The 117,765-nt window shown below is 35.6% G+C and overlaps 5 protein-coding genes and 1 pseudogene across 16 annotated transcripts; 2 read left to right on the top strand and 4 right to left on the bottom strand.

Annotated features, from left to right (window-relative positions):
• The first annotated feature begins 10,523 nt into the window (after window positions 1–10,523).
• On the top strand, window positions 10,524–17,412 carry LOC132171770 (choline-phosphate cytidylyltransferase 2). Its single transcript, XM_059583167.2, has 8 exons — window positions 10,524–10,773; window positions 11,995–12,108; window positions 12,899–12,994; window positions 13,847–13,889; window positions 14,396–14,551; window positions 14,659–14,739; window positions 16,790–16,900; window positions 17,026–17,412. Exons 1-8 carry the CDS (start codon window positions 10,607–10,609, stop codon window positions 17,179–17,181), a joined length of 924 nt encoding a protein of 307 aa, XP_059439150.2. The 5' UTR covers window positions 10,524–10,606; the 3' UTR covers window positions 17,182–17,412.
• Window positions 17,413–19,054: 1,642 nt separating this feature from the next.
• On the bottom strand, window positions 19,055–19,912 carry LOC132172255 (RING-H2 finger protein ATL80 pseudogene; annotated as a pseudogene).
• A 13,583-nt stretch (window positions 19,913–33,495) lies between these two features.
• LOC148589800 (uncharacterized) lies at window positions 33,496–34,557 on the top strand. The gene is made up of 2 exons (XM_088515101.1): window positions 33,496–33,832; window positions 34,430–34,557. Exons 1-2 carry the CDS (start codon window positions 33,496–33,498, stop codon window positions 34,555–34,557), a joined length of 465 nt encoding a protein of 154 aa, XP_088371227.1.
• A 24,184-nt stretch (window positions 34,558–58,741) lies between these two features.
• Window positions 58,742–62,936, bottom strand: LOC132172285 (Pectin lyase-like superfamily protein). Its single transcript, XM_059583758.2, has 3 exons — window positions 62,556–62,936; window positions 62,256–62,483; window positions 58,742–59,796 (listed from the first exon to the last, which is right to left on the bottom strand). The coding sequence occupies exons 1-3, from the start codon at window positions 62,715–62,717 to the stop codon at window positions 58,750–58,752; spliced, it is 1,437 nt and encodes a 478-aa protein (XP_059439741.2). The 5' UTR covers window positions 62,718–62,936; the 3' UTR covers window positions 58,742–58,749.
• A 13,069-nt stretch (window positions 62,937–76,005) lies between these two features.
• On the bottom strand, window positions 76,006–78,961 carry QRT3 (Pectin lyase-like superfamily protein). The gene is made up of 4 exons (XM_059582387.2): window positions 78,503–78,961; window positions 78,076–78,312; window positions 76,945–77,401; window positions 76,006–76,850 (listed from the first exon to the last, which is right to left on the bottom strand). The coding sequence occupies exons 1-4, from the start codon at window positions 78,728–78,730 to the stop codon at window positions 76,243–76,245; spliced, it is 1,530 nt and encodes a 509-aa protein (XP_059438370.2). The 5' UTR covers window positions 78,731–78,961; the 3' UTR covers window positions 76,006–76,242.
• Window positions 78,962–86,812: 7,851 nt separating this feature from the next.
• EMB1895 (ARM repeat superfamily protein) lies at window positions 86,813–100,893 on the bottom strand. 12 transcript variants are annotated; one of them, XM_088517998.1, is made up of 13 exons: window positions 100,568–100,893; window positions 98,291–98,396; window positions 97,636–98,084; window positions 96,921–97,106; window positions 95,894–96,001; window positions 95,284–95,487; window positions 93,317–95,211; window positions 91,961–92,542; window positions 91,737–91,823; window positions 91,251–91,332; window positions 91,038–91,125; window positions 88,570–88,662; window positions 86,813–87,032 (listed from the first exon to the last, which is right to left on the bottom strand). In XM_088517998.1, exons 2-8 carry the CDS (start codon window positions 98,364–98,366, stop codon window positions 91,981–91,983), a joined length of 3,480 nt encoding a protein of 1,159 aa, XP_088374124.1. In that variant the 5' UTR covers window positions 98,367–98,396; window positions 100,568–100,893; the 3' UTR covers window positions 86,813–87,032; window positions 88,570–88,662; window positions 91,038–91,125; window positions 91,251–91,332; window positions 91,737–91,823; window positions 91,961–91,980. The 12 variants fall into 12 exon arrangements, with proteins under 12 accessions (XP_088374124.1, XP_088374125.1, XP_088374116.1 ...); XM_088517999.1 differs by lacking the exon at window positions 86,813–87,032 and adding an exon at window positions 87,529–88,249 and having other exon boundaries at window positions 88,570–88,658; XM_088517990.1 differs by lacking the exon at window positions 86,813–87,032 and adding an exon at window positions 87,529–87,684.
• Window positions 100,894–117,765: the final 16,872 nt, after the last annotated feature.

Below are 117,765 nucleotides of genomic sequence, written 5' to 3' on the forward strand. Positions count from 1 at the left end.
AAGAAACTCGAAGAGGCTGAAGCCGAGATAAAGCAACTAGAAGCCCAAAGTGCTGGAGCTATCTCTCGGTCTCAGGAGTTGGAATCTAAGCTTGCTGCCGAGCGAACAATGCATGCAAGTTTGCAAGCTGATTTTTTGACTCTCGAGGAGGGAGCTAACCTGCTTAAGAAAAATATTGATGAGATCTCGGCTCTGGAACCTGAGAATATCTAGAAGAAACTTGAAGATGCCGAGGCCAAGCTTAGACGAGTTCAAGAACTGTCTGCTCAGCAAGGGAACGAGCTCCTTCTTGCTAAACAGCAAATTACCAACCTAGAGGCTCGATGCTCCAAAACTCTTTCTTGGATTCGCAAATAGAGTATCTAGGGAATCGCCAAGAGAGCCAGGAATAGGAAGTTGCTGATTGACAATGCTACCTTGGAGGATAAGGTTGATCTTTTTAAAGAAAAACATGCTGAGGCCGAACTTCAATGTCGAGCTACTGAGTCTCGAATTAGTCAAGTCTCTGAAGAGCTGGAAGCAGCTCAGAAATATTCGGCCACTCAGTGTACCAGAGCCGAGGTGGCTGAAGGAAAACTGAAAACAACCGAAGAGCAGCTTCTGGCCTCAGAGAAAAAACAAAAGTCAGCAAAGAAGAAGGTCAAAGCTGCTGTCAAAAGGGCTGAGGGTTTTAAAGGGAAATTCCTGCGAGCTAAGGAGCAAGTGTTCAAATACAGTAACAAAGCTCGGGATTTCTACAAACAGCTCTCCTTTGCCTCCTAGGCAAGAGACTACGGTTGGGGCACAGGTTTTTTCTCAGTTTCGAAACTTTTTGCAGCTGGTCGAAGAACCCTCCCGAGGGTGTCGACCTTAACACAATCAAACCTGAAAATATCCCTCCTACCAAACAGGCTATTTCAAAAATTTCTATATTCGGCCAGGAGCAGATGCCCAACTGTAAAGGCATCACAGTCTTCGGCTTCAATCCTTTCGCTCGACGTCCAACTGGGGAATCCTCTGCTGCAGCTGAACGTTCTGAGGTTGGAAAATCTTCATCTGCTAATTCAGAAAGGTCAATAACTGTATCTGATGAAGAATGGGACCATGCCTCTTCTTGATTTTGCAGATGTAAATACCAAGATAAAACATCTCTTTTTGTATCTAACTATTTCTACTTGAAAATGAAAGAAATTAATTGTAAATGAAAAAGATTTTTGTTGAAATTTCAAATTCTCTATGCACACTTATATCAATTCTGCATATTGATTTATATATAGATTTCAGCAATTTCATGTTATTTATACCCCCCCCCCCCCCCCCCCCCGCGATTCTCATAAGTTATAAATTTAATTTATATTGATGGGAATCTTAATGAGGTGTAAAACTTGAACTAATTTCGCAGCGTGCCGCATGTTTGACCGAGAATGCGTTGCATGTGAGTAAATCATGTTCAATCATGATAGTTGAATATTTTGCTTGAGAAAAGTGCTTGGCGTGAATGCTTCATACTCGGTGAATGTTTGTAGTTGTAAGGATGATTACAAACTTCATCATCGGGAAAGCGCCTTAGTGATGTTCACCGAAGTACGTTTGGGAACTTCTCCGGCTATATTTCTCCGAAGTAGAACCTTTGAGTAAAGGTTAAATTTGGCAATGCTCATGTACTTCTTCCTCGGGAAAGTGCTTTAGCGATATTTAACCGAGCAAAGTTCAGTAAATTCTCTGGCTATGTTACACCGAGGTGGAACCTTTTGGAGTAAAGGTTTATGTTTGGGAACTTCTTTCTCGGGAAAGTGCCTTAGTGATATTTCACCAAGAAAGACTCGGGAAATTCTCCGGCTATATTTCACCGAGATGGAACCTTTGAACAAAGGTTTAGGTTGGGAATGCGTTTTGCTTATTTTGTATTTGCAACTTCTTCTTCGGGAAAGTGCCTTTGTGAGTTATCACCGAGTGATGCACGGGAAACTCTCCGGCTATGTTTCACCGAAGTGGAGCCTTCAGAGTAAAGGTAATGATTTAGGAAAAATGTGCCTTAATGAGAATATACCGAGCAATGTTTAGGGAATTCTGCGGCTACACTCTACCAAAGGGTTGGAAAGTGTTTTAGACACCTTTCCGAATGTGGCTTTTTGGAAAACATTTTACCCGGACATTATATGAAAGCATGGTCTGGCACATACTTAAGACTTCTGCATGATTATAATCTCAGAGGACCCTCCATTCATATGCATTTATTTATTACGACAAAAATACAGCAAAAGTGATTCTCTGAGAATTATAATTCTATACAAAATACTTCTAAAGATGTTCAGCATTCCATGGTCGGTGGAGTTTTTTTCCTTCCAAATTCGCATGATGGTATGCTCCTGCTTTGCCACATTTGACAACTTGGTATGGTCCTTCCCAGTTCGGTGCGAGCTTTCCATCAGTTGCATTTTTGGTTGCAAGAGTGACTTTCTTCAAAACCAAATCTCCAACTTGGAAACTGCGAAGCTTAACCCGTCGGTTGAAATACTGAGCCACTCTTTGTTGGTATGCTACCATAGTAACTTGGGCCTGATCTTGTTTCTCCGATAGTAAATCTAAATGCAGTTTCAGACCTTCGCCGTTTAAATCGGGGTTGAAAGAGTCTACGCGAAAACTTCCCGATCCTACCTCTGCAGGGATGACAGTCTCGGTTCTGTAGGCTAAAGCAAAAGGAGTCTCCTCGGTTGGAGTCCTTCTGGTGGTATGGTATGCCCATAAGACCTCGGGAAGATCCTCCGCCCAGGCTCTTTTGTGTTGACCGAGCTTCTTCTTGAGGATTCTGAATATAGTTTTGTTGGTTGCTTCGACTTGTCCATTTGCTTGAGGGTGTCCTGGGGATGAAAAATATTGCCAAACATGAAGTTCGGTACACCAATCCCGAAAGGAATCACAGTCAAACTGCTCGCCATTGTCCGTAACAAAGGCATGAGGAATCCCATATCAACAAATGACACTCTTCCAGAGAAATTTCTCGATGTTTTTTGCTGTGATATTAACCAGAACCTCCGCTTCTGCCCATTTGGTGAAGTAATCAACAACGACCACAGCAAACCGAACTCTCCCTTTTCTTACAGGTAATGGTCCTACTATGTCCAACCCCCATTGTGAAAATGGCCATGGAGAGGAGACTGAGCTAAGTTCCTCGGGAGGCTGCTTGATAATGTTGGCAAAGCGTTGACAGCTATCACAAGTTTTGACCATGTATATGGAGTCTTGATTCATACTCGGCCAAAAGAATCCTGTTCTAACTGCTTTGTGTGCTAATATGCGGGCTCACGAGTGACTGCCACAGATTCCTCCATGAATCTCTCGAATGATATAATTGCCTTCTTCCTTAGAAACACACTTGAGGAGAGGCAGCATAAAGCCTCGTTTAAAACGAGTTCCGTTGACCAGGGTGAACCAAACAGCCTTTCGTTTTAACTGCACCGCCTTCCTCTTATCTCCTGGAAGAATTCCCTTTTTGAGGTAACAAACTATTTCCTCGGTCCAAGTGGGCATGACCTCAATAGTCAAAATCAGAACCTTTTCAACGATGGAAGGCTGTTGAAGAGTTTGTATTTGCTGGTCAGATTCTCCTATTTCATCCTCGGTTGAAGAGCCCAAACGGGCTAGATGGTTTGCCTTCTCATTTTCTTCTCTTGGGATTTTGACAATGCAGAATTTCTTGAAAGCTTTTTGCATATCTTGGATTTTAGATAAGTAGAGCTTCATCTTGCTACCTTTAGCCTCAAATTCGCCGCGAACATGGCCAACAATAACTTGAGAATCACTCCGTACTTCTACAAACTCTGCCTCTAACTCTTGGGCTAAGCCGAGCCCAGCTATTACAGTTTCATACTCGGCTTCATTGTTAGTAGTCTTGAACTCTAATCTTATTGAACTTTTTAACTCTCTTCCATCTGGTGTGATAACCAACACCCCAGCTCCGCAACTCTTCTTGGTAGAAGAACCATCCACATAAACCACCCACGTCTTTTCTTTCGGCCAAACCTCAAGATCTTGAATGTTGGTGAACTCTACTACAAAGTCTGTAAGAGCTTGGCCTTTGACAGCACTACGTGAGATAAAATGGATGTCGAATTCACTAATTTCGATTGCCCAGTTAACCAATCGACCAGATAAGTCCAACTTCCGGAGTACCTTCTTCAATGGATACTTGGTTAACACATTGATTGTATAAGCTTGAAAATACGGTCAGAGCTTTTTGGAGGCAATTACTAAGGCGAAAGCAAGTTTCTCCATCTGGACATATCTTTCCTCGGCACCATGCAATGCTCGGCTGATGAAGTAAACTGGCTTTTGAACTCCTTCCTCTTCGCGAATCGAGGCTGCACTGACCGCAGTCGGTGATACAGCTAAGTACAAATATATACTTCTCAAGGAATAGTTCGGCTGAGAAGAGGTGGACTGACTAGTTAATTCTTGAGTTGTTCGAATGCATGTTCGCACTTTTCAGACCATTCGAAAGCCTTATGTAAAATTTTAAAGAATGGAAGACACTTATCCGTTGACCGAGAGATGAACCTGTTTAAAGCTGCAATTCTCCCCGTCAACTGCTGAACTTGCTTTATATTTTTTGGAGATTGCATATCCAACACCGCCTGGATCTTTTCTGGATTGGCCTCAATTCCTCGGCTAGACACCATATAACCGAGGAACTTCCCAGATGAAACTCCAAATGCACATTTCGAAGGATTAAGTTTCATTTTGAAACGCTTCAATATCTTGAATGCTTCCTGCAAATCTGTTACATGATCTGTTCGCAGCTTGCTCTTAACCCGCATGTCATCAACATAAACCTCCATATTCTTCCCGATTTGTTCTTGAAACATCTTGTTCACCAATCTTTGGTAAGTTGCACCGGCATTTTTCAAACCAAATGGCATGACTTTGTAGCAGTACAAGCCTCGGTCAGTGATGAAGGTTGTCTTCTCTTGATCAGATGGATGCATGAAGATCCGATTATAGCCTGAGAAGGCATCCATGAAGCTCAGCAACTCATACCCTACTGTTATGTCAACCAAAGAGCTGATATGGGGTAATGGAAAACTATCATTTGGGCAAGCCTTGTTAAGATCAGTAAAATCCACGCACATCCTCAATTTCCCAGAAGACTTCTTTACCATTACCACATTGGATAACCAATCAGGATAATGTGCTTCTTCAATAAACTGAGCTTTAAGAAGTTTGTCTACCTCCTCGGCAATGGCCATGTTTCTGTCAGGAGCAAATTTCTTTCGCTTCTGTTTTACTGGTTTGACTTATGGGTTAATGTTCAAGTGATGAACAATATCTTTGGGGTCAATCCCTGGCACGTCTTCTGAAGACCATGTGAAGACTTCGAGGTTTTGCCTGAGAAACCGAACAAGAATCTCTTTAACCTTAGAAGTTAATTGAGAACCGACTTTCACAACCTTTCCTTCAGCTATTGGTATGTCAATCAATGGCTCGGCTGGCTCCTTTCTCAATTGCATCTTCCGTTCATCACCCAAATTGCCGATCGTCAAAAGTGCTGACTTTGGGCATTTCTTCAAAGATGTGTTATAACACCTTCTGGCAACGACTTGATCCCCTTTAACCTCACCGACCCATTCAGATGTTGGGAACTTTACTTTCAAGTGATAAGTAGAAGTCGCTGCCCTCAGTTGATTCAAAGCTGGACGACCGATGATTATGTTGTAAGCTGATGGTCGGTCAATTACCAAAAAATCCACCATGATAGTGAATTGTCTAGGGGCAATTCCTGATGTGATTGGAAGAGAAATCATTCCAATGTGTTGGACACGCTTACCCACAAACCCTATCAATGGTGATAGGAAGGGTTTCAACTTCTCTCGGCTAATGCCTAATTGCTGAACAACTGTCCAATAGAGAATATAAGCCAAACTTCCATTGTCTACCAAGACTCGGTGAATAGAATGATTAGCCACCGTTAAGGTTATCACCAGTGCATCATCATGTGGCATCGAGACTTCTTTCACATCTTCTTCCGAAAATGTTAGGACGCTTGGTTTCCTGCTTCTGGATTTTAAAGGGTTTTTCAAGCACAAAGATTTCTTCCATTCTTGCTTGCTTGACGTAGGCCTTTCTTGCCGAACTGGATTCTCCTCCACCAAGAAGGCCTCCTGAAATAGTTCGAATTTTACCAACTATGGCTTGGTTCTGAGGATTTGGTTGTTTGCTCTGTGATACCCTCGGCTCGTCACGCCTCTGCCTTTGGTTGTGTGGCCGATCAGTATTTTGACCTGAATGCTGACCCTGATTGTCCTGAGAATTCTTCCCTTTGCCATTTTCCTCAGCTAAGAAATTGAGCAACTTTCCATTTCTTAAGAACTTTTCAATCTCGAATTGAAGACTAATACAATCCTCGGTTTGATGCCCATGATCATTATGATATTCGCAAAACTTCTGAGTGCTGCGGTTTTGGGGAGGAGATTTCATTCTTCCTGGCCACCTGAAGCTTGGATCCTTCCTAACTTCCATGAACACCTTATAAACAGTGGTGTTTAGGGGTGTCCATCCCACATATTGCTGATGTTGAAGATCAATCTTCTTTTCCAGAGTCTTTGGGTTCTGGCGGTCTTTCTTCTTCTTTTCGATAAAAACCCTCGGTTTTGTCATGGGTGGACCAGCAGCAGGCTGACTCTCGGCAGCTTTAGATTTCAACAACGCTGAGATTGTTTCTTCCTGGTTGATGAACTCCTCAGCCTTGTTGTTGAATTGTCGAAGAGTTCCTATCTTTGGTTTTTTGGCCAATTCGGTCATCAGAGGCCTTTCAGTCTGTATACCCTGCATCAATGCTGAGAGAATGGTCTGTTCGTCAATACTCTCTATTGTCAGTTTCTCCCGATTGAACTGAACAGATAATCCTTCAAGGACTCGTTCTTCCCTTGTACTAGGGACAATAGATATGCTGGATTCTTCTTTCTTCTTCGAACGGCAAGAAATTGTCCTAAGAACTGCTGCCTAAGATAATCAAAATTATCAACAGATTTAGGACTCAGACTCCCAAACCATTCTTTGGCAACTCCCCTTAGAGTTAATGGGAAAGCTCGGCAAGCGATTTAGTCAGGAGTTTCATGAAGGATGATGTGAGCTCGGAAGCTTTCCATATGATCAGAAGGATCTCCACTCCCGTCATATTCGCCAATCCGAGGAACCTTAAAACTATTAGGCATTGGAAATCTCATCACCCGATCAATAAAAGGTAAATTGGTGTGTTGCATAAGATCCTCGGTGGCAGACCAATTTTCCCCATTTTCAATTAAGAAAGCCATTTTTTGGTACTTCTCTTTAAGATCTTCAATGTCTTTATTCACAGCAGCTTCCACAGGTTTGGCATGATGCGACCGACTATGACGGGAATGGCTACACTGGGAATGATTATGGTGGGTTTTGGCGTGACTGGATTCGCCAAGGTGTGATTTGCCACCAAGTTGTGATTTATTGCTGGCCTCTCGTTGGTAAGAGTTTTCCTTGGTCCGAGTTGTATGTAAACTTCCTTGTATTGAACTTCCAGCGTCTTGTTGAGTTGATTGGTGTAGAGTTGACGCTGGTGGCTCCCTGAGGGGCTCTTCTCATCTTCTCTTTAGTGCTGAATCTTCTCTAGGAGGCAACCTAGAAACGATCTCTTCATTTTGTTTCTTCATAGCTTCGACAGATTCAGCTATTCGTTTCATGAAATCCACCATCATGGCTGTCTGGGGATTTGGATCATGTGAAGTTCCAGGCATATCTGGTTGGATGATTGGGATAGGATGAGGAGGTGTATCAGGGTGTGGAGGTGTGTTCACCATATCGGAATATTGAGATTTAGACGGCGCCAAACTGTTTGAGCAGTTTTCCGAATGGTGATGTGGAGGGGGCCCTGTGTAACCGAGGGATCAACTAAGTAGCTAACTGAATAATCAACAAAAAGAAAGGATCAAAGCTGCCGGCGTTGTCCGGCCAGAGGAAGCTCCGATACCTAAGTTAGTCACAGTTTTTAAGAGAAAGATGAACTTGAAGATTATGTGTGAGATAAAAAATATGCTGGATATTCTGTTTTGGAGGGTAAAAAGAAGTTACCGAAATAGTGAGAGGGGACCCCCCTTTTATAGGCATCGGGTTGTATCTGTTCATCTAACACTGTGGACCTACCGAGGGTCAACGTGTCGTTAATATATCGAGGAGCAGTAAATAAGATATTTATTCAGATATGTCTATCATTCTTGAGGGTAACACTCGGTTATTAACTCAGGCTTGGCTAACTGAGCCTGATAACCGAGTGTCGATAATATACTTTCAGATAAGCCAAAATTTGCCGAACATGAATTTATTTTGAATAGTAAAAATGACCGAGCTTTGGGAATGGGCCGGCAGACTTTGTACTGGGCCCAACCCAGCTGATTCATGACCCAACAAAAGATATTGTGAATATTGAGGTTGTTTAGTTAAAATTGAGATTGTGGATGTATTGTATGGATGGAGATAATGTTGTGGTTATTGTTGTATGTTGTTTGAGAAAAATGACGAGTTTTGATGGTGGAAATGAGGTCTTCTTGGCATTAAGGTTGGCGTGTTAGGATGCATTTTGAGGTGTGGCGTAAACATGGGTGAAATTAGAATATTTAGTTTGGGGTGGCAAACGTTAAATTTTAAAGGTATTTAATTTTTTTTTTTTTTTTGGGACCACCTTGGGACCCCCCAAGCCTAGGGGTAGTTCCGCCCATGGGCTTAAAAAAGGAAAAGAAAACTAAGGTTTTTGGGCTATTCATACATGAAATATGCATGATAGTGCGTTTCATTTGGACAATGTGAGCTTTGTTGGAACGAGACTACATTTTAAGAGCGAAAATAACGAATCTTTCCAAAAGAAAGGAGTGGTCTTCAGTTTTGAAATAAGATGAGTTTCATAAAGGGATTTTGAGAGGTTTAAGCGTAGATTAGAACTTAGGGTTTTGATAGTTAAGCCCTTACTAATATAACAATAATTTTCATATGAGAAAGTGTTCCAAGTAAATCCCCTTCAAAAGTAGTTAAAATTATTTTTCATTAATTTATGTATTAGTCTTTTTGTAGTAAAGAAAGCATGCAATAAAGTTTTTATCGTGATATTTATTATGATTTATGAGTCAATGACCAAATAAATAAATAAATAAATAAAAATTTTACCCCATGCAAATAGAGACAGTAATAAGTAACCGGTACCATGTACCCAATAGCATTGTATTTGTAACGCTTCGCCTGAATATATACATTATTTTATATTATCCCAATATTGTATTAATATTATTATTATTTTTTTTAAAAAAAAAAAAACTAAATTAGAGATATGCTTGAATTTAATAAAATCTCACATTTTGCCCCTTAAAATCCTAAGTGGCAAAGTGCCATTTGTCATCAACTTGGATCATGTGCCCTTTTACATCAACTTGGACCATGTGCACTTTGCCACTTAGAATTTTGATGGGTAAATTATGAGAATTTTATTAGACTTTAGCATTTTTTTAAAAATCACTCTTTGATCAAAATTCAATAATGATTAATTACAAGCCCAATGATGATTTTAATAGTCACATCATTCTTAGTAAAATACAAGTAGAACAGAAGTAGGCTACCTAAAATTACTCCCGTATAATATATGTGACATGTAAGATGAGTTCTAACCGATACAACACATCCTTTTTTAGTCTAAGACCATTTTTTACTTCTTAGAATAGAAAAGAAAAGAAAAAAAAAAAAAACAAATAATTCAAAGGGTTAAATACTAAATTAGTCCCTAGGGTTTCACAACTTTATTTTTTCCCCCCTGTGGTTTCATTTTTATTACCGGAGGTCCCTGTGGTTTTGATAAGTGACCAAATTAGTCCATCCGTTAGTTGACCGTTAGTTGACCGTTAAACTGACACGTGGACCAATCAGACGTCGACACGTGGCACATATATTAATTTTTTTTAATTAAAAAAAATGTTTTTTTTTTTAAAAAAAAAATTAAAAAAAATATATTAAAAAAAAAAAAAAAAAAAAGAAAAATTGGAAGAAACTGGGGGTGGCCGAGCCACCCCCAAATTGCCAAGGGGGTGGCTCGGCCACCCCCAGTTTCTTCCGATTTTTTTTTTTTTTTTTTTTTTTTAATATATTTTTTTTAATTTTTTTTTTTAAAAAAAAACATTTTTTTTAATTAAAAAAAAATTAATATATGTGCCACGTGTCGACGTCTGATTGGTCCACGTGTCAGTCCGTACAGTCAACTAACGGTCAACTAACGGATGGACTAATTTGGTCACTTATCAAAACCACAGGGACCTCCTGTGATAAAAATGAAACCCCAGGGGGGAAAAAATAAAGTTGTGAAACCCTAGGGACTAATTTAGTATTTAACCCTAATTCAAAACATAAAACACTATCAAAATACTTTTTTTAAAAAAATTTTTTTTACCAAATTAAAAAAAAAAAAAAAAAAAAAAACCTAGAACGTTACGCATCAGTTGCGCCTTATAAGTATTCACTATTCATCAATTGATGAAAGACACAGAAACATAGAAGGTTCTCTCTCTTTGCAGGTTTGACCCGTTGCTTGAAACCCAAGCAATTTTGAGAGAGAGAAAGAGAGATGGGGGATCAGAAGCAGAGTGTTAGCGCGAATGGCAACAACAATAACAACAACAACAAGAGTGATGGTGGCGGTGAGGGGGAGAGACCGGTTCGAGTCTATGCCGACGGAATATACGATCTCTTCCACTTCGGCCACGCCCGTGCTCTCGAGCAAGCCAAGAAATCGTATCCCACTTTTCCCTCTTCTATTCCTTGTTAATTATATTTTTACCCATGTTTGTTTCCCGCGAAAACCACAATAGATTCACATCTTTCTGGGAAAACTTTGTTCCCTCGGCTGATACGTTGTTTGACATTAGGAATTGTTTTTCTTCTTCTTATTTCTGTATTCTGAGTTTAATCATGTCTTGAAGCAAATTGAATTCCAAGTCCGGATATGTATTCTTTTGAGAACTTTTTCAGGGGACGTTTTCTGTAAACTCAGTCACTTGCTTTAGTTCTTTGTATGATTTTAGACTTCTGTGTATGTGTATATGTGAATGTAAATGTATATGTATATGAATGGATGCTTATTATAGTATATATTTGTTAGGGGGTTAATAACTTGATGTTGAATATTAACTTGCCATTTGGAGTAAATTATTTGGTAGTTTAGTGAAGATTGATTCGGGATATACTTATGCAATATGTGGACTTGTTTGGACTTCCACATATTGCATAATGTTTTGTGCGTTTTATGCACAAAACTGGACCTAATCATCGATAAGGATGGGGCTATTTCAAAAGATGGTGGATATCTTGTGAATAACAGTTAAATTCTGTGATGGGAATTTCAAGATACTCTTAAAACTCATCTCATTTCTTCCTTTATAGATAGCCCAATATTTTTTAAAGGGTTTCTTTTCAGATGATGTATTTGTAGCTTTAGGTGTTATGAAAAGCAGTTGGGGCATTCAATTGCAGTGCAACGTTCAAAGAGGCCATACTTCAAGTAATTATTAAATTGTTGTTCCTCTTGTCTGTAAACTCTGGTTTACTGATTTCTGAGTTTATTTCTCTTCATTACATTTCTTGGTGCATCTACCATGAAATTTTTATTTTTGAAGTGCAAGTGAAGTTTTGCATTCTCTTTTTATTTTATTTTATTTTTTATGGTGGTTTTCTGGGATGGGCTTTAAAAATGAAATTTGAGGCCAAATTGTAAACCCACTTTTTGTTTGACTTAAGTGCTGATTTAGTGTCAAAATTAGGTTACATTGTTTCTCACTTCTGCAGAAGTAATTGTACAGTGGAATTATATATCAGAATTGAAGGCAATTATGTGCAGCAGAAAACAGCCTATTGAATTTTCAGTTTTTCAGTATGAAAAGAAACATGCTTGTATGCTCGAATGTGTTTAAACTTTTTTTTAACTTTAGACTGTTTTCCATGCCGTTTAACATATAGGTTTCCGAATGCTTATCTGCTTGTTGGATGCTGCAATGATGAACTCACCCACATGTTGAAGGGAAAAACTGTTATGAATGAGAAGGAACGATATGAGTCTCTCCGCCACTGCAGGTTGGTTTATGACTTTATGTTATAATAAAGATTTATGATTTGATTCATTTGACCTCTGTTAGTTGCTGGTAAAACATAGAAAAATTCATGAAAAACGACTTTTGGGGTCTTAGATTACTTTTTCTTTTGGCTCTCGTGTCCTCCTTCTCTCTCAAAAGGGACACAAGAAAGCAAAAGAGTAGTTAGGTTACAACTTAGCCCAAAAGTTTATATTAGGTGTGGTGCTTTTGTGAGTGGAGCTGTCCAAATTCCTTTTTTCTTTTTGACTGACCTTTTTCTGTGGTAACTTAATAAGTCATGAATGGAAATGATGCCTTTGTAATTTTATTTTACCAAGAAGTTCATACTAGCTGACGCAGAATGGCAATTTTGAAAGTAATGGTTTTGTGTTTGTCAATCTGATTTTTGATATTATGGTATAAATGATATGCCAAATAGGTTATTGTGGGCTTCTGAAGACAAATTTTTGTTTTTACAAATATTATGAGGCAATGACAATGGTAAACTCTATATTATACATGACTTAGTCTCCTTTCTTAAACATCTTAATATTCTTTCGCTTCATGTGTTCTCTTTGAGATCCAAAGAGAGAGTAAAGGTCTTATATCATGGAACTTTTATAATAGTGTAATCTTGCTTTTAGCACATTTGGATTGCTGGTTGATTCTTGGATATGATATATATGCTAAATGTTTTTTTGATAAATATATATGCTAAATGTTGAATTAACTAATTTGAATGTTGGAATAGAGTGCATAAAGAATGCTTTTGTATTGTGTGCTTGATACAGGTGGGTTGATGAGGTTATCCCTGATGCACCATGGGTGATCACACAAGAGTTCCTTGAAAAACATCAGATCGACTATGTTGCACATGATTCTCTTCCGTAAGTTTAACCAGCCCCAAATAAACAAGTTTCAGTTTTTTTTAAGCTTAATATTTTCTAAAATTTTCTGGTGCTGGAATTTTATGCTTGTCTCTTGCCTGGGCTTCAAGTTTTATTTCTTTTTGAGAAACAATATGATGAATGTCTGTAGTGGATGGATGGATATCTTGAATTTGAGTTGATTAGGCTAAAATAAGAGAAACTTTCATTAAGAAATACAATGAAACCACAATAAAGTGAAATTCATTTTGTTAAATTGTTAAAATATTTAAAATAGCTTTTTGTTTTTTTAGCAATTACAACATTTGTCTTTGTAATTTGGTAATGCTTGTTCAGAACAAGGTCCTCAGTAGTTCAATAGCCGATTTCTTTCTTTCTTTTTTATTTTATTTTATTTTATATTTATTGATAAGTTATGCAGGAACACCCAGTGGGTTTTGAAACCATGATCTCATCCTTGACCTTGTTCTTTTAAGGGGAGGAAATGCTTGACCAATACTGTAGCTCAAGGAAAATACTTTTTTTTTTGTCCAATTCATCGTATATTTTTTATTTTTTATGTGGGAAAGCTCCCATGTAAATTACAAGTACACTAGCAACGACAACATGCTGTTGCTAATACACGGTATTAATTTCTTTGTGAAGCCATCATCTCAAGGTAACATATATTTTGTGCATTCTAGTATCATCTTATGGAAATTTATTCAAATATATGTCTGAATAAAGTGGAAACAAATGTTATTTTTATGTGATTTCTTATTGCATTATTGTTTACTTCCTCAAGATTAAGTTGTCTTAAGTTCACTGTGTTTCAAATATGTTAATTCTCTCTTCTTTGCCTGAGAATTGTAGTTATGCTGATGCAAGTGGGGCTGGAAACGATGTCTATGAATATGTAAGTTTGAGTAATAGCTGAGCTTTCTGATTATATGCTTTTACAACCGTTAGCCACTTTCTCCGCTGCCTCTCTCCTCCCCCCTTTCTTGTAGCAAGATTATAGTTTACCATGATATAATTATTTGATAATCTGAACACGGCTAGGTAAACCCTTTCTATAGTTGCTTCCTGCCAATAAATATTGGGTCAGCACAGGTCCATATTTCCTGTTAAATCTTTTGCTTCTGGAATTTTTTAATCCATTTCATTCCTCTTCTCCTTACCTCCATCTTGCTCTTCATCTGGCCTTATGTCACTCTATCCTTAATTGTCTAGTCATCGCTCTTGGATGTGCATATCCAAATATTTCAGCTGCTTTTCTCTCTCTCTCTCTCTCTCCCCCAACCCCCCACCAAAAAAAAAAAAAGAAAATTGGACATGTTTCTTGATTGTCGTCTCATCATTATTTACCATAAAGCTCTGGTTATGTTATTTCAATATGTTTGACATAGATCTCTGCTTCAGGTTAAGTCTGTTGGGAAGTTCAAGGAAACTAAACGGACTCATGGAATCTCAACATCTGATATTATAATGAGGATTCTCAAAGATTACAATCAGTATGTGATGCGTAATTTGGCCCGTGGATATACAAGAAAGGACCTAGGTGTTAGCTATGTCAAGGTGTTTTCTTGTTCGTGTATCCCATTTGTTTACTTCTTTCAAACACTTTTTAAGATATTTGTTTCTGTGTGTGAACTGATCTCAATGATGCTATTTCTTACTATCAGGAAAAGAGGCTTAGAGTGAATATGGGTTTGAAAAAATTGCATGAAAGAGTGAAGAAAGAACAAGAGAGAGTTGGAGAGAAGGTATGTATGTTGTGATGCTGAAATAATTATAAATTGGCATCATATATGTATCTTTTGCTATGGGTACTTGGAACTTCTTGCAAGATATGTTAATTTTACAGTGTTAAATCACCAGTTGTCCCAAAAGCTATAGTTGATAGGAAACGATGCATTTAATTATTTAATTATTTTTCTAACATCTTTTCTCGCCTGTAGGCTAAAACTCTTCCCCAACAAGTAGACCCAACACTTGAAATATTTAATTAAAATGAAAAGTAAATTATGGAGTTATGGTTTGGACTTAGGAACATCTTAATACCATATTAAATTACTAGTTGTCTCAAGAGGTTAAATTGATAAGAAATGATGCATTTGATCATTTAATTTTTTTTTTTCCAACAGACATGGATTATTTCCTATGGAATTGATTGCTTTTATGTTTAGTAGGATTTTTGGAGGTTATTACAATCTGTATATTTTAAAATAAGCATGTCTAGGGCGAGAGGAAGAAAAAAGAAAATTACAATAAGCAAGCATGGTAATTATTGTTCTATACCCGAGAAGATATTCATCTCTTTTTACATGTATGTTAACTCATGAACCAAACAAGATGTGAGTACTGGCTTAGAATGCATTGCAGAGATAACTGTTTTGAAGGTGAGGTGACAAATCACTAATAATTAATGCTAACATTTGCTCATATATGTTAGTCAAAGTCAAAAGTTACAGGGAATTTGGATGAAGTATGAGAAAGTCTTATAGATATACAATTAAACTATCAATAGTAGTTGCTTATATACAACCAATGAGCTTATAGCTCAAATGGCATGTCCCACTTGGAATAATGTGGAAGGTGGGATCATGAGGTCAAACTGTTGGATGCATGTATAACTTTCCAAAAAGGTGTTTTGGGTTATGCCTAGACGAGTAATCGACTTGTATGCTTGTTGGTGACAGCCGGTAGCACTCAGATTGCTGCTGCTATTTGGAAGATGGTGCTTTTGTGCCTTTTTTGGTGTCTTTGGAGAGAAAAAAATGACAAAAGTTTTGAGGACCGTGAGAGGACTTTGGAGGAAATTAAGTCTTTATTTTTCAACACCTTGTATCTTTGGACTGCTGCTTTATTTCTCATTTGGTAATTAGTTATCATGATTTTTCTTGTTTGTTTTTGCTCGTACTAGTTATTTGTGTTGTCTCTTGTATGTTCCTTGTGTACCTGGGATGCATTACGCTTTTAATTATATCTTGTTTACTTATAAAAATAATAATAAAAAACTTTCAAAAAAAGGTTGCTTGTATATGTGTAGCAACCTGTGTTCAAGTTTTACCTTGTTGACATTATTAGTAGGCATGAGTTTTGATGATATTAGTTGGTGTTTGCCATATCCGACGGACGAACCAACCAACTGAATGAGCAGCAGCTGGAATTCGACCACCAAATTGAACTGATCACATGGCAAAAACCAGACCGAAACCAACTGAGTACTGTTGTCCAGGTTTTTGGTTTCTGTTTGACCTGCTTGGGCCCAATATGGTAGTAGCCCGTTTGGAGTGTTTTGGGCTGTCTAGAACTTCAGATTTGTCCTATTCGTGGCCTATCATAAACACCGCAGACCACCATTTAGCTGTTCTCCTATGATGTAGCCCATCTGACCATCTTAAAGTCCCAAAACTCCCAAACCTACTAGAGATGGTAACTCATATTATTAAGTAACATTGGTCTACAGTATAAAGGCCATATGGGTGGTGCGAGGTCAAATTAGACAACATCTTGCTTCTAGAGTAGGAGTTGCTAAGGGTAAAATTCGAGAAAAAGAGTCGATTGTATGGAAAATACTTCAGGAAGTTATGCATGGCCACCCCATATTGCTGAATCGAGTGCCTACCCTGCATAGATTAGGCATACAGGCATTCCAACCCATTTTAGTGGAAGGATGGGCTATTTGTTTACATTAGTTTGTAAGGGATTCAATGCAGATTTTGATGAGGATCAAATGGCGGTTCATGTACCTTTATCTTTGGAGGCTCAAGCGGAGGCTCATTTACTTATGTTTTCTGCGTGGCTTTGCAGATACAAACTGTAGCAAAAACTGCTAGAATACATCGTAATGAATGGGTGGAGAATGCTGATCGATTGGTTGCTGGGTTTCTTGAGATGTTTGAAGAACGTTGCCATAAAATGGTCAGCTCCCTTTTTCTCTTTCACACACACTAGGAAAAGGCTTTCTGTAAATAACTGCTTTTGCATGCACAAGCTGATGCACCTATATATAGTTATGTGAACATTTGTTTTGGGCTCTATGCCAGGGAACAGCCATCAGAGAGCGAATACAAGAGCGGCTAAGGGGGCAGCAGCAGTTAAGAAGGCTTGTATATGATGAGGAAGTTGATGATGAGTTCTATGACGACTCCGAGGAAGAAGATGAAGAAGAAGAATACTATGTAAATGTTGACGAAAAATGAGCCCCGCTCGTTTTTGGTTCTTGATGGGACACTAATCTTGTTCATGGTATTAAAATTATAGAAATCTCCAATTATTAGTATGTTCATAATCTGCTTTGAGCAAAGAAAAGCAGTTGCCTGCTGGAAGTAACTCGTTAGAACAGATGTATAGGAAAAGGTAAAAGCTTATCCGAAGGGATTCTGCTGTAAGAATTTGGACGTGGTATTGATGTGTGAGGTTGAAAATATTTACTATTTTGGTTGACACGTCAGAACATCTTGCAGAAATTGGTGTGGCAGCAAACTGGTTGTTTCTCACATACACTTATAGCAATACTCTTAATCCTGAGAAATTAGTGAACTGTGAAATGACAGTAAGTTTTTTTTTTTTTACTTCATTTTTCTGTGGATATTGTGTAAATTGTGTTAGAGAGAGAATAATCGACTTGCAGACCTGTTTGACAAATTGTGTTTTTGTTTTTGTTTTTAAAAGTGCTTTTGAGAACAAAAACAAAAAATAAATTTTTATTTATTTTTTATTATTTATTAAAAAGGTGTTTGATAATTGTTTTTGCTATTTCAGCCAATCACCTCAAAAATTATTTTGGGAACTAAGCCAATTCCAATAATTTGTAAGCATGATCCCTTATCATTTATGGGCAGCACAGAATGCATTACAAGAATGAGCAATTATATGATAAAAATATAATTAAAAAGTAACATTACTTCTATCTAGTCCTCTCTGCTCAAGAATGGGCAATTAGGTTTGCTAGTTGTGTTAAAAATTGTTAGTCTTAAATATCGTGTACGAGGTTCGGTTTATGTCGAGATATGAGTATAAGACTTTAGTCTATATGTATGGGCGGAATTACATGGTGGCTTGGGGGTTACTCCTATAACCCCTTAAAAATTACATTTTTACTTACCCAAATTTTTAAAAACTTCACTTACCCTCCGAATTGTCACCTATTTTGTAATATCCCTCATAAAATTCAAAACCTCTCAATTTAGTGTATCTAACTTTTTATTTTTATTTTTCAATATCCCCCATTCGTTAAGATTTTCCGTTAAATCACAACAAAATTCTCAAAATACCCACCCTTTTTTTCAGAAAAATATTTAATTTTCTTTTTTGCAAAGATTGAGGCGTGGATATTTTTGCAAATACCATTAAATTCGGGCCAACGCCTTAATCTTTGCAACATTTTTTTTTTCCCCTAAAAACAATGAGGGTATTTTGAGAAAATTTAATGAAAAAGTTAACGGAGGGGTGAGATTGCAAATAATTGAAAGATTGATACACTAAATTGAGAGAAATTGAACTTTAGAGGGACATGGCAGAAGTGATGACAATTCAACAGGGGGGGGTTTAAGTGAAGTGTTTTTTTTTTAAAAAAAAAATTTTAATTTTAATTTTTATTCCCCAACTTCAAATGCTAGTTTCGCCCCTGATTATATTTATAGGTCAACTTTTATCTGACTTATTTATTTAAACGAATTAGACTCTTCAACCCTAACTTGTTAGTTTCATATTAGATTCGTATTGAATTTACAAATCGTATAATATTTTAATGTGATAAATTTGAGGAGGGTGGGGAAGGGGGTTAAGTGAAGTTTTTTTTTTTTTTTTTTTTTTTTTTGTATGTGTTTTATCTAATTCTCCAACTTCAAATGCTAGTTTCGCCCCTGATTATATTTATAGGTCAACTCTAATCTGACTTATTTAACTAAACGAGTTAGACTCTTCAGCCCTAATTTGTTAGTTTCATGTTAGATTCGTATCGAATTTGCAAATCGTATAATATTTTAATGTGATAAATTTGAGTATCACCATCAAAAGGATTCCAAGGTATTGGTTCATCTATAGACGCAAGTGTGACATTAATATTTCTTTAATAATATATTGTTACTCTAATAATTCCATAGAATAGGATAAAAGAAACATGGCAACAAGACTATCCTAGGTAGTACACGAGACCGAGACAATATCTCCCTATGAAGTTGACAAAATTAGAATGATACAACAATCATAAAGACAGAAACAAGACAAACTACTAATAGCAATATAACTTCACTAGGCCGTGACAATCTCTAAAGAGGGCCGGCAGTCACCGGATTTAAGCCGGTGCCGGCAAGTAGGGCATGAAGAGTGAGAGAGCAGCCACTTATCGACACATGCGACATGAAACCGGTGGTTGCACTTGGGCAGGATCCTTAACTTGTCTCCGTCGGAGAAGTCAGCAAGGCAAATTGCACACCCTGAAGCTGATGGTGGAGACCCTGAATAGGCGTAAGTTGAAGTAGGCAACGCCACCATTTCTTTCTTCTTTAACCCCGAATCCAGTCGACGAGAGGCAGCTGATTGGACCGACTCAGTGATGACGCGATTAGCATACTGAAACACGCAGTGTAGCATGGAGTGAAGGCCAAGAGCACAAACAAAGACAAATAAAATGGCAGCAACAATGAGCATAAGATTGAAATGGATGGCAGCAGCGGCCGGTTCGTGGGAGTCGTGGGAGCTCGTGGTTGAGGTCGGACTAGGGGCGGGAGGAGGAGCTTCTTGAGCCATGGAGATAGAGAAGAGGGGGAGATGGAAATAGTGGAGAGAAGAGATGGAACATATTGAGTATTGAGTGGCTCAATGGAGAGAAACGATGGCATTGGATATGCTTACTTGATACTCCACTGTAGAGATGGAAAATATTGAGTATTGAGTGGCTCAATGGAGAGAAACGATGGCATTGGATATGCTTACTTGATACTCCACTGTCTTTTATTATGCGCTTCAAAGCAAGATAAAAAGCATCCATCTTTGCCTCGCCAACAAATTTTATCGTATTCCTATTGGTGGTTTTGATCAAATAGCGGCCGACATGATTTTGTTGGCGGAAAGTGGGGAGTTTTTGTGGCGTGGCATGGTGGGTGTGGGTGTCACCCTTGGTACAGATTTTGATTAAAATGTCAGTGAGATTTGAGTGATGATAAAGAGAATGCACGCCCGGCTGATTTAATATTTTAAAATAATAAAATATAATATTATTTTATTATTTTAATTATAAAAAAAATAATTAAAAAAAAAGAACATCAAGCGTGCATTACTGTTCATGCACGCCTTGCATTCTCCGTATCATCACTTGATTTTATATGGTCATTTGGGGCTCAATAATTAATTGATATTTTTAAATTAATGAAATAATAATTATTTAAATTACATCTATTCATCTCTTTTTATGAGATGCAAAATTACTAATTAATTAATTTTTTATTCTATTGTTATTATAAACTCAAGATGTCCCGCATGCATAGAAATGAACGGTCAAAATACACAATTGTCACACAGAAAGAATTAATACATAAGGTACAAAGTGTCGAAGCTCCTACACAAGGAGAGATAAAATGCACTCACAATTTCCATTGACTAAATTTAGGGTCTTGTTCTTATTTTGGGCCTTGCCAGCAGATGTCCTATATGTCATTCATTATCTTTCCTATGTTTAGAAATTTTTTTAGAAAAACCATAAAAACTTACTCACATCAGATTCCTTACATTTAACCAATCCTCAATGGTTGCTATAGTGTTTCCTAATGTCTAGGAAACCAAACGTAGTTCCCTATACATTATTTTAATATAAACATTTCTCTTTCTTCTTTCTTCTTTCATCTTTTTGTCTTTTATTGGAGATTGTGTTGGAATTTTGTGAAAAATTTGAGGGTAGGTAAGAAACTTGTATTTTGTAAATAAATAATATTTTAATGGAATATGGAAATGTAATGGAAGCTATTTTGAAATATATTTTGACAGGGAACAAAAAGTAGTTTTGTTCCCTAAACTTAGGGAAAATCAAAGGAAAGCTGCTGCTAGTACTCTAAGTAGCCTACTTCTATTGAGTGCTTTGCATGTCTAGATCCAAAGTCCACATAATTAAATTTTGATATGCTGTAATGCCCTTGAGAATTAACTAACTTGCAAATAACTCAGCGCACCTCCCAAGGTCTATTAACAAGGTAAATAAGTCACTAGAGATCTATTTAACTAGTTAACTATGTATAAGATAAACAGTGAAAATAATTGTAACTTAATTCAAGATTGTGTAATTAAATAAATCCATTAATCATTAAATATCAAAAGTGAATACTAGATCTCTCAAAAGAAATAACTTAAAAATCAAAACGTTACAATACCCAAAATATCATCAAATCGTCAATAAGTAAAGAAACTCCAAACATAATAAAATCCCAAATAAACATCGAGTATCATGGTTGAGTCTTAATAAGATAAATCAAGTAAATAATCTTGATCATCTCGCTACGCTTATCATCATCTCTATTCCACATGCACTACAACCATTCTGAGTCTACCTGCTCAAAGATGATCTTGACTATATCCTCCATCTAGATGCATTTATAATTTTACAAAAAGGTTTTGCCATGTAAAAATATATCATCGTGTAAGGTCGTTTATATCAATGAGAAGTATACAATGCAGTATAAATATAAGTACAAGATTGTTATACATGAAACTAAATCAGTATCCCAAAGAAGCAGAAAAGAACATAAAATAAATCAATTATATAAGACACCAAGATTTATGTGGTTCGGCTTAACAAGCTTACATCCACTGGCGGATACGACCCGGAGAAAATTCACTATAAAAAGATGGAGTACAAAAAAGTAGAGAAAAAACCATTCAAAGCCCAAAGCCTTAATACACCAAAATCTAACTCTCACACAAAAGACAAAAATACAGAAGAGAAAAAAATCAACAAAGGAAAAACTTTCTTTTTCTCTAAGTGCATTACGGCTCAACAAAGTGAGAAAACACTAGTCAGATGGAACAAACGTTGTTGTGTGTTACATAGATTTTTTCTCTACTTCAAAAGCTAAGCCAACATGTCCTTTTATAGATGTTGTAGGTAAGCTAAACTGCAAGACTCCAACTAAGACTTGGACTAAAAAATTCACTTAGGTTGGGAAAACAACTCCAAGTCGGTTTGGATCAACACCGAAACCAGATGGTGAAAGGAAAACAAAAACCACCACGTGAAGGACTAATGAAAAACCAAAAGGCTAGTTCCCACACAATTGTTGACTTGAGAAATACAAGTCCTACCACAACAATCTTCACCTTGATTTGAATTTCATCGTCTAAAATGCAAATCTCCTCATGACTTCTCCTCCAACACCCATAAGGGTAATCACAAGCTACAAACAACAATCAAATCCAAACAACTCTTGAATTTGATAACTAGAACTGACATAGTCAACATATCCACTGGATTTTCTAAGGCAATTTTCTTCAATGCGATATCTCCTCGTTTCACAACCAGATCATCAACATCTTTCGAATCAACATACCCAATGACACTAGAACTGATATCACTGTCTTTATCAAAGACTAAACCAATATCTGTAGCTCCTGTAAATAACGGGACATCCATTTCATTGTCTCCCAGTAAACCTTGCAAGGACTAACAACACTAATTGCATGTGAAATATCTTGACAAATGCACATGATGAGTGCCAAATATTGCAGATTTGAGCCCCTTAATTTGCATTTATTAATCCTTTAGCCGTATTACAATCTAACGTTTTGTATTAGTTTTGTTATTTTAGTGTTTTGCAAGTTGTTAAAGGAAAACTACGGATTTAAGGTGAAAAATGCAAAGCTTGAAAGAAAGCCACCAAGGAAAGGGATCGAGCTCAGCACTTCCAGGTCCAAACGGTGAAGTTCCCATTCAGACGGTGGAAAGCCACATCCGAATGGACGTGTGCTCGAGTGCACCATCTAGGGGCTCGAGTGCACTCGTCTAACAAACTGGAAACCCCTAAAAACGGCGCTCAAGCACACCTACTAGCGCCGTTTTTAGGGTAAAACAACCCTAGAAACCCCTATAAAAAGCAAGAGAAAGAGCAGAAAAATGGGTTGGAGACCTAGAACGAAATTTTCACACCAGCACTCCCTTTCGCTTAGTTTTTCCTTTATTTTAAGGATTTATTTTCCATAGTTATGTGTAGCTAATTTATTAACTAAAGTTGAGGATAAAGCCTCACCGATGAAAAGCAACCATACTTTCATGTAAGTTGATATTTTTCGAATATATGGGCTTTGATATTTTAATTGTTCTACTTCAATTCAATTAGTGTGATGATTCTTGGATATGAGTTCAATCATGTTTTTCTCATGATTTGAGATAGTTTCTATTAATTGATGTCCTTGGGTTTTCATTTATCAAAACATTGGATATTAATTGTATTTTAATTTAGGATTTTCTATATGCATGATAGTTGTATAACTGTGAGAATTGATTTTAATGTTTATGAAAAATTACACTTTACCCCCCAAAGTTGGCAGCAATTTTCAATTCGACCCCCAAAGTTTCAATTTTTGCAATCCACCCCCCCCCCCAAAAAAGTTTCAATTTTTTGCAATTCGGCCATTCCGTCAGTCAAAGCTGTTTTGACTGACGGAACAGTGATCACATGCGACGCACGTGATTGCTGTTGGTTCTTTTTTTTTTCCTAAAATGCCCCCATCCCTTCCAAACCGTTGTCATCTAATTCATAAGCTGTTTTTGTGGGTAGTGGGTGTGGGATTTCGTCTTCGATTTGGGTTCAATTTCTTTTTTCTTCAATGTCTTGTAGTGTTCTAATTTTGACATTTTAACATGTTTGTTTTGGGTTTTCTTTTTTGGGTATATGAATTTTATTTTTCTTTTTGAAATTCATTTGAATTTGCAGAAATCTAAGATGGCTTCTATGGAGAAGAATAGGGCAACATTTTGATTCACTCTCTGTTTCATTTTCGCTTAGCGTTTGGTATTCACTGTAATTCCCATCATTTTCGCTCGTTCTCCCATAACCAGAAGAATTCACTGCAAGCACCAGTGATGCGTACAGGAAATTCCCCCTCGGAGTGGAATTCTCGTTCAGTTGATTATTGTATTCCTCCATAATCCCAAATGACAGAAACCACGAAAGAAAAAAAATTCAAAACCCTTAAAGAGCAAGAATTGAAATAGTTTGGTAGAGGAAGAACCAGAAGCCCTAGATGAGGGAGACAGCTAGCAATTGACAGCCAAAGCATACGACCATCACCGAGTTTCCCTTCTTTCGTTGTTTGGTGATTCCTAGGAAAATAAAATTAGGAAGGAAAATTACCAGCAAGCGTTGGCTCCAGGAGGCCGTGAGGTGAAGTTGCACCAGAAGCTAGAGTGAGTAATCCATTTTGTCAACATCGAGTGTTTGGAAATATAACCCGAGAGAGAGAAGAAGAATAGTCTTCAATGTCGATGATTGAAGAAGAAGGAGGGTTTAGGGGCATTTTGGGTACAAAAAGGCCAACAGTGATCACGTGTGTCGCACGTGATCACTATTTCGTCAGTCAAAACGGCTTTGACTGATGGAATGGCTAAATTGAAAAATATTGGAACTTTAAGGGGGGTGGATTGCAAAAATTGAAACTTTTGGGGTTGAATTGAAAATCGCTATCAACTTTAAGGGGTAAAGTGTAATTTTTCCTAATATTTATATTCAATCATTATGAAATTCTTCTCTTGTCTTAGAAAGCTGTTTATATTGATTGAACTCAATCCTTCATATTTTCTGTGATTATATGAATGATTGTTATATAACGGTTTTAATTGACATATGATCAATAGGATTTGATAGGCCATGCCTAGGGAAAAGGAATTTGTCTACACCCTAATTTAGTGTAATTTAGGTAGACTATTCGTACTAACCTAAGATGAGTTATACTTATCCATTGATTGTGTGTAACTTATTAAGATATTTGATAGTCCAGACCTAGGGAAGACGGACAATACTGCATCTAAAGCTAAGGCAGACGGTCCGTGCTAACCGAAGATGGATTATACTTATTTCTTAATTATTATATTTTCTTGACTACTCGAGTGAGGCGAGCCCTATATCATGCATAGTATGAATTTCCTTTATTAATTTATGATTGACCATTTTTATGAGCTTAGTGGTGAAATCAACCCCCTATTCTCTCTCTCTCTCTCTCTCTCTCTCTCTCTCTTTCTCTCTCTCATCACAATCTACTTTTACTTTTATTTTTTTGCATTTAGTTTCTAAACAAAAACAAACAATCATCTTTTAATTAAGTTATATTTAATTATGAAAAACTTGATAACAACACCAGTGTAGTCCTTGAAATTCAACACCCTCTATATAGCTCTATCCTACAAGGATTTGTCGTATTGCGAGTAATAATTTTATTATTGATTATTTTTGCACACAAAAAGTCTACATCAGCGTTCTTAATGAACTTGAAGAACATCTTGATGTTCTTCATTTTATTCATAAAGAACCTCTTGAAAACTTTGGAGTTTATCAAGGTCTTCAAGATCTTCGAATAGTTGGGGTTGAAATCCACGAGAATGATCTTGCACCTCTAGTACATTGAGGGCATTCATGTTTGGTGGGGAAAGAGATAATCAAGACGCCATTGCTTCAGGCATGGAAGCCTTCCCGCAGGGTTTCTTTCAAAGATCTGGGGCAAAACTTGTTTCTCATTGATTTTGAACATGGCTAGGATACGGCGAGGATTATGGAGGGTCGACCATGGACCTTTGATGGTAGTCTAGTTTCTTTGGCAGAATTTGACTGTCTTACTACACCAACACAACTAGAGTTTGACAAGGCGGCTTTTTGGGTGAGAATGTTTAACCTGCCTTGTGCTTGCATGGGGAAGGAAATTGGTTTTTAGATTGGGTCATCTATTGGGAAACTAGAAGAGGTAGATGTGGCAGAAGTTGGTGTGGCTTGGGGTGAGTATTTCCGAGTGAGGATTGTGTTGGATCTCCTGAAACCTTTCTCAAAGGGAAGAGTCGTAAAGTTGGGTTGAGTATTTCTGGGTCGCTTTTCAATATGAAAAAATTCCCAAGTTCTACTTTAGGTGTGGTGTGATGAGACATGGCATTCGAGGGTGTGGGAGTTCAGGTGGTCGAAGGTCTCAAGGGGCTGAATCCGAAAGCCAATTCAGGACATGGTTGAGGGCTATCTCTCCAAACCGTAGAATAATGCATATATAGAGAGCCACTCTCGAAGTACGAAGATGGAGTATACAACAGCTGCCAATTTTTCTAAATAAGAACACAATAATAAATTGGGAGGTGAATGGGATGGCAATGGTGGTGGTGGTTCTGGTGCAGGCAACAGCGGGGTGCAAACCGGGACCTCCTTGCCCACGTTGCAAGAAGATGCTAGTAATTTTGCTAAGCAGGACAACTTGTCAATTCCCAGTAAGGCAAGCTACGATTATGGACATATGGAATTAGGGAACAAGGAGGAAACAAATGATGTTATTCGTGGGGAGGCAACGCGGATCTAGGAATTACAGATACCACGATGCTATCGAGGGGATCACTCCATGCCATGATACAGGGGATTTTAATATAGAATGTAGTACAGAGGGGTGGCCCACTGGAAGATCTTCAAATGTCTATATGGGATACTTTAAAGGAGAAAATGGTGTGAGGGCGCAATGGGAATAGAGAATGAGACAATAATACATGTTTGAGGTTGCATGGAAACACGTTTTCATGCTCTTGTGACGTGAAAGGATCTTCTATCCACTCCACAACACTTGTCCAGAGTCCCATGAGAGATATTGAGGTGTCTCGCCCTAGTGAAGGAAAAGCCCTTAAGTGGGACCATTCCTATGCGTTCCTCGTTGATGAGAGTATGAAAACATGAGGTCGGAAAAGAAGGCATTGTGAAGGTTTTGCTTGGGAGACGAGGAGTGAGGGCACGCTGGTTACTTGCAAGGAAACGAAAGGAGCATTTCCTACTAGTGGACGGTGGAAGCATCAGTGAGAAAAAAGGGAAACGAAATACATAGAATATTGACCCAAGATATCATGCTCTGGTAGAGCATGTGTCACAACCCCGCCGCTTGCCATGAGTGCATTATGCTGGAACTGTGGGAACCCTCAGACAGTCAGAGATCTTTGCAAGACAGTAAAGGAGAAGAAGCCATGTGTGGTTTTCCTTATGGAAACCAAAATGACAAATAAAAAAGTTGAATTTTTGCAAAAAAAGTTAGGTTTTAAACTATTTGTGGTGGAAATGGGGAGCTACGTCTCGGGCTAGGGGTTGATGGAGCATTTCTAGAAGCCCTAGAATATTGCCACCTCAACGACTTGGGCTTTAGGGGACCCAAATTTACTTGGCATAATGGTCGTCAGGGGAGAGGGTTCACCAAAGAACGGCTAGATAGGACAGTTGCTAATATAGAATGTTGTGAGTTGTTTTCTGCAATGGATGTCTGTATCTTGGTGTGCAGAAGCTCAAATCACAATCCTATGTTCATCTCTTTCAATGCAGGTGACGAAGGGGGTTGGAATAAAGCTAGGGCCTTCTGGTTTGAGGCAAGCTGGTCCAAGTTGGCTGGCTACAAAGAAGAGGTCTAGAAAATGCAGAAGAAAAATCGAGAAAGGAGGATCCTTGGACCACTATTAAAGGAAAACTAAATAGATGCCAACATTCTCTCAAGAGGTGGGTAAGGAAGAAAGTTTCGTCAAACGAGGAGACCATCCAAGAAAAAACTCCGTAGAGTATTTGAGAGAAAGTTCTCTAATTAATAATAATTTGAATGAGTCTCTTTTACATTGTAAACTAGTCAATTTATAGAAGATAAATATTTGTAGAGAAAGTAAACCTAATCCTAATAAGGAAATGGAATAATTAAAGTTAACATAATCCTACTATCCTAGTAAGGAAATGAAATAAAGTCCTGATCAAATAAAATAAAATCCTAATCTAAAATAGAAAATTGTATATAATTGACAATCAGCTCGAATCATGACAAATCTTTCCTTTTATACTTCCATTGTTTGAGAATGGGTATAATTCTTATCAAATGGTGCTACTCCAATATTTTTTTTGATATTTTTGATATTTTCGTTTTCACCGAAAATATAGGTAAATATCGTCTTACATCAAACACCCTCACTTTAAAAAAAACTCGTGCTCGAGTTTTATTTGGGACATAGCACACGTGGCTCCTCCATAGAAAGGTACTTGGAGAAATCTACATAGATAGCTCCATGACAGGACTTTTACTTTTTGTCTCCTTCCATAAAAATCTCTCCGACAATATCTTCTTGGATGTTACCTTCAACTTCTCCGTTTTCTTCAAAGGACTCGCCAATTTTTGTAGTGATCATGATGAGTTGCACCTTTGGCGGAGGAGATAGTTGTCGTTCTTCCACTGGTGTAGTCGTAGAAACCAATAATTGTGGCTACATATATTTTTCTCTAACAGAAACTTCACTTTTTCAACCAAATTAATAGCCTCCAAATCCTTTTCACCATAATTAATAGGGATAAATGAAAAATTGGTCCATGTGGTTAGCCTAATTTACAAATCATTCCCTGTAGTTTAGAAAATAATTTATAGGTCCTCAGGGTAGGCCAAAATAACATTTTACTCCTTGAAACCATTTTCTGTTAAATTACTTAACAGAAACAGTCTCATTGCCACGTCACACCCAATAAAAATGCGACATGTGTTTTTTTAATTTCGGATTTTAAAAAATGATAGGTAACCTTTTTCATGTTATTTTGAGGCGCCAGAACACACTCTCCATGTCAATTCTATGGTAAATAACCCTAAGCCCTATATCCCCACCGTGCGTCTTCATCTTCCTCACCGATTCACTGTCCATTTTCAAGCGAGTTGTTGGGTTTCGTAGCATAACTGAAATCACCACCAGAGAACAGCCAAAAACGTCACAATGGTAAGCAGAGAATCATAAACAGAGAAAGGAGGTGCTAGTAAGTTCTACAGCCTGCAAAATGTAACCTTTTCACCACAAATTGGGTTCAAGCAATTGAAGTTTCAAATAAAGATATTACTCCAAAATGATATTTGATGTTCATCATTGTGCCTACAAGTAAACAGCACAATTATGCTTGCCATAAAACAAAAACAAAAACAAAAACAAAAAACAACACAGAGAGAGAGAGGGATAAATTGTTTCTGATGCCCAGAAACAATTTTTGAAGATGCTTCAATGCCCCAAAAAAAATCCGAATTTCCAAAGAAAGACTGCCCAAAAACGCACTACTCCAAAAACGCAGATGCCCAAAAATCTCAGAATAACTCATAGATCGAAGATGCCCATAATCTTCAAAGCTTACTTGTCATTTTTTAATAGTAGAAATAAAAAAAAGAACACGTGTCTTACTTTTATTGGGTGTGAGGTGGCAAAGAAACAGTTTCTGTTAAGTCATTTAACAGAAAATGAATTTAGGAAGTAAAATGTTATTTTGGCCTACCATAGGGACCTATAAATTGTTTTTTATATCACAAGGATTAATTTGTAAATTAGGCCAACCAAAAGGACCAATTTTGCATTTATCCCTAATTAATATTCTCTTCATGGCAGAGTGCCTACTTGAAGATTTATGAATATGGCTACGAACAGGTCGAATGCAACTTACGCCATCGTCAAGGAATCTGTTAACATAAGAAAATTGAACGGGTTTCACTCGAATCTTATCATCATCCTAGGCATCATTTTCCCTGTGATTACGAATAGGACTCCTCTACATGCGCTCCATCATCTCTTGCAACTAGCATATCACCTGTTGTGTTGTTTGCTGGAACTCTTGGGTCTTTTGCTGGAAATCCCAAAATTTACCTCTCAAAACAACATCTCATGAACAACGTCGTTATAGAAGTTGTTGTTGTAGTAGAAGTTGGCCATCGAATCTGTATAATGCCAACTCAAATACCCCATGAATTCAGCCCTCAGAAGAGCCCCTCTCCTACAAGTAGCGTTGTTAGAGAAGTTCGTCACCATTGCACTGATTAGCCATGATTAAGATAAAGCCTTTTCTGATACCAACTAATGTAGTGGAAGATTAAGTAATAACAATTAGAAGCGTTTGCGTCTTCTAAGCAAAAGATAAACAAGCCAGTAGGCTAAAACTCCACAGAGTATTTAAAAGAAACTTCTCTAATTTAAAAATAATTCGAATGAGTCTCTTTTACACAGCAAGTTAGCCTATTTATAGAAGAGAAATACTTGTAGAGAAAGTAAACATAATTCTAATAAGGAAATTGAATAATTAAAGTAAATCTAATCCTAGTAAAGAAAGAAATAAAGTCCTAATCAAATAAAATATTCTACAAATAAAATCCTAATAAAATAAAATAAAATCCTAATCTAAGTAGAAAATTAAATATAATTGACAATCAGCTTGAATTGAGACAAGTCTTTCCTTTTGTACTTTCATTGTTTGAAAACGGTTAAAATTCTGATCAAACGGCACTGCTCCAATATTATTTTTGATATTTTTAATATTTTTCTTTTTGCACAAAAATATAGGTAAATACCGTCCTACATCAAACACACTGAAGCAATTTTGGCCTTAGTGTAAAGAATCTTTTTCTTAAAGAAATGCTACTAAATAAAGAAACATTAGAATATATAATGAAAAAAAATTAAGAAATTATAGATCTAACAATTGAAGTGGATGAGTGAGATGATGATTACTTGATGTCTTTTGGGTATTTTGTGCATTAAGCATAATTTTTATCTAGTTGGCCTTCTACTTAACATGATGCATATTTCTTCATGTTCTTCACTACTTACTTTATTAAATTGCATTTCACATATAGAGCATATTCTGATTACAGATTCAAATGAAGGCTTCTCGGAGAATGTGTGAAAGCAAGACTTGTTAGATGCCAGTTCTCAATTATCTCTCGTTTTAAATAATATTTGTTTTGAGTTGTGGAATACTACTAAACATGGATGCTATACTACTTGATTTGATAGAGTCATGTTTTTTATTTAAATAATTAGACCATTTTGGACCCAAAACTAAGTAATTTGGTAGTTGAATTTTACATGGGATTTGTTGATCTTGTTTATATTTGGGGATTTTAGATTTATTGGCTAGATTTGCTGCTCCTCACAATTTCCTTGAGTATCCGATTTATGAGTGAGATCTTTCTATGGTAAACATCTCCGTGCATTGGGTGATCGCATGTAACATTGTGGGAACACCCTCTTCAAGAAGGAAGCCAAATCGTTTGTCAGGAACAAAGTGAAGAGGAATATTCATCTTGCTTTAGATTTTAATGGTAATGATTATTCCGAAGCTAGAGCCTGAGTTTCAGTGGGATTTACTGAAACTTATATATACAAGGTGAGATAGAGTTTCACAGGGTACAAAGGATAATCATGTAATTAAATCGGGTACTCAAGGAAAAGAGGCAATGAATAAAGTAATAGTGTATGAGCTTTGATTCGACTACAAAATAACTCAATGGAGGGGTAATATGTAATAAATAAGTATATCACATGGATGAACTGATTAATTCAAAAATACATATTAGAGTGCAATCACATTTATTTAGTGAAATCAATTATGATTAATAGTGTCGTGTGACATGTCATGGGTGACAAGTGTCACATGCCTATTGGAGCTAATTGTATTTTTTTTCCTTTAGGTCCCTCTTTGAGCTAATGTAAGTTAACTATTTGTTTTAGACCTCGGTTACGTATTTATTTATTTGGGTTGTTTTATTTTATAAAACTTGGGCCAACGAATTTAATTCTTGTATAGCTTGTTATTTGGAATTGATTGGGCTTAGGAATTTAATTCCTAAAGGCTTAGGCAATTGAAAGAGCTTTGGGCTCAGAGAATTTAATCCTACAGGTTTAAGCAAAGTTAAAAGAGCATTGGGCCAATGAAATAAAAATAAGCCCAAGCCTTGAACTTCATGCAAAGGGGCTTGGGTTAAACCTAGCCCTACGTAACACATAGGGAGAGAATCTCTCCCCATGGCTGGCGGCCATAAGGCGAGTAATCCCCTTTTGACCATGATTCCTAGTTTACTAGGATTGGTAATCATAGTTCTACTAGGTTTCTAATCCTATAAACTCTTTTTTCACCTGTTCAAATAAACCCAAATCTATAAATAGACGACTTTATAGAAGCATATTGCACACTGGTACATACTTGTGAGTGCATAAGAATTGTGAGAAATATTCAATAAAGAAAAATCTATTTTTCTCAAGTTTATGCTTCTTGCTATTCTCTAGAATTGAGAATAGTTTGGTGGGTCTACACTCACAGTGTAATGCCCTAAGAAAATCATTAACTGGTAATTGACTCCATGGTACGCCTCTTAGCCTTATCCCTCTTAGAACAAGACTCACGGATCTCATCCTCTTCGAAGAGAGACTGCAGTAGAAGACTTTAATTAAGGGACATAGATAGCAATAATTTAAAAACCACAATTATAATAACTAAAGCGAAACTAAAAGCATCATAACATAGATATGTTTCCAAATGTATTGGTCAGAGACCGGTCACCAAATACAATACATACATTAATACCTGATCCGAATAAACTAAGGCATACGTTTAACTAAATAAAGTATAAAGATAATCTTGGGTAACTCCAGACGAACAGACCCGTTGACATCCTATCAATAGGATCCTTGAAATAGATATAAGTTATTTGAAACCATCAATGAAAGCTTCCCCCCAGATTTGAACAATATATGGCTAAATGCAACCCGTAGTCTACATATTCCTATACCCTAAGCTCAATTAAGTCCAGTGGCAGAGCCATGTTAAGCTTTGATTATTTTTTTTTTAAAAAAAAAAATTCTTTTTTTTCCTACCCAAAATTCCACACGGCACCCTCAATAATAATAATAATAATAATAATAAAAATGTTATGAATGCATTCATGCATTAGGTGGATGACCATTTAGTTCCATCTCTTGGAATTCTACACATTCATGTCATCTTTTAGAATTCCTATAACATCCATGTAATAAATTGATTAACCCTTTTGTTTCATATTCCCCATTTCATATTCATTAACCTCCCATTATGATTTCATGCCTATAAAAGGGAGTATTGAGTTGTATGTAAATCACACAATAATAGAGAAGAATAATACATAGTTCCTGAAGAACTAGTTTCATATACTGCAATATTTTATCTTGTCTTGTTATTTTCTTTAATTTTACAACACGTTATCAGCACGAAGCTCTAGTCAATTGTGGTGTTCTTTTGATCTTCAACATCAAAAGCTATCCGTGAGCTATTCTCAATTCATTGTAAGTTTCTTTAACGTTTAGTAATCTTATTATCTATTTTGTTAATTAACATTCTAACATTTGCATATCCATGTGAGATTTATATGAACTAGAATATTATCATACTAATGCTATGAACATAATAGTTTATATTTGAAAATTTTTGGTTTGTGTATAATATCACTTAATTTTAAATAATGTTTATTTATTTAATTCTTGATATATTTTTGTATAGATAATGTCAAATCTTACAAAACTTGAGTTTGTCGCTCTTGACGTTTCTGGCAAAAATTACTTATCTTGGATCCTTGATGCTGAGATCCATCTTGAAGCTATGAATCTTGGAAATACTATTAAGGAAGATAATCAAGCATCCCAGCAGGATCGCGCTAAAGCAATGATTTTTCTTCGCCATCATCTGCATGAAGAATTAAAAATTGAGTACCTTACAGTAAAGGATCCCTTGACCTTGTGGAATAATTTAAGGGAGAGATACGAGCACCAGAAGACAGTTATCCTCCCAAAAGCTCGCTATGATTGGATGCACCTGAGGTTGCAAGATTTTAAGAGTGTCAGTAACTATAACTCTGCACTCTTTAAAATCAGCTCACAATTAAAATTGTGTGGAGAAAAAGTCACTGATGTGGATTTGTTAGAAAAAACATATACCACATTTCATGCCTCGAATGTGCTCCTGCAGCAGCAATATCGAGAGCGTAATTTCACAAGATATTCTGAACTGATATCTTGTCTTCTAGTGGCTGAGCAAAACAACGAGCTATTAATGAAAAATCATCAATCTCGTCCAACGGGTTCTACACCATTTCCTGAAGCAAATGGAACCTCATTTCATGGTAATAAAGGAAACCGTGGTCATGGACGTGGACGTGGTAGAAAAAATTATAGAGGTCAAGGGGAACGTACTCATAATTCTTACAAAAGAAATACCCCATACCACCAGAAGTGGAACCACACTGAGGCAAAACAAAATGAAAACAAAGGTTTACAGAATAAACCTACAAAGAACTATGAAGATAAATGTTACAGGTGTGGTATGAAAGGACATTGGTCGCGTACCTGTCGTACGCCTAAACATCTGGTAGATCTATATCAAGCCTCCATAAAAGAAAAGGGGATTGAAATGAATTTTGCTAATCACAATAATCCTGAAGATTCTCCAATTTTTCTTGATACTCTAAATGGAGAGGGTAGCACTCATCTTGATGTTTCTGATTTCTTTGTAGACTCTAACACAAATACTGATCTTCTGATTGGTGATGAATATGTCTACAACAATTAATATGTTTTCTTTATGTCTTAATTATAGTATGTTTACATTGTCAAATTTCATTGTATTTTGTTATTTTCTTTTTGATTAATGAAATTTATTATATATTTTGTTTTTATATAGAGGTATGGGTCATATTGATGGAATGATTAATTCCAAAATGATTGGTGAAGATTTGTGTCTAGCAGACAGTTGTACAACGCACACAATTCTTAGAGATAAGAAATATTTTCAATATTTGATATTAAACAAAGCTAGTGTCAATACAATATCAGGTTCATCAAACCTTATCGAAGGCTCTGGAAGAGCGAATATTATATTGCCAAAAGGAACAAAATTTTGTATTGACGATGCTTTGTATTCTTCTAAATCTAGAAGAAATTTAATTAGTTTTAAGGATATTCGTCTAAATGGTTATCATGTTGAAACCACTAATGAAGGCAGTGATGAATATCTTTATATTACTTCAACAATTTCGGGCCAGAAGCTCATATTGGAAAAACTGCCTGCTTTCTCTTCCGGGTTGTATTATACAACAATAAGAACAATTGAATCACATGTTGTGATGCACCAGAAGTGCTCTAATCCAAAGATGTTTATGCTTTGGCATGATCGTCTTGGACATCCGGGAACAATTATGATGCGTCGAATAATTGAGAACTCTCATGGGCATCCCTTAAAGAACCAGAAGATTCTTTTACCAAGTGATTATCCTTGTGCTGCATGTTCTCAAGGTAAACTTGTTATCAAACCATCTCCTTCTAAGGTAATTGTTGAATCTCCATCATTTTTACAAAGAATTCAAGGAGATATATGTGGGCCGATTCATCCTCCATGTGGACCATTTAGATATTTTATGGTTTTAATAGATGCATCATCGAGGTGGTCACATGTTTGCTTGCTTTCTACTCGTAATGTTGCATTTGCTAGACTTCTTGCTCAAATAATTAGATTACGAGCACAATTTCCAGATTATCCAATTCAATCTATTCGGATGGATAATGCGGGTGAATTTACATCTCAAGCATTTTATGACTATTGCATGTCAATTGGAATCAATGTTGAACATCCTGTTGCTCATACTCATACTCAAAATGGTTTAGCTGAATCGTTTATTAAACGACTTCAGTTAATTGCTCGACCTTTGCTTATGAAAACAAAATTACCTGTTTCTGCTTGGGGACATGCAATATTACACGCTGCATCATTAGTTCGGATCAGACCAACAGCTTACCAAAAATATTCCCCTTTGCAACTTGCATTTGGTCAACCACCAAATATTTTTCATTTTCGTATTTTTGGTTGTGCTGTATATGTTCCAATTGCGCCACCTCAACGCACTAAGATGGGACCTCAACGTAGACTTGGAATTTATGTTGGTTTTGATTCTCCTTCTATCATTAGATATCTTGAGCCTTTAACTGGTGATGTTTTTAAAGCACGTTTTGAAGATTGTCATTTTGATGAAAACATATTCCCATCACTAGGGAAAGAAAAGTCGTTGCCAGAAGCACGACAAGAAATCACTTGGAATAATTCGACGTTATCTCATTTTGATCCTCGTACAAATCAATGTGAACTAGAAGTTCAGAAGATCATTCATTTGCAGAGTATTGCAAATCAATTGCCAGATGCATTTACTGACAACAAGAAAATAATTAAGTCTCACATTCCAGCTGCTAATACTCCAGCGAAGATAGAAGTCCCTGTAGGACAATTAATTAAAACAGCAGCAAATGAGTCTAAGGCGCGCCTGAAGCGTGGAAGACCTATTGGTGCAAAGGATAAGATTCCCCGGAAGAGAAAAGCACAAGGAAATGAAATCGGCGCTCCTGAAGAGGCCTTACCCAGAAAACAGGCAACGAAAATTGATCCATCCAAACTTTCTGTACAAAATTCTCCTGGAAAGGAATCCCCCGAAGAGGAACCTCTTGAAGAGGAATCTCCTGAAGAGTTACCTCCTGAAGAGGAACAGGTACCTGAAAATAATGAGATCTCAATAAATTATGTAAGTACATGAGAAATATTGGATAGAAACAAAATTGTTGTCGACAACATATTTTCATTTAAAGTTGCATTTGACATTACCAGAAGTAATGATGATATTGAACCACAAACCGTCGAAGAATGTCGACGTAGAAATGATTGGCCAATGTGGAAGGAAGCAATTCAGGCAGAATTGAACTCATTAGCAAAACGTGAAGTATTTGGACCTGTAGTCCAAACACCTGAAGGTGTATCGCCTGTTGGATACAAGTGGGTATTTGTACGAAAACGAAATGAGAAAAATGAAATTGTGAGATACAAAGCAAGACTTGTTGCACAAGGTTTCCTGCAGAAACCTGGTATTGATTATGAAGAAACATATTCCCCTGTAGTGGATGCAATTACATTTAGATTTTTGATTAGCTTGGTAGTTACAGAAAGTTTGGATATGCGTTTAATGGATGTGGTTACAGCATATTTATATGGATCACTTGATAATGATATATACATGAAAATCCCTGAAGGATATAAAATGCCTGAAGCATATAATTCGAAATCCCGAAGTATTTATTCTATCAAGCTACAAAGATCTTTATATGGGTTAAAGCAATCCGGACGCATGTGGTACAATCGTCTTAGTGAATATCTATTGAAAGAAGGATTTGAGAATAATCCAATTTGTCCATGCGTTTTCATTAAGAAATCAGAATCCGGATTTGCTATCATTGCAGTTTATGTAGATGATTTAAATCTTGTTGGGACTCCAGAAGAGCTCATAAAAACTGCCACGTATTTAAAAAATGAGTTTGAGATGAAAGATCTTGGAAAGACAAAATTTTGCCTTGGTTTACAAATTGAACATTTTCCAAATGGAATTCTTGTTCATCAGTCAACATACACAGAAAAAGTCCTGAAGCACTTTTACATGGAGAAAGCTCATCCTTTGAGCACTCCAATGGTTGTTCGGTCACTTGATGTGAAAAAAGATCCTTTTCGCCCTCGAGAAGATGACGAAGAAATTCTTAGTCCTGAAGTACCATATCTTAGTGCAATTGGTGCTTTGATGTATCTTGCAAATTGCACACGACCTGATATAGCATTTTCAGTTAATTTATTAGCAAGATACAGCTCTGCACCAACTCGAAGGCATTGGAATGGGGTCAAACATGTTCTACGATATCTTCGTGGAACAGCTGACATGGGATTATTTTATTCAAAAGGTTCAAATTCACAATTAATTGGATATGCAGATGCGGGTTTTCTTTCTGATCCGCATAAAGGTAGATCTCAAACAGGATATCTATTTACAAGTGGAAGTACTGCTATTTCATGGAGATCTGTCAAGCAAACACTTGTTGCTACTTCTTCAAATCACTCAGAGATTGTTGCAATTCATGAAGCAAGTCGGGAATGCATATGGCTAAGATCAGTAATTCAACACATTCGAGAAAAGTGCGGTTTATCCACAATCAAAGATAGCCCGACAATATTATATGAAGATAATGCTGCTTGTATCACACAGATCAGAGGAGGATATATTAAGGGTGATAGAACCAAACACATTTCACCAAAGTTCTTTTATACACATGAGCTCCAGAAGAGTGGTGATATTGATGTTAAACAGATACGATCAAGTGACAATTTGGCAGATTTATTTACCAAAGCATTACCAACTGCAACATTTAAGAAGTTGGTGAATAACATTGGAATGCGCCGACTGAAGGATCTTTCATCATAAACAATTGAAGCTCTTCATGCTAATGAGGGGGAGTAAAATGATTATGCTGATTGTACTCTTTTTCCTTCGCTAAGGTTTTTCCCACTGGGTTTTCCTTTGCAAGGTTTTAATGAGGCAATCTTAAAGCATACGAAGGCACACAAGAATATTGTACTCTTTTTCCTTCGCCACAGGTTTTTTCCCACTGGGTTTTCCTTGGCAAGGTTTTAACGAGGCATATTCTTAGTGTATGGTCATCCAAGGGGGAGTGTTATGAATGCATTCATGCATTAGGTGGATGACCATTTAGTTCCATCTCTTGGAATTCTACACATTCATGTCATCTTTTAGAATTCCTATAACATCCATGTAATAAATTGATTAACCCTTTTGTTTCATATTCCCCATTTCATATTCATTAACCTCCCATTATGATTTCATGCCTATAAAAGGGAGTATTGAGTTGTATGTAAATCACACAATAATAGAGAAGAATAATACATAGTTCCTGAAGAACTAGTTTCATATACTGCAATATTTTATCTTGTCTTGTTATTTTCTTTAATTTTACAACAAAAAATTCTTTTTCTTTTCTCCTACTCTAAGCTCAATTCCTAATCTAACTGGTCTTGTAATTTGGATGATATTTTTTGTTATTAAATGTTGAGAATATTGGTTGCTAGAATTTAAACATTTAATTGGAGAATTTGATACAATTCTAAGCTCAATTCTTCATTTTCCGTCTAACTTTCAACCCATTGAAAAAATGAATGGATCAAACACATTGAGATTGATTGTCACTTTGTCTATTAGCATCTTCTTCACGGCTGACTGCACTTTGATCGTTCAATTGTGTCCCATAATTAGCTCGCGGACCTCTTCATAAAGTCACATCCTCCATGGCATTTTTGCAGTCTTATCTCCAAACTCAAGTTGGCATCTCACACTCCATCTTGAGTTTGAAGGGGGGCTTTTAGGTAATAAATTGTAAATTGTCCCACATTAGTTATTGGCATCGTACATGTATTTCTATTATTGGTCTCTATATATAGGCCCCTCCTCTATAATATTATGTGTGATTGAATATACAATCCGTTCTCTGCACATCCTTTGTGAGCTAATCTCTATTTTATAATTGCATATAAATGCTAAATTAATTCAATTTCCTATGCTTATGCGAATATATTTACTAATAAGATCTAGCACAAGAATACATGTAGGGTATATACCGAACAAAATAATAAGGGGTAATTACATTTTTTCCCATGAACTACCACAATTCGTCAATATGACCCCATGAACTGACACTCTCACTACCCGATTGTTAAATTACTATTTATCCTAAAAGCTTAAGCTAATAGGAATATGTAAATTTAATCACTTAATCAACACTTTAACACTCTCTGAACTACCATTTGCTTACCAAAACCCCCCGCCATTCGGGAGTCTCATTAAATTAGATTGAAATGACAAAAATACACTCAAATAAAAAATAGAAATATTAAAAAATTAAAAATTAAAAATAAAAGTTAAAGTTTATATTTAATTCTTAATTTTTAATTTTTAACTTGGAATTAGTTTTTTTAAAAACAAAAAAAAAAAATTAAAATTAAAATTAAAATTAAAGTTTAAGTTTTGGTTTTTGTTTTTTGTTTTTTAATTTTGGTTGTTGATTTCTTTTTTACGTTGGAACTGTAATTTTTTTTCAAAAAAAAAAAAAAGAAAAGAAAGAAAAAATGCTACATTGATACTTTTTTTTTTCTTCATAATTTGTTTAATTTTAAGGGTATTTTATGTAAATTTTGTTTCTAAACTTTGCGTATTTTCTTCATTTCAAATTTTGTAACGGGGGGATGGAAGAGTGGTCGGTTCATGGGGCTATATTGATGGAGAGTAGTTGTAACTCCCCACCCCATTGACACACAATATTGTCCACTTTGACTCTCTCAGACCAGATTTCTTAGGAGATTACCCATCCTAGTACTACTATCGTAAAAACACGCTTAACTGCAGAGTTCTAATGGGATCATGACTATCACAACTGTAAAACGCGTTGTTGTCATTAAGGGTGTAAGTATACATTTAAATACATCCTCATCTCCATACTCAGGCAATGTGGGACGCCACAATCACCCTCTCTTAGGACCCAGCATCCTCGCTGGCAACCCTCATGGGATTAGCCCATTCTTGGCGTCCCAGCGAGTGCCTACTAGCGACCTTCATGAGCTTGTGCACGCTCCCCATATCTCAAACTAGGCAATAGCTCTAATATCATTTGTAACGACCTAGGAAAAAGCGCTTGCCACATCTGCGCTATTACTCTAAATTAATTAGTCATTTTAGAGTAATAGCGCAGATGTGGCTAGCGCTATATAACACTCCTGCTCCAAGTGGTATGATATTTTCCGCTTTGGGTCAGGCCCGCATGGTTTTATTATTGGGTTTACCCTCAAAAGGCCTCATACCATTTAGAGAGAGTATATTCCATATAAACACATCATCTTTTCCATGCCAAGGCAATGTGGGACATCACAATCACCCCCTCTTAGGACCCAGCGTCCTCGCTAGCAACCCTCATGGGCTTGTGCACGCTCCCCCCATCTCAAGCTGGGCTATGACTCTGATACCATTTGTAACGACTTAGGGAAAAACGCTAGCCACATATGCGCTATTACCCCAAAAAGGCTAGTCAATTTGGAGCTTCCCTATAATTCATTATAGAGCCCAGTTTTACATAATAACTAAACAATGTGGGACTTAATTAGCACTCATGACTATCTTTGTAAACCATCCATTCTATGTGGGCTTCTTCTTATCTTCCCAATATGGGACTGGAGTGTTACAGTACTAGTTAATGAGGGAAAAACAAATTTGTGTATTTTTAAAATAAGTTGATAAACTTGACATGAAATACTGAACTTATATGTTAACCTAATATGTTTTTCACTTAAAAAAAAAAAAAAAAAAAAAACCCTATGTAGGAGGGTCTCTACGGACTTGGAGTCGTGAGAGGAGAAACTCAATTTGCTGCTCCAACTGTCTCTGCTTGGCTTCCATTTCTTGCTGCAACTGTGTTTGCTGTCTCTTCAAGGAGCTCACTTCCTCTTCAATGGAGCTTATTTTCTCTCGCTGTCTGTTGGTCTCTCTCTCTGCCTCCTCATACCTCAGCTTATACTCATCCAACTCGCTAGTGGATGAGGATCCATCAAGGATAGGTTGAGATATAGCCTCTTGGATCTTCAATTGGACCAACAAAATAACAATTTATTGCATAATTTGTATAGTTAAATTAAAAAGGTAAATAAAGATTTAACATATAATTATTATTTTGTAGAAATTGCTTACCTCATTTTCTTGATTAAGGGGAGGGACGAAAGATCCATCTTTCTTCTTGCGTGAGCTATAGAATATCATGGTACTGAGCTTCTTCCTAATCTGACTGTACCTCTATATCATTTTGAACACAATTAAAAAATATGACATACTGTATGTACGTAAACAAATAGTTGAGAAAATATGAACTTATATACCAATACATACTATGTCAGGGAAAGTACATTTATCCCCTATAATTATCAACAAATTTGCTATTTCATCCAAATCTTTCAATTTTTGCAATGTCTTCCTGCTCCCCAATCTATCATTGGGGTTACAATGTCCCACTTCCATGCCAAAAATGACAAAAATAATTTTGATAAAAAATCTAGAAAAAAAAAATGATATTTTCCTTTTATATTTTTATGAATTTTTAGCTTATATATATATATATATATTCTCTTTTTTATTTTTTTTTATCAATGCTATTTTTGTCACATTAGCTCATGGAAGGGAAACATTGCAACCTCAATGGTAGATTAGGGAAGACATTTCAAAAATTGAAACATTAAGGTAGACATTGCAAATTTGTTGGTAGTTAGAGTTGGTAAATGTAGTTTCCCTACTATTTCATTCTAAACGTTAATGATTTTAAACCCACTAATTAATTGATTTACCTTTAACTTGTCCTTATTTTGGCATTTTGGTTACGCTTATCCTACTAATAAATATTAGATTGTTATGGTAATATCCCGTTCTAAACTAGAATTAAGAACCCCTTAACGAAAGCACGAGAGATAAATAATAAACAATAGTTAAGATAGAAATTAGGAAAAATTAGACTTGAAAAGACACTTAGAGAAACTTGTCCAAGACCATACTAATGGTGGAAAGAAACCATTTGAACGACATGCGCAGGAAGCCACATAGGATAAAGAGAAACCCTACCATTGGAACGGTGTGGCAATAAGCGATGTAGGATGGAATGGAAACGCTACCATTCGAACAATATAAAGTAATCGTTCAAACAATATGTGCGGGAGCCTAAGTAGGATAGATTACAAAGCTGTACCATTCGAACGACTCGTGACTACTCTAATGATGACAGGCTGCTTGCAATTTAGATAAGTCCAAAACATGCCTATGAGATGTGTTTGGCTCAGCATCAACCACCCTCAGACTTCTCTGTCTTTAGCCAACTTGACTGCATATACTCCTGGTCGTGGCAGAAGAGGTCGTTTTTCTTCATCTGGTTGTGGAGGTCAGTTTGGTGGCAGTGGATACTCCTCTCATGGAGGAGGCCATGGCTACTCCTCTCGAGGCAAAGGTCGTGGTAATTATTTTTCTGTCACATCCGGGGGTTCTCGTCTCACTTGCCAAGTGTGCAACAAGCACAACCTTATGGCAATAAATTGCTACAATCGTTTTAACCATGCATTTCAGCATGAATCTAATGCCTCGCCCTAGGCTCTGTATTCCTCTTCAAATCTTGTTCCGGATGAAAATTGATATGTGGAATATTTTAATTAAATGGGTAGTGAATGATGGAGTCAAGGTTCAAACTCAGAACCCTTATCTTTGATACTATGTTAAATTACTACTTGTCCCAAAAGCTTAAGCTGATAGGAAAAGATAAATTTAATCATTTAATCAACACTTTAACACTCAACCTCACGTCTCTAAAGGGAAACCTAAGCACATGTCCGTTAGAGAATTCATATATTGCTATCATTGTTGGGGAGATAAATGGTTTGGGAGTTGTTACTTAAAATACATTAATATGTACATTTGAACACCACTCTAGCCCAAAAGCCTAAGCTAATGGGCTTGGGTTCACTTAGGTATATTAAGTATTATTTTTCTTTATATTTTCTCACTGTGTGACTCAAAACTCACAAGTGCACACACAACAATCTCTCTCTCACTTATGAGTTTCTTCCACATTGACCCAACTCTTCCCATTCGTCAATCTTTTTACATTTTCAAGAGTGTTCTGTGTCAAGAGTTGACCCGAGGCCCATAGAGTGCAACTCCCAAACCATACACGTCCAGACACTCGTTTCAAGAAGTTAATTATGACTTTGGTACCACTTGGTAGGGAGATAAACAATTTAAAAGTTTTTACCAATAGTACATTAATATACATATTTGAATATTACTCTAACCCAAAAAGCCAAAGCTAATGAGTTTTGATCAATTTAGGTATATTAACCACTCTCTTCCATTATACTTTCTCAATGTGGGATTCTACACTTATAAGTACACTCACAAAAATCACCCCATAGCAAAGGGGCGAGGTGTAACGACCCAAAGAAAGCACTAGTCACATCTACTTTATCATCCAAAAATGACTAATCAATTTGAAAGTTTCCCTAAAATCAATCATAAAGCTCAATTTCACTATTGAAAGTTGACGCAGATAATAATGCATCAGAGTTGACTCTAATCTGTTATATATGTTCTTTTTTTTTTTCAGAAAAAGGTCGACGTTCAAGTGTTATTATTAGCTTTTTCATTTGTCATTGTAAATGGGAACATGTTTTCACAAATAGCTATTCGTGTGCGGGAAAAATTTTCTGTCAGGTTTTTAGCAACAACATATCCAAGTTGACTTTTTTGTCGGCGCAGATACTATTTTTATTTTTTAATATTAACAATGACTACGAGTCACTTATTAGCGACAACTTTTAGGTCACCGCTAATAATGTCATCGCTTATGACACAATTTCTTGTAATATTTGTACTTCATAGGGCCATTCCTCCTTAAACGACGTCAAAAAGAGAACTAAAGAAACGCATGCTTCAACAACATTTGGTAATAAAAAACAATAACGTTTAGTTTGATTAAATCTGGACCCTTAAATTTTTTTACAGAAGATGTGTTGTAATTAAAGCTACAGCATATAAGCATATAAGTCGGATTCAAAATTATATTCACTTACCTCGTAAACAACACCATGTCCACGCCCATTCTTTTTTGCTTCTAATTCCGTGCTTGTAATTTCATTTATAGCTTCACACGAGAAACAAGTCAACTCTAATTAATCAATCAACTAAGTTAAATGAATGTAAGAGGAGTTATATATTTTAAAATATGTGCATACAACAACAGCACTAGTGGATTCTATAATACTAGAGACTGAAAATAAACTTTTTTTCTAAATACCAAATGACACCTCATGTATAGAAATGCAACAAATTTTTGTTTGTTTTACTGGGAGTCACTTCTTGACAGAACTTTGATTCAATCCTACTTGATGGGAGCTAAATATCCTCTCATATTGAACTGTTTGACACATTAAGTGAATTTGAGGTGGTTCAGCCTTAGAGGTCTACAATGTATGAAATAGCCGAAAGCAAAAGTGTGTACATTTTTATTATATTCAACTATATGAAATTGTTTAGTACTTATAGTTTCGGTTCTCTCTTTAGAGAGAGATCTTCCTCATTCTCTCTAAAAAACGTAAGGGTTTTCCAATTTTTGTGAGGCATTTCCTCCACCTCCGGTGGTTTTCTAAGGGAGGAGGGATTGATCTCTTCCCCTCTCACGTCCCTTTGCTCATTTCTTCCTTCCTTGTTCTTTTTCTATTGCCTTCCATTGTTTTCTCGTTTGTTGATGTTTTTATTTTATCCAAATAACACCATTGCAGCGCTCATGGCCGAATGCCCCATGTCGCCGCGTTGCTCTCCATCATAGTCCCGCTCCCCCTCACCAGTTGTTTCATGGTTCTGTAGAGGTTCACAAATCTGGCTTTTTCAAGGTCGGATTTGTAGACCTCCATCAGCCCTGCCCTCAGGCGCGCCCCATCACAATGCTTTTGTGCCTCCCACGCTTCTCACTGCTCTCGTCTATGTGACCATTTAGCCACCATGTGCCAAGGCGTGGCCCTTACACACCTGCACGTGGATCTCACTCGCCATAGAGTGTTATCCATGCACCAGCACATGGACTCCCCGCACCTACTCGCGGCGTCTCCCGTTCATTTCTCCATTGACCTCCTTCATCATTGCAGCTATTTAATGGTGTTTTATTGTATTTATGTTGTTTCTTTTGTGTTTTGATGCTTTCGTTTTTTTAGGGTTATTGTCTTCTAGTTTTTATGTGGTTTAATCTAGTCTAGGAGACTTTTGTAGCTGACATTCGTTTCTCATTGACAGATCCCATTCGGTTCTCGACTGTATCTCCCCCTCCAACTACCACTTCACGGTAATTGTTGCCATTACCTCGTAAAGCTCCTCATCATGCCATTTTTCCATATGTCCCGGCTTGTTTATAGTTCTTTTGGAATCATTAATGGATCCATTGACTATTGTTTGCTTCTTTATTGCCTTTACCAATTGGGCTTTGTTGTTAGGGAATCCACCCCTTCATGGGTTTTTGATCCCATGTAATCTTTTCACATTATTGAATTTTAAAAAATAAAAAAATAAAAAATAAAACCTTTATAAAATTGTTTTACAGTTTGGTAGACATTCAAAAAAAATAAGGTCAGGTAGAAAATTGTATTTAAAATACCTTCTATAAGGTAAGGTAGACATTCTATAAAATTGTATTTATAGAGAAGCTAAGGTGTGGTAGATAAGGTAAGGTAGAAAATTTATGATAGACATTCAAAAAAATTAAAACAAAGCTTAAAATGAAAAATACCTTAACATAAAAAATTTTTTTTAAAAAAATCTAATATTGAAAATATTCTAGCAGTTATATTCTGACAAATATTGGACAAAATCATATTCATAAAATAAGGCTGGCTTGTTGAGTTCGGGTCAAACCCTTTGATTCACCCACCCATTAAAGGTCAACCTTGACACGATCAATTTAAATAAGCGAGTAACACAACACGACCTATTTGGCCTGTTTTACAAACAAGTCATGTTGGGTTGACCCAACCCAACCCGCATAACCTATTTAATTAACAGGTCGTGTTTGGTTGACTTAAACAAATAAACAAATAGGGGTGTAAACGAGCCGAGCTTGGACGAGCTTTCCTTGTCTGAGCTCGAGCTCGAGATTGACACGAGTCTAAAATTGGTGTTCGAGCTCGGCTCGTTCAAGTTTGTGTCGAGCTCGAGTAATTTGGCTTAAATCAAAGCACTCCATAACAAAACCCGTTGATACCTATTGAACACCCACAAAGGGATATCCAAACCAAAACTCAACCTTAAACAAAATCCTACAAATTCATATGATGTTTACAATCAAACCTTAATGGGTAAGACAAAACTGTAAGGAGAAGCTTGGATTGTTAGCTCTTTTGCTCCCAATGGCCGGAACTTCTTCATCCTCCAAGTCGTGCGTCCCTCATTAGGTTCACTTCTCTCTCGGTAGTTCTCTCTCCTCTACATCTCTCTCTCTCTCTCTCTCTCTCTCTCTGTCGTCATCTCTCTCCGTTGTATGTCGACAAGCATGAAGTGGAGGAGAGTTTGGCAGTTCTGGGTTGAAGATTAAAGGAAGGAGGCGTAAAAGATGAGAAATAGAGATTTGAGATTTGAGAACAAAGGGCTCAGCCCTTAGAGCATTCCCAGCAGCTACCCAACCATTTTCCCTATATTTAAAGATCCAAACTACTTTTTACTTCCTTATCTAAAAAAACTCCACAATAGCTTTCCTTTACCATTTCCTATATCATTAAAATATTATTTTCATTTTCATTAAAATAATATTTTCTTTTATTCTAAATTTTTTTTTCTTTTTCTTTTCATTTCTCTCTCATCTCTGTCTTCTTTCTCTCCGTCTTCTTCACTCTGTTTCCTTCTTTTCTTTCCCCCAAGCCACACCTCTCTGCCTTTCTCTATCTCACTCTCTGCCTCACTTTCCCCCCAGCGGGTTCTCGCTCACGAATACAGACAGGGAGAGAACAGGAGAGAGAGAGAGAGAGAGTGATGCAGAGAGAGCTGGGAGAGGGATGGAGAGAGATGGTGAGAGAGAGATAGCACAGCAGATGGCCACGGCAAAGCCGTGAGTGGCTGGACAGCGGCTTATGGTCTCAGAATCATTCCTTGGGTAAAATTCTCCTTCTTTTAGTTATGGGTATTTGATTGTGATCGGGTTGATTCTTTGGGTATTCGATTTGGGTAATCAATTGTGTTGTTGAGGATTTTTGATTGTCTTGAGTGGCTGGTTGGGTGTTGAGTTTCAGTTCTGATTGAGGTGTTCTTAGAATCTGTTTTGAGATGGTTTAGCCGAATGGATCTAGAGTTTCTTGAGTTTTGGTTGAGTTGCTGAGTTCTGGAACGATTTAAGTTCTTTGGGGAAGATTGATTTTGTGGGTTTTATTTGTTGTTTAATTTTGGGTGTAAATCCTTTGAGTGGCCATCAGAGTGAAGATGGAGTATTGAAGATGAGGTGCAGAAGAAGAAGAGGGCGGAGAAAATGGCTTGCAGAAGAAGAAGAGGGCGGAGAAGAATGGAGGAAAATAATGGGCGTGAAAAGATATGAGAGGAGAGAGATTTTTTTTTTATGATTATAATAGGGCAATGGATCGCTACAGTTGAACCCAAAACATTGGGTTCAACTGTAGCGGCTGATGGTTTAATGAACCATATAGGGAATCTGCTGTAGGACGTTTTTTTGCGATTTTTTAGACATATTCCCTAAATTTAAGGAACAAACTCCCTTATAGGGAATCTGTTGGAAATGCTCTTAGGGTTATGACCCAACGTGATCCACGTGACTGTGGATAAGATTTTATTTTTTAAAAAGCCCTCTAACTTTCAAAATCGCATTACTACCCCAATTTACCTTATTTCTTTCTTTCCAATTGTTATTTAAGCCCTTCTATTTATTTTAACTATAACTTATCCTTACAATTAATAATTTGTTACTTAATTTATACTATATATATATATATGTTCACGAGCCTAACCGAGTCGAGTTGAGCTTGTATCGTTAATATTCGAGCCAAGATTTGTGTTCACGAACGACTAATTTAATAATTGAGTCGAGCTTATACAAGCCAATCTCGATATTGGACTTGTGTCCAAAACTCCAATTGAATGAATAGTGTTTTGGTTAGAACAAAAAACATATGCAATTATTCTCTCATGGAATATATATATGTGATTGTGTATTGTGCAATTATATGCATGTGGGATCTCCAAGATACATTGTATTTGAGTAATGGTGTGAGTATCACAGAAAATCATACTCAAAGATCCTTACAACTTATAAAACTTGTTGCTCGTAGTCATAAGTGGAATTGAGAATTCCATCTAAACTACAACATGTGTTAATATGTTGGGGTATTGCAAGGTTGTGCCATACACCGAACAGGACCACTTGAGTCATCAATTATATATACTATCATAACAATTGATGTACGTGCACAACATTTTAACATTTACTCTAAATCCTAAAAAGTTCGTGAACTCATTTATTATGATCCTAGTGTCCCACATAGCTTAAGTCTAATCTTAATCATGTGTATATAAGCTTTTGGGTACCCTTCCCTTGCAAGCTAATTTTCAAGGGTGAGTTATACCCAAAGTTTTTATCATTTGGTATCAGAGCTAACCACCATGTCGAAAGGTTCAAGTCACAGAGAGGGCTACCTATGGGCTATAAAATACTGATAGGTGAGTGGAGCCGCCAAAAGAGAAAGGGCTACCATCGGGTTAGTGTCAATAGAGTGGGCCGTCGTAGACGTCGACCACAGAAGCGTGGTAGTATGTTACGATCCTAGTGTCCCACATGGCTTAAGTCTAATCTTAACCATGTGTATATAAGCTCTTGGGCACCCTTCCCTTGCAAGCCGGTTTTCAAGAGTGACTTCTACCCAAGGTTTGTATCATCATATGTGAGGTGTTGATTACTTAGATGTATCTAAGAGTTGGACTTATCGTCAGTCAATAGTACTCAGTACGTTGGATAATCACATATAACATTGTAGGAACATGGAATTCAAGAAGGAAACCAAATCCCTTGTGAGAGAACAAAGTGATAAGGAATACTTCCCTTGTTTTAGATTTAATGGGAAATATTAACTAAAAAGCTTAAGCCCAAGTGTTTTTAGTAGGTACACTCAAAACTTATACATATAAAAGGTGAGATGTATTCTCATAATGTACATAAGGATAATCATGAATTTAAATCAGTGACTCATAGAAAAGAGATAGTGAACAAAATAACAGTTGAAAGACTTTGGTTCGACTACAGAATGATTCTATGGAGCGGTAACATGCAATAAGAATGTCATAAGAATTAATTGATTAAATCAAAGATAATCATCAGAGTGCAGTCACAATTTTTTAGTAGAATTAATTGTGGTTAAATAGTGTCATGTGATATAATCACAAACCTATTAAGCTAATAATATTTTTCTTAGGTCTCTCTTTGAGTTGATATAAATTGACTAGAAAATTATATTGTTCCTCAGTTATTTATTTACTTTATTGGGATGTTTTATTTTAATAAAACATAGGTAGGGGTGTAAACAAGCCAAGCTTGAGCAAGTTTCCCTTGTTCAGGCTTGGCTCGTTTAAATTTTACTTGAGCTCGAGCCGAGCTCAAGGGTAAGCCAAAAAAAATTGAGCTCAAGCCCATAATAAGTCAAGTCGAGCTAGCCCGCGAGCTGGCTTTTATATTTAATTTAAAAAAAAAAAAAAAAAAAATTAACTTCAAGTACTCTTAAACGGCTTAAGAAGCCAACTTGCGTATAAACATTTGCTTAGCCTAGCTAGTCGAGTATGGAGCTTGAGTCAATACAATAAGGTACTTAGTTTCAAAGAGAGAGGATATGCATCCTTTTATAGATAAGCAAACTTGGGGATTGGTGTTTTCTTAGCAATGTAGGACAACTTAACAGGTTGTATTCAGACTAGATTGGGACAACGCTCCCTACAAAAAAATATTTTTTCAACGTCTCTCTCTCAATCTCCCTCACCAGTTATAGCGCATCTTCCACCTAAACTCTCATTTCCTACTCTCTCACTCTCACTCACCAGACAGGTAGTGATAGTTTTTTGGTCTGTTTGATTCTTCAATAGTTTATGCCTTTCGCAATCTCCCTCAATAGTTTTTGCTCGATTCTTCTTTCTTTCGTTTGAGTCTGCTCTAATAGAATCAGGGTATTTTTAATGATTGCTCTCTCTCTCTCTTTCTCTCTCTCTCTATTTGATCACGAAGGGTCTAGAATTTTTCATTTTCTAACGCTTAAATATAAATGCAATTTTAAGATTTATAATTAATTATGTGTTACTTAGTTTATATATTAAACGAAGCAAGTTCGGCTCGACTCGGTTAGGCTCGTGAGTAAGCTCGTATAAGCTCGTGTGTGTGTGTGTCTATATATATATAGACACACACACACACGAGCTTATACGAGCTTACTCACGAGCCTAACCGAGTCGAGCCGAACTTGCTTCGTTTAATATTCGAGTCAGGATTTATGTTCACGAAGCATTTCATTTAATAATCGAGTCGAGCACGAGCCGATCTTGAGCGAGCGACTTGCTCACTTAACACCCCTAAATATAGGCTAAAATATTTATTTAATCTTGTTGATTATTTAGAGAAATTGGATTTGGGAATTAAATAGAACATTTGGCTCATAATTTAATTCATGCAGGCTCAGAGATTAAAATAAGACTTGGGCTTATAATTCTAATTCTTTAAGCTTGTAAAATGACTTTGGGCTTTTTAGAATTAATTCCAAATTGCTAAAGTTAAATGAAATGAGAATTGGGCTTGAGAATAAAACCCAAGCCCAAGTGCTAAACCAAGTGGGAGTGAGAGTGGGCTAGGGCTTCTGGCCCTAGCCTAGGCGCATGAGGAGAATCTTTTCTCCCCATGGCCGTGTATGTGGAGGGGCAATGGTGGTCTTTTGAACCCCCTTGTCCGACTTCTATAAGGACGGGGATCTCTAATCCTAGTTCCACATGGTTTAAAATTCCTTCTTCTCTAGAAATCCCAGTATTATTAATATAGGAGCAATTGAGAAGCAAAAACACACACCTTGGTCTAAAGCTTGTGAATTTTTGTGAAAAAAAAAAAAAACAAAAAACAAAAACACAACATAACACAACTTTACTCTCCCACAAGAGTGTATGCAAGGCCACTAGAGAGTTTTCTCCCCCCGAAGTTTTGCTTATAGTTTTATCTTGTTCTTGAGAAAACTTTGTGAGCCCACACTCACAGTCATATTCGGTCATCAAAGAGAAGGTCTAATGGGGCGATCTTCTCCCCAATTGTTTGAAGATTTTGAAGTTCTTGATCAACTCTCAAGTCTTCAAAAAATTTTCGTGAATATGATGAAGAATATAAAGAGGTTCTTCAAGTTCATGAAGAACACGAAGAACGCTACGAAGGCGAGATGAGTATGGACCAATACTTGAAGTTTGCAAGCATGTTGAAACTTCAACTACTTAGTCCAGCACAAACCGAAGAATCGATGGATACTTCTACGCCCCAATGCGTAGGAGAGGCCGAATCTTCATGCAAGTAATTATAACTTATATGTTTGCTTTAGATCCAAAGATGTTTGTCTTGATGGGAAAATGTTTCGGCGATCATTTTTATTACACTACGTAAAAAGAAAATTTTTGAAGTTTACTTTTACTAACATACGATCCCAACACTTGAATTCACTCACCTATATCTATATATATATATATATATATATATATATATATATATATATATATATATGAATGTGCTCACAAACCTAACTGAGTCAAACCGAGCTTGTATTGTTAATATTCGATTTGAGTACGAGTCGAGCTTATACGAGCCGATCTCGAGTTCGCTCGCTTACACCCCCTATAAACGTAAGTATACGGGTCAAACAGATTGATTCGTTTATTAAACAATTTAGTTTGGGTCGACCAAAATTGACCCTAATTACCAGATTATCCCAAATCGATCATAACCCTCTAGTTCGTGTCATATTGATGAATTGTATTAAAACTTGTTAGCCTAACTCATAATGTAAGTGAGTAATCTTATCCCAAAAATTGTGAGTGTTACCTATGAAAGGATACGAGTCACTTTTATTTGTTCGCATTGTCTGAATTTGTTATTACTTTTGTGATATACGCAAACCCTAACTTTTTGAGTAGCAAAAAACAAAACCAAAATTCACTTACTTTCATCGTTCTTCCTTAGCCCCTTCACGCTTAAATAGATGCCCGTGGAGATGATTAGTACCACGGAAGCAACAGCTACCACAAACTTATTGATGATCACGAAAATTAGAGATCTATCGTGCGCTGCAAAAACCATAACCCTGTCTCATTAGAACATTCTAAGGGTTGTGTCTTAGAAGAAATAACCTTAAAAGCATGGATAACTTATAATTATTAAGGAACATGTACCTTCTCTGTTATTTGCATTGGTCGATGTTCTTGGTGACGCAGCAGTTGTAAGGTTATAGAACGGGTAGACCTCAAACCTGGTATTACAGGCCGACATGTTATACAGGCTAGGTTCGACCTAAAGAATTTCTGACTAGTTTTCTCGGCGCCACGAATGGAGCGATTTGAGTAGCGCAGCATACATTCGTCGTACCATCCAATTGCCTCCTTTTGCTGGGGACAGCGCTCGGTGAGAAGCAACTTAGCGTCGTTGAGGAAACCACGGCAAGCATGTGGGTTAACATCTCCTCTACAAACCCATTTGCGTATACTTGGTCGGAGTTTTGGCCGTCATCGTAATGGGAGACCCCACAGTCGATTTCGGTGGTGGTGGGGAGGGAGAAGAGGGGGTCACTGAAGTTTGCCTCGTAGCTGCTATTACCGGTGCTGTTTCCACCCTTGTCGTGTATACAAAAGTAATAAAGGAAGTCCGGTCGCGCGACAGCTTGGGCGGTGAGTATAAAAATGGAAGATAGGAGGAAAAGTAGTGATGTTGAGGAAACCATTGCCTTGTGTTGCTTCTTTACTCTTGGTTCAACAATGGCGAGCGTGTTTAACTAGCTAGACGGTGACCTATTGTCAATGCATGTGGTCAAGGGGAAAATTACTAAGAACTTGGCATTCAGAGTGCCAATTTGACAATCCAATGTGAAACTTCCATGATTCCATCCCTCGCGAGGAAATTGTCAAGAACTAGGCATGCAGAGTGCTAATTTGACAATTCAATGTGAAACTTCCATGATTCCATCCCTCGCGAGGAACTTGCCAAGAACTGGGCAGAGTGACACCTCAATAATGGTAGTCTTCCCTCACTGTGGTAAAAGACCAGTTTGTCCTAGAGCAGCCCAATTTGTTGCCTTGAATAAGAAGATTCTTATTGGCTCACCAAATTTTACTTATTAAAATAACCAAAAATATATATATATATATATATATATATATATATATGGGTGCTCCAAAATAGTGAATTGTTAAAATTAAAAAAAAAAAAATATATATATATATATATATATATATTTTTTTTTTTTTTTAATTTTAACAATTCACTATTTTGGAGCACCCCCACCGGCCTTACTTTTTTAACAATCCACTTTTACTATTCTATTTAAATATTTTTTTTCAAAGATTTATTTATTCTTTTTTTATTATTAAAGGATGAGAGAGAAACATGCATAAAAGAGAAAAAGGGGAGAGAGAAACTATTTTTTATTCAATTGGTGAGTGAATAATACTTGAATACTGTTCACTCACCATTTTATTTTGGTTAAAATAGTGGGTCTGAAAAGTGAAGATTTAAACCACTTTTACTAAATTGCCTCACCAAAATAACCAAAAAAAAAAAAAAAAAAGTTTTGGTGAGACTACTATGATTGTTTTAAGATCAAGTGCATTTGAAAGTGTGATCTCGCATAGAAAAGTATGTTTTAAACCAAAACGTAAAAAGTGTGCTATTTGTGAGTGCATTTTTTTTAATTTGCGGTTTAAAAACATGAAAAAACAAAAAAACAAAAAAATAAAAAATAAAAATAAAACAAAACAAAAAATAAAATAAAATAAAACAAAAAACTGTGTTTAATATGTTTACAAAACACGTGCAATGAGGTGTTTTTTTTTTTTTTTTTTAAAGTAAAACTAAGATTTTAAAGCAAAAACTGTAATTTTGCCAAATGCTTAACTGCATTTTAAAAATTATGTTTTCAAATTACATGTTTTAAAAATTATGGTTAACTTTTCCTGAATTTTCACACGTTATGAGAAGACTCCCCAAAAAGTTTTAAAACTCTTAATTTCACCTCTAAAACTTTTACTTTGATGCAATCTACCACGTCCGTTAGGATTTGATGTTAAATCTTAACGGATGCTATGAAATTACCAAAATACCCTCAATTTTTCTATTCTTTTTTTTTTAATTTTTAATGTGAAATTAATGATAAATTTGATATTTTATAAAAATTTCAGAAATATAAAGGTAATTCCATCTATTTTAACATTTGTTTAACGTCAAACCATGAGAAATTTGATAAATTGCATCAAATTAAAAGTTTTAATCATTAAAATTGAGAGTTTTCAGACTGAAAAGGTATAGAAGTTATGTAGCTTTGATGAAATTTTCCCTTAAAAATTACTATTTTTCAATTACACTTTTCCTCGGCTATCTTTTTCTCCAATGGCCCACCGGGATTCCTCTCAAATCGACTACTATTTAATTTCAAACCACCGAAATCTTTAACTGTTCTTCTTCATTTGGATTGGTCCTTTAGCTCATTTCCAATCGTATCGTATTCTACGGATATATTCACCTTTGTCTGATTTTATAGTTCGGGTTTCTACCATTTTGTTCATTGATCTTCATGAATGTTATTTGCTCAAGGAAAAAATGTAAAAAACAAAAAAGAAAAAACTATAGTACTACCTCACGTGTCACTCTTCATTTATTTTTTTTGACATGTCCGCACAACAGGGGGGAAGGGGGATTCGAACTAGTAACCTCCGCTTCATTAGGCGTGGTCCCAGCCGATTGAGCTACCTCTTGGGGACATGTCACTCTTCATTTAAAGTACACAAAGATAATCCTAAATTAAATGTAATATTTAAAGCTGTTAAACTAGGAATAGGATTCTCTCCTATCCATTTTGGATTGGAAAATATTCAGTTAATCGTCAAAATCTCTTTAGGCCATAAATGGGATATCTATCCTATTAATAAAAAAAATAAAAAAATATTATATATGTTGTTTTAAAAATAATAAATAAAAAATTAAGAGGTGGCTGATCACCTCATTAGGAGTGGCCGAAGACACCCTCATGGCCCTTGGGGGTGGTCCGGCCAGCCCCAAGGGCCAAATTTAAACCAAAAAAAAAAAAAAAGATTTGGCACTTGGGGGGTGGCTTCGGCCACCCTAGACCGGCCCTTGGGGTTGGCCGAAGCCACCCCAGACCGGCCCTTGGGAGTGACCGAAGCCACCCCCATAGCCCTTGAAGGTGGATTAGCCATCCACAAGTGCCAAATCTTTTTTTTTTTTTTTTTTTTTGGCCCTTGGGGGTGGATCGGCCACCCCCAAGGGCCGAAGCCACCCCAACCCCAATTGGGGTGGCCAGCCACCCCTTAATTTTTTATTATTTTTTAAAAAAAATTATTATTTTGTTTTTTTAATTATTTTTAAAATATATATATATATATATATATATATATATATATATATATATATATATATATATTTTTTTTTTTTTTTTTTATTAATGAGACATATCCCATTTATGGCCTCAGGACTTTCTAAAAATATCCTAACCATTAACTAGATATCCTCCAATCCAAAATGGATTAAAGAGGATCCGGATCTGCTAAACTAGGGATAATTAAGTCATAATAACCATCACCCCTATTCTGAATTTTTTACTTTCTTTTCCTTTTTTTTTTCTTTTTTTTTTTTCGAAATTCTTTATCTTATACAGTATATTTTTTCATCTTGGGTTAGTGCGGAATAGGAACAATATTGCAACCTCGTTAGTATATTATAACTTATAGGGGAAACTTCACTTTGTCCCCCTGAACTTTCACCCGATTTTATAAATCCCCCATGAACTTTCAAATCTCTCATTTTGGACCCATGAACTTTCAATTACTTTCAATTAAAACCCTTCCGTTAATTTTAGCCATTAAAAATACAAAAAAAAAGACCAAAATGTCCTTGCTTTTCATTTTTTAAAAAATATAAAAACGTTTTGAAAGTTGAAATTTTATACAAAAGTCAGCGATATAAATGCCATGTAATGTTTAAAATCTGACAGAATGGCTCACATTAAGAGTAATTGAAAGTTCAGGGGATCCAAAATGAGAGATTTGAAAGTTCATGGGGAGTTTGTAAAATCAAGTGGAAGTTCAGGAGGTGAAAGTGAAGTTTTCCCTAACTTATAAGTAGAGTAAGTCAATCAAATTAAAAGATTAATAAAATATTGCAAATTGAGTGGTAGATTGATAAGTGAGATGAATGTAATTTCTCCAATCCATGATAATATTGTTAATTTTTTTGTTCACAATAATGAAATATTGGACTAGGGTCTGTTTGGGTGTGTGTTTAATACTCAAAAAGTATGTTTGAGAAAAAAAAAATAAAAAAAAATAACAACATGTTTGGTAAAATCAATTGAAAGAGCTTTTTTTGTTTTGTTTTGTTTTGTTTTTTTTTTTTTTTGAACGAATTATCTCTTCATTGATATAATATTCAAATGGAGCAAAATACTCAGTACAATGTCAAAGATACAATTTGAAATCTTCACAACTTAAATTTAAGGAAAACTTCAATAAGCCCCCCCGAACTTTCAGCCGAATTGACAAACACCCCCCTATATTTCAAAATCTCTCACTTTACTCCCCTGAACTTTTAATCTCTATCATTTTCCCCCCCTCTGTTAGTTTTCACCGTTAAACAGATATTTTGTGCCCATTATACCCTCAACCAAAGCTACATCATTTTGGGTTCCAAAACTACATCACCACCCAACCCAAAACGATGTCATTTTGAGCGTAATTAAAAAAAAAAAAAAAAAAAAAAAAAAAAAAAAAAAACAAAGAGTGGGGGGGGGGGGGGGGAATCGGGGCCGGTCTGGTGGTGGTCGAACCACCCCCATGGCCAAGGGGGTGGTCCGGCCACCCCCAAAACACCCGATCCCCCCTTCTTCTTTTTTTGGCCTTTTGACCACCCCCTTGGCCAAAATGGGGTGGCCTGGCCACCCCATTTTGGCCAAGGGGGTGGCTGGAGCCACCCCGATTCTCCCCCCCCCCCCCCCCCCCATTCCTTTTTTAATATTTTGCTTTTCTTTTTTATAAATTAAAAAAAAAAAAAAATTAATGTCTAAAACAACGTCGTTTTGGGCTGAGTGGGTGTTGTAATTTTAGGGCACAAAACAGTATAGTTTTGGGGTGAGGGTATAATGGGCATAAAAAATCAAACCGTTTGATTTTAACGTTAAAAACTAACAGAATGGTCCAAAGTGAGAGCAAACCAAAGTTTAGGGGGGGTAAAGTAAGAGAGTTTGAAGTACATGGGGTGTTTGTCAAATCAGCTGGAAATTCAGAGAGGCTTACTGAAGTTTTCTTCAAATATTATCTATGACATACACAATAGCCTCTGGCTATTATAAGACAATGTCTACGAAAAGTCACCGTCTCAATCAGTTTCGGATCTACAGCAAATTTCAATGAAAAATGTTTCTATCCGCAGTTAGGTCATTAATTCCCTAGCTTTTTTATCTCCGCTACTAGCTAGTGCTTTATCAATCGTAATCTCCTTTGCTACCTCTACCATAGTGAAAATTCTTCTTTATGCCTAATAACTCTTCTGTCATCAGTCTATGATTTGCTTACAAAAAAAGAACCATAAGAAAACAAAAGACCAACTAGAAATCAATTTCGTTATTCTTAAGGATTTGTGAAAACAAAACTTAAGAAAACGAATAAAACTTCACCCCATAGATCGCTACTAATTGAAAGCGCTTTTAAGAGTCTGAAAAGCTTAAAAATTGTTAAAACATACTTTTAACAAAAGCTTAAAAATAAAACATTTGCCAAAAAAACGCTTCTTAATTTAAAAGCTCTATTTGTCAAACGCAATTTCAAACATGCCCTAAGCGGAACAGCATGTGAAATAGCCTAAAACTCTTTAAAACATACGAACTCTAATAAAAGAAAATTTTCTTTTCTTTTCTAAGCAATATAGAGGGAAAGGGGAAGGAAAACACCTAACTACCTAAGTCAACAATGAAAGAAATAAACAAAAAGCAGAACAAATTATATATCATAAAGATAATTTTTAAATATATGCAGCAAAACTTCAATGTTTATACGAGGATATTTTTCTCTCCAATTAAGCAATACTGGTCAACAATCATGGAAACAATCCCATTGACCTTCTTCTTACTCTCCACAACCACCACATTATCAGACACATCCGTCACTGCATGCACTGTAAATTTATGCTTTTCTTGACTGTAAAACGAGTACTGCAAATGATTAATCCGGTTCGGAAACACCAACACCGACGAAAAATCGGCCACCCACTTCGTCCCATTTCCGGCCACCGTCAATTTTCCGACTGTCGATTTCAATCTCATCCCATTCACATTGTTCCGGTCAATCACCACTTGATCAATGTCGGTGAATTTCCCGTCTAACTTAATTATTGGAACCATATTTTCCGCTTGCCCGCTAAACATGTTGTCCACTATATTTAAGCCGGAGATTTGACCATTAACGGATTTCAAGACCACATTAGCATTTCCGAGGAAGAATCCGTTTGTAACATGAACTTGAACTGGGTCTTCCATAACTATGGCGGTGTAATCCAAGTAGCAATTGTCTATTCTAGTCTGCGAGCATCCGGCGAGTTTTAGCAGGATTCCGATCCCGCCAAAAAAGGTTGCTTTGTTGTAACAATGTACTCCGGTGAGCATGTTTGCCTGGCCTCTTAAAACGATGCCAATAGCTGCCGAGAAAATCGCAACGTCCGTCACAGCATTGTCGTTGCTAGCGAGATCGATGGCGGTGCCGGCGAAATTCTTCTCGTCTTGGGAGCCGCCGACGGTTGAGTGTTGTCCAAGAAAGCAGCTCGAGATGAAAGTTTCATGGCCTCTCTGTACGAGAATTCCCTGGGTTGTAAAGTGGAGGAAGAAGCAGTTGTTTATGCGAATTCTTGCAGAATCGACAATGAAAATCCCTCCTCCTCGGTAGGTTGAATCGAAGAGGATGTCCCGGAAGGTGATGTCCTCGTAGTGGTATCCGGCATTTTGGTAGTTTTGGTAGGATGTCGGAGAATCCGTTGACCATAGTTCGATGAGATGCCGATCACCGGGAAATGTATCTGAGGCTCGCAAAGTCCCTCCTTGTACCTAATTATTAACCGAGCCAATGTTACTTAATTAATATTTATATAATTGCTATAAATAATATGGAAGTTAAAATCAGTTATTATTTATTTTATTTTATTTTAGACTCTAATAATAGGTCATAAAAAAAATATTTAATATAAAAAATCTAATGGAAATCCTGTCAATCAAGATCCTTGAAATAGATATGAGTTGCTTGCAATTAGCAATGAAGTAGATATGAGTTATTTTGCTTTCCCTTAATTTTTTAGCAACACTAGAAACTCAATTTTTATATGATGCGGAATGCTCATAAATCATTAGATCAATCTTTATTAAAAATTTCTCATAAATCTAATGATTTATTAACGCTCTACATGTCACAAAAAAAAAAAAAAAAAAAAAAAACTAATAATAATAATTAACACTCTGTATCGGTCCAGTTATAGAAAAAATTATACAAGGTTGGATTCTTAAATTTACTCTTAATTTTTTGGTCAACAAATATAATAATAATCCCCGTAATTAATAACGTCGTTATGTTTTTAGCAACTCTCTATAAGTAAGAACATCTCCAAAAGAATAGCTAAATTCTTAATAATAGTCAAATCTAACTATTATGAATGCTTTTTCGTCTCCAATAGAATAAGTAACTTAACCTTTTTTTTTTCATCTAGTGTGGACAATAAGAACATCTCCAAGAGAATATGCAAAACTTTCATAATAATCAGATTTAACTATTATTTATTATAATTTTTTTTTCTTCTCTAGCATATTAGTTATTTTGTAGTTTTTACTTTCTAAACTCTATAAATAATAAATAAGTTGATTAGCCTATTTATTATTTACACTATAAATTTTGTTTATTATTATTTTTTCACTTTTTTTTTTTTACTATCTCAACTTTTTATTTCACCCTCTCTTAAAAAAATAACATTTAAAGAAAATAAATAGTATAATAAAAATTTTGTATTCAGACCACTCTAGACCTCTATTTTTAAAAAGAAAAAAACTTTCAAACCATCAAAAAAATGAATGTGCAAAAAGTTGTTGGGTCTCTCAATTTTGAAACTTTTGGTGTTTTTGAGGTAGTGGGTTGATGCAACTCGTGCATGTGGGCCTCTGCCACGTTGCCGTATTTCAGTGTGCTCAGTCTTTCATGCATTGAACGCCGGATCAACTGGATCCCTCTTTTTACCATTAAATTCCACCATTAATGCTTCTTTGATCTATCTATGCCTTCCGGGTCAAAACTTTCTGTCCTTTTCCACCCATTATTTACACTCCAACGACCCTCTAGATCCAGCTTACATTAATAATAGGATGTATGTTGTAGTTTAATCAACGGTTAAAATTGAATTTCTCAAAGTCTATTTTCATTTTTTCTCTCCTATTAAATGCTTATAAAAGTAAGTCAACTTTAAAATTCAATCTTGACCGTTGATTCAACTACTGTTATTTTAATAACAGCATGTAAGCCGGATCTCATCTGTAGAGTTCACCAAGAAGTGCATTTAGAGCAGTCGATGAATAGTTATGAGTAAGGGGCGTAGAGCTGACAATTTTGACACAACTCTGCAGACTCAACAAGTGCAAAAAATCACCGTAAAGAAATGAAAGAAATATGGGTGTGTTTGTTAAAGCCTTTTTCTTAGACATGACGTAAATTGATGTTAAAACAAAAGTAAAAAAGTGAAAAAAAAAAAAGTTTTATAAAAAAGTGAAAAATTTTATTTCATAGTAATTTTTTTTATTGAATAGTAATAAAAAATTAATTATGTGATATAAAAAGTTAAAAAAATTTAAATATTTTTATGTTGATTTTTTTTAAGAAATCGTGTATCAATAGTAACAAATAAAAGAAAAACTTTGCCTAATAAAGCCATACGAAAAATAAAATGTGAGAGCAATTGCGAAAGCAAGGATATTAGGATAGAGAAAAGACCCAAGAAATTTTGGAATGGCTCAATGTTATACCTATGTTCACCCGGACAACCGCTATAAATTGTCTTAAAGGCTACATTGTGCACTCATCAATTGATTGAATTATCCTTATTTATAGGTAAACTCTAGGAGGTGAGAGAATACAATTTGGTGGTATAAGTCCTTGATATAAAATATTTTAGTATAAACTTAATACGAAAACAATTATTTTAGTATATTCTAAGAAAATTTGTAGCCCCTTCTTCCTAAAAATACCTAAATCACATTCTGTCAAAAAAAAGAAAAACAGAGGAACAATATGGATATGCAGAGATCCAGAAATTAGAAAAAAGAAAAAGACAAGTGAAAAGATAGGAAAGATGAGAAAAAGAATATTTCGTAGAAAAGTTATATATATAATTTTTTTGGTGTATAAAATTGACATAACAAAAATAGAAATAGATTCTAAAAGAATTTTCTTGTACATAACAGAAAAAAAATAATAATAAAAACAGAGTATTTGTGTTTATAATTAGAAAGAGAAAGAGAAAGAGAGTGACCAGAATATTGCCACCACCAGAGGAAGGGAACCTTATTGGTCTGCTGATTTTGTAGCTTCCACCTTGCAAATCAATCTCCACCCCGCCGAAGTCTCTGATCCCAGACAGCAATTCCAGCCCTGTTCGCAACTGGAAAGCATCACCCAAAGCCTGCAGAATTGCATCGCTGCTGTCTTTTTCCCCTGTTGGGTCTGCTCCGTACCCAATTGGATACAAAACTCTCCCATCCTAAAAAACAAATTCAAACCCTTGAAGAAACAAAAAACAAAAACAAAAAAACATGTCTCTTTAGTCTCTTACCTTTTTCTTGTCTGAAGTCAGGGGCGTTGGCAAAGATGATCCAGTAGGAGAAGAGGCTAATTTTTCTTTAAACTCTGACAGCTTCTTCTCAATGCTGTGGCCTGTAGCTTCTTCTACCAACAATAATACTAGGATGCTCAATGCTAAGACGGATTTTTTCATTCTTTTGGCACGCCGCTGTCTCTTTGGTCTGAGAATGGGGAGTTTTTTTGTGTCTCTGTTTCTCTGAAAGAGACAGAGAGACACAGAGAGACAGAGAGAAGAAGAAGAGTTTAGTAGAAGAAGCTGCAGGGGATCCTGATTCCTGATCCTTGGTAGAACTGTATCTTCTGCCTCTTTTGAGCAACTGAATAGACTTGGTCCTGAAAGTTAACGACAAAGTTTTTCTCTGAATTTGGCTGGTTGAAATTTTTTTAACCAAGCGACATATGTTTTTTTGAATATATGAGATGTAAATATTTTTTTAATATTAAGAAAAAAATTGAAATAAATTTTAAGGTTAAATATTAAATTGGCCCTAGGATTTCAGCTCTTTATTTTTTGCCTCCCTAGAATTTTTTTTTTTTTTTTGGCATGTCCGCACAAGAGGGGGAGGGGGATTCGAACTAGTGACCTCCACTTCATTAAGTGTGATCCCAGTCGATTGAGCTACCTCTTGAGGATCCCTAAAATTTTATTTGGATTATAAGATAATAATAACTTTTATAGAGTCTTAGCACAAACCAAGGAGTTTGTGCCCTCCAATAAGAATGCGACACATTAGCGTGGAATACTATAACAAAAATATGGTGTTTCACCTAATCTTTTTTCTAGAATACTTAAAACAAAATACCTTTTAAAATAGTTTTTTTCATATTTTTCTCCAAAACCACCCCAGCCACCAACTTGCTGCTGGAGACGCCACCGGCCGATGCCTCTCTCTCACCGGCGGTAGTAGAGAAAATTTTTTTTCTCTGCTTCCTTTTTTTCTCTGTTGCCATTTTTCTCTATTGCTCGACAGCAAAGAAAAAAAAATTTCTCTGCTGCTGGGCAACAAAGAAAAAGAATGAAATAGAGGTAAGAAAATTCAAACTAGCTAATGACTTTCATTTCATTAGATGTGATTCATAGCTAATTGAGTTATCCTTAAAACTTATATACTAACAAGTTAATAGAAAAAAAAAATAATAATAATAATAATCATAACACAAAGGCTCCAATTGAAAATTTGAAGTAAGATTAATCTACTTTGATAAATGTAAGCGCTAGTAGAAATTGGACCCACCAAAACAAAAGAAGGAAATTAAAAAGAAAAAATAATAGAAAATGAAAACTGGAATAAATCTCTTTATATATATATACAGGGCCGGCTCAAGCCCTGGGCGAGTTAGGCCCTCGCCTAGGCCCCCAATTTAATAAGGCCCAAAAAAAAAATTTTGAGTTAAAAGAAATTTAAAAAAAAAAAAAAAAAATTATTTTGGACAAAAAACAAAATTGAAGGCCCAAATTTTTTTTAATAGGGCCTAAAAAATTTTTTTATCAAAATTTAAGGCCTCAATTTAATAAGACCTCAATTAATAAGCCCACTATAAATTTTAAAAAAGGACAAAGCATTAAAGCCTTATACATCATTACGCCAATTCCCTAGAGCTCCTGACACTACAATACACACCTGATGCTACAGTACATGCCTACATGATTCACTCATCCTCTTGGCCTCTTTCTAGAAATTTTTTGTTTTTGATGAGAAAATATAAACGTTAGAAATAAAATATTACCATTTATTTTCTATTTATTATTTAGCTATCTAGGGAAAGCCAAGAGCCAAAAATATAAACTGCTGTCAACCATGGGCATTTTAAATATCAGTCTCTATATTTGCCACTTTACCTCTTCTCTTTGCTTGCTCTTTTCTGAGTTTTTCTTCTCTGCCTATCTCATCATTTTCTCTTCCTCTCTGACTCCGAGTGACTAAGTCTCTTGTCCTATCTCCAAAAACTGCTTCATAATTTCTTTGCCAAATCAGGTTTTATTGTTCTATTTTTGTCATTTATTTTATTATAGTCATAATTTTTTTTTTGATAAATCGTGTTTGTTTAATTTGTTAGTATTTTTAATTAAACATGTCTACTAGAAAATATGCAACTGGATATGAAAAACTTAAAAAAAAAAAAAAAAAAAAAAAAGTAGACAAATTGATTGAATCTCAAAGAGGAGCTCTAAATAAATTTGTTATTAGCCATAAACAAAATATTGAGGATAATTTAGGTGAAAAACTCATAAATGAACAAGAAACTCATCAAAAAAAATTAGAAGATAATGAAAATGTTATTGATGTATATAAATCTATTGTTACAAATATTATATATATATATTACTTAAAAAAAATTGAATTTAAAAAAAAAAATTGTAACTTAAAAAAAAAAAAAAAAAATTAGGCCCAATTTCAAAGTTTTGCCTAAGGCCCCAAAATATGTTGAGCCGGCCCTATATATATATATATATATATATATAGCACACTAAAAGATGCATACTTCAATTATAAATCAAAAGAAATTATTAGAATTTCTGTTCTTGTTCTCGTTCTCATTCTCCCTGTTTACTGCAAATTAATATATATATAATCTACGTTAGACACAAAAGTAAAATGCTGCAGAGATTGGACCCACTGCTCTTTTGGAAGTTGTGGTTTCGGTTTTTTTTTTTTTTTTTTTTTAGCATTTCGAGATTACTTTTTCAAACCTAAAAACTTTTGCACAACTAATAACCGATTTTGCTTTGAAAAAAAAAAACTAATAACCGATTTTGACTGAAGTTAAAAAAATAAAATAGCCCTTATAAAATAGAGAAAAGCTAATGAGCATTTTCAAGTATCTATTTCTTAGCATTTTTGTTTATGTAACTTATTTTAAAAAAAAAAAAAAAACAAAAAAACAAAAATAATAAGTAAAAGAACAAAAAAATTGCTAAAGAGATAGACACTTCAAAATATTGAGTAGCATTTCTTTATAAAATACAACAAGATAATTGTTATGATCAGCCATATGTCGGTGGTGTATTCAGTTTTTGCCCATCTTCTATTCACCTCTAAAAAGAGTTTCCATAGAGGGACTCATGGTTTGTCGTTTTTGATTGGGCTTCTTATACTTGAGATCATGCCACATCAATTTTAAAAGGATAAGAAAGGGATAGAAATGGTGATGTATAGCATTACACATGTTCAATTTGGAAGTAATGCTATGCACTATATATTTATTCATTTTGTTGATGTAACATGGCTTTTAATAACGATTGATTGACCGAATATCAACAAAGTATAATAAAAAGATAGTTTCTAACATTTTTGTTAATTTGAAAATGAGACAGACCGAAATGGATTTTGACAGTGGTAGAGAGAAATGCCATAAAGAACAGTCTTCTTTTCTTTTCTTTTTTCATGGTTAGTTGGTTACCTGTTTTTTTTTTTTTTTTTTCCTAAGCCAATAAGAAAAAGTTACAAGATGGGGGTATTTCTCATTACTAATTTGAATGGAAAAGAGAATGGGTGACTAGTCATGAATGCTTCCGAATACAAGGTTGGAAGCAGCTCTTCTAACTACATAATGAACGGTCCAGATGAACAATTAGAGAATTTTCAATTAACCCCTTCATGGGAGGGGATCCGGATCCATATATATATAAAACATCAATTATGTAATCATAGTTGTGTTGAATTAGGATTTTCTCTAATTTATTTGAACCGGAGAATATATAGTTAATTATATTGGAGAAATATTTTTGTCACTTAAAAAGTCAAAAGACAAAAATACCCATCAAATATAACTAACTGATTCTTTCCAGTTCAAATAAACTGGAGCTTGAATGAACTAGATCCTCTCGGGTAAATAAACAGGAGAATATTTAATTAATTATATTTAAGGGGACAAAAATACCTCTCAAATATAACTAACTGAATATTCTCTAATTCAAATGAAATAGAAAAAATCCTAACTCAGGCTTGAAACCATACTGCAATTGCCACTCCAAATTGCAACAGAATTAAATTTTTTTAAAAAAAAAAAATTACAAAAAGAAAAATACAAACAAAAAGGTGTTTTCTTTTTCTTTCTTTTTTTTTTTTTTGGTAGTTACAACTTACAAAAGACGAAATTTGCTCACGGATCAAAGACCGGACAATTGCATTTTTTTATTTTTTTAACAAACTGCTTTGTAGAGAACAAACAAACAAAAGCCCTCACTAAAGAGGGAGAAGGGGTGGATATTTGCCGCCACAAATGGGGATGGAAAGAGGGGGGAGAAAAAAATGTGAGAATGTAGTCTAAGATAACTTTTGTCGGTGTTGTCGCGGCCCAATATGCCACATGATTGGCGCACTTCTGTAAATTTTTTTAGCTCCCAAATAGAGAAAGCTGGGAGAAGGGAAACCCTCTACATTATTAGCTCGGTCTCAAATCCCTAAACTCACAATGATACTTGGGTAACCAACTGCCCAAAGTTTACTCATATTTGCACGAACGGATTCCTTGTCATTAAACTCTTTGGCTTTATTGGGTAATGGCCTTATGAAGGGACGGAATCAGAAATTATTATGGGCAGGGCTAGGGGCCAAAAAAATTTGCTGCTAGGGGCCAATACTTTATTATTATTATTTTTTTTTTTTACCTTAAAAAAAAAATTATTATGGGCAGGGCCATGGCCTATGCCAGTCTCTCCCTCCCTCCGTCCCTGGCCTTATGGCTTTTAGCTTTTTTTAACAAAAATTGATTGATACAAAGAAAAAAAAAAAAAAAAAAAAAAGTAAAAATGATTGATATGAAAAAGTAAAAAAAATTTGTTTAGTAATAATTTTTTTTATTTAAATAATAGTAAAAAGTAATTAATGTGATATAAAAAATAAAAATGTTGAAAGTTGAATTTTTGAGAAATAGCATCGGACCAATTTTTGGCTAAACAGATGGCTCAAAATAAAATAAAATAAAGAACCCATTAGATAATTGTTACGTTATGACCAGCTATATATATGTCTTAATGTGGTAAGATGCCTCGTCTATAAAGAATTAAAGATTATCTTTCAAACTTTTCATTGATTGTGGACATAAATTTTCAACAAATTAATTTGGCCTCTAAAAGTGACATGTTTTCTCTAATATGTGATAATTACATGTATTTTAATAGCGCATACTTTTTACATATTTTTTTAATAGCTTAAATGGCGTATGTCGTTTTAGAAGTTAGTTCTTTTAGAGGTAAAATTTATGTCCTTAATTTGTATCCCTTGCAAAGATCCCTCCATAGTTTTTTTTGTAGCCTCCCTTTTTGACACGCCACGATTTTAATGAATTGTATTTGTAATGTTGGTTGTTTTAGTTTACTATCTCATCTAAAAATAAATAAAATAAAGGAGTGATTTCCTTTTCCTCCCATCAACTATAATATATTGTTACTTTATTCCCATAAACTGACAACCTTATTGCCCGACCCTATCAAACTATCATTTTGTACCTAAAACTCATTTCCATCAATCAAAAACATTAACTCAGATGGTCAACTCGTCACTTTGCCCCCATAAACTACAATGCATTGTCACTTTGATCGTTTAAGTTAACTTCTTCGAAATATCATGAAAATCGTTTCCAAAGTAAATGGCAATTGCAATATTACAGAAGGATTTGGCTTAGCTAGCTAGTAGTTTTTTTTTTTTTTTGTAAAGGTCTTTATTTAGTTTTAACTTTTTTATTAAAAAAATTAAATTAAATATAAATTGTAGCTTAGTTTTTGAGATTGTGAGAGATTGTGTTCACATTTTTTTTTTTTTCTAACTTTTTTGGAATTAAAATCAACTTTGAAACGAGGGTGTTGGGCAGTAATGTATGCAGATGATTCACTTCATTTCCTATTCCATAGAAAGAATCCGAATTTGGATGGCTTCTTTGAAATTTAATGGGATTGAAGAATGTTAGGATGCATTCTAGTGTCTCATGATCAAAGGAGCACCTAATTGTTTCTTTCATTCCATTGTCTAGCAGAAGTTTTGATGAGCTCTACCATGTTGGATCAAATGTTGTGGAGGGACAAAATAATTAACACAAGAAGCTTAATTTATTATAAAACACTAATACTCATCACCCCAAAATTACTACTTTTTAACTCACAAAAACACTTGCTTACCTCCTCACTTACAACACTCACTTTTCCCACAAATGTTACTTGTTTCCTAACAATTATATTTGAGTTGCTAGCAATTTAGTCAGTAAAAGTGAAAAAAAATCCTTATAAAATCTACATGTCTAAACAAATAGGGGGCAACCCAAAATTTATTAGACAAATGAGCTTTATATTAACTCTCTTATATTTACTGTCTAAATTATTCAACCAAAAGTGTTTGGAATTTCTATCTCTATCCCCAAATGTGGTTAAAAAAAACTCTCATCATAAAGTCATTACTTAAGACATTTCTTTTGTATTGTGACACCCACTGACCCACATACCACAAATATTCTTCTATGACATGCACAGACCACTTAAAATCATTTTTTTTTCTTTTCTTTCTATTTTGCAATTCTCTTTTTTTCAACACAAACTCAAACAGATTTATTTTATTCTTCATCTTCTTTAGATATTATTTTCTAATATTTTTAATTCATTTTTTCCACTTCTTACTCTTGCTCGCTCACCACATACCCCCTCCCTTGATTTTTCTTCTCACCCAAATCCCCTTTATTTGTCTTCCACATCAAGAGAAACCACAGCAAATCTCTCCTCCCTCACTGCACAATTCACCATAGCCACCACCACTACAAGCAATATGGTCTTTAGTGACCAAACAAATAGCGGCGACACCAAAGTCGCCGCTATTGAGGGGTCATTAGATGACTGACCATTAGCAGCGACTTGCATGTCGCCGCTAATAGTGTACGCTAAGTACCAAAAAAAATCAGTATTTAGCAACAACCCAAATAGTGGCAACAATAGTCACCGCTATTGACACTCATCAGCGGCGACTCACAAGTGTCGCCGCTGTTGACCCCTCATTAGCGGCGACTTTAGGGTCTCTGCTAATAAGATTCAACGCTATTGATGGGAAAACAGAGGCGACCACTAGAGTCACCATTGATGAGAGGTTAATAGCGGCGACTCTAGAGCAACCGCTATTTATCAAAAAAGAAAAATTTAAGGGCATTAGTTGCGACCTAAAGTCGCCACTATTTGGTTCCAACAATGGCGACTCTGGGGTCTCCACTATTTACAAGAGAAAAATGAAAAAAATAGAAATTAAAAGGGCATTAGCGGCAACCTAAAGTCGCCGCTATTTGGTCCCAATAGCGAGGACTCTGGAATTGCCGCTATTTACAAAGAGGAAAAAAAAAAAAAAAAAACAACAACAACATAAATTAAAAAGGCATTAAGTCGTTGCTATTTGGTCCAAGCAGCAATGACTATGTAATGTCGCCGCTAACAATGGGTCAAGTCGCTGCTATTTACAAGAGAAAAAAATAAATAAATAAATAAATTTTGGGGTGATGCTATTGACCCTACATGTATAATAGAAAAAAGTTATTTCCCAAAAATTTACTTCCGATAATATGTCATTATTTATTTTATATTAATTATTGTTGAATTTTTTTTATTTTATTTTTCTATTTTCTATAAAATAAATAAATATTTATTTATTTATTTATTTTAAATAAAACAAAATTTTCTATTAAATTAAAATGCTTAGAAAAATTAATTTTTTTATATATTATTATTGAAGTTTTCTATATCTTATTCTTATTTAAATGTTTGATTGATCGTGATATGATCAAATGTACGATCAAACATCTAATCGATCCTAATGAATTAGTTCGATTGATCGTGATAGGATCAAATGTTCGATTGAACATCCGATTAATTCTAGTGAATTAGCTCGATTGATCGTAATAAGATTAAATGATCGATTAAACATCCGATCGATCTTAGTGAATTAGTTCGATTGATCATGATAGGATCAAATGATCGATTAAATATCTGATCGAACATCCGATCGATCCTACTGAATTAGTTCGATTGATCGTGATAGATCAAATGTTCGATTGAACATCCGATCAATCCTAGTGAATTAATTCGATTGATTGCGATAGGATCAAATGATCGATCAAACATCCAATTAATCCTAATAAATTAGTTCTATTGATCGTGATATGATCAAATGTTCGATTGAACATCTAATCGATCTTAATAAATTAATTCGATTAATCGTGATAGGATCAAATAATCGATCATATCATGAATTAGTTCGATTGATCGTGATAGAATCAAATGATCGATCGAACATCCAATCGATCCTAGTGAATTAGTCTGATTGATCGTGATAAGATCAAATGATCGATTAATTAATTATAAACATTCAATTAAGCTATTAATTAATTATAAAAAATATCACTTGAATTATTTTTTTTTCTTAAAATGTCTTTTATACCCTTATAATTGTTATAGAATTTCAAACTTACCTTGTAGCGGCAATGAGCCTCATTAGCGGCGACTGCTATTGAATGCCAAATGGCGCGGTTTCTGAAATTTTAGAACCAAAAATTTCAGAAACCGCGTGAAGACACCAAAATCCTTTGTTTTTTTTCCCCAAACCCTCAAAAACCACCAAAATCCCTCCAATTTTCCCCTCTCCCTCTCCCTCTCCCAGGATCCTAACACCCCCCTCTCACTCACTCCCTCATCACTCTCCCTCTCTCTCTCTCTCTCTCTCTCTCTCTCTCACTCAGTTCTCTCTCCCTCGCTCCGGCGAACGTTTCTCTCTCTCTCTGCCGCACTCAGCTCTCTCCGGCGCACCTCTCTCTAATACGTGCTCGATCTCTCTCCACTCACTCTCCCTCACTTGTTCATTCTGGGCCACTCTATGAAAAGGATAGACAAACATTGTTATTTAGGTCATATAAATAAATTTTAAGACAACAATTATTTGTTGATTGCTCAATACCGATTATTTAGGTCATATGAATCTTTTTTTTCCTGCTGGGGTTTGGGGTCGCAAGCTCCCAAATCTTCGGTATTATTGTTGTCAGTGAATCTTTTAATGCAGTGCGTTCATTGTGGATTATGCGTACGCACTTCAGGAGATGGGGAGAAAAAGAAAATTGAAAGGTTAGTTAGTTGGTCTGGTTGTCTAACACCATTTTTTTAAATTGTGCATGCTTCTTTTTTTTTTCTTTTTTTTTTCTCCGGTTTAGGTTGTTTTTGAGTAATTGTTATTGATAATGAAGCTTGCTATTAAGGATTTCAGAGGGGATTTTGTGAATTGTGGGTGAGTTTATAATAATTGGCCTCTGTGACTAGGAAAATAACATTCTTTTGATTGGTAAGTCATTGTAAGAGCAAATCCTGTTTGTTTGGTGAGGTATTAGAGTTAGGATTGTTCTGTCTCTGATAATGCTTGTGTTTACTTGTTTAGAATGGCATACAAGAATTCTGTCTCTGTCATCATAGTTTTATGTAATTTAAACTTTTATAGATGTCTCTATCATCACAGAAAATTACTGCAGTAGTGTTATTTTGGAGGTCTCCATTTGTTGTGACAAATGCCTTTGGATTGTAGGTATGCAAATTTTTGGAGGTCTCCAAGTTGTCATTTTTACGGGAGTATGGTTCAAAATTGAAAGAAGGTTATGTAATGTTGAAGCATCTACCAAGGGTTGATTCTGATGTGAAATGTTGGGTGTTACGTTGGTCCAGTTGTTGCCAAAGCAATTAGGGTGAGTGAACTATTTTTGTCTTTACTTCTTCAACGCTTTAATCATTATATCATGTATGGGTTGAGGCTGTATTTGCTTTCCATTTACTACTTTGTAATGTTTTCATTCAGTCCAATGCAATTGCCTTCTGATAGTTCTGGTAATCTATATCCCAAGCCTTTGAACTTTCTTCTGCCAGAGGCCAATTTCAAATTTATAAGATTGTGTAAGTCTAAATATATGATTTTTATTTTTTTTTTCAATTTGATTCTGATGACAAAAATTTGGAAATGTTGAAAGGCCACTTGTGGAAATCGGAGCATAAAGTTAAGAACCACAAGTAGTGCCGAAGTTAAAGAATGGGTTACAGCAATCAACAATGCTGGTCTAAAATCTCAAGAGAGTTGGTGCCATTCTCAACGTTTTGATTCCTATGCTCCCCAAAGAAGAGGTTTGATAGAAGATGGAAGCCAGGCTCAATGGTTTATAGATGGGAAGCGGCCTTTGAAGTAATTGCTTCTTCAATAGAAAATGCAAAATTAGAGGTGTTTTTTTTTTTTTAACACATAATATATACAACTCATGCCAGTGTCTATTCCTTTTGACTGAAAGACTGAAAATTGTATGCAGATATTCATTACTGAGTGGTGGCTTTGCCATAATGGTACTTTGTTTTAAATTTATTTTGAGTATTCATTGTCTGATTTTATTTTTCCCCAAGCTCCATTAATGGCTCTAATCAATTTGGGGCTTTTTTTTTTTATTATATATATATATATATAATAAAAGCTTATTTTATTTTATTTTTATTTAATTTGCTCATATCATTAGCAGTGACTCTTGGTCCCCGCTATTAATCTTTTTTCATTTTTTCATTTTCTCATATTATTAGCGGCGACCTCAAAGTCTTCACTAATGATAGTATAATAGCATCGACTCTTGATTGTTGCTATTGATTTTTTATTTATATATTTTTAAAATTTTTCTCATATCATATAAAATTTGAAAAAAAACTTTATCCAGACGACGAGGTGGCATGAAATGAGGAGTAAAGAAGTTACCGAAAGAATCTTCAGTTGCAAGAGGGTTATGACTTGCTAGTTGCTATATATGAATCTTTGAAAGAAGGGTAAAGCTCAACAGCACGTCGCAAATTTTTTTGTTTTGTTTTGTTTTTTTGTTTTTTTTTTTTTTTTTAACTATTAAAAAATTGAAAAAAAAAAAAAAAAAATTGGCCTGGCATACTTAGCACGTTGGCGTGCTGTGAATCACGTCCCAAGAAAGAAAGATCGAGTCAAAAGGGGAATGCAAGGTGGCGTGAGATGTGTGGTGGAGGTAAGCAAAAGTTGAAAACTTTCTGTCGTTTAGCTTACTAGTCCATGAGTATGTCGTGTGGACCTTTAGAAGCCAAAAAATAAGGTGACACACCTTAGCCTTTACCTTTACTCTTTCAAAAATCACATCATAAATGGAAAAAAAAATGAACAAGATTTCAGCGAAAAGTAAAATTTTATTAATTTATTTATGGGCTTTTAATTCATTATCTTAAGTCCAACTAATTGGGCCAACATGATTAAGGGTTTGTTTGAGTATGCGTTTGAGGAGCTTAAAAGTGCGTTTAATACTCAAAAAATTATTATTTTTTTTAAAAAGTATCAATTTGGCAAAAAATTGAAAGCGCTTTTAAGAATTCAAAAGGCTTAAAAATAGTCAAAACGCACTTTTAAAAAAAGTTTAAAAATAAAACTTTTGTCAAAAAGTGTTTTTTGACTTAAAAACTTTATTTCTCAAACACGTTCTCAAACATACTCTAAGCTTTTTACCAACATGAGAAATTGATTGCCAATCGTCACGTTCAATCTAAACTCAATTGATCCACCTGTTAAGAGCCTGTTTGAAAGCTTAAAAGTTAGCATGTTTAGTAAAAACAAAATTTAAAGGCACTTATTTGACCTTTTTACTTTAAAAATGGCAAAAACATATTTTTGGCAAAAACTTAAAAAATAAAGCTTTTGTCAAAAAATATTTTTTTATTTAAAAGTTCTATTTTTCTAACACAATATCAAATATGCTCTTAAGTCTTTGAGTAATGATAAACATAGTTCTTAACATAACTTTTAAAATTATTATTAGATTTGAAATAAATCACTATTAAATTTTGATTTAATGATAATTTTAAAAATCATATTTAAGAATGTGAAAGCGAAAGTGTATAGCATTGTATCTTCCGATTTCTTTTTCTAGGGTGGTTGTATTTGTTGACCTTACTAAAGCCACCTACTTGGATTTGGGAAATTCAGTTACCAAGACAAATTAAATTTCATTTTAATTTCTCTAGGTAGGTTTTCAACTTGAGTAGTCTCACCAACTCTAACAGCATGGATGATGACTAACCCCCCCAACCAATAATATCCAAAGAGTACTTTAACTTTCAATTTCAACGTACGTACCCTTTGACCTTTCCCCATTTACCTCTAAATTTGTTCATCTCTAAACTGCTTTCTTTCTTCCCCAACCTATCATCAAGAAAATGTTTTGGAAATTAATGAACTTTCATGAAGACCTTCTAGATCCCCACAAAAAATATTTTGAATTTTCTAGTCTGCTGATGGGCTGAGTTCAGGTTTGGACTAATCTTGATAGAATTTGAAACTTTTATCTTTCTGTACAATTTCATGACCAATTTAATATTATCAAGGGCACATGTCCCTTGGGGATATGGGTAGAGTTGATATAGGTATTAAGTGCAAATCCTTGAAAGGTTTTTAAAATAATAAGAGTGCATTTGGTTTGCGAAATGAATATTCTATTAAGAAAATAAATAGATATTAGTGGTATTACTGGGAATAAGTATAAAAGGGTGCATGGAATGATTATTTTATTTTATTTATATAATACCTAAGCAAACCCGAAATTAGCGAGTTTTATATCTTATGGTATCTGTTTCCAACTTAAAATTTGAAGCTTGAAGTGATTATTGTAAATTGATTGGTACTTTTAACTGACCCGAGCACCTCCAATAAAAGAATTTAGCTAAAATCCTACTCCAGAAGACTCTAGCTCTTCAAAAAAATAAAACCAACATAATTCTATAGTGACTCTTTAATAATTGAGAGCCAATATATATAGCACTCTCTTGTATTTTTTTTTATTCATTTTATTCTCTCCATTATAGAAGGGGGGTTTGGTTTTTGGCCTCTCGTAGTTGTACATGGAGGGTGTAAAGAGAGATCGAGAAGAATAAGAGAGTTTTATTTTATTTTACTAGGGAGAATGAGGGAGAATGTGACTATGTGAGAGTGGTTTTATTTGTTTTGTTTTGTTTTTTTTTTAGAAGAAGGAGAGGAGAATGTGTGAATGGAGAAGAATAAAGAAAAAAAATAAAAAATAAAAAAGATAGTAAAAAAAAAAAAAAAAGTTTGTTGGAGACTACTGGAGAGTATTGAAAATGTTATAATATAAATTAAGTTATTAAATTAACTACTTACTATCACATTAAGTTTTGGGGATAAATGGTAATTTAATATGATACCAGAGCTGAAAATCTTTATCCGTCACTTCAATTAAATATTTCACTTGTAATTTATCATAGTATTGATTAGAGCTGAAGGTCCCAAATTCGAATTTTGTGTTTATCAAATAACTTTTCATTTTAATTAAATATTTTACATGTTAAACCTTATTAATTGAAACGGAGTATTTACTATGGGAAAAAACGCTCTTACACAATCTATTTTCTAAAGGCCAAACATGGTGTACTTTCATATATTTATTTAATTTATATCTATTACACGTTTCCATCATCATCACTACATATTTTTTGCTGTCAAACTATTTGAGATCTTTGTATTTAATTATAAAAAAGTAAAAAAATAAAAAATAAAAAATAAAAAGGTTTATCATGAGTAAATGGATCAATCTTCCGACCTATTCACAGTTGGAAATTAGAACTTCTTGATCCCAAAGCTTAGGTCATCACCTTGTACTTATAAACTTGCTACCCCTTGATCTACCATAACGAACACATCCGCCGGAACATCGGTGTCGGTTTGAATCTCAACTCGGTTGCCGGAAACATTCCTCAATGCATGATTCGGGAAGTGGCTTCCGGCAGTGCTTAGCGAATACTGCACGTGCCTAATAAGGTTTGGAAATAGAAGAACCTTATTAAAATCGACGGTCCATGAATTTCCTGTCCCCTTCACAGACCCTCTTGCAACGGTTGCCTTGATGTTCATCCCATTCACATTGTTCCTATCAATCACAACTTGTTGAATGTCTTTGAAAGACCCTTTGGATTCATCCAACTGAACAATTTCAACTCCTGTGTCATGACCACTAAACATGTTGTCAACGATGTTGACTCCATTGGCAACCCCCTTTATTGATTTTAGAACAATGTTTGCATCACCAAGAAAAAAGCTATTGGAGATATGGAGCTGCACAGGGTCTTCTACAACTATTCCGGTGTAATCCAAGTAAGAATTCACGATCCGGGTTTGCGTCAAACCGGGCATTTTCAGATAAATCCCGGTGCCGCCGAAGCCTGTGGCCTTGTTGTAGCAATGCACCCCGGAAAATATGTTGGCTTGACCTGCGTTTATAACATAAATTAAATAATTAAATTCATTCATTCTTATCGTTTATAGGAAGGAATAAGTTTTTGGGATACGTAATGATTTAATAACCTGAAACTACTATTCCTGTAGCAGCTGAAAAAATCACAACGTCGGTGACAGCATTGTCGTTGCCAATAATGTTTATTGCGGTTCCTGAGAAGTTTCTTTCGCCGGGATCACCACCGGCAGTGATGTGTTGGCCGAGGAAGGAGTTACGGATGTAGGTTTCATGGCCGCCACGGACTAGAATCCCATTGGTGGTGAAATGGGCTAGGTAACAGTTGTCTATGCTAGTCCTAAGTGAGTTAATGACCGCAATGCCCCCACCCCTGTAGTTTGAATCCAACATGAGGTCTTTGAGGGTTATGAACTCATAATAGTAGGATGAGGTGGAGGATAATTCCAGTTCATCCATGGCAGGACTCTCTGTGTTTTCTTCATTAGTAGTGGTCGGTGAAGCAGACAAGTCAATCAAATACCTATCAGCAGGAAAATCGTCCGAGGCAAGCAATGTTCCTCCATGTATCTGTTTCATACAACATCATTCAATTAAATGGGTCATATAGTGCAATTTATTTTGAATAGGGTCGATAATATTTTACACAATTCGCGAATTCGATACAAACCCGTCAAAAAATTAGCGAATTATAATTAAAAGGTATGACCCATTTAATTAAATGGGTTGAATCTCATGTCTTAATAGGCAAATACAAATTGCTGCCCCAAATATAATAGTCATGATTTGGTACAGTTTGGCCTTTCATAGCACCAAACTTTTTACACATGGAAGATCAAGATTTAGTGTAGATTATATTAGATTTGGCGTTTTGCTTTTCAGAACAACCATGGAGCAATAATGGCCTTTAGATATCTAAAGAAAAGTATTTCCAAAAGGCAGCCGAAAGGAGAACTTTCGTCGTCCTAGCTTGCACAGGATGCGTGTGATGAACACAAACAAACATGTCACAACTGTCACTAGAACCTTGACAAAATCTATTCGTTCTTTCCAAAGTCATGTTTTTGCCTAACTGTTTAGAATAATTTGAACACTCATACAAATACCACGTGAATATGACCATCTTTGTCCCGACACACAAATATAACGTATGAAATTAACAAATTCGATACGTGAATACAAATTATTATGTGGTACGAACAAATATTTAGGAGATATTAAATCAAACATCTTTATAAGCATACCATGAGGTTTCCGACGCCCGTGGCCGGCAATCGAAGGGATTGGCTAATCAGGTAATTGCCACCATCAAGATCAATCCGTGCACCCCCAAGATTTTGTATTTCCTCCATCAATGATCCTGTGGTTGTACCTTTGACTGCATCTGATATTGCTCGAAGGAGTGCCACTGTGCTGTCGCTTTTCCCCGTTGGATCTGCACCGTACGATGTCACATGATAGACGCGTGCACTTTGTGCACCCTGCATCACCACCACCATCATGATCATCAACAAAATCAGTAACATGTACCCAGAATTAGAAACATCATTAGCCAAGAGAAACATAAGGCTCTGTTTTTGTCACATTGTTTTATTGTCCTCTGTTTCTCAGACACCCAAACCAACACTAAAGCATCAGATTTAAACAGAGAGAAACATAAGTTAGATTTACCGGTGGTTGCCGTTCATAGCTAGGAGAAGGAGAGGCTGATGGTGGAAGAGAAACAGAATCATGCCGGAAAAAGTTTGCCCTGAAGGCTTGCATTTTTCGAATTTTCTCACGGTAATGGCGATCGGAAAGTTGATCCACCGGAGAATACGCTCCACAGACATGAACAAAAGTAAAACTAGCCAAGGAAAAGAAAAGGAGGAGAGCTTTTCTTCCCATTGTTGCTTCCATCTCCTTCTCTCCTAACTCAAAGAGAGGTTGTTAAGAAAAAAGGATTCCCACTAATATGATGTGATCAGGGAGAAAGAGAGAGGAAGAGACTTGTGGGGCATGAAAAAGGAAGGGGCTATCTAAGATTTGCTAGAAAAATGGCAGAAATTTATACATTATTAGCTCATACACATAACACCCACATCGCTTCCGTTTATGCACGTTTGTTTTCCTACATGACAAGCAACAGGGGAGTTTGCCTCTGGCGTTTGAATGTTTTTGTTTTTTTTTTTTTTTTCTCTCTGACAGAAAAGTAAGCAGTTACCAACTTCTTACTTTAAGGACCCCTGTAAGTTTGACGTTGTGGAAAAGGAATTTTTACAAAGAAAGGCAAAGGGTATATTTTAGGGAAAAAAAATATATACTCTATAAAGGGCTCCACGCACCGTATTGTAGATATTGACTCATATAGGCAGGGGCGGGGCAGGGCGCCTTCCTCTTCCTTTCGTTTTCTTCTTCTTCTTCTTCTCTTGTCCCTACTGATCTCCCTCCTTTTTTCTTGCCCCCATCTCTTCCTCCTCCTTTCTTCTTCTTCTTCTTCTCTCTTCCATCTCTCTCCTCCAGTCCTCCTCATGCTTTCCCGCTTTTTCTCCTTTTTTTCTCAAACATATTTCTCCTCTCTGGAACCTTCTTTCTCTCTCAAAAGTCTCCCACTTTCCTTCTTTTTTTAGCCTACCACGTGGACAGTAAATTTTTGACATTTCAGCCTTTTTTTTTTTTTTTTTTTTTCTGTGTTAAAAAAAAATCTCCTCTGCCCAATGCAAGTTGATAAAGAGTGGACTTATATCAATTAAGGTGAATATGTTTTCTAAACGTTAAATAAAATAACTCAAAAATAATTACATACCATCAATAGATAATTATATATTAAAAGTAATTAATTGGACCTGCAATATTATTTCAAAGTGTTTGAAACTTTGAAATAACAAAATAATTTATATTGGTTTTTGGTAAATTATAGTATAATATAAGAAGATCTTGGCTCTGCCACTGATTGTAGACCTCCAAAATAATAGTAGGAATGATGATGATGATGATCGGGTAGCTTACAAATGAAGGATTCTTGTAGCATGGCAGTTGGAATTGGTTTGTTTTGATGTGATATCAAGGGACAAGGGGTCCCATTGAATGATGAGAAGCTGAGATTGGCTACAATGGTGGTGATGAGGAGGAGGAAGAAGATCATTGTACAGAGCAGCAGAGTGAAGAGAGGAGAATCGTTTCAGGATAATTCATTACAGCTCTTTGTCATTTTGCCTTATTCTTTTTGGAATGTAAACTGTAAATAAAAAGCAGAAAAAACAAAAATGTTAGCTGTAGAGGTGGTAATTTTTAAGCGATTCGTGAACTCAACACGAAATTAACGAGTTGGGATTGAGAGATTTGACCCGTTTAATTAAGTGGGTCGGATTAGAGTTAACTTATATATTTTATGTTCATGCCTCAACACAACTTGAACTCAACTCGTGACATAAAAACTAGCAATTATTTGCACAACTTGCGAACCCAATACAAAATTAGAGGTTAAGGTCGAGAAGTTTTACTTGTTTAATTATATACATCGAAATAAAGCTGACCTATATAGTTTTACATTCATACATCGACACTTTTTGAACCCAACATTTGGATCCAAATTATCGCCGGGCAAAAGGAATAAAAAATAATGGTTTTTTTCTTTTAATTATTTTTTTATTTTTTAATGTAAGCAATTTGAAAAGAATGAAATTTTGGTAATTAAAATGAGAAGAAGCATATGCAAGAAGGCAAATAGGCTCAGCATGTACAATTTAGGCTGTAGCCTGTAGGGATCAAGTCGATTAATTAGAACATAAATTTAGACCAACACAAAGTAAAAGGACTCATCTATATTAGTCTAGATGTGGGGCATGATTACTTAATGAAACTATAATTCAATTTCATTATTTTTAAGGGGACCAAGCTCAACATGATCTACGGCTGAAAATGATTGAGATGGTAATTCCAACATAACGTACCCTGACATGGATTAAAGCTGCACAATGTTGCACGCAAATATGTATAGCAGTTGGCCTAGAGGTGATAATTTGTGTCCGTACATAAAAATGGATTTGGATGGGGTTGAGGAATGAGTAATAAGGTAATATAAGTCATAAATTGACTAATTTAATTAAATATATTAAATTCTGTTAATTCTGTATCGGGTTCATGTCAAATTTGTGGGTTGTGTTAAAAATTGTTAGTGTTAAATATCATGTGTTAGATTCGAATGGTGTCAAGGCATGAGAATAAGACTGTATAAGTGAGCTCTAATCAATTCATTTAATCAAACGGGTCAAACCCTTCAACTTCAACTCACTAATTTTATGTAAATTAAAAGGTAATCACGCTTAAAAAAAAAAACAACTGTAAATACCCACTTTGTTCACCCAGAAGTCACGGATTTTGGAGGTAGCCAAGGACAGATGACAGATGTATCCTACTGATTTTTTGTCAACTTTTTGATAAAATCGAAATTGGTGGGGGTAACATCTTTTGTCACTTATATAGAAAGTAAAATCCAATTGCATCACCAAAATATGGTGAAAATTAGGTAATTTGAATATCCAAGCCTTAAAATTTTATTTGCTTTTTATTTACTCTAATTTTTGCAAAATTGGGCATGTTTTTGTTGCAAATGCACCTGTAAAAGGATGAATAAAATTCAGCCTAGTGCACTAAGATAAATGCCACAATTGTTAAGGAAGTGTACTGCTTATTGACCTATTGTGATTGTGATATAATTTTAAAAACTTCATCCTGCTGCATCATTTTCTTTTTCTTTTTTATATATAACAATCATTTTACTTTAAAGTTACTCTTTATATAGGTGGGTTTTTTTTTTTTTTTTTTTTTTTTTTTTTTGTAACATATTATATATGGTGGTTGAGTGGAGTAATTGATTGATGAAGATGAAATGAGAAGGTAAGGAATTTTAATGCTTCAATGCTTCATTTAGGTTGCTTTTAGCTGGATCTTGATTCTTGAATAAAAGGGATCACCAGCAATTGCTGATGGGTTTTTTTATTAATCTGGACCGTTGGATGAAATCTCACCATGTGTCCTATTTCAAAAAATATAATAAAATATTATATATATTTTAAAAAATAAATATAAAATAAAATAATAAAAAATTAAAAAATTAATTTAATAATATGGGGTGGCTCACATGGTGAGATTTCATCCAACGGTCCAAATTAATAAAAAAAAACCCATCAACAATTCTCCAGCCATTGCTGGGATCCTGATCCGAAAAAAAGTGCTATAAAAAGAATAATAAATAGGTTATTTGTTCACAGCAACTCCACCTAGCCTTTTAAATGTACTTAAAAATAATTTTTTAAAAAAAAGAAAAAAAGCAATAGCCTTTTAAATGTTTTTTGTACAAAGTGGGTGTATATTTAAGATGTGTAGATAGGATTGGGGCAACAATGAGCATATTTAAAACCACATTAAATTCGAATAAATGCACTTGAAGCTCCATTTTCATTGCCAGATTACTTGGCCCTACTGAGAGAGAGGTGATTTCTGGCCGTTGAATCAGTGGAACTGCCCTACTTAAAGTCTAGAATCAGTGGAACTGCCGTACGAAATGGTTTCATCTTTTGGTAACTTTCAATTGACTCTTCGGTTAAATATTTATGTGTAATAATCCCCTCCTTTATCTTTTTTGCTTTGGACAAGTCAAAATATTTAACCCAAAAAGAAAATAATCAAATTTTGACACATTATTGTTTACATAAGAAATAGGAAAAGAAGCATAATTACCCAAATAATTTTGGATGAATTATTTTCGATGAGTAGCTCAATTGGTTAGGAACCACGTTTTATGAAGGAGATGTTACTAATTTGAATCCAACTCTCCTCTTTCCCTCTCTTGACATGTTAAAAAAAAATGGATGAATTAACGCATCATATTTAAAGTCGTTGCATTAAGAAGTTCATAGTAAACCATTTTAATGTTTTATCAACCAACAATATCTCTCCCATCTGAGAGCTTTTTTTCTTCCATGTTTCCTATTTCTTTTTGTTGTCGACACTAAGGGTTCGCTTGGATTTGCAATTTCAAAAAGTGTAATTTAAAAATAGTGATTTTAAAATGTGAGATTTGAAAATGTAATTTTAAAAAAAACGCAGTTTAGCGTTCTGCAAAATCTTTATTTAACCTTTAAAATTATGCGTTTTAAAAAATGCACCACCCTGCTTGCAATTTGATAACGTAGGTTATAATTTTTAAAAAATGCAATCTCAAATGATCCATTTTCTGCAATTTTGTTTAAAATCTCATTTTTTGGCTATAAATGCCAAACGCACTCCAAGTATGTTATGCTCTTCAACCACCGACATCACCCCTAGTCTCTTCATCCCTCTGCCTTTGCCTGATGCATGCTCCTCATGCACGACTGAACCTATGAGCTTAGCTTAACCCCTTCCATCCTAAGCCCTACTCCCCTTGGCTGAGGGGCACACCCTTTCCCCTACATGTATATTCCCCTCGTCGCACCCTTTACTCTTTTTATTGATGGAGGTTATTTGCAGTGACGGAGTTGGGGGTGGCCAGTGTAGACCATGGCCCCCGAACACAAGGAAAAAAAAAAATTTAAGGTAAATTTTTTTTTTTTTTTTTTTTGCTTATTTGGCCCTATTCACTAAATTTTTTGACTGTTCACCCGCTGTGGCAAAGGATGGAGTCTGCAAATAACCACGCAGACTCCATCCTTTGCCACACCTGATGCAATGCCTACGAGTTATTCTATTTGAAATTGAGCTCCCTTTTGTTTGACTTTTTGTGAGCATCTTGATTTTACTACTTTTTAAACCATACAAAGTAAGAAGAAGACTAGAGAAGTCACATCCTATTTAGCTAGCATGCCCCCACCCCATCTACTTCCTCAACCCCCATGTCCACGGTACACCTATAAAGTTAATTGTAAAAATTAAAAATCAAAAATCTATTTGATGTTTATGTTAAATCACTAATTATCTTAAAAATTTAAGCTAATACATGAATTAATATTCTAATAAACACATGTATTTTTCAACCCCATCTTTTAATATTTTCCTCTTTGAACTAAGATTCTGGCTTCGCTGCTGGTCACTTGTCCTTTGCATGTCAATCTTCAGACATCGTCATTATTGAATATCATTGCAGAGCCCTCCTGTGATGACTCTAATTTTTTTTTTTTGGTAACACCCAATGGAGTTAAATGCTAGAACAAAAATAACGAACTTAGAATAAAGTAAATAAAATAATAAAATTGTGGTGTGTTTTGATAAAATTAGACGGATCACAATGAGGCTCGTAGGCAATTGATAGAAAGGGGTAAAGTTTCCAAGTTAAGAAGTATAAGAAATTTCGGTTTTATGGCCTTACATTCGAATGAGAATGGGTCTTTACATGTTACTAAGTTGGGTTGATCGTATTTGAACACGCTAGCCTCCATGTTCGAACGAGATGGCATCTCCATGTGTCATCGCATGCAAGAGTGATAGGGTGAAGATCAACGTCCCAGATCCTTCACACACGCGGGTAGATGAGATTTAAAGTGCGTTTAATGTGGACTACCGCATCGCATTTGTGCACGTGGTAAAATCACATTCAAATGAGACTGCTTTTGACAACGAATCTCGAAGTTTGAAACATAGAAGTATTGAGACAGTGAGAGAACGAGGGAGAAAGAGGAGAGAAATAGATAAAGAGAGGAGACTTAAAGGAGCTTGAAAATAGTGTTTTTGGAGTTTGGTTTGATGTTGTCCAAAGATTTGCGATCTGTAAAATTGTATTTTTTGTGAATTTCAAGTTGTGGTTATATTACTTAGGAGATAATATTAGTGTTGTTATTGTCATTTTGTGCTTTGGAAAAAGGTGAGAGAAATGTATATTGAAATTTCTTAGAAAATCTTGGAATTTTATCATTGTGGTTTGTGTTTTGAGGTTGTATTTGGCTAGAAATTGCATGTATGGTATAGAGAAAGGGATTGGTGAAAATGGGGTTCAAATTTGGGGTGTTTTTCACATCAAAAGACTCTAGGTAGTGTTCTCTCGTTTGAACATGTAACACCCACAAAATTAATTAATTAAATAATTAACTTGGAGTGTTTCTTGTAGTACCTTCACACTAATTAATTTGTAACTAGCTAAATTTACTATACTACCACTAATTAACTCGGACCGTTACTCATTGCTTGAGAGTTAAAAATAAGGGAGATCCTTTCAAAATTATTCTAGGTTAAGAAAAAAATTCCATGTATTAAAATAAAGGGATAACTTCACTTTAGACTCATGAATTACTACACAATTTGACAAACCCCCCCCCTCCCCTCCCCCCCCCAAAAAAAAAAAAAAACTTCAAAACCTCTCAATTTAAACGCTTGAACTTTTAATTGCAATCAATTTGAACCCCTCCATTAGATTTTAAACGTTAAAAGTGAGGCAATGATGTTTATACCCCTGAATTTTTTTATAAAATTTCAAATTTACCCTTAATTCCATTTTTTTTTTTAAAAAAAAAAATGAAAATCAAGGAAATTTTGGTCTTTTTAGGTATTACCGTTAGAAGTTAACGGCTAAATCTGACGGAGGGGTTCAAATTGACTGCAATTGAAAGTTTAGGAATTTAAATTGAGAGATTTTAAAGTTTGAAGGGAACTTGTCAAATCGAGTGGTAATTTAGGGGTTTAAAGTGAAGTTACCCCTAAAATAAATTTGAAATCTATTTCATTTTGAAGTAGCATGATTTAACAAAATAAATTACTCTTAGTTAAAAAAGGTGTAATCACTATCCAACAATCTAGATTAAGGAAAAAATATAAAAGCCGAGAACAAAAGTCCAAGTAAATTTGTTATTTAAGGTTCGTTTGGATTTGCGATTCCAAAAAATGCAATTTAAAAATAGTAATTTGAAAATGTGAATTTTTAAAATGCAGTTAAAAGTTTGGCAAAATCACAGTTTGACCTTTAAAATCGTAGTTTAACTTTTAAAATTGTGCATTTTCAAAAAAATAACTTATTCACAATTTTTTAAAAACGCAATCCCAAACAATTTATTTTCTTTAATTTGGTTTAAAATTGCACTTTTTATCTATAAAATTGCAATGCCAAACACACCCTAAGTATAATGATTTGTTAGTGAGAAATATTTGTACATGTAACACCCATGCACATTGATTGTATTACAAAAGTCACAAACCTGAGATTGCGTACCTCTTGCACGATGGAGTTGAAAAGGCAGTTACAAGGCTGTGTTGAGATGCACACTTATTGCATGAGATAGATGTACTGTTCCATACGCATGACCCCCAAGGAAATAGTTTCTTTGCCAATATGCACAACTCAACTTGTTGGAAACTCAATTGGTAGAGCTATGGATCGCTTTACATAAAAGAACTTCGGCCTAAATCCTGCTAAGACCCGCCCGTTTTGGCATAAAATGCTTTGTTTGGAAAATGTTTTTAGAAAAACTTACCATTCTTTATAGTTTGTTTGCAACATTGAAAATAGTTTAGAAAACATTTTTCAGTATTTGCCTCATACGAAAAATCAACAAATATTTTCTTATATTTTTCAATCATATTAACTTATACATATCAACTTTTATTCGCAACATAAAAATATTAATATAAAACAACTAAAAAAATCATCCTAAAAATTATGTTTAATTAAAATATACACATTGACTGGTTTGGTTATGATGTATAGAATGTATTTATAGTTTATTAGCGGTTTTGGAGAACTAGGTTTAAATGTTTTTACAATTTAATAAGGTAGATATAGAATTGTTGGATGGCTATTGGTGTTTTATAGATGCTCTTGTTAATCTTTGGGGATTCCTAAGGACATGTAATTATGAAAGTCTTATTAAGAGCAATATATGCTTTATTTACACATTTTGTTAGGATCAGGACCTTACAAGCTTGGTATAAGGGAAAATGATCAATAAAAAACATCATATATGTATAAATATATTAACCATATATATTCAAGTGGGAAGAGCCATAAATAACATCAAACAATATTATCGACAAAAGTTCAATCATAAATATTATCATACAAATTCAAACATAAATATTACAATCAAGTTTTCACAAAAGAAATTGTTCTTTTGAGATAATTACATTATAAACTATGGAATTTGACATTAATTTCAAATTCAAACAGAAAGCATTAATGCCTAGATTACAGACTCAACAAGAAGGAATCAAGGATAGATACAACCGCAGCCATAACTGCTGCTTGAATTTTTTTCATCTACAAAAGCAACAAAGAAATGGAGCCAATCCCAAGTGAGAGAAGCAGTAAGTAATATATTTGATGCCTTACAACTTGCTCACAAGGTATGAAACTCATATTTATCCTTATATGACTACTAAAAGTATGTTTAGGATTGCGCTCGAGAAATAGAGCTTTTAAATTAAAATTTGCTTTTCGGCAAAAGGTTCATTTTTAAGTTTCTGCCAAAAGTGTGTTTTGACCATTTTTTGAGTAAAAAAATTAATATATATACTTTTGAAATTTTTTACCAAAAAGGCCAACTTTTATTTCACACAACATTTTAAGTACTACAAGTACTTTTTAAGTTCTCTAACACAATCTCAAACATGCTCTAATTCTACCGAACATAAACAAATCCGACCAATTTATAAGATTGGTATCCATTTTTAAAGTTCTCATAGTTTGGTTGACCAAAAAAGTCTTATATATATATATAACAATTTCAGCATATATACTTGTCAAAAAAAAAAAAAAAAATCTCAGCATATATAAGAAAGGAAAAGGATCAACAATATATTAGTAGAAGCCGGGAAAGGGCAGATTGTTGTTTGTGAAGGGTAATATCTTTCTTGTATATTTAGTGGAAAATTAAAGTTTGATGACCCTTAAGACTTATAATAGCTGGCACCTACAATAGCACGAAAATGACTCGAGTTATTTTGACATCAAGTTAAAAGGATGTACACCATGTATGTTGGTGGCAATGTGAAGTTGCCACCATGTATCTAGATCCTGTAAATTTGGATCTCAAACCAACCAAAGCATTGGAATGAGACATGCCTGTCATGTTTTTTGGCCCTAATTGAGTCGAACTTATGAAAAGAACTACCCATACAAATATTTGTCTTATCACAGACTCGATAAATGAAATGACTACCAGTATATTATTTACTCTTTTGCCTCCATTTGAATTTCTGCCATAAATGATATCATTTATGTTATAATTCTCAGACTATGTGTTATTGTGTTGTGTTAGGTGGGGCTTAAGACCAGACAAGTAGAACCTTCTTGCAAAAAGATAAGACAAAATGGTCTCCACAAGTTCAAGGCAATAAAGATATCAAGGATTCATAGATATACACTCATTTAAGTTCTGGGAAGAGAGTATATTGGTCTAATACTTCATCTCTAAAAATGTTTACCTTTGAAAACAGATTCCTTTCCCTCTTTTTGGATTGGAGTCATTTCAGTTACTACAGAAATGTGACATTTGTTTGTAGGTTATTATCCATGTTACATACTTACAGCCACATGCAGCCTAAGCTAAGTATGCCACACCAGGAATAAAGATTGGAAACAAGGCATCCATACAGACATGTGACCATACAAACCAGTACACAGCACTCCGCTGCGCTTACACTAAATGCAGTAATGCAGTAGTATTTTCATGTACTGCTCTAGTAAACAGTTAGTGTGGAAATAAAGTATTAGGTGCAAGACTAGTTTTCTTTTAACCACTATAAAAGATGATAAATTCAATGTAATACCATAACTAAGTTCCTAAATAAATTACCTTGTATACAGCAGGATGCACAGGATCAAGTTGGAAAAATTTGGACTCTAGATCAGGAAGGTGACTTCCATGTTCATATTGAGGCAAACCTACCTAAGAAAAACATATCGTTATTATGTTCACAAGATAACTAGACACAAAGAGAGAGGTACTGATTAAAGAAAATATCATACAGACATATAGGTAACTCTACTGAAGTTCTTCACCCAAATTAAGAATTAAGATTCAAGTTCTTTCTTACCCTTGCAGCTATTGTAGCATCAAGCTCTCTTTCTTAAAGTGACTCTGTATTGCCAACAATAGCTCTAACTGTATTGAGCACCATCAATCTCTCCTTTCTCTGTCAATGACTATCTTCTATAGTGCAACATACAGGGATACATATATACACACAAAATACACACATCTCTTTCAGAGGAATTCCTATAATACATCAGCAGGGAGATTCCCCAACTAAAACCATTTTCTCTAACACTTTACATGATTCTGTTAACGATTTAGGCAATTCCATTTGTCATAACAAATACAAACCTAAAAGTATCGAGCTCCTTGCTCTTCATAGTAAACCAAAGGCAATAGTGAACTTTTGCCACGCCAGATGGTTTCTACATAAAACATAGGGCACACTTCTCCTAAAATATCAGCAACTCAAGTCTCAAGTTAATAGGTCTCAAAGTGGTGTGCTTCAATTGTACTGCATATTTCTACTCAATCCTAATCAAAACATATTAGAAAGCCAAATTAAGAACGAAAGCGAAGTGACAATTAAGCACCATAAAAGACCTAAATAACCCACCGATGCTTTATCAATAGTAGCTTAAGGGTACATAAAAGTCCAAATTTATATTAAAGCCCAACTACCTGGTTGCTAGCAAGACTTCGTTCAAACTCTCCTCACCCACAATAGCACTAAAAGCAATTTCTTCATTGAATTAACATTTACATAGCTCATCTTCAAAACACCTAAGTAGGTTCTGACTTGCCACAGGGAGGCTCTATTATTTCATGTTGTGCAGTCACTTCATAACTTTTTTTTTTTTTTTTTGATAAGTAATAATGCATTAAAAGAGCACAGAGGGGCGCAACCCAAGTACACAGGAAGTATACAAGAGAGCGACTAAGTAGGGGAGAAAGAAGAAGAGAACATAAGGAGAAAATCAGAAAAGTTGATCACTAAAGGAGCAAGCCAGCCTGAAGTCCAAGTGAATAAGGTGTACAAAAAGAAAAGAATAAGGTCCTCTAGATTCCTCGACGCATCTTCGAAGCATCTCGCATTCCTTTCCTTCCAGAGGCACCAAAGGAGACAAAGGGGAGCCATCTTCCAAACCACCGCACTACTCGTTCTCCCACCCGCCCACCAACTAGCGAACATCTCTTTTACACTTCTAGGCATAACCCAACACATGTTAAAGCGGGAAAAGATAACATCCCACAACTTCCGTGCGACTACACAATGAAGAAACTTGAAACCATGATTTCTTCCTCGTTGAAAACAATGCATGGGATTTTAGTCTGAACATTTGAAATCTGGGCATTGCCTCCAAATTGATCTACTAGCTTTCCCGCTCTTATCAGTAATAGCCAATGTCATGACCTTGTCAACCCACTTAAAAGTTAATCTCTTCATAGCACAAGATTTAAAAACTCCTTAATGAAGCATAAATTGACTCCCCTCCCCTCACATTCAAACACCAGGAGAAGAAGGGAAGCGATGCATGTTTCAGATGTTACACCAAAAAGTTAAGGAGAAGATAATATATCAAACCCATATACAAAGAAAGGAAGATATCTAAGATGGAAGCCAATAGTAAACGAACACGTAATGCTGAAAATTAAGATATAAAGCAATATATTTCACCCTTCTAATCAAAAAGCAAATTTCATATCATTATTGTACAGACATGAAACATCAAGTTGACTCATATCTTCAATTACAGAAACAAGTCATCTTAGCACTTTTTCGAAGAAACCAACTTCACAGAGTTTAACTCCTCACTATTTTAAGGTCATCTCGTCACAGCACAGCAACCTATAAATTCCCCAAAAAGAAAAGGCAATAAAACAATACCAAAGTGCATAGAAGACTCAAGGATATGTAGCCTACTTCAAACTTTTATCACTCTCCACATATTTATACACATGCCAAGATGTTGCTAGAGGAGCTTATTCAGCTCAGCCAATTATGCAAAAAGACCCAATCACATGCTCAATATGGTTATGATACTTTTGCAAGTGGGCAAATTCAGATGGTATGAGGCTTAATTGCGTTGAGTTATATAGAGATGCAAGCGATGGTCGAAACCCCCCAAAATACACACAACGTTTTCTTTTATATTTGGCTATTCATTCAGAACTTCAATCAGACAATGACTACCACTCCTAAACTTTGAAAATCACCAAATGCAAGATGCCCTTTACATTGAAGAGGAAATCAAAAGGAATAAAACAAAACAGAGAGAAGAGCTTACCTCCAACGTTCAGTCCAGTTACTTCCAATCTCTTTCTCTTTGGGTTTCTCAAGAAACAAACAGATTAAGAGCAACCAGAACGGAAACCCTAATCAAAGAGAACTCAAGCAATTAAAGGAACTTTTAAGAGAGGGAGAGACACAGGGGACCAACAAGAAGAAAAAACCAGAGGAAATCAAAAGGAGAAAAGGAAAAAAAGAGAGAAAAGATTACCTTTGTGGATTGATGTTTACGTTGTTCTGCAAAAGCGATGGTGGCTCTGCTGTTCTGCAAGAGCAACAGTGGCTCAGCTGTTCTGCAATGGCGAAAATGGAGAGAGGGTGGTAGTATGAAATGGAGAGAGAACGAAATTTTCAGATCTATTTTTGGAGCTTCAAAATTTCTAGAAAGGGAAGGGAAGGGAGCTGCGAAAATTTGTTTCGAGGTGTGGGGCGAGGGAGACAGCGGAAAATGGTTTATGCTCGTGAGAAGCATAAACCATTTTACACTTCTCTTCCTTGGTCAACTGAAAATGTTTTTGGTTTGACCAAGATTTTCAACTACCCCAAACACCCGAAATTGGGGAAAACATTTTCTAGAAAAGGTTTTACGCCCAAACATACGGAGCCTAAGTTTGGGCCAACCAGCTTTTGGCACTGATGCCCTCTTTTATGGATAACATAAGAGATTAAGTCTCACTTCTATACCAGATCAACATACCTCTGATTGAATTTCAGACCTTGATTTGGGAACTGCTTCAAAAAATAATAGTAGCCATGAACTTGAATACCTCTTGAACTTCAGCCTCTGCCTTACAAACAAACCAGAACATGTATCGATTACCAGTTTAAACAGATAATGAATCTATTTCTTATTAAATACGTCAGATAGGAAATAATCAATATAGTACAATTTATACAGTGAAGAAGATCATTTAAATGTACCACCAAATTCATTACAAAAATCATCTGCCAATTGGAGATCTCCGTACTGTAACTATAGGTCCAGCATTTAAAGGAACGAGGCTCCAATAAGAACCCTGATTGTCCAGACAACAACTACGCCATTTAATTCTATAAGAGCCTACTGGAAAACCAGAAATATCAAGCAAACAACTTGCAAATCCTTGGCCTCTCTCATCTGGTTCAAAATGCGCAAATGCATAAACAACCCCGTCCTTCTTGTTATCACACCTTCTGCGCTTACTATTATTACTCCTTTTGGTACTTAAATTTGTCACATAATGCAATAGCATTTCATTGATTTCTACCATGTCATCAGTTTCCCAAGCTCGACAACCCCACTGCTTTCGCTCCTTGTCTTCCTCACTTGGTCTGGGATCCTGAAAGGAAACACTACAATAAAGGATGCAGTATAACTTTGTTAGCCGAACTGGGAGATCTGGTGGCAAGTTAACCAGTTGAAGACAAAGGTTTAGCGATAGGTGGAAGCCTGATAATACAGATATGCCATCTGGGTTATTAGTGTCCGAGTTGCAGGCAAAGAGCTCTGATCCAATGCAACTCCTGAATTTCACAACAAATTTAAAATTAAAATGGAGTTGTATAACGAATAACAAAAGTGCACATTGACAAAAGAACTTTTAAAAAGTCTAAAGGACTTTTTCTTTGTATTTGAGAGTCCTCTTTCAGTTCACCAAAATAAAGAACAGCATTTTTTTACTGAAAAACTGCCGAACAAATTAACAGACTGTTATTTAGAACAATTATACGTCCTCACAGACTCACAGTAGATTGTAGAACCCAAGTGACTCAGAGCACATCATAAAGTATAAGTGGAACTCCAAATGAGGAAACAAGCCATCAGTTCCTAAAATTCGAAAGCAATCCTAAAAAGAAGAGCTGTCACCATATTGATACTCTTAAACAGTACAAGTCAACACCTTTTCTTTGGCCAGAAAAGAACAAAACAGAGCAAAGCTACAGATTAGCCATAAGAGGCATGCAGAACAATCCTAGAGCAATGAATCCATTTGCTGACCTAAACATTTTTCTTTTTACATCAATCTCTCGTTCAGATCTTAAAATATATTTGAGGTGGTTGGCATACCAGATCTACTAAGGTTGGAAAGAATCATCTATACTAAGGTTGGAAAGAGTCATCTATTAATACAATAAAGATATGAAGAAATACATTTAACTATGTTGCTTCATAACATAAGAGCTTTAACATTGGTCCTTTCACACTACAGATATGGAATAATTCACTTAAGATCTTTCTAATTACTACTATGAAATAAGAGAAATCTTTAGCCAGTATGGCGAAACTGCTCAGCATACCTTACTTTAAAGAAATATTTGGGAGTCCGAAAAGGAACGTGTATCCATTTCATTATAATGCTCAACAGAAGTTGTAAACCCCCCTTGGTAACTTGGGATAAAATCTCGTCGTTATGCTCTCTATTTGCCTCTTGCAAACGAACAGCCTCCAAAACAGCATAACTACAGACAGTAATAATATCCTTTCCTTCACATCCAACCTTCAAATTTTTATTTGTAGACTGCAAGTGAAAACAGCTCTTAACCTGTCCACTAACATCAAAAAGCTGACACAGATTTCTACTTGTCTCATGGTCTACATGGCACAAACGCCCAACTAAATCTTGTATTAACATTGCATGTAAACAGTTTTCCGAGTTTCTCAGACCACAAGTTGTAAAAGTTTCATAGGCAGGAAGATTTGGAAGAAAGAGTATGAAGCCAGTACTAAAGGCCAAAAGCGAACAACTTAGTGCAAGTGATGAAATTACTTTGGAACTTTTGCAATCCATATCTATGAAAGATGTGGCAATTAGATCAAATTCTTGTGCTAGCTTCTTAAACTGCAAAGAAATCTGGATAATTTCTGGCAAAGACTTCAGGCACTCAAATACACTCTTCTCCACCTCTCCATTGTTGCTAATGCTGTCAGGGTTGAATGGGATGATTCTGAAAATTCTGAGTATATCCAACAAAGCTCTTAAAAGTTTAGCTCTTAGATGCAGAAACCATCTCTGGAAACAAAATTCTTGACCCGATGTGACAGCAGCTTCTAATGTTTTCCCTGAAGAGCAGATATCCTCATAAGCCTCCAGAAGCTCTTCACTGTAGTTAGGCTCACTACTATTTCCAGCAGTATCCCTGCTGATTTCACCCAAAGCATGACTGGCAGGAAATTTGTTCTTTTCTAACCAATCCACTAAAGTAGACCCTTGTTTTGGTAAAAGCAATAGCTGGATTTTCATCTCAGAACGAGCCAATTGAATTATCGATGTTAACCAGCAGTGGAAGATATCAGACTGAACCTTTGTTATTAACTGCCCAAATATGAAAGCCACTGTGAACCATGCTCCCTGACATGCTGCATATGTCCCAGCTCTGTAAGCAGGCCAGTTATACCTCTCCTTCAACATCTTATTTGCACACTCTAGGGCAAGAATTTCTTTCTCAACCAAGTAATAATTAAAAAAGTTTTTATTAAGACTGCAAGTTCCCTCACTTTCGTCCACCAAGCAATACCAAAAGAATCGACTGTGGAACAAAAGAGAGTAGATTGTATGTGTATAGCAATCAAACAAGCTGCACTGACACACCCGTTCAACCAGGAGCTTCACTCTTTCAAATGCTATTGAAATGAGAACACCAGCTTCATTGAGATTTTCAAGACAGGCAACCAGAAATCTGAATGCAATAAGTACAAGTTTTGACCTAACGACTGTGCTCTTCTCTTTTTTGAAGTCCATCTCAAGAACCAGTGTATCTGATTGGCTTTTAGCCAGGACATGTTCGTGCATATTTGCAACGCACTCAACAAATAAACAGATCTTGTCCAGCACCAAAACACCCAGATCCGGATGCTCACCAACCAAAAGAGAAAGAAGGTGGAGCAGACTATGAACTTCTTGAAACACTCGAGAGTCAATCTGGCAAAGATCATTTATCAGCAACGTCATCTGGTCTATAATCAATGAGATCACTCTTGATGGCAGAGGAGAGGAACAAAACATACTAGATTCTATTTCCATTCTTTCCCTAAGCTTGATTGATATATCCACCAGAACACGGATGGATAAGAAGCTCTTCGACGTGATTGGAAATTGGGAGGAATTTTCAGCAATGGTTAAAAGGTTAGCAAATTCGGGCAGGTCCAGACAGGGCAAATGAGGTAGCATATATGGAAGGATCTGCACATTCCCCTATAATGGTCAAGAGTGTGTAAATTTTACAATATTACATCACAAGTTCATCTATGGGAGCTCAGAAATTACCTTATGTAGAATCTGTAGAGCTTCATATTGCATAAATGTGGGAAGTTCGGGCTCAATCATTGTGCTCAATAATGATTTGACTAGATCTGCACTCACAGGAAAATGACATAATCCTTTTATCAAAATGAAATGCAAGCATCTTAATACTGTTGCTTTCATACGCGGTGTCTTTTCTTGTTTAAGAAATGAGAAAAGCACGTCCACCTGCATCATGATGTAAAATAATAATAAAGCACAGCTACTGTAAAAAAATTGTCAAGAATAATCATGATCTCTGACCACTTAAAATTCTTTCATTTGTTATGGTAGAGAAACCTAATTTAACCCATTTTATACATACATACATATTCTGCATACAAGCATTCATGTGCATCATGCATGCATATATTGTGTGTATATATTCTCAATTATTTCTGAACAGGTATATATTTATATATATATACCTGTGTGCGTGTGTGCACACATACGCACGTGCTCATGAGTACATCAAAGCTGGAAAGTTTTCAGAGTTAAGAGAAAGCAGACAAGCATATTCTGCTTACATGCAACCCTGCCTCTCCAACAACAACAACAAAGACAGAAAATCACGATAAGAGAGTGAAAAAGGTACCTGTTCAGAAATAAGAATCATTGATTTGGAAGCAATTTTTGAGAGTGATACCAGCAAAGCAACCAAAACATCCTCTTCTGAAGAGTCCAACATTAACTTTAGACCTGTCTGAAGCACATAAATCGTCAGTATCATTCTAACTCTATAAATAGAAGATATATTGGACCCAAAAATGATTCACTTTAATCAGTAAAAATTTTCCACCAATCATGAGCTTTGTGTATGAATAGTAACAAGGTAAGTTATTTACTTATGAATGTCTGTTGTACTAGACTGCTAGCTAGGATAAAGCTTAAGTGAGCATTGCTTCTACTACTTTTGATCATTTTGCCTTACAGCTTCACCTACAAGATCCATATACTCTAAACCACACTCCTATACATAAAAACTCATTTGTATGTGTTGCTCTCAAAATCACTGAACAGCTAATTTGGAGCTCAGATAAGAAAGAGAAATCAAACTGCTTACGGTTAGTAAGCCCAAATCTTTGCTTAACAAAATAACTTGTTCTACAAGAAAAGTTTCCAATGCTAGCAGTCAAGCTTTTATGGACATCACATAATATAATTACTTTTGGTTGATAATCAAAATAATTTAGAAAGATGTTTAGATTTTCACACAAATATCTATCATGTACATACGTACATACATACATAACATAAAAGATACAATAGCGCGCCCATATGTGTGTGTGTATACGCACACACATACATGTGTATACACGTATATTCACATGTATGTGTATGTCATGTGGTTAATAAATTCTTGAAATTGATGTTGAACCACAATAACATGTACAAAATTGTCAAAATCCAATGGTGTGCCCTCCATTGCATGTAATATGACTATATCATGTTACTTTCATTAATCCTCGCAGTGTTCCTTTATCATGCCCAGGTTTTCTCATTAAAGCAAGAGAGAGAGAGAGGGAGAGCAATAGCATTCCACAACAAAACTAAATGTATAGCCTCTATGCAGATTTCCATGTGTATCTAGAACTGAAACAAAATCAGAGGAGGCCAAGAACCTTGTAAGCTCTATTTGCAACTGAATATGAGCACCCAATTTTTGCAAAAACTCGTGCTGCAGCTAACTTTACAGCAGACAGTGTTTCAGATGAAGTCACCATATTAACCAGCATCTCTAATAAAATAGACGCAAAATCATCTGATAACTCGGAAAAGCATCCGGCTGCAAATAATGACGCTTTCAGCTGTAGAAACCAAATCAAATGTTTCAGACCACTTCCAGGCAGCTTTGTATAGAAAATCAGTTAAGATAAAGAACCAAGTACTTTGTAGAAAGAGTGGTCAAAGAAGAAGGGGGCAGGGGGCAGGTGAACAATGTGCCCATGACATCAGTGTCAATCTTCACAGCCTTCATATATGAGTCAAAACATAGATTACAATTTGTTTCCTAACATTCCATGCAAAAGTCCTCTAATGAAGTTGTCCATATCAATTTCCATAAAACTTCTTATTGCTTCAGAGTTTATACATGTGTGGCAATCTGATTTGAGAAAGGAATAAGTCAATTTTGGCCTCTGGGAGCATTAGAATATAGAATGAGGGTGCATAAACTCTCATATAAATAAACTTAAATGTTATAAGTTGCTCAACCTGTAAAGTTGTTATTGTTACACCAAAAAAAATGAATATATAGGACCATAAAGATGACGATGAGAAAACAAAATTGGGCTGCAGAAACAACAATTTGTAACAGGAGAAAGATACTTATCTCACCTCCAAAACATGAGAAGAAACTAGACTAGAAAGTATCAAGTATCGTATCTGAGCACTGTCTTTTGCAAAATCAGCCCAACAACCAAAGAGAGCTAAAGCCAATGCTCTTGACTCAACATCACCGGAGTCAAAAACAACCTTTATTCTTGTCAATAATTCTAAGTGATTTAGCACCATGACCTTTGACAAAATCCCTTTGTGTCCTTTACTTTTCTTCTTCTTGTCACGATGCCTGCACTCAGATAGGAAAATCCTAACAACAGCAAATTTGGTGTGTTTATCACCCAACCTAAAAGCATCAGCAAGCCGTAACAGAATGGTGTTCGCAAAAAGCATATCCTCCCCTGGAACTAAGCCAAACATGTCATACACTGCCATAGTAGGTTCAGGTTCTCTACTCCAACGCTCTAGCCTTGGCCCCGTTTGTAATATAGTTTCAATGGATAGACCTGAGTAGTGCCAAACTCCCATTACTTACAAGCAAACTTAAAATTGCATCAAATTAAAGCAGTTTGAGTTCTCCTTCTCTCAATTGGACATAATTAATCAAACCAATAGATTTGCACCAGTTTGAAGAGTCCAAATCACATACAAAAAACATGAGATCCAAGAACTCATTGTAAAAAAGATAAAATAAAATAGGATGTGCTCTAACCAGGTTTTTTGGAACGGAGGGCCTTCTCAAGCTCATTACTCCATTCCATAGCACAAGCAGCAGAATTTCTCTCCATTACCGCTTCTTCCCAAGCCCCTTTCGCCACCTGAATTAAGAATCTTACCTATCTTAATTGACACAAAAGATAAATAAAATAAAAACTGTTCCAACGAACCAAAATACAAGAGCACCACAATATCATATCTGAATCACTCAAAAACTTTCTTGTTGAGTTTTTCTTATTAAACAAAAGCTTGAGTTTATAAGGTATTTTCAAACTATAACACCCAGATGCTAATCATCAATTTTCCACGCTATTTATATAGTCAGTTCTGCCTGTTAAATTAATATCTTTAGTTCATCAGGTAAGTTCTTTCAAAATTTAACAGTTAAAACTGAGTGCTTAATTTTCGATTTCCCTTAGGAATGAATTATCATCAAATAAAATCAACTGAAGGCACAGCTCTTTGACTTGTAGCTGTGATTTTTCTTTTTTAAATATAATACTGCAGAATAAACAATTTGCTACGTTGCTTTACAGCCATAATAATATTAACAAAAAAGTTTATGAAGAAAAAAATTTCAATCAACTGCATGGTCTTGCTACTTAAATTATGACTATTAGTTGGATTAAGGATTACAAACAAAAGCTATGCCAAGCTAGGACTTGCAAACGTTGGTGGATCGCATATGGGTTCGGCAATGCAAGATTAGCATTAAAACAATAACCAACCAAAGAAAGCATTCATCACATATGGTCCAGACTACAAACATTCCAACACAAAACCTAACATTAAGAAAATATAATTGTGACAATATGACCATGTTCTCAAGCAAGATAACATACAGTTCAATTGTGTTTCCTTCTCCATCATTTACAAAGGCAACGCACTCATTTCTAGGACTTGGTGGGATTGAAATGTTATTTTGTAGTGGATTCAGGTTCTTGAATCCCTTGGAAAATGAAAAGAACGCCTCTGGAAAAAACATAATAACCTATCACTACCTTCCATTTCTTTGAGAAATTTCATCAAACACTTGGTGCCATCAGCAAAACAAGACACGGTCTAAGCTATTTTAAGTGAAGAATATATAACCCAGCAAGAACCCAGCCACATGGTATTGATCACACAAAAAAGATGATAAAAAGAACATCAAAACTTTGATGACAATACTCGGGAGTAGGGGAAGGTATCGGTTCAGAAAAGTCATTCTCGGTCAGTTAACCGAAATTGTCGGTTAAATCGGTTAATTCACCGATTGCATTTCGATAACAAAGTATTTCGAAATTTTCGGTTAATTTCGGTAGTCGGTTAATCGGTTAACCATAGGCCTTTTTAATTGGGCCAATGCTATTTTTAAATGGGCAAAAAATTGGTTGTTTTGAGAGCCCAAAATATTTTTTGGGGGGCTAAAAAGACAAAAAAGAACTTATTGAACATGTTTTTTTGGGACAAAATCAATCTTGAGGGCCCAAATTTGTTTTTTGGGCTTAAATAACAAATTTACTGTACAGGCCTAGAGCTTTAACAAATGTTTTAAATTGGTTTTTTCTGTTCAGTCCTGGAGTGTAAAGTTCTTTCTGTTCACATGGTTTTAAATTGGTATGCAGTTCACAAATTGGTTACAAAAATGGGAGATTCAGACAATCCCAAACCTTGGCAATTTTAGAATCCATCAAAGAATAATAAATAAAGTCTCAACTAAGCCACCTCCAACATGGATTACCTTCAATTCCCTAAATTTTCTTCCTTCAATAATCAAACAAATCAAAACATAAACATAATGATCAATATAAAAGAGTAAAATACCACAAATAAGTAGTATCAAGTAAGAAGGCAATAAGAATATAAGATGCAAAAAACTTAATCAAACAACAATCAATCTTCTGTAAAAAAAAAAAACCAATGAATGCACCCCATGCACCCAGCCTATACATCATACCTAAAGGTCCTAAACAACCAAAACCTGACACAAACAGAGAAGAAAAACAAGGGCCCAACAGCAATACAAATTTCACGAATAATTACAGCAATTAGCAAATGCTTATCCAAAAGAAGAAAATTTATTTGCAGGAAAAATCAAGGTAGCGTAGAAAACTAAAAATCTATCATTTTCATTCCTAAGTATTCCTAAATCCTAATAATATAAACAAACTCGAAAATAAATGCAAAATCAAAGAATCAAGTGTTCAAAATCAAAGAATCAAAATCTAAACCCTCAATTAGTTCAAAAAATAAAAATCAAAGAAAATGAAGTAACTCGAAAAATCTATACCTGAAAAGACGGGAGACGACGGGAGACGAGAGAGAGATACGACCGCTTGCCGCTTGCAACGAGAAAGTGAGGGAGACGACGGTGAAGTTAAACCACCGGACACGACGGGAGACGAGAGAGAGACACAACGGCTTGCCGCTTGCAACGAGAGAGCGAGAGAGAGAGAGTCGACAGACGGCCGCGGGAGGCGAGAGAGAGAGAGAGAGGCAGCCGGAGAGAGACGGCTGCGCGGCGTGAGAGAGAGAGAGAGGCAGGAGGCAGGGTCGCGGGAGACTGGAGTGTGGAGTGGGCAGCTTGCAGGCGGGAGGATTTAGACAAGCTTCCCTCTCATTTTTCCTAAATTTTGGTTGAACGAAACTATTTTTGTCAAATACACGCTAAATAGCTTCCCCTTATATTTTCTAATAATAAAATATTATTCTTTTTACTTCGGGAAGTAGTAATTTTACAAATAAATTTTACAGAAAAAATTTTACAAACTGATATGGCACAACATGATTAAGTTTTTCAAAATTTGAACTTATCTTATATCCAATCATGTTGTGCCACATCAGTTTGTAAAAATTTATTTGTAAGTCTAATATTCTTACCATGGTGAATGGCTACAGTTAATCTTTGGGTTTAACTGTAACAATCCTAATGTATAAGGAAGAGATAAGAAAGTTACTGTAAGTTAGTTTTTGTGATTTTTTTAGATTTTCCCTATATATAAAAAAAGGAAGCAGATTTAAGGTAGTTGCAGAGAATGATTAGGGTTCAAATGAGTTTAGTTTATATTCAAGCTTAAAACGATGTCGTTTTGAGTTTCAATTAATTAATTTTTTTTTTATAATGTCAAAACGACGATGTTTTACTATGTATGAATGGTATTAATTGAACCGAACCCAGGTCGGTATAAAAAATTCATACCGATTTTTGAACCACAAAAGTCGGTTGACAATTAATTTTGGTTTGGTCGTCATCGATAGATGGTTAATTTTCCCACCGAGGGGCGGAGCCATCAGGAATCGAGATGCCCCCTCTCAACCCTCAAAATTTCTCCTTACCCCCAATAATTTTTTTTTTCCAAATAGCTTTGTTGCCCACCCTCAATCACTTGTTACAGGCATCTACATTACACGGGCAAAGCCTTTCCAAGATTAAAAGGACTGAGATTTGGTCTTTGATGCTTTCACCATATCAAATTTTTAAGTTTCAGAAGTTCTAGGTTAGCATTTTCACTTTTCTAAGGACGAAGACCAACGAAACACTGCGTTTAAATCTTTTTACAAAACGTTCCATTTTATTAAAGTTTTTAACAGAACATGTCGGATTGTCTTGGTGTTTTGGGAGCTGCTGCATTTTAATTTTTGCGCTGGCGTGATTTAAAAGCTTTGTTTAGAGTTTTTTTTTTAGTTTTTTTTCTTCCTTCTAGTAAACGTACCTTTAGGCTTTAGCCTTATGCTGCCAGCCTGCCATGGGATCCAGATCCCCTCCCATTATTAGGAAAATGAAATTCTATTTTTTTTTAATCCTAGCCAACATTTGCATCTAAGGGTCCAAGATATGCCAGTATCAAAACCTAAAAACAAACACAACCACACTGAATTATATATCAAATCTAAATTAAGAAAAATTAATTAATTTTTTTATTTTTAAAACAAAATTAAAAAGACAACCCCAAGGAGGAGAAGCCACCCCAGAGAAAGGTGGGGGCGACTCACCGCCACCCTGCCCATCTGGGATGGCGCACGGCCACTCTCAGCAATCATATGATGAATATTCCTTGAATTATTTATTTATTAATATTTTTTAATCAATTTTTTGTTTAGTTTTAATTTTTAATTTTGGCCCATGTGAGCCAAGATTCTGGCTCTGCCACTATTCCCAACCCTACTTTGTAATACTCTAATCCCATATTGGGAAGATGAGAAAAAGCCCACATAAAATAGATGGTTTATAAAGACAGTCATGAGTGTTAAGTCTTACATTGCCTAGTTACTAGATGAAACTGAGCTTTATAATGAATTTTAAGAAAACTTCAAATTGACTAGCCATTTTAGGATAATAGCGCAGATGTGGTTAGCATTTTTCCTTGGGTTGTTACAAAGTGGTATCAGAGCCATCTAGTAATGCCAGGTCATATGATACTGGAGCACTGCATGACATGGCCCTAACAAGGACATCAGGAATTTAAGAGGGGGAATTTGTAATACCCCAATTCCATATTGGGAAGATGAGAAAAAGCCCACATAATCATTAATATTAAATCCCACATTACCTAATTACTAGGTAAAACTGAGCTTTATAATGAATTATAAGGAAACTTCAAATTGCCTAGTCCTTTTGGGGTGCTAGCGCTTTTTCCTGGGTCGTTACATACTTGGAGTGTGTTCTTAGAGCACTAGCAACAGATGCCCTATATGACATTTCCTTCCTTATGCTTAGGGAAAAAAAGAGAAAAAGCCCCAAAACACACCCACATCAAAAGCCCTAAATTTAACTTACCTCAAGGGGTAGCTACAGTGTTTCCCAATGCAATGGGAAACACTGTAGCTACTTAATGCAATGGGAAATACTGTAGCTACCCAATGCTTTATTTTAATGATAATATACCACAAGTCTCTCTCATCTCTCCTCCCTCCTCTCACGTTTCCTGATCTTTTCTTCCTCCTCTCTTCTTCTTCATAGCACTTCCATCTTCCTCTTTGCCTCTCTCTCTATCTCAAATGGAACCGGATCTTTATCGCTCATGTTCTCTCCTCCCCCATTTTTAGGCAAGAACTGAACTGAACAAAAAAAACTGAAGACCAAAATTTTCAAAATGATGAAACCCATAAATTCCTCAGAAAGAACAAATCCACAGAATCATCAACCCAAAAACATTGAATATTCCACCACTCGAAATTAGTTATGGAGGAGGAACCGGAGAAGGTGGAAATCATGTTGAACGACCACAGAATTTTAGAGCTTGAAAAGAAAGGTAAATCAACAAACAAAAAAAATATCAAAACCTAGAAATCAATGGAGACTAGAGAGAGAGATTGAGAGACAGAGAAGAGAGAGAGAGAGAGAGAACGCAGACAGAGAAGAGAGAGACGGGGAGAAAAGGGACTGATTTTTCTAGAAGAAAAAAAAAAGTAAAAGTAAAAAAATATTATTTTAATGATATAGAGAGTATTTAAGAAATTTATTGTGGGATATATTTAGATAGAGAACTAAAAAGTAATTTTATTCCTTAAATTTAAAGAAAATGGTTGAATATATGCTGCTAGTGCTCATAGAATCAATTGTTAACAATATAGCAACATCACCAAATAAGAATCCTTGTAGTGTTTCAATTGTTGAAGATAAGGAAGTGTGATCACATTATCTTGTAAATGTTATCTCTTAGATTAGTCATTGATTGTGGTATTTTTGTGACCAAAAATATCAATTATAAAATAACCACTCGCAATAGGACGAATCTTTGTAAGATACGGCTATAGAGAGGGTGTCGAACCTCAAGGACTACGGGGGTTTTGTTATCAAATTCGAAATATCAAAATTAACTTAATTAACTTAATTAAAAAGAGAATTGATTTGATTTTCTTTTAAAACTAAATTGCATTAAAATAAAAGAGATTTAAAATAAGAGAGAGAGTGTAGGGTATTGACTTCACCTTTATCCGCACAACAATGGTTAATCATAATTAATCCCAGAAATTCATTTTATGTATGTTATAAATAAACAAGAAACTACCTTATTAAAGAATAAGCATAATCTATCTTCGGTTGGCACGGATCGTCCACCTAACCCCTAAGATGCGGTACGACCCGTCTTCCCTAGGTATAAACTATCAAATTCTTTAACAGGATACATACAATCAATGAATAAGTGTAATCCATCTTCGATTGGCATGAACTGTCTACCTAAATTACACTAAACTAGGGTGTAGTACAATCCGTCTTCCCTAGGCATGGCCTATCAAATCCTATTGATCCTATGTCAATTAAACCCATTGTATAACCATCATTCACATAATCACAAAAAACAAGAATGATTTGAGATCAATAAAAGTAAAATACTTTCTAAGACAATAGAAGAATTTCACTAATATTAATTTTGGAATTTAAGAACAATTGTATTTAATAATTAAGAACAGAATCAAAAGGTAGCAATTCTCATAGTTATACAATCAATATGCATAAATTGAAAATCTAGAAATTAATACAATCAAACCATTGTGCTTGGATAGGGTTATATCAACACCCCACAAAGGGGTTTAGTCGCTCATGATCTTCTAAGCTCCAAAGACAAATTTATGATTTCTAGATCTAGGAAGCGGTGTGTCTTTTTTCTCAATGCTTATAGGCCTATTTATAGGGATTAGGAGAACCCTAGAAGCCCTAAGAATTCCAGAAAAATCGTAATTCAGTCCCCCAGCCGGATTGGGAGACCTATAAAAACTTTCCTTATCAATTCCGGACTCCTTTTTGCCTTTGCCGCGCGTGTGTGCTCGAGCGCACTGTAACTACAGTAATGTGCTACAGTACTTGCTATAGTAACTGAAATGCATTTGAGCCAAAAATCAATGATTTTCTTGTATCTTTTTTAAAGATGTGAAAACACAAAAACAAAACAAAATCAAACAAATAACAATGCTAAGGAATTAACATATGCAAATTAAGGGGTTTGAATGTGCAACATTCGGCGCTTATCACACCCTCCAACTTACATATTGCTAATCCCTTAGCAATACAAAACAGAAAATAAACCGAAAAATAAAAAGATAAATCCATCTTTCGTGGGATGTACGGTTGCATTTAGCGTATGCAACAAGCCTTTTAAATCCCTAGGAGTTCCCTAGAGGACGAGATGAAGTCCACATTCCAAGTGAGAGGCATAGGCTCCGGTGGGTTTCTCCATGATAGGGCTCCAGATAGAGGATCAGGAGGTGGGTCTTCAACAGTTTCTCCAATGTCATCCAAGAAGAAACATGCATTCTGATCATGCGCATTCTAGAAGGCATTGAAGATGTTCAATCTGATCTTCATATTCCCAAAAGAGATCTTCATTACTTCGGTTTGGCAATTGATGCATGCATTGGCTGTGGCGAGGAAAGGACCCCCAAGGATGACAGGAATCTGCTTCTCTGGATTTAAGACCGGTTCTGTGTCTAGAACTATAAAGTCAACTGGATAGTAGAACTTGTCCACCTTGATAATGACATCTTCCACAATCCCACGGGGTTTCTTGATCGAGCAGTCAGCCAATTGCAAGACAGTACTTGTCGATTTCAATTCCCCTAAGCCCAGTTTCTGATATACCGAGTATGGAAGCAAATTAACACCAGTTCCTAAGTCGAGGAGAGCTCTTTCAATCTCAGTGTTTCCGATGACGCACGAAATTGTAGGCGCTCTAGGGTCTTTGAACTTTGGAGGAGTGTTATGCTGAATCAAAGAGCTTACTTGCTCGGTGAGAATAACCTTCTTGGGAATGTGTTTCCGATTCTTCCTCTTTTGAGTGCACAAGTCCTTAAGAAATTTTGCATATGCTGGAATTTGATTGATGGCATCAAGGAGTGGGACGTTGATTTGAACCTGCTTGAAGGTTTCCATCATGTCTTGTATCTTCTCTCCTTGTTTCCCAAAGTGGGAGGGTGCCTTAAGCCACTCTAGGAATGGGACATTAGGCTCATATGGTACCTCAGGAGTGGGGGCAGATGATGAAGTTGCCTCGATGCTTACTTGTTTACCCTTGTCCTGATGCAGATTCTGTAGGGCCTCAATTTGCTCATCCTTCTTTTCTTCCACATGATTGTCAACCAGTCTTCTGTTTCGCAATGTGGTGATGGCTTGAACTTGCTCTAGATAAGATGTGCTTCCTTCTACCATGTATAGTCCCCTAGGGTTGGCCACTGGCTGACTTGAAAACTTTCCTTCATCCCTTATGTTGAGGGCATTGGCAAGTTGTCCGACTTGAGCTTTTAGCTTGGCAATGGACTGGGAATTGGAGTTCACTATCTCTTGTTGAGATTTTACCGTCTAATTTATCTCGCCCACCTGGCCGGTCAGCTCACTCATCATTTTCAACCTCCGATCCTCAAAATTAGAATCTGAGTGAGGTGGTGCAGCCTGTTATTGCTGCTGTGGAGGTCGGTAAGTGGAATGAGGTTGGTAGGGCTGCCTGTTGGATTAAGCTTGATTGTGTGGCCCTGGGGCTGGGCTGCCCGAATAGGAGTTCTTCCATGAGAAATTTGGATGATTTCTCTACCTGGGGTTGTAGGTATTGGAATACGGATCATTACCCGGTCTGGAGAAAGCTGCATTAACCTGCTCATTAACAACATTAGTATAATTTCCAACCAGAAAGCAGTTATTTACATGATGCATAGGACTAGAACAAAATGAGCAAGATTCATGTGGTGTGTGCATGTGGGCAGTATTAGGAGCAAAACCAGCAGTCATCAAAACTTGATCTAGCTTCTTGGTAATAACGTCAACCACTTGGGTGGCCATGTTTGGGGAATTGCCTGCTTCATACAAACTCTTTGTCTTGAGTGCTTTAGGTGCTGGTGCCCTTCGTCTGGTGGAAACCTGCTGAAGAGAATTTGTACTCAAATTTTCAAACATAGACCATGCTTCATCTTCGCTTTTTAACATGAATGTTCCCCCACAAGATGCATCTATCATTTTTCTATTGGACTCGGTCAGGCCATCATAGAAACACTGCACTAGCTGCCATTTCGAGACAGCGTGGTGTGGACATGATCTAAGTAAGCCTTGCAGCCTATCCCAAGTCTCATGGAAATCTTCTCCCTCATATTGGGAGAAGCTAGTGATAGCTCTCCTAATGTCATTGGTCATTCCTATGGGAAAATACTTCTTAAGAAATTCTTGCTGCAATGGAGCCCAAGAAGTGATAGAGTTGGGTGTTAATGACTGGAATCAATGTTTGGCTTTTTCCTTGAGGGAGAAAGGAAAAAGACGCATCCTTAGGGCATCCTCAGTGAATCCATTCATTTTAATGGTAGAACAAATTGCTTCGAAATCACTGAGGAAGTCATAAGGGTTTTCAGTGCTAAGCCCTAGGAAAGAAGGTAAACTTTGTATAGTGCTGGGCTTAATTTCATAATAGGCTGCCGTAACCTCCGACAACCGGAGACATGTGGGAGTAGTGTAAGTGGTAGGGAGATAATGATCTTGCAAAGCCACGTGGTTAGCGTCTCCCATGGTCTCAGTGGGACTCTCTTCTAGCAAATTAGGAGTCTTTTGGGATCTAATTTGTCTAAGAGTACGTTCAATTTCAAGGTCGCAAGGAATTAATGGAAAAGACAAAGAACGGCGACCTTGCATAAAAAAACAAAAAGAAAAAAGAAAAGAAAAACTAAGCTAAAACAGGAAAGTAAAGCTCACAAACGGCCCTTAGATGCACTTAGGGTTTTGGATGCAGGTTGCTGCAAGTGCGCTCGATCGCAGGGCAGGGTGTGCTCGAGCGTACTGCCGCAGATGGGTGCGAGCGTAGGAGGGGAAGGCTCGAGCGCTGCTGGCTTGGTTCCTGTTGGAGTGCGTCCGTGCGCTCGATTGCAGTCACAGAGAAGGTAGCTACGGACCTGTTTGTAAATTCCAAAATAAAATAAAAACAAAACAAAAAACAGAATTAAAGTTAGCAACTTAAAGCAGAAAAATAAATTATTAAGCTAAAATCAATCCTTAAATTTAGATAATGAAACCATTAAGCAGTCCTCGGCAACGGCGCCAAAAATTGATTGTGGTATTTTTGTGACCAAAAATATCAATTATAAAAATAATCACTCTCAATAGGACGAATCTTTGTAGGATACAGCTATAGAGAGGGTGTCGAACCTCAAGGACTTCAGGGGTTTTGTTATTAAATTCGAAAGATCAAAACTAACTTAATTAGAAAGAGAATTGATTTGATTTTCTTTAAAACTAAAGTGCATGAAAATAAAAGAGATTTAAAATAAGAGAGAGAGTGTAGGGTATTGACTTCACCTCTATCCGCACAACAATGGCTAATCATAATTAATCCAAAAAATTCATTCTATGCATGTTATAAATAAACAATAAACTAAATTATTAAAGAATAAGCATAATCTATTTTCGGTTGGCACGGATCGTCTACCTAACCACTAAGATGCGGTACGACTCATCTTCCTTAGGTATAAATTATCAAATTCTTTACCATGATACATACAATCAATGAATAAGTGTAACCCATCTTCGGTTGGCACGGACTGTCTACCTAAATTACACTAAACTAGGGTGTAGTACAATTCGTCTTCCCTAGGTATGGCCTATCAAATCCTATTGATCATATGTCAATTAAACTCATTGTATAACCATCATCCTCATAATCATAGAAACCAAGAATGATTTGAGATCAATAAAAGTAAAATACTTTCTAAGACAATAGAAGAATTTCACTAATATTGATTTTGGAATTTAAGAACAATTGCATTTAATAATTAAGAAAAGAATCAAAAGGTAGCAATTCTCATAATTATACAATCAACATGCATAAATTGAAAATCTAGAAATTAAATACAATCAAACCATTGTGCTTGGATAGGGTTACATCAACACCCCACGAAGGGGTTTAGCCGCTCATGATCTTCTAAGCTCCAAAGACAAATTTATGATTTCTAGCTCTAGGAAGCGGTGTGTCTTTTTTTTCTCAATGCTTAGAGGCCTATTTATAGGGATTAGGAGAACCCTAGAAGCCCTAAGAATTTCAGAAAAATTGTAATTTAGTCTCCCAGTTGGATTGGGAGACTTAGAAAAACTTTCCTTATCAATTTCGGACTCCTTTTTGCCTTTGCCGCGCGTGTGCACTCGAGCGCACTGTAGCCACAGTAACTTTGCTACGGTAACCCCGCTACTGTACTTGCTATAGTAATTGAAATGCATTTTGAGCCAAAAATCAATGATTTTCTTGTATCTTTATTAAAGACCTGAAAACACAAAAATAAAACAAAATCAAACAAACAACAATGCTAAGGAATTAACATATGCAAATTAAGGGGCTTGAATGTGCAACATTCGGCGTTTATCAGTCATTCTTTGTAATTCAAATATATAGTTTGTTAGGATATAATCTCATTCAAATGTATAGTTTGTTAGGATACAATCTCTATAAAGCCTATTTATATTCATTTAATGAAACAACACTAGTATCGTTGAAACCAGCATTCAAACCTACTTTCAAACTTGCTATCAGAGCCAATTTTTGGCTAACCCCACTTCTTTGATCCATCAATGGCACTTATTAACCCTGATTCTACTTCATATGCTTTTCCTAATGTCACGCAATTTGTGTCTATGAAACTTGATGGTCCTATGAACTACTTGAGTTGGACCACTCAGTTCCTTCCTGTCTTATGCCACCATGACCTCATAGGCATTGTGGACGGTATAGAGATTTGTCCCTCAGCCTTTGTTGTTGATGCAGAGGGCAACCCAACAACTGTCCACAGTCAAGCATATTTGCTATGGCAGAAAAAGGACCAGTTCATATTCGCCTGGATTAACGCCACTCTCACTAAGAGGGTGTTAACTACTGTTTACTGCATGAATATAGCCAGACAAGTTTGGCTACACCTATCCAAACAGTTTGCTCCAAACTCACACTCTCGGGTTACAACCCTCAAGCGTCAGCTCCAAACCATCGCCCAAGGAAATCAGACTTGCTCCGAGTACCTTGCCACCGCCAAAAGTTATGCTGATCAACTTGTTGTAGTTGGGAAAAGTGTTGATGATGAAGATTAATCTCATATGTGATTGGAGGACTTAATTCCCCTTACCAATCCTTCATCACCATTTTTAATTTTGTCACCAGGGAGAATCCAATTCCATTTGAGGAATTTCAGATGGAGTTGCTGAACTTTGATCACATGCTGGATGCCCATCAACGTACTGCTCAACCTGAAGGAGGGAAAATTGCTTTCTTCACTCAAAAATCCAAACAACAATACAAGAAGCAAAGGTTCAACCAATTCGGCAATCCCTCTGTTAGACAACAACCACGTTTATTCCCATCTCAGCAGTAGATGGCTCATCCTCCACAGCCCTACCAACCATCCATAGGAGCTTCTTAGCAGCATGTCTCCTTTCCACAAGGATCATAGTTTCCTGGTGTTGCTGTCCCAAATGGTAAACCACTATCTACTACTCCTTTTTCCCCTACTAATCATGTTCCTTGCCAGATTTGTGGGAGGATAAGCCATCAAGCTTTAGACTGCTACCATAGGATGGATTTCTCTTATCAAGGACACCATCCTCCTTCCTAGTTGGCATTGCTGGCTGCACATACGCATGGTATTCCTGAAATTGAGCAACCATGGTATCTTGACAGTGGTGCTAATCATCATGTGACTTCAGATCTTCAAAATCTGCGAGGACAATAACCATACCACGAAATTGATAAAGTGACTGTAGGCAATGGAGGAGGTCTACAAATAGCAAACACTGATTTTTCTCTCTTCTCCACTTCACACAAAAACATTTACTTAAACAATATGCTTCACTACCCAAATGCCTCTTCTAATTTATTATGTATACAAAAATTTTGTAGAGATAATAATTGCTATTTTATTCTAACCGCATCCTATTTTATCATCAAGGATATGCAGACCAAGGAAATTCTCCTGGAGGGGCCGAGTGAAGCAGGTCTTTATCCTATCTATCTCAAGCAATTACATTCCACTAAAGTCACATCCAAAGCTGCATTCCTCTCCTCGGCAGCTTTCTATCTCGTTTTTCTGCTTTCCTAGGAGTCACAGCACCATTTGATGTTTGGCACTCTCGTCTTGGACACCCAGCAAATTTGGTCATCAATAAACTACTTCAACAATCTTTGTTGCCCATTTCGGGATCTGTTAAATTTAAGCAACTGTGTCATCCTTGTCACATTGCCAAGAGCAAAAAAATTATATTTTTCTGATTCACAAAGAATCTCCAAACATCCTCTTGAATTAATTCACTCGGATGTTGGACTTCCCCCATTGTATCACTTGGTGGCTGTAAATTCTATGTTATTTTTATAGATGATCATTCTTGTTTCTGTTGGATGTTTCCTTTACATCAAAAATCTGAAGTTCTTTCATGCTTTATTAAATTTAAAAGCTTAGTTGAGAATTTATTTTCCTGCAAAATAAAGCAAATCCAAGCTGATAATGGTGGAGAGTATGTTTCGACTACTTTTAAAACTTTTACCAACACACATGGAATCTTACATCGATTGACGTGTCCATACACCTCGGAACAAAATGGCACCTCTGAACGAAAACATAGACATATTACCGAAACAGGTTTATCTCTTCTAGCACAATCTCATCTCTCTAAATCTTATTGGGTTGATGCTTTCTTAACTGCGGTTTATTTAATCAATAGAATGCTTACCCCTGTGTTAGATCATTCCTCTCCTTATTTCAAGCTCTTCAAGAAACATCCTGATTATTCTCTTCTTAAAATTTTTGGTTGTTACTGCTACCCCTTACTTAGGCCATATTTCTCTCATAAATTGGACTATCGGAGTAAGAGATGCATCTTTATTGACTATAGTAGTGGTCAAAAGGGGTATCAATGTCTAGATCTTGACGAAAATTGAGTCTATATCTCCAAACATGTGGTATTTGATGAAGGCCAATTTCTAGATAGCAAGAGACCTGCTTCCACCCAACCTGCAGCAGAAACTTCCTCAGGTACATCTCTTTTCCTTTTAAATTTCAATAACCCTTTATCTCCATTAGATATTGTTGCAACCGAACTCACCTCCAATGACAACTCAACAACTTTGTGCTTATCTCCCGTTTCGGCCACCAACCATGACTCATCCTTATCACCTATCTCATCGCAATCCACATCACCAGATAAGAGTGTTTCACCGCAAGCCACATCATTAGATACCCCTTGCTCATCTCTTGTGTTGGTCACTAACCCTCCAGCTCTTCTTATCAACGTCCCACATGTTTCAGCCAACCCTCCATATTTTGAAAATGACGTGTGCAATGACTCTCCTGCCATAACCGAAACACCTCTTGATATCACTGTGCCTAATAATTCCCCTGCTCCAACCGAAACACTACCACATCCTCAACCACAAATGGTCACTCATTCTCAAACCAACTCCCTGACTCCTAAGATTTTTCCCAACTACCACCTATGCTCCTCAACGAAATATCCTCTACAGGCCCTATCATCAATTGTTCCTGCCACTGAACCCAAAACTTATAAGCAGGCCATGACACACCCTTGCTGGTTGGATGCTATGCAAGCTGAATTCACTGCCTTACTAAATAATAAGACATGGTCTTTGTGTCCTAGACCCTTATATAAAAAGGTGGTTTGCAACAAATGGGTATTCAAAATCAAACAAAAATCGGATGGTACCATTGATCGGTATAAGGCTAGGTTAGTTGTCAAGGGATTTGATCAAGAAGAAAGGATTGATTTTAATGAAACTTTTAGCCCTGTTATTAAACTATCCACCATTCGCTTGATCTTAGCATTGGTTGTACATTTCAATTGGTTTATTCATCAATTGGACATATTTAATGCCTTTTTACATGGTTTTCTTGAGGATGAGGTATTTATGGAACAACCTCAGGGTTTTGAAGACTCTACTTTTCCTGATCACGTTTACAAACTTCACAAGTCTCTTTACGTCATGAAACAAGCTCCAAGGGCTTGGTTTATGCGACTTTCTCAAGCATTATTGAATTTTGGGTTTGTTGGATCAGCTGTTGATACCTCTCTTTATGTTGCATCATAATTCAGTTCATATGTTTGTTCTTGTGTATGTAGATGATATTCTTGTAACCAGCAATTCCTCTTCTACAATTACACAATTAATCTCTAAACTCAAGGGTGAATTTGAGGTCAAAGATTTGGGAGCCTTATCTTACTTTTTAGGGATTCAAGCTACACGGACTAGTCATGAGTTATTCTTAACTCAAACTAAATACATGGCTGATTTACTTCGAAGTACCAAGATGGATAGGGCAAAACCAACTTCAACACCGTGTGCCTCAGGTGGAAAACTCTCACGATTCATTGGGGATCATCTACTTGATCCAACTGAGTTTCGTCATATAGTGGGTGCCTTGCAGTATTGTACACTCACACGACCTGACATCTCTTACAGTGTCAATCAACTATGTCAATTCCTTCGTTCTCCAACAAGTGTTCACCTTATAGCAGCCAAGCGTGTTCTACATTATCTTAAAGGTACTCTTGATTTTGGATTACACTATACTCAAGGTTCCTTGCAAATCAATGGTTATTGTGATTTAGATTGGGCTGGTAGTCTTGATGATAGATGGTCTACCACAGGCTATGAAATTTATCTTGGGCCGTGTCTCATCTCTTGGGCAGCTAAGAAACAGCTTGTAATGGCCAAATCCAGCACTGCGGCTGAATGCAGGTCAATGGCTCTCACTATTTCAGAAATGTATTGGCTTCGTATGTTATTCAAGGAATTACAAATTCCACTTCCACTTTCACCATGTTTGTGGGTGGATAATCTGGTGGCTCTCTCTTTATCCTCTAACCCCATGTATCATGCACGTACGAAACACATAGAGGTGGACTACCATTTTATTCAAGAAAAGATTTTTAACAAAGATATCTTGGCACACTACATTTCCACACAACAACAGCCTTCAAACATCTTCACAAAAAGCATGACCAAGGCTCAGTTCCTTTTACTTCGTGACAAGTTAATGGTTTTTCTCTATACCCATTAACTTGAGGGGGCATGTTAACAATATTGCCACATCACCAGATAAGAATCCTTGCAGTGTTTTAATTGTTGAAGATAAGGAAGTGTGATCACATTATCTTGTAAATGTTATCTCTTAGATTAGTCATTCTTTGTAATTCAAATGTATAGTTTGCTAGGATATAATCTCATTCAAATATATAGTTTGTTAGGATACAATCTCTGTAAAGCATATTTATATTCATTTAATGAAACAACACTGGTATCGTTGAGACCAATATTTAAACCTACTTTCAAACTTCAATTACCCAATGGAGAGGCAAACTAGAAAGCGAAGCGGCCAGGATACAACTTCGAGTGTGGGAATGGCGCCAAAGTCAAAAGAAAATCTCGGTTCTCATTCCTGGGTTGTGTTTCTTTGAAAATGGGCCCAAGGCATATGGCCTTATGCTTAGTGGGCCATTGAACCACAAATTGGCAAAAGAAAAAATAGTTGGCAAAAAAAATGGCCACCCCCAAACCGGCCTTAGTGTGGCTCAATGGTTAAAATAGGGTGGTCGGGACACCCTAAATAATGTTTTTTTATTTATTATTTTTTTAGGTTTTAGTTTTTTAATTAATTTTTTAGTACACGTGGCATATATATATATATTTTGTAAGTTTAACCCAAAACATTATATTGCCTTTTCTGTTGTCTACTAACAAAATTATAATAATTACGTGAAAATATAACATAAGAATTTGAAGGTCCAGTAGAATCTTTAGAGAACGACGTTGCTAATTTGATACTACTGCGGAATCCTCATCATCACGCACATATGCTTTTTAATATTCCTTTATATAATAATTATTTTTGTTAGCTGTCTCCACTCATATCACAGCAACAATTTCAACTTTTAAGGCAGTGTATATCATATTATATTCATTAATTGTTACTTAAGTTTATTTTTTAATTTAATTTTTCTTTCATTCTTCCTGCGTCAAGGTTCACATAAAAAATTACAAAGTACAAACTTTATTTATTTTAGGGATAAAATCATAAATGTAAAAGAAGTCTTTGCGATTAATATAAATTACAAATCACTCCTAGCGATATGACAAATAATTAAGAATGACACGTGTTATTATTTTATTAGTGCTGACGTATCACATTAGCAGAATCCTTCAAATGTTTTAACGGAATTTGATTACAGGATTAAATTGTTATTTTAGCCTATTCCGAGGACCTCTTGATTATTTTTCATACTACAATGAGTGATTTGTAGTTTATGCCAACTACAATAACTGATTTTACATTTATCGTTTTATTTTAGGGTTAATAATTTTTTTGGTACTTAGGTTTTGAGGTTTTTTAATTTTTCTCCCTAGGTTTTAAAACATGACAAAAATAGTACCTTAAATTTTGGAAAAGACCGAAACACCACTTCCAGTTTGAAAAATTTTATGGGGGTGGCCGAACCATCTCCTGAGCCACTCCCAAGGTCGCCCTAGGTTCGGCCACTCCTAAGGGCCAAAAAGGGGGTGGCCGAAACCACCCCATGGCCCTTTAGCCACCACCAGATCGGCAGGTCAAACTGGAGGTAGCATAGAATTTTTTAAAGTGGAGGTGGTGGTTTGGTTTTTTCTAAAATTTGGGGTACTAATTTTGTCATGTTTAAAAACTTAAGAGAGAAAATTAAAAACCCTCAAAACCCATGTACTAAAAAAAGTTATTAACCCTTTATTTTATTTCATTGTCTACAAAATATGCATAACTACATTCTTAAGATACTTTAATATTCAATGGCCAAAACAAAACAAAAACATGGGACCCATATTTCCCACTATCACGTCACATACGCTATTGCTCGTTACTATAGAATGGACTATCAATATTAAATTAATAAAGTTTCATTGGAGGACTAAACTTTTTATAATTTTGTAAAGATTTGGGGCTCTAAGAGTAATCGTAGAAGATAACATGCGGAAAATTGTCCACACCTTGGGACAATAAAGCTCTTGTGAGAGTTGTTAGGGCCGATTGATTGATGATAAACGACCTATGTTAAATGGTCTTCAATCATGGTTTGTAAGCTATATAAAAAGTAATGTTAGAAGTTATTATTGTATCTTTTTTTATTATTCCAAGAATTATGTGGTTTGTAAAATTATCATTAATCTTGTAATTGATTATTATTGAATTTAGATCAAAATTTGATTTTAAAAGTCACCTCGTTCTTAGAGTGATACAAAAGGGACACAAGAGTGACTTGTAGAATGACTCCATATAAAAGGATCAGGTTCCTCTTTAATTCATTTAGAGCATGTTTGTGATTGTGTTTGAGAAATAGAGCTTTTAAGTTAAAAAAAAATTTTGGGGGCAAAAGCTTAAAATGAAGCTTTTACTAAAAGTGTGTTTTGTCCATTTTTATGCTTTTTGACCCTTAAAAACACTTTTAATTTCTTTTTACCAAACGAATACTTCTTCAAACAAACTTTTTGAGTGTTAAAAGTATTTTTAGGCCCTTCAAATGCAATTCTAAACAGGCCCTGAGTATCTGGTCCTTTATATCACAAGGGCAAAATTATTATTTCATATATTTGTCGACAATTTTGTCAGTGTAATATAAATGACCGAATACTCTCCAGTTCATTTGAAGTAGAAATAGTCATTTTTTTAAAAAAAATTATATATATATATATATATATATATATATATATATATATATATATAAACGAAAGCAAATGAAGTAGCTCATTGTTTAACGAAAGCAACTATTTACCAATTTTTAGATCGAGAGGAAACAGAGAATAGTCTCATTTTTATTTAAACTATTGTACTTACCAAGGAAGATGATATTTCATTTGATTTACTGAAAACATGAAGTTTCCTCTCAAAAAATATTTTTTAAAAAAACTTTCCTATAATTTTTTTTTCCCTAAGCTAGACATACCCATGAAAGTAGTGAAGAGTACTTGGAAGCCAAGCCATTACCTACGTTTTATTTATTTATTTATTATTTTTATTTCTTTGGTGTTAGATCCCTATATATTTCAAAAGTTTAAAGTTGATAAAAAAATATTTATTTCTCTTCTGTTGAAGTAATAATTTTAAAACCATTTACTCTTATGATACCAAATTGATAGAAAAAAAAAAAAAAAGGATTATAAAAAAACAAAATAGTGACACTTCTTCTCTCTCCTTTTTTCTTTTTTTTTTGTTTTTGTTTTGTTTTTAATGACGAAAACAGATCCTTTGGACCCACTTTACCCTAAAAAATTTTCATATATATATATCATAATAAATGACTGATATTTTACACCGAAGTGGCCAGAAGGAAAATAGCGACGCTTTCTTGGTCGAGAATATAAAACCAAAAAGAAGATACAAGAGCTTGTGAATCTGTGATGACTTTGGCGGAGGCCTACTATCGTCACAAACAGACTATTGCCAAGATGGGTAAGGATGAGAATCTTACGTTGATTTTTTATTTTTTTTAGTGGAATCTTACGTTGA

This window comes from Corylus avellana, chromosome 1 (genome assembly GCF_965113065.1).
Source record: "Corylus avellana chromosome 1, dhCorAvel1.hap1.2, whole genome shotgun sequence".
Lineage (NCBI taxonomy): Eukaryota > Viridiplantae > Streptophyta > Magnoliopsida > Fagales > Betulaceae > Corylus > Corylus avellana.

Excerpts from the sequence above, each read along its gene's own strand:
- LOC148589800 (XM_088515101.1), top strand. The coding sequence starts at position 33,496 with ATGTCAAATCTTACAAAACTTGAGTTTGTCGCTCTTGACGTTTCTGGC. Across the intron at positions 33,833-34,429 it reads GCAAGATTTTAAGAGTGTCA|ATTCTCCAATTTTTCTTGAT; the intron begins GTAACTATAACT and ends ATAATCCTGAAG.
- LOC132172285 (XM_059583758.2), bottom strand. The coding sequence starts at position 62,717 with ATGAAAAAATCCGTCTTAGCATTGAGCATCCTAGTATTATTGTTGGTA. Across the intron at positions 62,484-62,555 it reads TGACTTCAGACAAGAAAAAG|GATGGGAGAGTTTTGTATCC; the intron begins GTAAGAGACTAA and ends TTTGTTTTTTAG. Across the intron at positions 59,797-62,255 it reads CTGGTGGTGGCAATATTCTG|GTACAAGGAGGGACTTTGCG; the intron begins GTCACTCTCTTT and ends GTTAATAATTAG.
- LOC132171770 (XM_059583167.2), top strand. The coding sequence starts at position 10,607 with ATGGGGGATCAGAAGCAGAGTGTTAGCGCGAATGGCAACAACAATAAC. Across the intron at positions 12,109-12,898 it reads GAGTCTCTCCGCCACTGCAG|GTGGGTTGATGAGGTTATCC; the intron begins GTTGGTTTATGA and ends TGCTTGATACAG. Across the intron at positions 13,890-14,395 it reads GAAACGATGTCTATGAATAT|GTTAAGTCTGTTGGGAAGTT; the intron begins GTAAGTTTGAGT and ends TCTCTGCTTCAG.
- EMB1895 (XM_088517998.1), bottom strand. The coding sequence starts at position 98,366 with ATGGAGAGAAATTCTGCTGCTTGTGCTATGGAATGGAGTAATGAGCTT. Across the intron at positions 95,488-95,893 it reads TGATTCTTATTTCTGAACAG|GTGGACGTGCTTTTCTCATT; the intron begins GTACCTTTTTCA and ends ATCATGATGCAG. Across the intron at positions 95,212-95,283 it reads CTCTACAGATTCTACATAAG|GGGAATGTGCAGATCCTTCC; the intron begins GTAATTTCTGAG and ends TGACCATTATAG.
- QRT3 (XM_059582387.2), bottom strand. The coding sequence starts at position 78,730 with ATGGAAGCAACAATGGGAAGAAAAGCTCTCCTCCTTTTCTTTTCCTTG. Across the intron at positions 77,402-78,075 it reads CGGGCGTCGGAAACCTCATG|ATACATGGAGGAACATTGCT; the intron begins GTATGCTTATAA and ends TGTATGAAACAG. Across the intron at positions 76,851-76,944 it reads TACAGGAATAGTAGTTTCAG|GTCAAGCCAACATATTTTCC; the intron begins GTTATTAAATCA and ends TTATAAACGCAG.